The sequence below is a fragment of the Gopherus evgoodei genome, chromosome 2 (assembly GCF_007399415.2).
Source record: "Gopherus evgoodei ecotype Sinaloan lineage chromosome 2, rGopEvg1_v1.p, whole genome shotgun sequence".
Classification (NCBI taxonomy): domain Eukaryota; kingdom Metazoa; phylum Chordata; order Testudines; family Testudinidae; genus Gopherus; species Gopherus evgoodei.
In genome coordinates, this window is record NC_044323.1 from 234,771,124 (window position 1) to 234,910,340 (window position 139,217).

The 139,217-nt window shown below is 44.2% G+C and overlaps 2 protein-coding genes and 1 long non-coding RNA gene across 4 annotated transcripts; 2 read left to right on the forward strand and 1 right to left on the reverse strand.

Annotated features, from left to right (window-relative positions):
- Positions 1 to 929: 929 nt before the first annotated feature.
- Positions 930 to 40,634, forward strand: ADHFE1 (alcohol dehydrogenase iron containing 1). 2 transcript variants are annotated; one of them, XM_030553201.1, is made up of 14 exons: positions 930 to 1,962; positions 8,051 to 8,088; positions 11,795 to 11,838; positions 12,005 to 12,058; positions 14,705 to 14,859; positions 15,347 to 15,543; positions 16,886 to 16,963; positions 20,246 to 20,351; positions 21,488 to 21,640; positions 25,075 to 25,173; positions 26,385 to 26,463; positions 26,612 to 26,708; positions 30,678 to 30,835; positions 40,485 to 40,634. In XM_030553201.1, the coding sequence occupies exons 1-14, from the start codon at positions 1,907 to 1,909 to the stop codon at positions 40,566 to 40,568; spliced, it is 1,398 nt and encodes a 465-aa protein (XP_030409061.1). In that variant the 5' UTR covers positions 930 to 1,906; the 3' UTR covers positions 40,569 to 40,634. The 2 variants fall into 2 exon arrangements, with proteins under 2 accessions (XP_030409061.1, XP_030409062.1); XM_030553202.1 differs by lacking the exon at positions 11,795 to 11,838 and having other exon boundaries at positions 1,933 to 1,962.
- A 5,274-nt stretch (positions 40,635 to 45,908) lies between these two features.
- On the reverse strand, positions 45,909 to 77,038 carry LOC115646834. Its single transcript, XR_003999137.1, has 6 exons — positions 76,823 to 77,038; positions 70,229 to 70,406; positions 60,392 to 60,530; positions 57,645 to 57,778; positions 53,833 to 53,914; positions 45,909 to 46,340 (listed from the first exon to the last, which is right to left on the reverse strand). It is a non-coding gene; the product is annotated as an uncharacterized LOC115646834 (long non-coding RNA).
- VXN (vexin) lies at positions 64,233 to 88,021 on the forward strand. The gene is made up of 6 exons (XM_030553203.1): positions 64,233 to 64,327; positions 70,363 to 70,418; positions 80,230 to 80,377; positions 83,437 to 83,498; positions 84,729 to 84,817; positions 87,521 to 88,021. Exons 1-6 carry the CDS (start codon positions 64,261 to 64,263, stop codon positions 87,705 to 87,707), a joined length of 609 nt encoding a protein of 202 aa, XP_030409063.1. The 5' UTR covers positions 64,233 to 64,260; the 3' UTR covers positions 87,708 to 88,021.
- Positions 88,022 to 139,217: the final 51,196 nt, after the last annotated feature.

Below are 139,217 nucleotides of genomic sequence, written 5' to 3' on the forward strand. Positions count from 1 at the left end.
ATAGCAGTCTGTAGCAGATAATAACTTGTTTTAAAAAAAATAAGTTATTTCTGTAACCAACAATTCAATCATATGTATATTATTTTAGGATACTATGTTTTTCTTCTCCAAGGGAATGGAAGGGATATCCAAATCCTAATCAGGTCTAATGTAATGTCTCCATTTGCTCTCTTCCCATGCTACTTTTATAAGTACCTCTCAGTATGACACCCTTTTGCTTCCTAGAATGCAGAAGTATCAGCTGGATTCTGAAAGATGGAACATACCTATTTTTAAAAAATTAATTGTAGGCCCTGTCACCTGAACTAATCAAGCTGATCTGTGTTGATTTTAATATTAATATTGCATTTCTGGAGTGCCGTTATTTCTAAAGTACATCTCACATTTTATCTAGGGATCTCTATCCACTTACTGTCTGCATTCAAATACGACCCATGGTTTTAAAAATTATTAGTCCACATTTTGAACTAAGTAATTGGCACTCTTTCACTGTTCAGGTCAGTCTCCTAAACTGAGAGATTGCTATTTGTCTTTTACATTGGCTTTTAAATTTTGCCTCTGACTAATCTCTTTATGGAAGGAAGAGATACCTATTTTTTAAAAACGGCTTTCTGCCTCATGGCAATCTAAGGCCTCAAGCCTGCATATGTATGTGCTACACCTCCTTCTCTATGCACACCCTATCCGTGGCCCCACAAAGTCACGAGACCTCCTGGTCGATCTCCTGGTCAACCTCCTCCTAGCCCTGGCTAAAACGGCCATCTACACAACCAGGGAGAAGAAGTTGGCCAATGGAGACCCCTGTGACTGTGGGACTTGTTTCCAATCCTCTGTCCGTTCACGTATCCTGGCAATGTTCCTCTGGGCGGCATCTACCGGCTCCCTTAACGCCTTTGAGGAGCAGTGGGTGCTGTCCGGGGTTTTCTGCTCAGTGTCCCTGTCAGGCTCCCTTCTTTTGACCCTCTGACCGCACTCCTGTCCCTGTTCTTTTATTAGTTGTCCTCCGAACTCAGTTGGGTTTTGAGGTTCTATAGATCCTCCCCTTAGGCTGAGGGGGGCATCCTTTAGCAGTGGGTGGGCTTCCGGAACCCAATAGGTATGTATGTGCTAAATTGAAGTCAGTAGAACTAAGGCAGTTAGAGTTATAGATATACTTTTAGTTTCTGCAGGACTGGGGCCTATTTTTGGTAATTTGAGTTTATATAGGCAGGTTTTAGAGGGGAAAAATCAAAACTTTAATTACAGCGTCACCAGATGCTTGATTCATTATGAAATGAACAATAAGTGAGGCAGAGGTGTGCAGGAAAAAGTAAGGATTCTGTTTGGGAGAAGAGATTTTCTCAGGGGCTGTCCATAAATTACTTAAAACATTTTTTGGTAGCTTCAGGACCTCTCCCATCCTTTTATAACACTGAAACAAACAAAATGTAAGGACCTATCCACCACTGAAAGTGTTTTATGAACAGTCTTATAACACTGTAAACTTGCTGAAATTTTGTAAGTACCCTATTCTCCTGGGGTGAACAAGCCAGTAGGGACCTGCCCCTCTATTTTGATTTTTTTTTTAAAGGTGTCCACAAATGAGAGAAGGCTGAAAACCCCTGGTATAGCCAAATACATAGATCAGTGATTCGAATCTCTGCCTTAGCTCAGATGGAGCAGGTAGCCAAAGACGGGCGTTCAAAGCGATCCAGCTAGCCCGTGTCCCTGCAGCCGACTTTGTCAGGTGGAGGCCAGATCCAGCAGGAGAAGCCCACGGGGAGGGGAGGGGAGAGAGTTCAGCAAATAACTTGCAGTCCCGCCTGCCCCCTCGCTCTCCCATCCATGCTGTGTGCAGCTGAGCTGCTGCCGCTCGCTTTCCTGGCAGGCCCTGCTGGTGCCCTGCCATCACCCAGCAGCCGCCGCGATGGCAGGAGGACGGGAAAGAGTCGCTCACTTGCTGAGGCAGCTACAGCGCGCAGCGTGAGTTGTTTGCCTCTGGGCTCGCCACGATCCCCTTCCCTGATCCCCCGGGCCTGCCGGGCTTGGGGCTGGGGGAGGGAGGGAGGTAAGGAAGGAAGGGTACGTGACGTGAGATGGCTGATAAGTCAATTTTGGAAGCCTCTTTAAGAGCCAGAGAATGCAAGCAACACATTTTATAGATCTGCAAGCTCCACAGAGGCAGGACTGTGTGCAGTTTAGAAACTTGTTCCTTTTGTAGGGTATTTTCTGGGAGCAGCGTGAATGCATAGGAGAAGAGTCCCACCCCCACGTCCAGCAAACTGTGTCTGCCTCCTCCGTCCTGCATTGGGAAATGACTAACCCCTCAGCTGCCTTTTCTCTTTATGCCTATTGCTGTGAAGAGGCAGGAGCAGGTACGCCTGCTGCAGGAAAGGAAGAAAGTCTCTTTCACTGTGTGTCATGGTGTTCTCAATGGACAGAACTAGTCTTGCTGTTTAATCCAAATCTGCATCATCTCTCTCATTCACCTCAAAACCTTGTGCTCAGGCCTTGCTGCTGGCATTAGCCTGTGCACTGCATGTGTCAAAGTAGGAAAATGCAGGGGTGTCATATGAAGGCTTTCAAACATGATGTTACAAACTACTAATACAAAATCACCTGAAGAAATACTCTCTCAAAAAGGCCAGGGTGAGCAAATCTAATCATACATCTGTCCATTCTGACTGCCTCTCAGTAGTCTAAACATAAGTGTAGATTTGGGCCAAAGTACATAAGAATGGCCATACTAGGTCCATCTAGCCCAGTATCCTGTCTTCTGACAGTGGCCAATGCAGCTGCTTCAGAGGGAATGAATAGACCAGGTAATCATCAAGTGATCCATCCCTTGTCACCCATTCCCAACTTCTGACAAGCATAGGATAGGGAAACACCATCCCTGCCCATTCTGGCTAATAGCCAGACTCCTCAGTGCAGATTATCCAACCTCTATGTACCACTGTCTGCATTTTTCTTAAGACTACTTATTTAATCTGGAGAAGGGCCAGTAACCCAATATTGGACATACTATGATTATTTTTCTTTTGTAAATGCAGTAGCAGTGAAATGGTAAGTGACAGCTGAAACCATATATTTCCCAGTTGTGTGCATCACAAAAACCATCACCTCTAATTGACACTGGCATTGATGGTCTCAGTATAGTTGGCCACTCTTAAAACTGAGTGTAATCAAAATCAGTGTATTGTCTAATTAATCATTAGAGCACCTAGAGCTTTGGAAAGGTATTTTTTTATCATTTAACATCTTCAGATAGGGGATACCCTTCTTGTCCCCAGAACTAGCAGCAGTTACTTCCTCACATCTTCCTCACCCTCCAGTGGAGTGATTCTTCTTCCCTGGGATCCTCGCCCCTCTAGTAATCTGCCTATTTAGCCTCTTCTGTGGCCTCTATCACTATGTACTCTGACTCCTATGAGGTAGGGAAGTGTTATCTCTACTTTAGGCGTATTCTCTGGTGTTTCCATAGGCACCTATTCTCCTAGTACAATTTAAGCAACAAATGGTTTGAGGAACTAATTTAAACTGCACCAAAATCAGACCTAAGCTGCACTCAGACACATTTAAATTAGGGTCTAACAATTCAGCATTTGTGTAATAAAGAAACATCGTTACCCGTGTGGAACACTAGATGGCAGTCCCTGTTTTTGACAAATCTTGTGAGCTATGGTGGCAAGATAAATTACTTAGGGTACATCTACACTACGGGATTATTCCGATTTTACATAAACTGGTTTTGTAAAACAGATTGTATAAAGTCGAGTGTATACAGCCACACTAAGCACATTAATTCGGCGGTATGCGTCCATGTACCGAGGCTAGTGTCGATTTCCAGAGCGTTGCACCGTGGGTAGCTATCCCGTAGCTATCCCATAGTTCCCGCAGTCTCCCCCGCCCCTTGGAATTCTGGGTTGAGATCCCAGTGCCTGATGGGGAAAAAAACATTGTTGCAGGTGGTTCTGGGTACGGCCTCACCCCTCTCTCCGTGAAAGCAGCAGACAACTGTTCCGTGCCTTTTTTCCTGGGTGAACTGTGCAAACGCCATAGCACAGTAAGCATGGACCCTGCTCAGATCAAGACCGCAATCGTGGACATTATAAACACCTAGCGCATTCTCGTGCAGTCTATGCTGAACCAGGACCTGCAAAGCCAGGTGAGGAGGAGGCGGCTATGGCAGCGCAGCGACGAGAGTGATGAGGACATGGACACAGAATTCTCTCAAACCGCGGGCCCCTGCACTTTGGAGAGCCTGCTGGTAATGGGGCAGATTCTAGCCATTGAGTGCCAATTTTGGGCCTGGGAAACAAGCACAGACTGGTGGGACCGCATAGTTTTGCAGGTGTGGGATGATTCCCAGTGGCTGCAAAACTTTTGCATGTGTTAAGGGCACTTTCATGGAACTTTGTGACTTGCTTTCCCCTGCCCTGAAACGCCAGAATACCAAGATGAGAGCAGCCTTCACAGTTGAGAAGCGAGTGGCAATAGCCCTCTGGAAGCTTGCAACTCCAGACAGCTACCGGTCAGTCAGGAATCAATTTGGAGTGGGAAAATCTACTATGGGGGCTGCTGTGATGCAAGTAGCCAAAGCAATCATTAAGCTGCTGCTACGAAAGGTTGTGACTCTGGGAAACATGCAGGTCATAGTGGATGGCTTTGCTGCAATGGGATTCCCTAACTGTGGTGGGGCAATAGATGGAACCCATATCCCTATCTTGGCACCGGAGCACCAGGGCACCCAGTACGTAAACCGCAAGGGGTACTTTTCAATGGTGCTGTAAGCACTGGTGGATCACAAGGGACGTTTCACCAACATCCACGTGGGATAGCCAGGAAGGGTTCATGACACTCGCGTCTTCAGGAACACTACTCTGTTTAAACGGCTGCAGCAAGGGAATTACTTCCCAGACCAGAAGATAACAGTTGGGGATGTTGAAATGCCTGTAGTTATTCTGGGGGACCCAGCCTACCCCTTGATGCCATGGCTCATGAAGCCATACACAGGCAGTCTGGACAGTAGTCAGGAGTTGTTCAACTACAGGCTGAGGAAGTGCAGAATGGTGGTAGAATGTGCATTTGGCATTTTAAAGGCGTGCTGGCGCACATTACTGACTCGCTCAGACCTCAGCCAAACCAACGTCCCCATTGTTATTGCTGCTTGCTGTGTGCTCCACAATCTCTGTGAGAGTAAAGGGGAGACCTTTATGGTGGGGTGGGAGGCTGAGGCAAATCACCTGGCAGCTGATTTCGCGCAGCCAGACACCAAGGCGATTAAAAGAGCACACCAGGAAGCGGTGCGCATCAGAGAAGCTTTGAAAACGAGTTTCATCATGGGCCAGGGTACGCTGTGACTGCTGTGTTTGTTTCCCCTTGATGAACCCCTTCCCTTGATTGACTCATTCCCTGTAAGCAACCCACCCTCCCCCTTCAATTACAGCTTGCTTAAGCAAATAAATTCACTATCGTTTAAAAATCATGTATTCTTTATTAAGTCATTATAAAAAGAGGGAGAGAACTGACAAGGTAGCCTGGGTGTGGTTTGGGAGGAGGATAGGAGGGAAGGAAAAGGCCACTAAAAAAATTTCAAAGTAATGACAGCCTTTTGGTTGGGCTGTCAACGAGGATGGAGTGGGCGGGTGCATGGAGCCTCCCCCCACGCATTCTTACACGTCTGGGTGAGGAGGGTATGGAACATGGTGAGGGTGGTTACACAGGGGCTGCAGTGGCACTCTGTGACCCTGCTGCTGTTCCTGAAGCTCCACCAGACGTCGGAGGATGTCACTTTGATCACGCAGTAGCCCCAGCGTTGCATCCTGCCACCGCTGATCTTCCTGCCGCCACCTCTCATCTCAAGCGTCCCTCCTGTCCTCACATTCACTGGCATCTTTCCTGTATTTGATACCATGTCCTTCCACTCATTCAGATGAGCTCTTTCATTGCGGGTCACTTCCATGATTTCCGAGAACATTTCGTCTTGCGTCTTCTTTTTCCTCCGTCTTATCTGAGATAGCCTTCGGGATGGAGTAGGGAGGCTTGAAAAAATTACAGCTGCATGAAGGAGGGAAAAAAGGGAGAGAAGTATTTAAAAAGATACATTTTACAGAACAATGCTTATACTCTTTCATGTTGAATAGCTCTATTCACCTTACATAGCACATGTGATTTGACTACAGGGTCGCATTTTGCATCTTAATATTGAGTGCCTGTGGCTCTGGTGTTAGAGATCTCACAGATGCAGGTCCGGGCAGCAGAATTCAGCTTGCATGCAGCCATGGTAAGCCATTGTCTTTCAGCTTCTGCAGCCTTCATATACACAGTGCCCTCCTTTCCCAAATACCAAGCAAATCCCGTTCAGTGCTGCTTCTTTCCTGTTAAACATGCAGCAGCAGAAACCACTACCCCCATCCAATTCTCTGGGATGATCGCTTTATCCCTCCCCTCCCCACGTGGCTGGTAGCAGGGAAGATCCCAGCTAGCCAAACGCAAAAAAGCTCAGCGCCATTCCCCCACCCTCCCATCCCCCTGCTTGGCTACCTGCAAAGAAGGATTTCTTTTAAGCAACAGACAAACAGCCTAGTAGGAATGGCCATCTCTGTCCCCTTAATTAAATTCCTGAATTTCAACCAGGTTACCATGAATGATATAACTCTCCTGAGGATAACACAGCGAGATAAAGAACAGATGTTGTTTGAATGCCAGCAATCACCGGGACCATACGCAGCTAGGCTTTGTCATGCAATGATACCAGATTACTTGCTACATGCATGGCATGGTCAAGTGTCCTACCATGGAGGATGGAATAAGGCTGTCCTGCCCAGAAACCTTCTGCAAAGCCTTTTGGAGTACCTCCAGGAGAGCTTCATGGAGATGTCCCTGGAGGATTTCCGCTGCATCCCCAGACATGTTAACAGACTTTTCCAATAACTCTACTGGCCATGAATGCATCCCAAGTCCTCAGAGCAAATTAATCATTAAAAAATGCTTCCTTTTAAACCATATTTTATATTTACAAAGGTACACTCACCAGAGGTCGCTTCCATGGCTTCATTGTCTGGGCTAGTGGCTTGGGAGGGCTGGAAGGGTAATTCCGTCTGGGTGAGAAAAAGCTCCTGGCTGTTGGGGAGAACAGAGTGCTGTGTGCTCTCTGCAAGCTCGTCCTCCTCTTCCTCCTCCTCATCTTCTCCGTCCACAGAATCCTCAGCTATGGCTGAGATTACCACCCCCACCTCGGAATCCATGGACAGGTGTGGGGTAGTGGAGGCGGACCTCCCTAGAATTGCATGCAGCTCAGCATAGAAGCGGCATGTTTTTGGCCCTGCCCCGGACCTTCCGTTTGCTTCTTTGGTTTTCTGGTAGGCTTGTCTGAGCTCCTTAACTTTCACACAGCACTGCACTGAGTCCCTGGTGTGGCCTTTCTCCATCATGACCTTGGAAATTTTTTGAAATGTTTTTTCATTTCGTCTTTTGGAATGGAGTTCTGTTAGCACGGAATCCTCTCCCCATATAACGATCAGATCCAGTAACTCCCGTGCAGTTCATGCTGCAGCTCTTTTTCGATTCTCAGGAGACTGCATTGTTACCTGTGCTGATGAGCTCTGCGTGGTCATCTGTGCTGGTGAGCTCTCCATGCTGGCCAAACAGGAAATGAAATTCAAAACTTCACAGGACTTTTCCTATCTACCTGGCCAGTGCATCCGAGTTCAGATGGCTTTCCAGAGCGGTCACAGTGGTGCACTGTGGGATACTGCCCGGAGGCCAATACCGTCGATTTGCGGCCACACTAACCCTAATCCGACACGGCAATACCAATTTCAGCGCTACTCCTCTCGTTGGGGAGGAGTACAGAAACCGGTTTAAAGAGCCCTTTATATCAATATAAAGGGCCTCGTTGTGTGGACGGGTGCAGGGTTAAATCGGTTTAACGCTACTAAAATCGGTTGAAACGCGTAGCGTAGACCAGGCCTTACAAGACATGATGATTGCTCTTAGATGTAGACTTGTTAAAGTCTTTGCTTTCCTATTTCTTTTTTAAACAGATATTTCTCTTTCTTTTAATTAGATGCCAGTGTCCCACTCATTCCCACACTTACTCTCAAGGTAAGATTATCCTTAATGTGTGTGTCCCAAATGATTCTGCATTTTCACTTTTTCAAATTCAGGCTTGCATTCAATAAAAGTTACAACAAAGGTAGGGCAAAGTGATAATAAATATAGCATACTTAGAAAGTGTATGTAATCGATACCAAAGACAAGTAAAAACCATTTGAATTAGGACTGTCAAACAATTTTTTTCAAATCACAATTAACCATGAGATTAAAAATAGTTGCAATTAATCTCACTGTTAAACAATAATGAATGCCAATTTAAATTTATTATAACTATTTTGGATGTTTTTCTACACTTTCAAATATATTGATTTCAATTACAACACAGAATACAAAGTATACAGTGCTCACTTTATTTTTTTATTACAAATATTTGCACAGTAAAAAAGGTAAACAAAAGAAATAGTATTTTTCAATTCACCTCATACAAGTATAGTAATGCAATTTCTTTTATTGTGACAGTGCAATTTACAAATGTAGACTTTTTTTTTTTACATAACTCCACTCAAAAACAAAATAATATAAAACTTCAGAGCCTACAAGTCGAAGCATGAAGGGGCATGTGAATACTTAGCATATCTGGCATTTAAATACCTTGCAACGTTGGCTACAACCTAAGTTCTCTCTAAGCTGCACGGCCACGCAGCAGGCTATCAAGGGCCACGCAAGCAGGATGAGGAGCCCCTTCCCTGGCCTGGCCTGGCCCAGCCCAGCCCCACTGGAGCTGCCACAATCAGAGAGAGGCACCTCAACCATCTGCCCCAGCGCTGAGCCCCCTCCCACATTCTGAACCCCTTGGCCCCACCCTTGCCATACATCACCTCCATATTGCTGCACATATCAAAACTCATTCTGCACGTGGACTTAAAAAATTAGAGGGAACACTGGCTACAACAGTACTGTTCTCGCTTTCAAGTGATATTGTAAATAAGAAGAGGGCAGCATTATCTCCTGTAAATGTAAACAAACTTGTTTGACTGATTGGCTGAACAAGAAGTAGGACTGAGTGGACTTGTATGAGGTGAACTGAAAAATATTTGTATTATGTGTTGTAATTGAAATCAATATATTTGAAAATGTAGAAAAACATCCAGAAATATTTATAATAAATTTAAATTGGCATTCTATTATTGTTTAACAGTGCAATTAAAACTGCAATTAATCATGACCTTTTAATCTAGTTATTTTGATTTGTGTTAATCCCATGCATTAACTGTGATTAATTTACAGCCCTAATTTTAATATAAAATTGGATATTTTCCCCAATCACGTATAAAGGAACATTATCAACATTACAGATACTATATATATATATATATATATATATATATATATATATATATATATATATATATATTTCACTTTTAATTCTATAAGTATTAAATCTGCTTTCATTTTTATATATGAAGTGTCCTTTCATAATCATTGAATAAATCCTGTAAGTTTGTTTTTAAAATGCTGGAAATATGCCAAGAGACTGGAATAGACTTGTCTTATAAATAGAAATTAAAACTATAACCTACATTTTCATAAGTGGTTAGTGATTTTGAATGGGTCAATTTAGGGCTAGAGTCAAGGGTTAGGCAACTAAAGCTGGGTTCTCAAAAACTGAGCCATTTAAAGTCATTAGCCACTTATGAAAATTTGAACCTGTGTCTTTAACTCTTCATCTCCAGTGTTAGGCCTTGTTGATCTTGCAATCAGATTCAATTAGGATGACCAGATGTCCTGATTTTATAGGGACAGTCCCGATTTTTGGGTCTTTTTCTTATATAGGCTCCTATTACCCCCTACTCTCTGTCCTTATTTTTCACATTTGCTGTCTGGTCACCCTAGTTTCAATAGAGCAGATCCTTGCGCCATGGAGTTTTACATGGAAAGTGCTTTCTCAGATACACCTAGTTGCAGGACTGGGGCTCTGGAAATTCGGATATAAAGCGGTAAAGCAGGGCTCCGGGGGGCAGGGCTGCGCACTCCAGCGGATCAAAGCAAGTTCGATATAACGCGGTTTCACCTATAACGGGTTAGATTTTTTGGCTCCTGAGGACAGCATTATATTGAGGTAGTGGTGTATTTAACACTTATACAATTCACTTCAGTCAGAGATCTCCAAGAGCTTTACAAAGATGCATAGGCATTACCATCACCATTTTGCTGATGGAGAAACTGAAGCACCAAGAGGGTAAATTTATTTGCCCAACATCACACAGCAAGAAAATGGGAGAGCTGGAAGTAGATCTGAGGTCTCCTGACTAACTATTTGGTGGCCTATTGAGTTAATTCAAGACAAGTCTGAGTGAAGGTGAAGTTTACATGGTGTAGGAATCCCACCTGTACAGTCTACAGCAAAAATTGATGATACAGAGTAGCAAGGCTATTATCAGTTTTATAGATCTCTAAAAAGTGGGGAATGACTTAATAGCAACTTCTGCCTGAAAAATGTCTGTTTCATGCCAGTGTTCTGCAGAAACAATACAGTTTTTATGGCACAATAAAGTTCTTAATGAAAGTTAAGCTGTACCAAAGAATACAAGAGCAGAACTTCTATTTTACCATCAAAAGGAAATGGATGTAAGGGGCTTGGATTTGTCCTCAGACTGACAAATTAATTACTGAAACAGCAATAGACTCCCATACTAGAAAAGGTGAAACGTGTACAGCCTGGCAAGGGGCAGTAATGGACGAACTGATTGTAGCAGGCCTGTGCTTGAATAGAGCGCACATAAAGGGATCCTAATGTTTGTGTTATTCTTGTGGATCAGCACTCAAATGCAACGCAAAGCACTTGTAGGCTCACTATCATGGCTTCATTCATTGGATCTGAATCCAAATAGTAAGTTTCCACTTCATATACCATTCATATGGAATGACTTGATCTTTTGCTGGGAGGGCAGAATATTTTATCTTGTTTTGTTTTTTGTCTCTGATACTCTCTTTATTCAATTTTGTGGCAAACTTGTGAGTATGCAGATCTTTCCATAGCTTGTACGAGAAAGATTTGGCAATGGGGAGATGAGATGACTGAAAGTGTAGGATTTCCATACTAGTTCAGAGCAAGGGGCCATTGTAAATCCTGACTCCAATCTTTCTTCAGTTTCTTGTGTACAAATAGTGCCTTTTACCCAAATATGTGTTGTGTTATATGTAATGAATATTGCCCTGGATGCCAATGTATACCTATCTCCTAGATCTGGATATAACACACATGTCGTGGAATCTAAGTGCTGTGCAAATACTGGAGTCTGTATTATCATTTGAAATGGATCTTTCATCTTTTGAGATTCTTAGCAAATATTTTAGCTATAAATACATGCAAAATTGCTGATAACTTATTCAGAGCATGTAAGAACAAAGAACTAACTTTTTTTTAAAAATTCCACTCTTATTCAATTATGTCAACGTATATCAAACTAGCCCGTCAATGGGACTACTTATATGGATAGGTTTGCAGGACCAGTAGTGGTCTGAGCCAGTGTTCAGCATGAGTAAGGATTGGAAAAATCAGACCCAAAACAAGCAAATCCCCCCAAAAAATGGAAATATAAAAGTCAAACAAGGAGCAATATGTAAACACATTTTTTAAAAATCACATTTTAAAGCCAGGGAGTTCCTTAGCTGAAACTGTTGAAAATTGTAATGGAGATTTGTTTTACATATCAAATTTCCTGCTAATGCTATTATTTAATTTCCATTCCAGCTCCTGAACATGCTCCTTTGAGGAGAACAGACTATGCTTTTGAGGTAGATTTAACAAATACCATTTTCCATTTAGAGAGAAGATTTGGTATGTTATATAAGTTTAAGTGTGGCCTTTTAAAAAAGGTATTTCAATTATTAAAATGGTGTATTCACAATTGAAGCATTTGGATTGAGTTCCATGTAGTTATTTCTTTAATTATTTTTGTAGATGGCTGTGTCAAATATCAGATATGGAGAAGGTGTTACTAAAGAAGTAGGCATGGTAAGCTCTTATCTGGTACATCTTTCATCTATGAAATGTTACTTTCCAATGAAATGATGATACTTACCAGCAACTGACATTAATTTTAGCTGATTACAGAAATGTTTGTATTGTACATCAAATTTAAAAGACTTAAGATTAAATATCTTGTATCAGGAACTGAAAATATACTTTTTTGTAACAAATAGTTATAATATGAGTTACACATATGCAAATATGTAGTGGTAAATACAAGTGTGGTGGTATCATTAATTATTATTTGTCTTGCCATAGCGCCTAATTATTGAAACTTTCATTCTTAACCCATATATTCTGTTGTTCTTAATGATTAAAAAGAAGAAAAAAAAGGCTTTTTGGGGCTGAAAATTGCCAGTCTTCAGCCTATAAGTGAAATTTTGGAAACCTTTTAAAAACAATAAATAGGAGATTTAAAAATATTTCTCAGCTTTCCAGACCAAGAGAAAAATACATTTTTAATATAAAAAAATATAGCACATGCATTTCTCTGATTAGATGTTTATGAAGCTATTTGAATATACAATGCGCATGTGAAAAAGGAACCTAAAGGGAAAGACGGTGAGACCATAGTAAACACTGCATACTAAGTGTGTATACCCTCTAGTGTGTGGAGTTCCTGCTCAGGGTAAGCCTGCTGAATACACTTCCCTACAACAACAATTCTCTTGAACTTTTCAGTTTGTCACCTGCAGAAGATTTTACATAATCTTAAAGTTAATGGTGTGTCAAACTCAAATAATAAGAGATGTATAAACACATTCTGGATGAGATAAATTACGGGAATTGATATCAGTTGCACTTGCAGGGGTAGGGGATAGATGTTGGAAACAGACCACTAGAGTACTGCCAGTGACAGAAAAAGCCATATTCACCTGTTAGCACAGTACATAGCCCTGCCTTTCCTTTTAGATTCAGAGCAAAATTTCCATTTGCCCCTAGATTAGATTCCTTAACATTAAGAATTATTTTATAAAGATTAGGGCTCTGTTGTGCTAGATGTAGTATATACTTGTAGTGAGAGACATTCCCTGCTCCAAAAAGTTTATAGTCTAATAGAGAAGACAGACGCAGTGGAGGAAAAAGGAAGTGTTATCAAGCCGTTTTATAGATGGAAAAACCGAGGCTTAGATATAATGGGCCTGATTCTTTGTTGCCCTGCACCACATAGTCATTTGCAATATTGTAAAATGGTTGTAAAATACCATCAAATCAGAATAGTAGTATTTTACATCAACTTTGCACGTTGTCAGGTAACTGAATTGACTTGTCCAGTGTCACACAGGAAGTCTCAACGAGAGTTGGAGAATTAACTCAGATCTCCTGAATCCCAGCTCAGCCTTAACGTCAAGACCTCAGTCACTTAAGACCTAAGCCATTGCTCATGGAAGTGATGGGAGAGTTTCCATTAACTTTATTGGGCATTGATTGGGGCCCTTAATTTTTGTTCACCTTGAGCTCTGATCCTGTGCCACTGAAGTCAGGGCTTTTCCCCCACCTTGCTATCAATGGTGTAGGATGAGTCAAGTGTCATGATTAACATCTTGTGTTTTGCACCGTCTTTGTTATCAGGTTCTGCAGTTATTACCCCTTCTTGACACTTATGCATTGCCAGTTTTAATTTCAATGTAAACATTGTAAATGAAATTGTTTTGTACATAGCAAGAATAAGTTAAATATAGCTGCTGTCATTGGACAATAGTATTGAGAACTGAATACTGTACCATGATCAGTAAAAACTTCAGAATTTATGTAGATGATAGAATTCTATAGCAGTAATTATTGTAGTGAAGGCTGAGCTGGTATTCTATTTTCACATTCTTTCCAATCACTTATTTTAAAAAAAAATTAAATTGCATACAGTGAGCTATATTTTATCAATGCAGTGTTAAATTTCAGATTTTAATTTTGTAAAATTAAGGAAAGTCAAGTGTTAGTCTTCATAGCAACCTTAACTTGGCCCCCTTGCAAGTATGTGTTGTAATAAGATCTTCAAATACATGATCACACAGTGCTGAGCAATGTGACACACTTCTTCACTAATGCTGCAATGCAAAGTTACTGTCATATAGGAGACCTAGCTTCAATTCATAGACCCAGATGATCTGGTCCACTTTGTTCACATTATGTCAGAAAAATTAACTTTTACAGTTAGGCACATACTCTGTTTAATCTGGGCTTTAGGTACTTGGTTTGTAGGCATTCTTTGAAAATCTAGGCTAGATCAATTCTCTGGTGTTGCCCTCTTAGACCTCCTGGACTGTGTAAATAAATGTAATTGTAAAATACTGATTGAAATCAAAGATGATTTTTTTTCTATAAACTTAACTAGCACCTTTGTGGCTTTGGCTTGCTGGCTGTTCATTCATGGGGCAGCTACTAGTGTACTTTTTATCTTGCATGTGTCCTCAATTCTATGTGCTTGAGTTATGTTTTAAACTACACCTTTTTCTAAAACCGTATATGCATGTGTGAAACATTTTATTTTACTGTATAGATGTTATATACATTTGTGATGAAAAAGCTTATTGCAAATTTAGTATTTTGTATCAAATAATTCAGTTTAATTGGATTCGGGTTTAAATAATGTAGTTCTAGATTTCAAACTTTGTTTTTTAATTGACATTGTAGGACCTGCACAATCTGGGTGCTAGAAAAGTTTGTGTGATGACAGATCAGAACCTCTGCCAGCTCCCTCCAGTAAAAGCAGTATTGAATTCCTTGACAAAAAATGGAATCACTTTTCAAATGTATGATGATGTCCGAGTGGAGCCAACGGATCAGAGGTACTACTGTTGGTTTTTTTATATGCTTCTGAAAGCTTCTATTCTCAAAGTATCTATTTAGGTTCTTATACATATCACTGTAGTATCTTTTGATGCATCAGTATTGCAAAAAAGAACCCCAGCAATGAGTCTCAGAGCCCAGGTAAACTGACAGAAGCTCATGGGGCTCACGCTGCAGAGTTAAAAATAGCAGCGTAGACACTCAGGCTGGAGCCCTAGCTCTGAAACCTGGGGAGAAGGGAGGGTCTGGGAGCCTGGGCTCCAGCCTGAACTTAAATATTTACTTTCACTGCTATTTTTAGCCCAATAGCATGAGCCTGAGTCAGTTCACTTGGGCTCTGAAACTTGCTGCTGCAGCGTCTTTTTTGCAATGTAGACGTACCCATAGTGCCTCTGATGTGTCAATGACATGTACATTGAGCTTAACAGTGTTTGCAGAAGTTTGTAAATTGCATGATTAGTGACAAAATCTTCTCTTCCTTCTAAGTTTCATGGATGCCATCACATTTGCTAAAAAGGGGGAGTTTGATGCCTATGTTGCTGTGGGCGGTGGTTCTGTAATAGACACTTGTAAAGCTGCCAACCTGTATTCATCCAGTCCTGAATCGGATTTCTTAGATTACGTCAATGCCCCCATTGGAAAAGGAAAGTCTGTTACTGTGCCTCTCAAGCCATTCATTGCAGGTAAAGAAGCAGAAGTGTGGTGTGGTTTTGTTTTGTTTTTTTCTTCCTTCAAGGCTCTGTGTAAGGTCTTCCTCTTGAAGTAAGTTTACCTTTGACATTTAACCCTCCCCTTGGGCCTGCTTCTGCTCCAGTTGAGTTCAATTGAAGTTTTGCCATTGATTTAAATGGGAATGGGATCTTCTTCTTCATTACCAGCTGCTCGTCTTTGAGTTAGTTATTTTACTCCTTTCGGGGGATCAGAGGATGAAATGACTGCTTCTGTCTGATCCATTGGACCTAGATCTGTTAACTGGTTCTGGTATACAATACCAAACCAAAGTACATTGTGATGGGAGGAATATAAAATACTCTGATCTGTACAGCCCACTAGTAACTATATAATCCTTATGCTATAAGGAATGCATTTTATTACTTATGTAATTGGACAGTATTTTCTTTCCTTTTTTGATCACTGTGTGTTTTCAGGGTTCAGTATATCAGCATTGACCTACCTAGTCCCAAATACGATAATTGGTGATCCATTTATCTAACCAGTTCATTACCTATTACATTCTGGTTGTAGGGCTTGATCCAAAACCCATTGAAGTGATGGAAAAACTCTTGTTGACTTTAATGGGCTTGAATCACCTCTTAGTAATGGACACATTTCTTTGTTCATACCACCTTTATTATCTTCCATTTCAAAGAGCCCTCCCTTTCTTTCACACTTATAAAACCGTGTGCAATTGATCCCACGAGGTGGACGATTAACAAAGAATGGTTATTAGTAAAGTTTAAAAGCTGCTTAAATATACAAACCGAGACACATTAAGCCCAAATCATCATTGTTCCTGCTTCCAAATGTGAAGAGAGCTGCTTTTATTAACAAAATGTTCATTTGCTTCCACCAGGGATGAATACAACCTGGTTTAAGGTTGGAGGCACAGCAGTAGATGTTAATGGTAATTTAAAGGGTCCGTAGCATCCCTTGTCTTGCTATGCCTTTGTACAGCACATAGCACTATGGAGCCACAAAACTCTTTATGGCTTTTGGGTGCTACCACAATACAAGTATGTAATAGTCCTGGACTGCACCTATGCTAGAAAAGCCATTTCTAAAGTTGATAAAAATGCTGGGCTACTCTATATATAACATTGTGCTTTGTTTTATGCTAAGTTTAAACTTAAAATACTATCTTCTTTGAGTGCATGTTCCTGCTCCTGGGATGCTTCCATAGTGCTATCAGTTGCACTGTCAGCATATCCAAAGAGCATGACTGTGTAGAGTATATTTCCAAAAACTCTGGTGACAGGTGAGTAACATTTTTTTGTTGCATTATTGCAATTGTCTGTTCTTTTTAAGTTCCCACGACAGCTGGAACTGGAAGTGAAACCACTGGCATTGCCATTTTTGATTACAAAGAACTAAAAGTAAAAACTGGTAAGACTTTGTCTATTACTTACCTAGACTCTTTTCCAAACTTGCCTCATTTTCCTCTGCTATAAGATAAAGAAACACCTTCTGTAATGTCAGCTGTCTCATGTCACTGTATTCAACAGCTACAGACAAATCTCAGCAGATTAAAGCTTTCTCTCTTGAATAACATTTTAAAGGATGTTAGCAATGATATGCATCTATAATACAGCAGCTCATGATTTGAAGGCATAAGGGAAAGTAAAATCTTTGGTGGAATATGTTAAGTGCACAGGAAAATTCTGCTTATGTTTGGGTTCAGCCAATTGTTCCTTATTTCCTTTTTTTTGGTCTTCCTGTTTTTAAGACCCCTAGTTCTTTGTTGTATAATTGGGTCCAAATGTTTGTTTTCCTGACTTCTCGGGACCTCATGCCAGCAGTGCAGCAAAAGAAAGGGACACTGTCTTACTTTGATCTTTTCATCCCTGGAAAATAGGATTAAGGCTAAAATGCCATCTGAAAACTTTATAGCTAGTCTGAGATTTTGCTGTGGCATTTTAACATTGGGTGGCTTTAATGTACCATGTATGTTGCAATATATGGTGGCCCAGCAGAGAAGATTAAGGAGTTTTAACTCAGATTAGTTGTGATTTCAGTCAGTCTAAAGCATGTAAGTATTATTATTAGCATGTCTAAAGAGCCATCACGAAAGTATCAAGACACAGATACCAAATGCAGCAAAACATCAATTCATTCTAGAAAATGAACCAAATTTTCCTTCTGCTTGTCTGATGGCTGCTTACTTGTGAGCAATTAGGTTAAAAAGCAGTGTGGCTTGGGCCACTCCACAATCACTTTGACAGTGTAGCTGCTGGGGCATTATGGAGAGTTTCCAGCTGAGAGGCAAAGGGTTGCCCTGGGGATTTCACTCCAGGCAAGGGTCACCACTCATGCAGGCTCCATGCTGCAGGAAACATTCTAGTCTCCAGTATAGCAGACCCCTTAAGCTCATAGAAAAACTACAAGTTTCCAGTTGATAACCATCCTGTGCCCTCGGATTTTTATTTGTGCATGCAAAATCAGCTGGATTGCGAGGGCTAGTAACCTTGACCAAAGTCAATAAATGAGACAAATCAGAAATAAAGGCTGTCATAAACAGATAAGTAAGAGTTAATAGAACAGAAGTACTTCATATCTCTTTTGCCTGTAAAGGGTTAACAAGATCAGAGAGCCTGGCTGTCACCTGACCAGAGGACCAATCAGGGACAGGATACTTTCAAATCTTGAGGGAGGAAAGTTTTTGTGTGTGCTATTAGTGTTTGGTGGTTGTTCTCTCTGGGGGCTCAGAGGGACCAGATGTGCAACCAGGTTTCTCTCCAATCTCTCTGATACAGGCTCTTATGTGTCCAGAATAGTGAGTACTAGGTAGATAAGACAAGTTAGGCTTATGTTTGTTTTCTTTATTTACATATGTGTATTTGGCTGGAAGGAGTTCAAATGTGTATTTGGCTGAAAGGATTTTAATTTGTACTTGTATACTTAGGCTGGGAGGGTACTCCCAGTGTCTATAGCTGAAAGACCCTGTAACATATTCCATCTTAAATTTACAAAGATAATTTTTACTGTTTTTTCTTTCTTTAATTAAAAGCTTTTCTTGTTTAAGAACCTGATTGTTTTTTTATTCTGGTGAGATCCCAGGGGACTGGGTCTGGATCCACCAGGGAATTGGTGGGGAGAAAGAAGGGAAGGGGAAGAGAGAGGTTAATTTCTCTCTGTGTTAGGATTACTTTCTCTCTCAGAGAGAGTCTGGGAGGGGGAGAGAGAAGGAGGGGGGAAGGTGGATTTTCCTCTCTGTTTTAAGATTCAAGGAGTTTGAATCACAGTGATCTTCCAGGGTAACCCAGGGAGGGGAAGTCTGGGAGAGGCAACATGAGGGAAAGGGTTTACTTTCCTTGTGTTAAGATCCAGAGGCACTGGGTCTTGGGGGTCCCTGGGCAAGGTTTTGGGGGGACCAGAGTGTACCAGGCACTGGAATTCCTGGTTGGTGGCAGCACTACAAGCACTAAGCTGGTAATTGATCTTAGAGGAATTCATGCTGGTACCCCATCGTTTGGACACTAAGGTTCAGAGTGGGGAATTAGACCATGACAAAGGCAAAGTTCCCACATTAGCTGGGAATGGTAAAGGGGTTCTAATAAGTAGATTGTCAAAGACTGGGATGTAGGCGGTCAGTTCTAGTGGTTAGAGCAGCGGTGGTGCTCAGGACTAGTGGTTGAAGTCTGAGTTGGGAGCCAGGGGTTGGAGCTGAAGGCAGTTAGGAGTCAGGCCACAGGTCAGAGTCAATTGTTGGGGGTGGGGACACAGAAGCAGGGCTCTGGAAAGTCAGGAGGGCAGGAACAAAGCAGGGATCAGGATTCAGATAGGAGGGCAGAGTCCAATGTAGAAATCAGCCAGGAATTCACTTAGTTGCTCATACAACATCTTGGGCCTCTGTCTGGATTAAATAGTGAGTTTGAGCCAATCATAGAGGACAGATGTCTCCTCCAATCAGGAGCTTTATGGGTAGTGTCTCTGGTGAGCTAGAGTCCACCAGCCCACATTCCTTGCTGATATCAGTGAGCTGCTGGGTGTTGGCTGCAGACCAGGATTCGAGACCTGCAATCCTTGTACAGGTGTGCAGAAACGATTGGTAAATCAGCATCTGAATTATTTTCCACCAAATCTGACTTCTTTGTTTGGAAAGAATCAATTTCTATTTCTGCTGGTTGACAGTCTCCTTCTCCTATGCTTGGACGGAAAATATGGATCACTGTAGGGCTGAGTGGATAATTCAATTTCTGTGTCCATTCAGTCTTTGTATCTTCACCCTTCTGCTGAGTCTGCCAGTGAGGGTGCACTTTTTGGGGATGTAGAAACCTGGGACAAGATGAAGAGCATAAGCTCATTTCACTTTAGGGTCTTCATCAGCCAGCATTTAGTAGCACTCTTCAGCAACCAACCTTCCTAAGATGGATTTGAATAGTTGATTTAGAGGTGAAAAATCTGTCCCATGACCTGTGTAATTCAGACCCCCAGAAAGATTGTCTTTAAGACTGATAAAGTGAATATTTTTCAGAATCTTGGTCAGTTTTCAATAGAATTTAGATGCATATGCATTTCAGGCTCTCCCTTTCCTTCTTTTATTATTAATGGCAATCACTTGTCCTGAGACTTTAACTTTTCTGTTACAATTTGAGTATTAAGACCCTTTCTTCTGTGCTGTTTATGACAATCCTTTTTATTAACACTTTTATAATTCACATGTTTTAGGCATTGCTTCTAGAGCCATTAAGCCCACATTGGGTATGATTGATCCTTTGCATACAATCCATATGCCAGAGCGAGTAGTGGCCAACAGTGGATTTGATGTGCTTTGGTAAGTAGTCTATGTGGGGTGCTGGATTTGCGGGGAGGAGTCATTTTAACTTAGAAAAACAAATACGGTACTTTAGAGGGAGAAAAAGACCGTTTTCCCTAACATGTCCATTTTCAGTCTGTCTCAGTCCCACCTTCCTGTTTCTTCAATGCACCATTCCCCTCAGTCCTTCTCACCCTTTGAAACAAATCCAAGTGCCTCACTCCATTGTATAAGATGAAATGTACATTGGATGCATGGACCAAAATACCAACTATCAGAAGTGTGAATTGTTGAAGCCAGCTTTGAAGCTTTAAATGCTTTGCCTGTGCTCCAGCAACACATGGCAAACCTAATTTAGGCTGTCTGACAGTCATCTGCTTCTCATGAGCGGAGACTAGAATAGCAGGGACTTAACAGGTCAGGACTGAAGCACATTGACAAACCTTTCTGTGGAAGTCTGTGAGGTGCTGAGCGCTGCAGACAAGGTCTCAATCTCCCTCAACTCACAAGACTGGCCCAGTTTGTGTTATAGCTGCTCCAAACCAGTGCTTTTATTATGTTGCTTAGCACAAAAATCCTTCAAAGTTTTGAAAGATACATTGGAACAATCATAGATTAAGTATTTTAACTGCACAAGATATGCAGAAGATTGTATTCATTGATATGGCTGCTAGTTTATGCAGACACCCCTTAAGGAAATAGCATGTTAAAATAGGATGACAAATGTATTGAAAGTTATATTTGTCATATTTCTCAAACTATTAGCTGACTATACTGTCCGGAAAAATTCATTATTTTTAATGGAGTTTAGTTATTTATTTTTTAAGCTCTAAATGGTTTGTCTTTAAATGCTTTTTGATTGGTTAAAAATGTAAATAATGCTTACGTTTCATGACTGCCATACCTAGGAGACTTGTCCATCCAGTATTCTTGACTATCATACTCTCAGTTTTTTAAGGTCAGCTTTTAAAAGAAGGTAATGATAGTCCTGGAGTCTTTAAATTTCTCTTGTCCTGTAAGAAGGGAATTCCCCTTTTTCAGGAGCTCAGTGTTGTTCAATGGAACTGAGCTTGTAAAATGCCGAATCCCTTGCAGGACAGATTGTGTATAGGAGAAAAATGGAACCTTTCTGTTTAAGTATTTTTTCCTTTTAGCCACGCACTAGAAGCGTACACTGCTCTTCCTTACAAGATGCGCAGTCCCTGCCCTTCAAATCCAATCAACCGGCCTGCTTACCAAGGCAGCAACCCTATCAGTGATGTCTGGGCTGTCCACGCACTGCGCATTGTGGCAGAGTATTTGAAAAGGTAATGTATGCCTAGCAACCTTTCACCTTGATGATAGGTTTGATCCTGAACATCTGCCAGGAAGAATGCTGGTGAGGACCTGAGTGCTAGACTCTGAGGATACGTCTACACAGCAAAGAAAAATCCATGGCTGGCTTGTGCCAGCTGACTTGGGGTTTTGGGATACAGGGCTATTTCACTGCTGTGTGGACCTCTGGGCTAAGCTGGAGCCCGAGCTCTAGAACCTTCTAGGTTCCTGAGCTCGGGTTGCAGCCCAAGCCTGGAAGTCTACACAATGAAACAGCCCTGTGGCCTAAACCCCACAAATAAAAGTCAGCTGGCACGGGCCAGCCATGGGTTTTTCTTTGCTGTGTGGACATACCTAGAGATTAGGTGAATCGCTATATTAGGACATCATTTTCTATCCTAGACTCTGGATTTGTTCTTAGCATGGCAGAAAATGCCCAGTAAAATTGGAACTAGGTTTGGCTGAACAAAGTTGATCTTCAGCGGTGACTTTTTAAAGCAATGCATGAGGATTTAGTTGAGAATCTCCAATGTATAGTCATGAGTTGCACAGCTAAATCCTAGAGCAATGTACCTCTTAATATTCACCTTTCCATAACAACCTTAGGCAGGACACATAAGTACTGCTATCATCTGTCTCTATGGCTTTCAATGTAGTGAAAGGACATTTATACAAAATACTATGCAAATACATGAAGGTGAAGTAAACGTTCACCTGTGAGGTGTTAAAATTATATGTATGTTTGAAAGTAGCTCATTTAGGGTACAGGCCAAATGGAGAGGCTTTTGTTGACTTCAATGAGAGACGAAGATTGAGCCTGTGAGTAACTTTCAGCTGTTCTGTTTTTTATAATCTGAGAATAAACACTTTTCTATCTAAAAGGCTTTTATAGCACATAGTTATCCTGACATCCTATTTATTATACCTTTAGAGTTGAATTTGCCCATGAGAGTCTCTGTATCAAAGTCCTGAAGCAGACCGAGGAGGGAGGAGGGGAGAGTGGCCAAATCCTCTGAAGGTGGGCTCCATGCCAGCACCAAATCAGATGCTGTTGAGGGAAGAGCTGAGGGAGATCTAGGATCTGCACTTATGCTAGTAGGGAGGAACCCCTACACCAGGGAAGGGAAGGAACAGTGGCCGTAATTCCAGTTTCTATACCATAATAAAAATTGTAATGTTTTGGAAGATCACCCAGACCAGAAAGGGCTTGTGTCACCATCTATCCTGCAACCCTGGGTGCTGCTGTTCCGTGCAGCTTTAGCTCAGAGCCCTGGCACCAGCAGCCTACTCACAGCACCTACCCTCTCCCTGGCTTCCACCAGCCTGGTTACTTCTTGCTGGGTGACAGCAACTGCCCTTCCAGCCCTGAATCTCCCCAGAACCGTCTCCCCTGCAGTGCTCAGCCCCTCTCAGTGGACCCTCACAGACATTATCAAGTTCGCTGCCTCCAAAGAGACAGAGTGCACACCAGCCTGGTGGCTTGTCTGAAAACCCACGTTTCAGTTTAACTGTCAGCACGGAAATGGTTTTGTGATAAAGCAGAAATAAGTATATTAACAAAGTGGTGTGATTACAAATAAGAGTGAAAAGAGATAGGAAAGGTTACAAATAAAACCAACATCAGACTAAAACTTTCTCATAACTAAAACTTAATCTCAGCATGTTACAATCTTTGTCTAAGCAGTTTTCTTTCTTACAAGTTGCCAGCATCCCTAGCCCAACATTCCCAGAATCAGAGTGCTGTTCCCTAAGTGACAGATAACTAAAATGTCTCTTTGTCCCCCTTCCATTACCAAAAATGCATTGTTTTGTCCCCACCATCAGGGTGATCTTCTGCTGTTCTACCCTTCCTGTTGACTTCAATTCCCCTACTGATGTGTGTAAATGGGGCTTCCATTGTTTTGATTCCATAAAGCTTAATTTACACTGGAGACAGGTAGATAGCTGCCTTCACTCCTGGCTGGTAGACAACTGGTTCTCCCTTTTGTTTGGTCACAGATTTCAGAGCATAATATTAATAGGTATCAATAATTCCCCATACATTGCTAATACATACATTTCACAATGATATTAATCACCAGTGCATCACCGTCTTTTGGAAAAAACCTTTCTCGATACACGTTTGCAGTACAGTAATACTGTATACAGTCAGTTGATTCAATTGCTTATTTTTGGGAGTTCAGTCCCCTGTTCTCCCCCGGGGCGTCTGGACCCTGATCATCACAACAATCATAGAGGACTGTGTCCCTGTAGCACAGGGGTGGCCAACCTGTGGCCCTGGAGCCAAGTGTGGCTCTTCAGAAGTTAATATGCAGCTCCTTGTATAGGCACCGACCCCGGGGCTGGAGCTACAGGCGCCTCCTTGTATAGGCACCGACCCCGGGGCTGGAGCTACAGGCGCCAACTTTCCAATGTGCTGGGAGAGGGGTGCTCACTGCTCAACCCCTGGCTCTGCCACAGGTGCTGCCTCCACTCTACCCCTTCTCCCCCCTCCCTGCCCCCCAAGCCTCCTGCAAGCCACGAAACAGTTGATCAGGAGGTGCAGGGAGGAAAGAAAGGGAGAGGGCTACCGGTGGGTGGGAGGCACTGGCAGTGGGGGAACTGATGCGGGGGTGCTGTCATATTACTGTGGCTCTTTGGCAATGTACATTGGTAAATTCTAGCTCCTTTGCAGGCTCGGGTTGGCCACCCCTGCTGTAGCAGATTGCAGACTCACCGGCGCAGCGCCTCCTGCTGGTCATCTGGGAATTAGCTCGATTCCAGCACTCGGAGTGCTCCCCTGGGGCAAACTTCAGTCTGTGATGACCACTTATCACTGGCAAGGGGGGGACCTGCTGCCTTTGTTGGCCCAGCCATCTCTCTGCGGCCACAGTACCTCCTTTGTCCTTCAACAAGGCCTCAGCCTGGGGACTTGCCAGGCCAGGGCTCCCCAGCTCTGCCTGCCCTTCCCCAACACTGCTCTGCTTCAGGTACCCTGTGCTCCTTCAGGCAGCTAGGTCCTTCCCACTCCAAGGCTGGAGTGAGACTGACCCAGCTCCTCCCTTGGCCCTTATATCAGGGCCAGGTGTGGCCTGATTGGGTGTGGCCACAGCTGTGGCAGCTCTTCACCCCTTTTCCAATTGGGTCGCAGCCACAGCCCTCTCCAAGGGCTGCTTTTAACCCCTGCTCTCCTGGAGTGGGGCAGCCACCCCACTACAATCTCATTTACACAACTGCTGTACAGTGAAGGGTAAGTTTTTTGCCTTTACTGAAGCAGTTTAGTGTAAACAGACTTTCTCTTTGATTCTCTTTCTATCTGATCCTTTGCCCAGCTCTTTTTCCATTTTTATTTTAGTTCCAATTGTATTACCCCCAAATGAGCATTTTCCCCTCTCCTGAGTGTGTCAATGCAGGTATGGATTTCTTAGTGTTCAATGTTTGTGCACAGAGCTGTCAGAATGCCAGACGATCATGAAGCAAGGGCTAACATGCATCTAGCAAGTGCTTTTGCTGGCATCGGCTTTGGAAATGCTGGTGTTCATCTTTGGTGAGTAGAGGATGTGTGTCAACCTCTTTCTAAAACCCTGTTTCTTTAGTGTTTGTTTCAAATTGCGTAGGAAGCTTTCAGAAGAGCAGTCCCTGAGCTAGTCATGTGATAAGATGCTTTGGGCCAGATTTTCGTACCCTTTTCACGTGAAAGAGTACCTTTATGTCATGAGTAATCCTATTGAAGTTGATAGGACCCTTTGTGGAGTAAGGTGGTACATGCTATTCATAAGAATAACACAGTCCAGTCTTATGAAAGTTTCTAGGACCAAAATTTGACCTACTTTACCTTGCTTGTAGGCACAGGTTGCATAATGTTTTTCTTTTTTATATAAAAAAATCAAATGTCAGTGTTCACTCTTCTAAAAATAAATAATATGTTTTAACTCTCTCAGTTGTGCAGCCCTGTAATAAACACCAATAACACCCCTATAATAACAAGCTAGTGAACATACCCAGAGGAAAAATCTTCTGCCTTTCGTGAATCAAGGCCACAGGCAATAAAACTTGTTACTGGGTTAATTGTTTTGCAGGCTAAAATGAGCTGTAATTACTTAAAGCTCTTTAATTATAGCCACAAAAATGTTAATGCCCATCCAAATGAGCTAATGACGGTCACATCTTCAGTTCAGTAAAGTACATATGACTGTTCCTATTGAAGTCAGTGGCATCACTCCATGCTCATAGTTATGCATGGGCTTAATGTGTTGAATCAAGGCCTAAACCCAAAATTCTATAAAAAATCATTGCAACTTCTTATAAATATTAATCTATTCTGAACTCGTCTCTGCACTCCTTTGGTTTGATCAAGTAAAATCCCCTTTGTAAATAAACTTCCAAATCTTTCCCTTAAGCACTGTTAGCATGATAAGAAGCTCCCAGATGTTGATAGTAAGGTGAAAAATGTCTACAGTACTTTGAGCAGACCCCATTATCCCAGTATCTGAACACCTCATGATCTTTTAATGTGTGAGGTAGAGAAGTGCTGTGATCTCCAGTTTATAGATCAGGATCTAAGGCACAGAGCAACTAAGGGAAGATTTTTGAAGTGTTCCCATTGGCTTCAGTGGGACTTAAGTGCCTAAATACATTTAAAATTCTGCCCTTCAGTGACTTGTCCAAGGTCACACAGGAAGTGTTACAAAGCAAGGAATTGAACTGAGGTCTCCCGAGTCCCAGGCTCGTTCCCTGACCACTTTCTTTCTTCTCCAGCCATGGAATGTCTTACCCTATTTCTGGCTTGGTGAAGAGTTACAGAGCAAAGGATTATAACGTCGATCATCCTCTGGTGGTAAGAACTGATTATTTTCATTTTCCTACATATTCCTAGCTCTTATACTTATCTTACATTAACAAGTTTTAAATTGTTAGCCTAACAAATTTATTGTGGCAGCAGTGAGAAGTCTGTCTAATGTGCACTGTGTTTTGTTTTTCTCCAGCCACATGGTCTTTCTGTGGTACTCACCTCCCCCGCAGTATTTACTTTCACAGCAGAGATGTGCCCCGAACGGCACTTGGAGGCTGCAGAGATACTAGGTATGAATCTCTCTTCATAAAACTTAGTGGTACAAATCAAATTTCTGACCAGGGTCCCAATGGGGCCAGCTATGATAACTCAAGTAGGGTGAACTGCAGAGAATGGGGCAGACAAACCCCAAAAAGCTAGTAGATATTCCAATACTTAGATTTACCAAGCCAGCATAAAACAGCTTCTTTATTACCTCACTAGTTACTCAGAAGTCCAAACAAAACAGTTCCCTTAAAGTGATCCAGCCTCAGGCCTTCATCTAGGTACCTAAGTCAAATATGATGAAGATTCCTGAAAATCTTATTTATCACGTAAAAGAAAAGGAACAGACACATTACCTCCCAGGTTATTGAATATTCCAGATCTTACCCAAATACACACTACAGCCAATTCTTAACAATTAAACTAAACTTTATTAAAAAACAAAAGAGAGAGAGAGAGTATGGTTAAAGGATCAATATATATACAGATATGAGTTCAGTTCATTTAGATGCAGATTTATATCCGAGATGGTAAGCTTTGTAGTTGCAAAGAGTTATTTTAGATATAGTTCATAGGCTATAGTCCAATGTCCAAACATCATACTCAGGGCGTATCAGCATAACTGGGACCTCATTCTTGCGACTCAAACTTCTCCTGATAAAGCCTAAGCAGATCTGAGATAACAGAATCAGGACCCAAGGATCTTTTATCCAATTTCATGTCCTTATTGAGAAGCTGGAGTTCAAAAGCTAATTAGTGTGACTTTGAAGGCAGTCCATCACTGGTTCTTAGCTATAGAATTAACATAAGGCCATTTGCTTGTTCCTCTACCATTCTCAGTACATTTCAAAGAGAGATGAATACAGAGATATCCCGTGTTTACAATTCATTTAAATGCTAGGATGTTCTTCTGATCTCTGAATTATCAGAATACAGCGTAGACAGGGACTGTTGATTACATCCTTGACCCTACTCATATATATGTAAAAACAGAAAAACACAAACATTATCTTCCCACATGTCTTTTGAGGGTTATTTATTTTGCAGGCTGTTTTCCGCTTTCTAGCCATGCATCACAAAGTTCTTTCAAAACTAGTTTTCGGGGGGGAATCTCGATATATAAAGAATTAAAAAGTGGGTTGTGATAGTTCAGAATCTATAAATTAGGGCTAGATCCTGGAGTCTGGCTGGGCACAGCACAAGGGGGGATAGTTTGTGTAAAGATGGGGTAAAGCTCACCTTTGTCACTTCCCCGAATCCTGGATCCATGGGTCTCCAGGCAGAAGTTAAAGGAGCCTTTAGGTTTCATCCTCTGTCTTTTTAGACCTCAACTTACACTCCAAAGGGGCCAACACTATAGTGAGGAAGTGGTGCAGCATAAGGACATCCCAGCCATGCTCCCCTTTCCCCCGGCCACTCTTCTTATGCTGGAAAGTTAGGTCATATCTAGCTCTGTATTCCCACCTGTTCCATCTTTGCTCTGGGGTGATCATCCTGCAGCTGGGTGTGCTGGCTCACAGGCAGGATCTGCTGGTAATGTAGCACATGACGGCAGAGGAGCTGACCCTAGAAATCTTCTTTCTAACTGGAAAACTTTCAAATTGAAAACAACTCATGTATGAAATGAAGATTAGCTTGATTTCATTTAGCAGAGATTAGTCATGACTGATGTCTCTGGTGTGTAAGAAAGGAAGACACTTAGGAGTAGATAGTATAAAGCACCGGGAGCTTTAAGTACTTGCATCTGCATTAGCTAAAAGGAAGTGATTATAAAACAAATACAATTAAACACTTGCAAGCAGGAAACATGTTGAAAGAGGAAATATTTTCTTACACAGTGGATAATTAACATGTACAACTCATTGCTACCAAATATCCAGAGACTAAGAGCTTGGTAAGTTTCAAGAAAAGATTAGACCTTTAGATGGATTGTGAGAATGTCTATACTTACTTTACAAAGGATATATATAACATTAGAAGGGATTTAGACACTTCTGCTTCAGAACATATGCCACCCATTGACTCGTGGAGTTAGAAAGAATCTTCCCCTATTGGCAGATGATTCTGTAATTGCTGGATATGGGGTTTCTTACACCTTTCTCCAAAACAATTGTTATTGGCCACACTCAGAGATAGGATACTGGACTAGATGGACAAATCGTCTGATTATATATATAGCAATTCCTACGTCCCTACAAGAAGCCCTTCAATAATAACCTATAACTCAAACGGTAATACTCTGTCTTATACATTGTCTGAGAAAATACTAAAAATATGTATCCTATATGGCCAGCTCAGAGTATCTGGCATTGCAATTCTTAATTACATTTGACTTCCTCAATGGAAATTCAACTGGTTACTGTCTGCTTTGCTGTTATATAAAGGATTCTGTATAAAATGAATCAAGTGTGTATAAGTGAACTTGTTGATTCTCATCTTGGGTGTTTATTTTGGAACCATAATTCGATGTCCAAGTGGCTGCAGTAGTTGATTCAAATACATTAAGTTGCCAAACACCATGCCTAGCGGTAAAGTAGTAACAAACAGCCATGTTTATGTGTATGTACAGCTGCAGATTTGAGTACAGCCAAATAACAGCTTAATGCCTCTCCTAATAGAAATAGGGGTGTGTGGCCATAGATTTATTGCGGTAAAGGAAATATAAGTGCAGCCTGAAGAGTGATGCATTCTTTAGGTTAGCAAAAGACTGGTCACTGGAACAATAACATTTGGGATGTTTTTCATCGCCTTTTTAGTCTGTCTTTTCAGACTTCCTCTTCTCTTCCTCATTCTTTTCTTTCCTTTCCTTCTCTTTTGCTACTATCTGATCGTTCCCTGAAGCCCTTATATTCTAACTGCCCTTTATACTGCAACACAGAGAATGGCCATTGACTGCGTGACAATAATTCCGGTAGCATGAAACTTCATATAAGACTCCCATCGTGCTTCATTGCCTAATCCCTTATAGCCACTGCCATCTTGCTACTTTACTATCCAAACATCTACGCCTCCTAAAATGAGTTTGTTGTCCTCCCGTTAGCTTTGAACTGTTTTGACTGTTGCACTGAGTTCTTGGAGAACCAGAGTGCATTTTCCGGTACTTATGTTTCACATTTACTCGTTTTTCAGTAAACTGCATGAGACAAGTTCAGTTCTGGTGTAACTCCATTGACTTTACACTAGGAATGAATTTGGCCCAAATGGTTAAAAATAAAACTTGAGGTCTTTTTCTTGCCTTTATCTTTTTCTTTCCCATTTCTAAAGGAGCTATGGACACCCAGGGAGGGAGGGGGAATAGTCTTTTTATAAGAAACATCTGTAGCTTTTCCATAAATGCTGACTCTTTCACCTCCTTTTCATAGCTGTTTCTAGGACTGTAATTCCTCATCTTCTATCTAATCTACCTATTTATTCTAATATATTTTATTATATCATACTAACTAATATATTATCCAAACACCTGAGGTAGCTCCACCCTTCCCTCTGCTCCCCCCTTTCTCTCTTTGAATGCTTGTCAACATAAAATTGAGAAGTGGGAGGGAATCATTAGTCATTGGTTCACACATCCTCTAGATGTCAGCAAACTCAAGGTTTTGAAAAAATGAGTATATAGCACTTAGCCATAATATTCATTTTTAGGGACAATCCACTGACCCTGATCTGCTCTAACTTCCTTTCCACCGCTGCTTCCAGCAGTTAGTCTGACTGAGAAGTGCTTTTCCAGGCAAGCACAGTGGAAGAGGAAGTTAACTTGACAGGGCAGTTAGTCTTTCTAGCAGCAGTGAACTTGTCTCTCCTGATTTTGTTTTATTCCATCTCTACAAACTAGTCTAACTGCAAAATGAAGATAGAGATTCTCCTTTTTTATTTGAGGTTGCCTTTAGCGAGCAGGCTGTTATATGTGGATATATGCCGCTGCTATTATGATTAAATTAAATCCAGAACAGCTTCCTCCCCTCTCTCCACCCTACAGTCAAGGCTTTGTCTTATTTTAGGAGCTGACATCCGCACTGCCAAAATCAAAGATGCTGGGCTTATTTTGGCAGACACGCTCCGGAAATTCTTATTTGATCTGAACGTTGATGATGGCTTAGCTGCAATTGGTTATTCTAAAGCAGATATCCCTGCTTTAGTCAAAGGCACTCTCCCTCAGGTAAGACAGAAAGCACAGGTGATTCTTCTTAAAAAGCAAACTTTTAAAATATGTTCTTTTAACATAAATGTTCCATTTAGCAGTTTTAAATGGAGAGAATGATAGAGAAAGTCAGTTCATAGATCATAAGTGTTGGAAAGGACCTCAGGAGATCATCTAGTCCAACCCCCTGCTCAAAGCAGGGCCAATCCCCAAATGGCCGCCTCAGGGATTGAACTCACAACCCTGGGTTTAGCAGGCCAATGTTCAGACTAGATCTGTGTGTGTGTGTGTTTTGTTTGAAGACAAGGACAGGCTAATTATAAGAGATGGTCAAATAATCCAAGATGCACATTTTTTCAGGTGAGAAAAGGAACATGTTTTTGTAGAATTTTCTGTGAAAAGTGTTCCCATTTTTTATCTAGCTGTTCTAATTACACAGGCAGGTAAGTTTCTATCTGATGCTTTTATAAGACTGCTATGTGCTAAGAATGATTAAACTTGCTTTGCATTAGATTTTCCCTACCAAAGAGTTTCAATGCTCTCCTAGATGGCTTTGTTCCACTGCCCTCCAGCTGAATTTGATCTAATGTCCTCCTGGAATGAAACAGTTTACACTTTTAATACCCTTTACATTTTTACACTCACAAAAAAACACTTCAAGTAAGATGAACTGGAATTAGAGGAAAATTCATTAATTCCCAAGTAAATGAGGACATATTATGAAGATTTGTCATGCTGAAAAAAATAAAAAATGTTCACTTTCTGAAACATCTATAAACCTCAAAGCCTGTTAAAAAAGATGTCCTCATTCCCATTTTACAGGAGGGGAAGTGACTTGATCAAGTTGTCAAACTGATTAGTGGCAAATTTGCAATAAAACCGAGGTCTCTTGCTCCCAATCTGATGCCCTGCCAAATGTGTGTGACAGGCCTTTTTGACAGTTTGTGTTGATAAATATGTTGGTCCTTTAAAATATTACTTTTTACAGATAATTATAAACACAACATCCCAAGGAGGTATATGTTTTGTTGTTGCTTTGCTGAGGTTCACCTGTGGCTTGTTTTTTTTTTTTCTCATCTGTAACTGATTATTAATTCAAAAGCCCATCTTAATTTACTGTCCTTTTGCAGCAGTAATTAGTGATTGCATGTGTAACGGGGTGAGCTAATGTGTTTTCAAACCCTGATTTAGTATATAAAGTATAACGTGGTCCAAATTCATTTGCTACTGCCTGTGTAATACGTTACCTACAAGGGAATTTCAAACAGTTAACGCTTTGATATTTTTTCTTTTGATCCAGCCATCAGTTTTCTTTGGAACACCAATGCCACCTATTAATATTCGCAAAACACCTTGGTCCAAATTGAGACCACAAATAAACAAACACGGCCAAGTGTACTACCACCATAAAATGCATGCCGCAGAGAAATAAAATGATCAACAGGTTTTAGTCAGCCGGTTTGGAGGTTTGAAACCTTGGAGCATGAATGTTTACACTTGAAATAGCTCATTTTTGAGAAAACCTGTTGAAAATGATCCTGCTTATGACACAGCAAGAAAATCTGGAGAAGTAGTTTACGTTCCAAAATAATGGCTGGTCCTGTGTGGGTGTTCTGGCTGCGGGGGCGGGAAGGGTGGATTTGAAAGGAGACGTCAGCAAGGGGCCTATTTGCTAGCCCCACCTCGCCTCCATGTAAACATACAAGATACAAGAGGCAGCCATAATTTGGCTGCAACCACTGATGAGCACCAGGGATGTGGATGACTAGCCTTGGCACAAGAATTTACCAGCTCAGAAGGACAGAGCCACAGTTCCATTCTCTGTGTACAGGCAATATTACCAGGGCTGTGTTAAGGGAGTGCAAGCTGCATCTATTTGAAGGTATAGTAAGAGCTTCTATTCATTGCACTCTCATTGGGAACATTGTGGCCCTTCACAGTTGTCATGTCTCCCATCAGGGCCGTCCTTAGGCATAGGCAGAATAGGCAGCTGCGTAGGGCCTCACTCTCCCTGGGGGCACCACTCTGCAGGCAGCCCAGACAGTGTAGAAGCAGGGCTGCTGGGTCCTAGAGAGAGCCGAATGCAGCACAGTCTGAGGAATGGGATTGGCTGCTGGGGTCTCTGGGACGGGGAGGGGGTGGGGGTTGGGAAAGGAGCTCACCTCCCCTCCGCCCCACGGAGCACCCCCTCCTTTCTCCCTCCTCCCCAGGAGCACCCCTCTCTCTCTCTCCTCCCTCCCCTCCGTCAGGTCTAGGTTGGGTGAAGTGCTCGGGGGGAGGGGAGGCTGGCTGGCTGCCTGCCTGCTGAGGAATAAAAGTGAAAGTAACTCACTTCCTTGGCAGCGAGCCAGGATTGGAATGTCACACAGGGCTTGGCTGGGGTTAGCCAGATGTGTGAAAAATTAGGATAGGGGATTGGGGTAGGGTGAGCAGATATCCCTATTTTATAGGGACAGTCCCAATTTTGGGGTCTTTTTCTTATATAGGCTCCTTTTATCCCCCCCCCCCCACCCATCCCTGTCCTGATTTTACACACTTTCTGTCTGGTCACTCTAGGGTGGGTAATTGGTGCCTATATAAGACAAAGCCCCAAATATCAGGACTGGCCCTATAAAATCAGGACATCTGGATCTGGCCACCCTAGCTGGGGAGCACCTCTCCCCCTGGCTGGCAGCTGCCAGCGATCCATCTCATCCGGGGGGAGCGGCACAGTGCAGGATGAGCTGCTGTGGCTCCATGGGTACCCCGTCCCTGAGATCAGATGCTGTGCTAACTTCACCATGGTCTGTTGAGCTGGCGGCGGTGCCCATTGGCGTGTGATTGGACCTGAGGGTTTGCTGCTGCTGTTGCCACTCTGCACCCCAAGGGGTGGATTTTGGGGTCCTGCAGTTTTCCACCTATCTCCTCCTCTACTGCAGCTGGTGGACCAGCAGGCTGGGGGGTGAGCCAAGCATGAAAGCAGTACTGTGTTGCCATTTAGATTGTCATTTAACAACTTTGTTTGCCAAAAATTCTTGCTAACAATCCTGAATCCAATTTCAATATTTTTTTAAATCAATATCTTAGCCAAAAACAGAAAATTAAGTTGTTGACAATTATTAGTGATAGGTTTGGTTTGAGGCAGGGAGTGGGTCAGTTTTCATCAGAGAAACAACAAATGTTAACTGACTTTCCTATAGCCTGTTACTCCTGATAAGAGCCCTCCAACAACTGTAATATGCTCATCTCCTTACTAGTGTATAAAGCAGGGGTCGGCAACCTACTGCACATGTGTCAAAGGTGGCAGGTGAACTGATTTTTGATGGTATGCAGCAGCAGGCTGAGCGGCTCAGCCCATCACTGCTCTGGGGTTCCGGCTGCAGCCCTATTGCCAGCTGGAATACCAGCCATCAGCCCCACTCAGCACCTACTGCTGGCCTGGGGACCCCCAAGGAACCCCAGGCTGGCAGTGGGCTGAGCAGGCCAGTTGAACCACTCAACCTGCTGTCAGCCTGGGTTTCCATTCACTCAGCCGGCAGCGGGCTGAGTGGGCTGTTGGCGGGCTGAGCAGGGCCGGTGGGGGGTTGAGTGGCTCAGTCTGCTGCCAGTCTTGGATGCCAGCAGCACTCAGCCTACTGCTACTCCGGGGTTCCGGCTGCCGGCCCCTTGCCAGTCAGGAGCTCAGCCGCCAGCCCCACTCTGTCTCCTGCCAGCCTGGGTGAGCAGAATCCCAGGCTGGTAGCGGGCTGAGGGGGGAGTTGGCGGCCGGGATCCTGGCTCGCAGGAGTTGGTGGTCAGAACCCCAGACCAGCAGTGGACTGAGCAGGGCCTGGAATCCTTGTCTAGGGTTCCAGCCACCAGCCCGCTGCCGGTTTGGGGTTTCATTTACTCAGCTGGCAGTGGCCTGAGCAGGACCGGTGGCCAAGACCTCAGATAATAACAATAGTTTATTTATATAATATAGACATAGAGAGAAACCTTCTACAAACATTAAAATGTATCACTGGCACGAGAAACCTTAAATTACAGTGAACTTGGCACACCACTTCTGAAAAGTTGCCGACCCCTGGTATAGAGTGACCATATGTTGTACTAAGATTCTCCTGCTTTTTTTTTCCCTGTGAGTCAGTATAACTTTTGCCAGCCCAGAAGTTGGGCAGCCAATGTTTTACGTTTTCACAATGTTTTCTCCAACTTTCATAAAGTAAATACATAGTTAATATGAGTTAAAAAGGCCAGGGACACTTCTTTGTGAAGAATCTGTACAGCAGATCATGCCCATAGACGATCCAGAAAAGAAATTTGAGGTTGAATTTTTTAATGTTGTGATGGATAAAGCAGTATCTGCTGTTGATGAAAGGTTTAATACCTTGCAAGTACACCATGAACAGTTTGGATTTTTGTATGACATAACTAAATTCAACAAAATAGGAAAACGAGCAACTAATGACAAAGTGCAAGAATCTAGAGAGCCTCCTGAAGCACGGTGATAGTTTTGATTTAAATGGACTTGAACTGTACAAAGAATTGAGTACACTGTCATCAATGTTGCCACATGCAAAATCGGTGATGGACATTGTACAGTTTATTCATACCCGCAAACTTGTTGACATATATCCTAATGTGTACATTGCCACTCGTATTCTACTGACAATTTCTGTAACAGAAGCATCAGGAGAACGGAGTTTCTCAAAACTAAAGCTCATTAAAAACTATCTCCGCTCTACAATGAGTCAGGAACGCTTGACTGGTCTTGCTATTCTTGCGATCGAACAAGACACGACTTTGTCTTTGTCATATGATGACATTATTACTGATTTTGCAGCCAAAAAAGTCAGAAAGATTGCTTTTAATTAAAAACAAATCTTTGTTTCAATACCTCTTCATATAAATTTCCAATAAAATGTTGATAAATTAAAAAAAATATATTATTTGCATCATTCTGTCATATCAGAATTTTTTCTATAGTGCTGCTTCTTTAGTGCTAGTCCATCAGCATTACAGTGTGCTTAATTAAGTTAAACTGGTTTTAATAATGTGAATGTGGCAAGTTTTCCAATACTATAAGCTTATGTTTGTTTTGCTAAGAGCAGATCAGGCACAGGGGCACCAGTTTAATAATCTCGCCTAGGGCACCATAAATCCTAAGGCCGGCCCTGTCTCCCATCATCTGCTTGGACAGGTGTTCTTAGCCCATCTGTGCGCTCCACTGATGGGCAGGAAAATTGGCCTGATGACACCATTGAGCACCATAAATAACTAATTTTTTTAGTGTTAAACTAGTGGTAAACTTAGGTAGAATCTTAGGTTTTGTCCTAAGTAATGTGAAGCCTTTTTTTTAACACTGTGTAAGGCATGTTAGCTTTTTCTCTATTCCAGGGATCTCAAACTCAAATCACGAGGGCCACAGAGGCCACATTGGCCCCAGGGCCGCATCACTTTTCATACAACGATACAAAAGTATAGTCAAAAATGAAAAAAATAAGAGTAATATAATATGCTATTAAAAGTCAATGTATTAACTTTTCAAAAACTGTAATGCAAAAAGTCAGTGCTAATTTTGACAGTCATTTCATTTTTAGCCACTTAGCTGGCAGCGTTTTGCATGAACCAGAGCATCAATATTTGTTTTGTCTCAGGATATCAGACCTATCTTAGTGTTGCTTGCAAATGTTCATTAGTGAGCCTTGACCTTAACACAGATTTGTTTATCTTCGTGGAAGAGAAAAACTGTTCACACGTATATATGTACTTCCAAACGTTGCCATTACCCTTGCAGAAGCAGAGAATAACATAGGAAATCTTTCTTGTGAAAGAAACTGGTAGAAGTCTGGAATTCCAAAATCTGTCGACTTCTGCTTCAAAACGGTGTCACCCTGAAGCTCCACTAGCTCCGTCTGCATTTCCTCTGCAACATTGTCAATTTCCGCAGCAAGTGGTGTGGAGAAAGATTGAAAATGTGGCTCAAGTGCCTTGAAATCTTTAAACCGCACATCAAACTGTTTGTGTAAGTTCGAAATGATCTCTGCATATTCTTTCAAGGATTTGAGTTCAAGTTTTCCTAAGGCATTCTGAGTTGAGAAATAGACCAACTTGCCAGCAGTCAACTGTTTTCCCCCACAAAGGAAGCTTGACTTTGAATGATTTAATACTGTCATACATCTGTGTTATCACCTGTTTTCTACCCTGAAGCTTCAAGTGCAGTGCATTCAGGTGATCAATTACATCTGTTAGAAAAGCAAGGTTGCAGATAAAAGTGGAATCAGCAAGCTGTGGAACCTCCTTGTTTTTCATTTTCATGAAGGAATCAATCTCCTCTCTAAGTGCAAAAAACCCTTCAAAACATTTCCACAATTCAGCCATCTAATTTCAGTGTGATACAGAAGTTCCCCATATTCGCTCTCTATACTTGCTAGAAAGAAGTGAACTGTCTGTGATTCAGCCCTTGTGCATGTATAAAATAAATGGTTTTAACTACTACATCCATAACTTTCTTCATTTTTAGACTTTTACTACACAGAGCTTCTTGGTGCAAAATGCAATGTATACTGGTGAAGCTAATTCCTGGTATACTGAGGCTGTTCAGTTTGGTCTTCAATAATCCAACCACACTAACGTTTTCAGAGCACATTGATGGCGCGTCATCTGTAGCCAAAGATACAAGTTTGTTCCATGGCAGCACAGCTTTTTCAATGCACTCTTCCAGTCCTTGAAATGTGTCGCATCCCATTGTGGTACCCTTCAGTGGCATTAAGTCTACCAGTTCTGCAGTTGTATTCAAATTACAGTCTACACCTCTAATGAACACTGCACACTATGCAGTATCTGATGCATCTGTACTCTCATCAAGAGCAGTTGAGAATGCTTTGAAGTCTTTTGCCATTTGAATCAATTGTTTTTGCACATTATCTGCTAAATCAGTTATCCTGGCGGCAACTGTATTGGCAGACAAGCTTATGCCTTCAAAAACTTTCTTCCTATCAGGACATAAAATTTCGCTGGCCTTCACAAGGCATTCAAGAATAGGCCTTCTGTAAAAGGTTGTGATGATTTAGTTATCATTTTGCTTATCACAAAACTTGTTCTTAATGAATCTTCGCTAGACTTGTTAATCTCTGAAAAGAAATTTCTTTGCTTGGCAAATGCTGCTTTAAGTTGCTGAACTTTTTCCTCTCAGATTTTTTGGGCGAATGCATCCTATTTTTCACGGTGCATCGTGTCATAGTGCCAACCCACGTTATACTCCTTGGGAACAGCAATCGTTTGCTGACAAATAAGGCATTGAATTTTATCTTTTGTCTCTGCAGAAAAAAATATAAATTCTCCTGTTTATCTTGGAAAACTTTTTTTCTTCCATTAGTTTTTTTGATGCTGAAGTCATTTCCGAGGGGTTTTAATAAAATATAAACACTCAGTAATGCACCTCTCTCAAATGACAAAACACACATTTACTTTCAGAATTATTTCAGTTCAAAATGGCAGTATCATCAGAAAGACTAACTAAGTAAACACACTTAAAAATAGGGCTCGATATTGTACGTTGACTGTTCTAAATACGCCTCTACCCGGATATAACGCTGTCCTCGGGAGCCAAAAAATCTTACTGCATTATAAGTGAAACCACATTATATCGAACTTGCTTTGATCCACCGGAGCGCACAGCCCCACTCCCCAGGAGTGCTGTTTTACTGTGTTATATTCGAATTCGTGTTATATCAGGTCATATTATATCGGGGTAGAGGTGTATAGATTTACAGGTAAATTGTGACCATGATGCAGTGCACTGTCCTCCATGTTTTTCGGACAACAATTCTTGTAGCGCATTGGCCTTTTCACTGTACTTGTATAATATTATACGAGAATCGCACTCCACAATGAATATTTTTAATAACAAATATTAGCAGTAAATAAATTTCATCATAAACAATAATCCTCATTGATCTTTTTTCCCCATTCAACAATCTCAACATTATGTAAACAACAATGATGCCAGTGTACATTACCTTTCGACAAGTTCCTTCTTATTCCCAATATGCTTCAATTCCCAACACTCTAACCATCTTTTCAGCTGGATTTTAGAGTGCTTTTCAATTAAAGAATGTCAGTTTTTCACCTGGAACACCATTTTCACTTAATGTTATGTGCATGAATTCATTGTTACCAGCCATTGTTAGCAGTATTTTTGCTAAGAATCGGTCCCTGGCCGTCTGAACGTTTATCTGCTCTATTATTAAAATGATCAATGATGTATGACATTCGTGTACGGTATCAAGCCCTATTTGCATTATTAATTATTTTACAAATTCTGAGTGTCATTGCGGGCCACAGGAACCCGCGTGTTTGAGACCCTGCGCTATACTGTACCTGTTCTCTGCCTAAAATGATCCAGCCATTTTCAAGAACAAAGCAAGGGGAAAATATGTTGGCCTTGTCCATGTAAATTCTGCCAACCTTTTCTCTGGAAAGCTCTAGTTCCTTTGTACTTTGGAGCAGAGGCTTGAAATCTGGCAGGCAGCAGGTCCGGCTTTAGGAAGCGTGGAGCCCAATTTGAACAGTTTCAACAGGGCCCCAGCAGGAATGACTTTAGAAACAAAAACAAAAAATCACCACGTGGGGCTTGTACTCACCAGGCAGTGCTCCAGGTCTTCAGCAGCACTTCGGCAGTGGGTTCTTCACTCGCTCCAGGTCTTCGGCGGCACTGAAGGACCCGCCACCGAAGTGCCGCCGAAGATCTGGAGCTAGCAAAGTACCCGCCGTTGAAGTGCCGCCAAAGACCCAGAGCGCCGCTGGGTGAGTAAAAGTTAGAAAGGCGCCTCTAACCAGGGAAGGGATTCTTATTGGGCGTGGGGCCCGATTCGGGGGAATTGGTGGAATAGGCCTAAAGCTGGCCCTGGCAGGCAGGTGGCCTTCATGACAGATATTTGCCTTTTGACATCCCCAGTTCTGGTGTCTACAATTCAAGAAGGGTATTGATAAATTGGAGAGAGTTCAAAGAAGAGCCACAAGGATGATTTAAAGTATTAGAAAACATGCCTTATCCAGTGTCTGGAAGTTGAAGCTAGACAAATTCAGACTAGAAATAAGGAGTAAAATTTTAACAGTGAGTGTAGTTAACCACTGGAACAATTACCAAGGTTTCTGGTGGATCTGGCAATTTTTAAATCAAGATTGAATTATTTTTAAAAAGATATGTTCTCGTTCAAAAATAATTATTGTGGAGTTCTCTGTTCTGTGTTATACAGAAGGTCAGACTAGATTATCACAATGGTCCCTTCTGGCCTTGGAATCTATTAATCATATGTGAAAGAAGGTTAGAAAGACAACCTTATCTCTGGCATTTCCTAGTTTTTGACTTCACAACCTTAATGGTGTGTGTGTGTGTGTGTGTGTGTGTGTGTGTGTGTGTGTGTGTGTGTGTGTGTGTGTGTGTGTGTGTGTGTGTGTGTGTGTGTGTGTGTGTAAAGTAAACTAAAATACACTTTGTTAAAATAACTGATTAAAATACATTTGGTGATGCATTATCCTTGTTTCTTTTATTAAATGCTTTGCTGGTTTGCAAAATTCTGTGCAATCTATAGTGTGGATTTCAGTCATTAATGCTGAGTAATGTGTGACATTCTGCTGTATATTCAACACTGTTTATTTTTCAAAAAGCCTTATGTAATCCAATTTTACTTTAATATTTCAGGAAAGAGTGACTAAACTATCACCTCGTCCCCAGACCGAAGAAGAGCTATCTGCCCTGTTTGAGGCATCCATGAAACTTTATTAGTTTAAATATATTGCACGTTCTTTAGTAATAAAAACTAACATGGTCTAAACCAGTTCAGATAATGAAGGAACATGGAACTCTGATGCTTGTATTTTACTGTCCGCTGCCAACAGGTCAAGTAATTCATGTTCAGTTCAACACTGTTTTTGTGATTTAGGGGCTGATTGTGTAATCAAAGGGGCTACTCATGTAAAGGTTGTTGGCTCAGATCTTAAGCTTTGCAAAGGACTTTCTCTTGCTTGAGAGCTGGACAAAAAATGGAGATAATTTGTCATGGACATTTTTTAAAAATGTTTAGGGGGTGAATTTTATCTTGTATTATAATATTCTATGACTATTTTTGTCTTTTAAAAAAAAAACTATAAACTGTGTAGGAAAAACAGACCACTCTTCCTCAGGCAATATTCTCAAAAATTTGAACCTGCTCAATTCAGAAGGTTCATCTTATGATTTTTCTACTATCTCATTCAATTTGGGGCCTAATATATAAAGATGGTTAACCTCATGGGTAAAATATATATAACTTTTTAACAAGTGGAAAAAGGCATCACAACACTTTTGTTTCACAGTATTTATTTTTAAAGTGGCTTGCCAGGCATTTTTGTCTTTTCATTCAGAAGTTATGCATGGGAATAAGTTTGCTTGTTCCGACAGGTTAGCTAACTGATTACCTGTCAACTGAGAAAGCAAACTGGCAGAAGGGGGATAAAATTCATATGTAAGTACTAAAATCTTTTAAAACTTTCTTGGATTTTTCACCCTCTGAGTCCCTTTGGGGTAGTGAGTTTTGCTGCCTACGTAGCTGCCTCACACAACAGCCTTATACAGAGAATATTGGAAAACAGGAAAGTTATTTTGAAGAGATTTTTAAAGTTTTTCTGTTTTGTGGAGTTTTAAATTGAACCTATTTACTGGTTTTCACAAAAACTCTGTGACTTTTAGTGTTGCTATTTTAATCAATATTTTATCAAACTTTTACCAATTTTTTTATTTATTGAAAGCCATGTTGTCTTACTGAAAACTGGGTTTTCTGTAAAAGAAAACTATCAATCATTTTGAAAATTTTTTTTATAAAAATAGCAATTAAAAATGGTGCAGCAAGTTTTTTCACACAAAACAGAAAATTTTGATAATGTTGACAAATTTGGCAGAAAGTTTTCCAAAAAGATCAATTTTCAAAAATTTCTTAAGCAAAAAATATCAGTCATTATAAGATGTTTTCTCTGTACTAGACAACTAGACAGGGCTTTAATGTCATGTCATAGTCACAGTCTGCTTCAGCAAATTCTGGAAGTTGGCACATGTCTATATCACAGAACAGAAGAGAGAAAAGGGTTTTTTTAATTCAAAAATATTTCTATTAGGCACAGATTTCATTGGCATTGTACTGCAACACCGGCAGCAGTATATACAATACTCATACTGTATTCATTTTAAAAACAAATTCTGATGTTTAATAAATCCTGTTCAGGCACCAATTTCATGCAGTTGCCATACCACAAGCTCAGTGTAGGAAAAGCATAACATGCTAGTTAGTTCCTTTACTCAGTTACTTTTACTCTTTGCCTCATTATAATTCTGTTCAGCAGCCACCCCACATGCAACTCTTCCAGTGAAGTAAAGGAAGGATGTCTTGTACATTTATGACTATTAATCTTGGCTCAGTAAGACTGGTGCCTTCCAACCACGTTAGGACCTTATGATGTAAGTATATTGGGTGTGGGGTTTTTAGGTCCCTTTAGTGCTTGGTACAAGGTTGGATGGATAGCGATGCAGACAGAAGGTCCTCTGTCTATCCACTGTATGGGTAAAGCATGGACAGTGGTTATACAGACAGCTCTGCCAATATCCCTCAGCCTATTCTGAGAAGCTAATTCATTTTCCCTGTCACTTCATACCCATTGCCTCCTTGCTCATTCTAGTGAAAATGCCAACAAGAGCCTCAATTGTGAAAGCTGGTTTCACGTGTGGATTTTATTTTCTATATTACATTATCTCAACAAAGACTCACCCTGCACTTAACCTTTTTGTTGCATCATTTATACATAATTTCTGTTCTCCCTCTCTGTGAAGTTTCATCTTATGCAATAGAAATGGTACAGTGCACTGAGGAGACAATATTTGTGGGACTCTATCTTCTAGCCAGACATTTTGGAATTGGAGGGGATGTAGCTTCTTCCAGTTGAACAGCGGATGAGTTTGTTAGGTATGTTATTTCTCCTGGGTGTTTTGATGGGTAAGAAGGAAAATGGGTCTTTCATTCTGTCATGGTTCTTATTTACCATTTATATTGGTATGCAAGTAATTAGTAGAATGGCTTCACTACTAATAGTATTTTACACTTACATATAACCCCTTTAATTGAAGGAACTCAAAGCAATTTACTAACATTCATGAATTAAGCCTCACAACAGCCTGTAAGGTAAGCTATTATTATTACCCCTATTGTATAGATGAGGAGACTGATAAACAGAGCAATTAAATGTCTTGCTTAAGATCACACAGGAAGCTTGTGGCAGAGTCAGAAATAGAACCCAAGTCTGCTGACACCTAGTCTTATGCATTATCCATAAGACTATCCTTCTACTACTAATTATTAGCCAGTGCTGAAAACTCTGTGAGAAGAATAAAGAGAGATGAATCCATCTGTACCTATTGGGTGTCTGGGAAGTGGGCGGGCGAAGCCCACCCACTGCTAAAGGATCCTCCCCCAGCCTAAGGGGAGGAACCACAGGGCCACAGAACCCACTGAGTGCGGGGGACAACTAATAAAAGAACAGGGACAGGAGTGAGGTCAAAGGGTCAGAAGGAGGGAACCTAACGGGGACACCGAGCAGAGAACCCCGGACAGCGCCCACTGCTCCTCGAAGGCGTCAAGGGAGCCAGTGGACGCCGCCCAGAGGAACTCCGCCCGGATGCGTGATCGGACCATGGAGCGGAAGCAAGCCCCACAGTCACCGGAGTCTCCATCGGCCAACCTCCCCTCCCTGGTCGCGTGGATGGCCTTTTTCGCCAGGGCGAGGAGGAGGTTGACCAGGAGGTCCCGGGACTTCGTGGGGCCACGGATAGGGAGTGCATACAAAAGGAGGTGAGGGGAAAAGTGTAACCAGAAATGTAAGAGGATGGCTGTGAGGAGCCGGTGTAGGGGCTGCAACCTGGTGCACTCTAAGTAAACATGCGCCAGGGTCTCCCTCACGCCGCAGAAGGGGCAGGTGTCCGGGACAGGGGTGAACCGCGCCAAGTACACGCCCGTGCTCATGAATCCATCTGTAGCAGGGTGGTTACCCTGCTCCTGCCCAAAAGGACTTAAATCAGCCCTGGAAGGGGGCTGTGGCTGGAGAAAGCAGCTCTAAAAGGCTGGGCTGATTGGGGGAAGTGGCAGCAGCTGGGGCTATGCCCCAAACAGACTCAGCTGGCCCTATAAAAGCAGAGAAGCTCAGGATAGACAACAGTCTCTCTCTGTTTTGTAGAGGGAGATGGGCCTGGCTGCAGGGAGCTAGAGACAGGGTACCTGAGTGGGGCTGGGGCTGGGGCAGGTCAGAGGAGGTGGGGAGCTTCTGCCTGGAAAGCCCCAAGCTGTGGCCTAGCACAAGGCCAACAGGTACTGGGGACTGCAGAGGGCAGCCCAGAGGTAGGCAAAGGCAGAAGGTCCAAACCCAACCTTGCCTGTGATGAGTAGGCTGATACTGCAGTCTGCCCCAGGGTGTGGGGACTGGACAATGACTGGCAGTAGCCATATACTGAGGTGAGGTGGCGATAGTGGGTGGGGGTTCCCCTGTGAGGGGGAGACCCTGAGGTTAAAAGGGATTACTGCCAGGGGGCAGCACCCCAGGTAAATGGGGCACCAGGGTCCTGGGAGGGACATGGGGGGCCACAGGTAAGGTGGATCACCGGCCTGCAGAGGGCACTCCCAAGCTGGAATGAGCTAATTCCCAGAAGTCACCAGCAGGAGGCGCTGCAGGGGTGAGTCCACATGTCTACACCATCCAGTTCAAATAGTAACAGTTTAATGGTGCTAGTGGTGTTAAATTCAGAACAGGATCCAGGATACGAGTACAGTTGATTGGCAGTTTTATCTGCCACTGAGTTACAGGTTTTTAATGTAATAAAATATACTGTTCCGTACCTGAAGGTCCACATTTTCAAAAGTGTGCATATATCTTTGTGCAGGTCCAGTTTGCACTCATGAATATGGGACTTGTGCATGTGTGGTTACAACTCATGAACACTCATTGTTTGGGCACGTGTAGAAAATCTGAGCCACTTGTTCGTCATCTGATTTATAAAAATGTTAATGCCTCAAACTCTAAGGCCTTCCATAATGTATCTTGTATAGTTTGAATGGTGCCTTTGGGAGCTATTGCAATACAAATAAGTAATTATGTATTTCCTACAAATATAAACATGTGAAAAGGTTTGAGAACTGTGTTTTAACTGTCACGTTAACTTGAATCTTGAAATGTACCTGGTGAATCCAAACCATTCAGAGGAAATAAGCTTTCATTAGCTTCACTGGGCAATATGATTATTCCTGATTAGATGCTTACTCAATGAGCTGACAGTATGTTGACAAACCATTGCATTGTGGGTAATTGAAAAGATTGTCCAATTTCCAAAAATAAAGAGCATCCTATCTACTGTACTGTCTCTGTCTGAACACTTATCTGGGGCTTGTCTACATTACCCACTGGATCAACGGGCAGCTGGATCAGTCGGATCCAGTGGGGGTTGATTTATCACGTCTAGTCTAGATGCAATAAATCGACCACCAAGCACTCTCCCGTCAACTCTGGTACTCCACCAGGGTGAGAGACGAAGTCGACAGGAGATCATCAGCCATCGACTTACTGCAGTGAAGATACTTTGATCTACTTACCGCGGTATGTCGACTTCAGCTATGTTGTTCACGTAGCTGAAGTTGAGTAACTTAGATTGATTTCCCCTGCCCTCCAGTGTAGACCATGCCTTGGACACTGAATATTCAATATAGAGAGTTTAAGTCCTATTATAAGTGGTTACAAGACCAGCATATTTTGAATGTCATATTGTTAGCAGTAGAGCTTGATTGATGTTTATGTGGATTCAAGGACTTTCTTATGGATAGTTTACATTTAAATCTCAAAAACAATGAGGAGTTCTTGTGGCACCTTAGAGACTAACAAATTTATTTGGGCATAAGCTTTTGTGGTCTAAAACCCATTTCATCAGATGCAGTGTATATTGAGGATCTTTATTTTTAAAAAAAGTCCAATACCCAGAGCAGCAAAGGAGACAAAAATAGATTGACAAATACTTTTATTTAAAAACACTTAACACAGGTTAATCTTTGACAACCTTTTTTGTCTTCTGTGAGTAGCTCTGGAAAATACAGGGCAAAATCTAAGGTCAGTTAGCACATGCACTTAGGGCACGTCTACACTACAGCACTTCGTTGGCGCGGCTGCCTAACGGTAGCACATCTGGTGAAGACATGTTATGCCGACAGGAGAGCACGCTCCCGTCAGAATAATTACTCCACCTCGATGAGAAGCGTCAGCTATGTTAACAGGAGAGCATATCCCACTGACATAGTGCTGGTGTAGACAGCACAAAACTTGTGTCACTTGGGGGAGGGGGATTTTTCACACCCCTGAACAATGCCAGTTAAATCGACTTAAGCAGTAGTTTAGACCTGCACGTAGTCATCATAACATATTTACTTTAATGGGGCTGCCAGGGCTATAAGCCTCTGGCCAGGTTCTGAGTCAGCAACATTTCTCACATTCTGCAGATCTGAAAAACAAAGGAAAGGGGAGATGTTAATGAAAAGACATATAGCAAGGCGAAGTAACTACTCTCCCAACTATATCTATGTACATTACTATGGTGCTCCAGCACTCATGTATATCATTCCCACCACCCTTGTATCTCCTGTCCAAGGAGCAATAAAACCCCTGGGCCCTCACTGCATCAGGTGGGGCAGGGGGCAGGAACAACTTGCTGCAGGATACTGAAGGACCAAAAGGTATGTCTTCCAAATGGGCTCAGCCCATTCCTGGCTCACAGAGGGAAGGAAACTTAGGTCAGCTACAAAACGAAGCAAACAAAGACAGAAAACAAATGGCAAAACCAAAAGCTTACAAACACTATTGAATGAATAAAAGAAAAATCAAGCTCCTTATCTCCTCAAGCACTGACAGGCTCTGGCAGCATTTCAAGAGGAGACGGGTCCCTTTCTGGCATGACATCTCCGCAGATAGTGTGTGGAGGGAGCATTATATGTCCTCTACCCTTTCTGCTGCATGCCCAGATTCCTGTACAGGACAGATGCATTTGAAGCATCCCTTAGTACAACCCATAAAATATACATAGGTGCAAACAGATATTGTATATTTCATAGGCACTATATACCAGATTGAATGCTTATTTTTTGCAATCTTAACACTCTTTTTAACTTTGTAAAATGTGATTATGACTAATGTTGGCTCTGGTCTGCAGGTGACTATCCTTTCTGTGAAACAGAGCTTTTATTAAAGCTGACATTTTCTAAGCCATCTTATATTTTTATGATGTATTTACTTAACCTATTTGTATGGTGCCGCTCTCAAAGCATCTAAGCCCCATCCAGTACAAAGCAATACTAGTCAAAAATCCTAACGTTGGACTTACAAATGAATTGTGCCTGAGGTAACACTGTCCAATAGTAAGCCCCAAGTCAGGACCTGTTTGGGGCTGCACTTAAGCATGTGCTTACAGTTAAGCAAAGAAGTGCTGTCCTGAATAAGGATGTAGTTAAGAAAATGCCTAGAGGCTTTCCTGACTCAAGACCATATATATATTTTTAAGGAGCAGATCCTATTAAACTAAAAGTATCAAACCTGAATCAGGAAGCATTTGATAGTTTCCATGATCACATCTCCCCTTCCCTGCACATTATTTTCCATAATCACCCTGACTGATACTGGACACTTTCAAAGGGAAGTGGCTGGCAGAGGTGCTTTTTTTTTTTTTTTTTTGGTTAAATTAAGGTTGAACAGAGTCCATTCTACAATTTTTGAATCATGGGGCAGAGAACAAATGCAGTTATCCCATAATAAATATATGTGTAATATTAACCACACTATTTTAAAAAGAGAGCTATAACAAAAGCTTCTGAAAGATGAAATTAAGCAAGGACATTGGACTAGCCCTGAACAAGGCCTGTCACTTGGTTTTGATAAAAAGATTTAAAAATAAAATGAAAAAAATTATGAAATCACTTATGAGCTGTTGTGATTTTTAGAAAAGCCTTTGCCATATCACTGCACATGCTCTTGCGAATAAATTAACTTCACTGGCAGGAACAGAGGCTGCTGCAGCTGGGACACTTAGTGGGAATGAGATTAACACTCTGAATATTTGGCTCCAGACAATCTGGCCTCAATTTGCACATACAGTTTTTGCAGACTAGTCTCTTAGAATGCATATGTTGTACAGTAATTCATTCAGACTCACTTTGCTCAAAGAAAAGTTTGCGCATGCATATTTTATCACTGGTTTGAACATTGGCCTGCTAAACCCAGGGTTGTGAGTTCAATCCTTGAGGGGGCCATTTAGGGACTGGTCCTGCTTTGAGCAGGGGGTTGGACTAGATGATCTCCTGAGGTCCCTTCCAACCCTAATAATAATCTGTGAATCTAAACTCAATCTGCTAGATGGTTTTGAAAACCGTCATAATCACACTATGCCCTCTCTGTGCTCGTGCCAGCACTGCATTATGTGCCAGGGTGCACAGTGGATTCCCTCACACAGTTGTGCATGTGACGAAGCAGAAGCCACTGTTTGAAAATTTTGTCCTAAATGTCCCAATGAAACACAAGACAACTTTTAAAAAGAACTGCAATAACAGGAGAAAAACTGCAGTTTGCTGGAAATGAACATTTCCTGACAATTTTCTGTATCCTGTACATTCTAAACTTCCATTAAAAAAAAAATTCATGTTGTAATGGTAATCACATATAGACTGGTTTAAAAAAAATTCACAGCCAAATTAAAAAAGCCAAGAACCAATCTTCCATAATCCCATTCATCTCAGTGCAGTGTTAATTTCAAAGTCTAAATGGAACCATTTTCAGGCTAATATGAGAGCAAGTCAAAAAATATTATTCAAAACTTTCTGAGAAAAATTACCTTTTTCAATTTTCTTAGAAATCTGAGGGGGAGTGTCAAAATTTTCTATATTTTTGGAGGGGGGAAATGAAAAAAGATTGTTTTAAAAATGGAAGCTGAAAAAATTGGTTTTGTTTTCTCAAAAAATTGGAATTTTTTTTAAGAATCTCAAAATAAACTTATTTTCTGACCAGCTCTAAATGTAATATTAGACAGCTGCAGGTTTTCCCCCTCCTTTCTCTAAATGTGGGAATTAAAGGCAAAAACTATTCATGCAACATGAAGGTTGCACAGTTAAAAATAAATTGTTGAAAAAATTGGTAAGTGCAAAAGTTAAAGTTCCAAAGCAAGGTTAATGTGGGTACATTGTAAAGACATAGCACCTGATTCTACGTTCAGCTACACTGGTGCAAATGTATTAATGCCTTGTATTAACCTCCATTGAAATCAATAGAGTTACACCAGTGTATCAGGCCTATGTCCTAGTTCTGTTCCTGTTTTCTGGTTAAAGGTTTAGCTTAATATTTTTGTGTCATAAAATATATATCAGAATATAAACAGAATATGCAGTATAGATTGGAACCTTAACTTTTACACTCTGACCTTTGGTCATTTTAATTTAGCCACCTCCATGGTGCATCAGTTGTAGTTTTGTGCTTTTAGTAGGAGGCTTTCTGTAAATGTTTAACCATAAAGCTTAAAAGTAGCTATGTAACATTGAGATACTGATTTACATCTGCAATCAAATGGATAACACATTTTAAAGTGATTGTCAAAGGCGCCAATACATTGCTGCCTCGTTATGTGGTGGTGTCACTTGCTTCTATGCGATTAAAGGATGCCATTGCGTGGCATTGTTAATGTTGCTGTGGACACAGCTGTGGGGGGTTTACTCTTTGTGTAGAGTTTGTCTCTTCTCAAATGAAAGTTGGACAAAGAATAAATCATCACTGAAAATATGGATGTATATTTTAAATAGATATTGGGCAAAAAACTGCTTTCCTCTTCCATAAAAACAAAATGACAACATATAGCAAATTTTGCTTTTCTGACCTTTTTCACCTTAAGAAAGATTAATGGTTGTTTATATTAGAAATCCTACTCTAGCCAGGGAACTGGATGCCACTGGGAACAATAAACAAAGCTGTTTTTTCACCCCTAGGTCATTAACACAGATCCTATCTAGGTCTCCAATGACCATCATGGCTGCTGAGTAGCCTCTGTGCGGTGGGTTGGTGATCTTAGTCCAGTTCCCAGCAGACAGGTCTCTGTATCATAAACACAGTTGCCACATTTGGTGCTCTTATGGCTAGTCTCAGGAGAGACACAAAGGAATAAATGGGTACAGAGACTGAACTTCCTTCCTCCTGCATCATTAGAACCAATGGAATTACGCCATTGACTTCAGTGGAAGCAGGGTCACTCTCCCTTTGATCTGTTGTAATAAATGGAGCCTACTTTAATTGTTAGCCTAACCGGTGAAAGGTGGGTAAAGGTTTATGAATGGTCACAATGAACTGTGTTATAAAATTGTGTAAGGAAAATATGTAAGAAGACTGGACTCATTTAAAGGGTTTATTAATACCACTCAAGGATTGTTTTAAGACTATGACTGGTAAACCAGAGGAGCAGAGGACCAGAAATTAATGGACCAAAATTGGTGCTTCAGAAATTAGGCCTAATTGTGAGCAAAATAATGAGAGGATGGACCATTCCACACATTGCCTTTTTTGGGGACCTGGTGGAAGAGACTTTGGGAAGGACAAAAAAACCTTTTTACCATCACTGCAGAAAGGATTGTCACCGTGACACCAGACCTTGCTACTCCCATGGGGATGCCAGGACATCATCACTGCACCAGCAAGAACCCCAGCCAGACACATAAAGAATCCCCTCCCTTGTGTGCTCTTTTCCATTCCCCCACTAACTGCCTCCTGTCCAATCTCTCTCTCTTGGCTTTTGTGCTGCACAGTACCAGCATGGTGAGATGAGACAGCCAGTCCAGCTCTGCACAGCCTGAGAAGGACTAGTGAAGGAGAGGGACCTGACCAAACCAACCAGAAAAACAGCTCTCATAGTTCTTCTGCCAGCCTAAAACATTTGTCTGTGACTGACCAGCCACCCCAGCAAAAGCTGGATTTTCTCCATCTTTACTAACATATCTCTTATCTCCCTTCTTCCTGTCTGTTTTATCTAAAGTAGGAACATCAGAACATAAGAATGGCCATACTGGGTCAGACCAGAGGTCCATCTAGCCCAGTACCCTGTCTTCCAACAGTGGCCAATGTCCTGTGCTTCAGAGGGAATGAACAGAACAGGTAATCATCAAGTGATCCATCCCCTGTCGCCCATTGCCAGCTTCTGGCAAACACAGAATAGGGACACCATCTCTGCCCATTCTGGCTAATAGCCATCAATGGACCTATCCTCCATGAACTTATCTAGTTCCTTTTTGAACCCTGTTATAGTATTGGCCTTCACAACATCTTCTGGCAAGGAGTTCCACAGATTGGCTGTGTGTTATGACAAGAAATACTTCCTTTTGTTTGTTTTAAACCTGCTATTAATTTTATTTGGTAACTTCTAGTTCCTGTGTTATGAGAAGGAGTAAATAACACTTCCCTATTTACTTTCTCTATGCAAGTCATGATTTTATAGACCTCTATCATATCCCCACTTAGTCATCTCTTTTTCAAGAGTCTGTCTTTTTAATTTCTCCTCATATGGAAGCTGTTCCATACACCTAATCATTTTTGTTGCCCTTTTCTGTACCTTTTCCAGTTCCAATATATCTTTTTTTCAGCTGGGGTGACCAAATCTGCATGCAGTGTTCAAGATGTGGGTGTACCATGGATTTATATAGAGACAATATGATACTTTCTGTCTTATTGTTTATCCCTTTCTGTTAGCTTTTTTGACCGTCACTGTACATTGAGTGGATGTTTTCAGAGAACTATCCACAATGACTTCAAGATCTCTTTCTTGAAGAGGTAACAGCTAATTTAGATCCATCATTGTATATGTATAGTTGGGATTATGTTTTCGAGGTGAATTACTTTGCATTTATCAACATTGAATTTAATCTGCCATTTTGTTGCCCAGTCACCCAGTTTTGTGAAATCCCTTTGTAACTCTTTGCAGTCTGATTTGGCATTAACTGTCTTGAGTAATTTTGTATCATCTGCATATTTTGCCACCTCACTGTTTACCCCATTTTCTAGATCATTTCTGAATATGCACAGCAATGGGCTTAAATAACAGCAAGTGATGTTTTGGTTGGACATTAGGAAAAATTTCCTAACTGTCAGGGTAGCTAAGCACTGGAATAAATTGCCTAAGGAAGGCATTGTGGAATGTCCATAATTGGAGATTTTTAAGAGCAGGTTAGACAAACACCTGTCAGGAATTATCTAGATTATACATAGTCCTGCCATGAGTGCAGGGGACTGGACTAGATGACCTCTCAAGGTCCCTTCCAGTCCTATGATTCTATGTTAAACAGGACTGGTACCAGTACTGACCCCTGAGGGACACCACTATTTAACTGTCTCTCTCTCTCCATTCTGAAAACTGTCCATTTATTCCTATCCTTTGTTTCCTGTCTTTTAACCAGTTACTGAGCCATAAGAAGACTTTTCCTCTTATCCCATGACAGCTTACTTTGCTTAAGAGCCTTTGGCGAGGGACCTTGTCAAAGGCTTTCTGAAAATCTAAGTACACTAGATCCACATGCTTGTTGACCCCCTCAAAGAATTCTAGTAGATTGGTGAGGCATGATTTCCCATTACAAAAACCATGTTGACTCTTCCCCAACAAATCATGTTCATCTAGGTGTCTGATCATTCTGTTCTTTACTATAGTTTCAACCAATTTTCCTGGTACTGAAGGTAGGCTTACTGGCCTGTGATTGCCAGGATCGCCTCTGGAGCCTTTTAAAAAAATTGGTGTCACATTAGCTATCCTCCAGTCATCTGGTACAGAAGCTGATTCAAATGATAGGTTACAGATTACAGTTAGTAGTTTTGCAATTTCATATCTGAGTTTCCTCAGAACTCTTGGGTGAATACCATCTGGTCCTGGTGACTTATTACTGTTTAATTTATCAATTTGTTCCAGTCAGGAAAATGACTCAGAATTGAACAACAGAACTAACCCTTTTTCCTCACCAAAGACTGTTTGACTGAATAAGAGACAATAACGAATATTTATCATCTGCAAAAAGGGACTTTGTTAGGTATTGATTGATCGTTTTGCATAATCACTCGGTTTCAGCTTCAGTACTCTTTGCCTCATTTTGGTTTCTCTCCTTTTGTGTGTTTCAGTCAATACATTTCTAACCTTTGACATGAATTTCCTAATGTGTTTGCCATGGTACTATGCAGACTGATTTCTCTGTATACCAAACCTTGTTTGTCACTGTTTGATATAGGACAATGTCAGCGTCTCATTAACACATTTGACTCTGTGTGACATTATTCCAGCTAAATTAAAACAGGTCCTTCCATAGTGTGATCTGAAGCATAAATATAAATCGGTGTTGGGATTTTTTTTGTTTTTTTGGGAGTTTTTTGTTGTTGTTGTTGTTGTTTGTTTTTGAAACAACTATTTTCTCTGGCCTGTGCTGTGTGTGTGTTGATGTTTGAAGGCAAGGTCAAAGAAATGGCCTTGCATTTGGAATGGAAAGTTGTGCATTTAAGGCAGTTTTTAGATCATGTGAGAGCTCATTCCACCATCTTAGACTTCCCCCCCCCCAGGTCACTTTCTGATGCTGTCAATCTGGCACATCTCATAAGCATTCCTTTTATATTTAAAGTATAAAATCTACCCTTGTGATGTAATTAACAAGGCTATATACAATGATGCAATTGACAAAATATAGCACTAACAGGAAGGGAGAGATTTTCAAAGCAAGGTGAGCATATACTTGCATGTGCATAACATGCATGTGAATATCTGATACACAAATGAGGCATTTGTACAATCAAGTAACATGCACCCACAGGTATGTGTGGAATTTTCACAGCTTGAACATCTGATCCTAAAGATTTAATGTTTCCAAGGGTTCCGGACTTGGTGGTAATGGTGGTGAAGACAGGAGCAATTTACTGATCTGTACCAAACAGTGTTCTTTTATTACCTGATACAGCACCAATTAATGTAAATAGCAAAACTCTCCTTGACTGCAGTGGTGCAAGATTAGACCCTTAGTGATGCTTCATCTGCAAGAAGAAGAATCCATTTGGTATTGGTGCATGCAAGTTAAACCACGTTCCCATTGTTTAGCTGTTGATTTGCAGTGCACTGACCTAGCATTTTCATTGTTCACCCTAGTTATTGACATGGTTGATTCATGTCTGTTTGCATGATTAGGAATGTTTTGATACAGTTTGCTTTTGTTTAATTTGGATCACAGTTGACTGTAATTTGGCAATTAGTTGAGTGAAATATCCCAGATTTTTTCTTAATGCATTTTGATCGTTATAACGGATGTCTACAATTTATATGACAGGATGTTCTTGTTCTTTAATATCAGAACTATTTGGGGATTTGCAGGCTTTCCACAGTAAAGCTAATGGCCCTGGTTCTCCATTGCACTGCAATTTATGTAGTCATTGCATAAAGTGTATTTAAAGGCTGCCGTTCTGAATGAGAAGTGTTATACAGCCGCTCACTTTACGCAGGTTTAAGTTTTTGTGGACTGTGCAGGGTAGTGAAGAATCACATGTCCCACATGTTCTCTTTTTGCCTCATGAGAACTTAGGTTCAAGTTCTTGCATTTTTATTCTTTAATCCATTTTTAAATGTGATATGATAAGTTCTGTGTGTTTCAGGAGAGGATTAGCTCCATGTGCCTCTCATCCCTAACTCCCTCTCTATTCCTCCAGGCGTTTCAAAGCTACAAATAGGGATAATTATATATAAAAAAGGAAGTCTTGGCTTTGAATTCCATTGGAAAAATATAGCTTCCTAGCAGGGCACAGTGGGAAAGTGGGGAATAGTTTGCACTAAAAATAGGGCTTGTCCCCACCTAGGTAAAGATGATTGGCATTTACTTTTCTCCTACTGAAGGATCCAGTGATATATTTATTCTTTGGGCTAATATGTCTCAACATGTTTTAAAAATAAACCTCATACTTTACAATTTATTATCACCATTCAATTGGCTGGACTGCTGATGATTTTCAAACTTTGCCTAGGCCTTGAATGAAAAATAACAGAGAGCAATGTGATAATGCTGTGCTTTAGGAGGATTTCTAGGAGCACACCAGGTGTTTACAGATAACCACATTAAAAACCAAAGGATGTAGAATCTACAAATCTGTAATTCTTCTGAAGAAGATGCCATCACTGGTATACAGCCAACAAGCCCTTTACTGTTTTATGTTAGTAAACCCCATCCTAAACTGAGTTCTGTGTAATAGTTGCAGTGGGGTTTATAGAGTAACTGAATGGATTACCACAGGGGATAAATAAGGATAAGCATTTTAAGTTTAATGGCGAATGGGTCAGAAGAAAATGACAAGTAAGGATCATCAGCTCCTTGTACATCAAAAATCTTGGGGGCAAGGAGATTTGAAAGGGACTGGCTCACACCCAGATTATGATCTTGGAAATCCTCCTTGTTATGTATTTGCAGCATTAACAAATCTTTCTCTGAGGAGATTTACTTTAATCCGATTCCTAGAAACAAGTCATGTACTTAAAGAAGTAAGATCTTTGACACCTTTATTAGCTTCTCTCCTGATACAGCCAAGGACTGAATCAGCGAAGAAATCAAATAACCATCTCAGTCCTTTCAGCACAGAGTGTAGGTTCACTAATAAGGATGGGAATTCCCCCTAGGTTGATGGCAGTATGTTGTATGGCATTGACATACAAACTCTGCTAAAACTACCATAAGAGGTTAACGTTTCAAAGACAAGGAGATTCTCCACCAATCTGTCTAAATTCAGCCAATTGTCCCTAGGTATTGCAGGGGTTTGATAATGCTGGGTGATCTCCCATAGCATCTGCGCTTCACTATTCAGACACCATGAGGTAAGTTAAGGACAGAACAGTAGCCTTAACAGGAAATGCTCTTTTGTGGGTGTAATGCTTCTCTCCAAAGTAGGTATTTTCTAATGCACCTTTTACTGTGGTATCTAAGTGCTGATGCCAAAGGTTAGTGACATTCTCAGTGGTATTATTCACATCCTTGTTTTACATTTGTCTTATTTTAACAGTAGAATACAAACAAAAGGGGAAAAACGGCTTTGAAGTCCTACAAAGACACCGTTCTTGATCTTGCATGTCATTGTGCGGCATACAGCAGAAAGCACGCAGCTGCTACAGGAGGGCATGCATGGGCACGAATAAGGTGACGTGCTAGGTGCAGGCAGCCAAGTGGCGGGAAGTGCCAATTCCATTGTTTGTTTTCTGTAGTTAGCTTTTTATTTATACTATGGTAAAATGCGTGCCTATTCCCTTATTTGCAGCTGTGCAGGACGGGAAAGGGGCAGCCACATGTGGGCACATTTGAGGAAATACGGATGTGTGTGATCCAAATGAGACACTTAGAAGAAGGGGGTAAATTGGCAGCAGGCTCATTGATGTGGGATTTAGGTTTCCTGGCGCTTCCTGCTCCTTGCTGCATGCAGCCCTCCTCTCCTGATATGTACAGCATCGTATCTTCAGTATGGGCTGACGGGGACAGAGAAGGTTGGACCACAAGGTAGTGAAGCTGAGCTCCCTTCCAGGCCATTCTACCCTGTGGAAAGGGGAGGCTGGACAGCAAGGTAGAAGGGAGGCCCATGAGAATGGCCTCTCCTCTTTATTCCCAACATATCTGCTCACCCCAAAGGTCACATGCCCATCCCCACATGTGGCTGTGGAATCCTGCACTCTAAGGGGAAGGCAGCCCGGGCAGTCGGTAAGTTCAAAGATAGCGGTTTCAGTTCATGTTGCATCATCTTTTGGAGTTGTCCATGGAAGAGCAATAAGTGGCATTTAGTGATCTTTGCCTAGGTATCCAAGCAGTGCATTTTACAGCCATGTGGTATGGGGCCCAATGTGTCATCATGCCAAATAGCTCCAACTACACAGGTGCAGGAACCACGTTTCCAACTGTTCTAAAAAATGACATCATCTACATTATGAGCCAATACTCAGTGTTATTTAAGCTTTGGTTAAGCAGAATAGTGCAAAAAATGTGTCCAATAGGTGCCAGAATGATCCTGATTTCCTGCTGACTGGGAAAAAGTCATCACTGGATCAATATAGATGAAGCTGCTTTAAAAAAAAATCACAAAACAAGTCTGAAAGATTTAATGAGAGTTTGTTTTCCAGCAGCATTGTAATAGCTTGTTAGTACAGTATTATTTGAATGTATCAGACTTTTGGGTGATTTTTTTTTAAAATGCCTTTAGTCCGTTACCAGTGCAGGGCCTGAGCCTGCAAGGTCTTCATGTGCAAAACTCCTTGGGCATTCTGCTCACAGGGGCATGCGATCTGGGGTCCTATCTTTGTTAAAACTAACTCGAAACGCAATGATGTGGGCATTGCTGGGATGGATTATTAGGAATCTGAACCTGCAACTACCTAGCACTTCTTACAATGAGTAGTCATATGGACTTCTTCATATGGCTTTTGCACGATTGGGGCTATAATTTTGTAAACGCATTGATTACCTATTTATGCCTCATTCTTTCTTAGATGACCCAACCAACAGCTTTTCTCTAGAACCCTGCAATATCTTTATGTAACTATTGCGTGTGATGCTCTGAAGTTTTTGCTGGGATTCTGTTTACATTTTCCTTGTATTTCAATTGGTATTTTCCTTTAAAATAGTAGCGTTTCGGCCTTATCCTGCCCGGCTTCTTGTTACTGACTGGGAAGTTCAGAATGGTTTTAAAATTTCTAAATAACTTTCTTACTCACATTAACACAATTATAAATACTCACTTTACATACCTGTCATATACTTACAAATCTTTGAGTTGCGAGGCTTTCCTTATAATTCTGAAAGACTTTTTTTTGTAAGCCATTATAGTAATAAGATAAAACTGTTTTGCAGCATGTTAATTTTGTTTAGCATGTTCATTTATCTAGAGAAAGAAGCAGACTGTCAGACTAGCACTGACTCATTAGTAATTGGTATTGGCTAGCTTCATTTCCCACATCTGTCTATACTATTATTCTTGCATGGTGCACTTGTTACTATTTTTCTTTTTGTTACAGTTGGTCACATTTCTGTGAACAATAGATGACACTTAACTGTTCTTTTCCAGCAAAAAAACCAGCGCTAACGCTGCAGCTTTGGCCTGCAGAGGCAAGTGTTAGAGAGTCTGTGCAAACACCATACATATGTAGTTTTGTCTCAGTTTATTTTTAAGTGGGTAATTGTGCATACATTTGAGTTCACTCCCATTCCAAAAATACTTGTGGTTTAGCCTTATCATACTGCCAAGTTAACAGTAAGAAATAGGCTCAGGTGGGATTAGATTTACCTGTTATGCAACAGAGTATAGGCTCTAATGAGAACAATGAGGTTACAGACTTGAGATGGTAACAGCTCCCATCCACACAGGCCAGGGAAACCCTGAGCTGACTTCTGAAGCCAATGGGATATTTGCCATTGACTTTACTGGGAACAGGATTAGGTGTTGAGTTTGTTAGAGAGGTACTAGCATGTTTTGTGAAGCCAGCATAAATAGGGCCTGAAGATTTCTGATGTTTCAGTGTCTTTAATTCCCTAATGGATTTCATTGTTTTGTTTTGTTTTTCAATAGTGAGATTTTTTTTAAGTTGATTCCCTTCCAAGTAATTAACAATGACCCATTCAACAGGACAGGTTTCCCTCCTCCTTTGCCTAAAAAAGGGATCGGGACAGTGCCAATTCCACAGAGAAGTCCCCTGGCTGCACGGTGCAGTTTCTGAGGGTGTGACAATGGCATGATTTTGACAGTGTCTGTGACACTGGACAAGTGTCTAGTTCTGACTGCCTGATGCTGATTGGCTCTTCACTCCAACCACCACCCTCTCAGTCTCTTCACCTCCATCTCACTTCATACCTGGCCCCTGACCCTCCTCTTCTCCCCAGCTCTGTCCCAATCAGCTGCTTTCCCTTCAATGTCTCTTCTCCCTTCATTTTTCTTTCCATTTAGCTTAGCCCCTCCACCTACCCCTCCAAAAGGAGATGGTAATCATGGAATTAACATCACATTTGTTGCTACCACATTGTTCACTCTGCTTTTGTTAAGTCCCTTATCCCCTCCCTGTGTCTGTCTTGTCTACTTAAGATCATCAGCTCTTTGGGTGGGGACAGTCTGCTACTCCATGTTTGGTTGGGCCTTAGCATGGCCATCATAAATGTGATCAATAGTACTAACGTGCCCCCTTTGAGAGAGGTGGAATTGGGGATCTGAAAGTGCAGCCAGAGTGACTGTAAAAGTGGTACCGTCTTACTTGGCAGATCTGCCCCTGGTGTGAATTCTGCATGGTAGCTACTCACTTTAATGACCCTCCCGCAGAAAAGACATTTGTCATGCTATTCAGTAATGGTCACCCTGCAGTGTCAACACAGCTAAGAGAGCATGAGCTGGGTTCTGTCCCTGCTTGTGCATCTCCAACAAAATGGTTTGCTAAGGTAAAATCAATTACCCCTGTGAAAACCCACTGAAGACAATGGAGTTGCGCTGGTGTCACAGCAGGTAGAGCTGTAAGACAATGAGGTTGCTCAGGTATTCAGGGCTTAAGTTAGCCTGCAGAATCAATATTATTCACAAAGAAAGACCCTCCGTTGAGTCTTAGAGACCAGGATGCGCTTGCAAGGGAGTGAAAAAAACCCTCTGCTTATTTGTGAACTGTGCCCATTTAACATGGAACAGTAAGTCACACTGGACATGGAGCTACTCAGTGCCTTTTGTAGAATCACACTCTCAGCCCTGCTGTGCTGAAGGGGCCAGAAACCAGAGTGGGAGGGGAGGCAAACTGCCCAGAAAGAACATAAATCTGCATAAATCAGCAGTTTTTAAAGATTTTGTAAAACATCAAAATCAGCCTTTCAGCTGTAGAGTTTTATGCATGTTTATATCTCCCTGTACCCAAAGTAAAGCACTTTGCCCATCCTTAGCCTGTGTACAAGGCTGTAGTCCAAAGAACCCTGAGGTCTGTCTGATCTAGAGAGGGTTGTGAGCTCCATGGCTTCCCTCATTTCCCCCCTCGTAATCAAATCACATGATAAAGCTTGTGCCACCACTGAATGTCACAGTGGCTATCTTTTGATGTTGCTGGGTATTAAGGTGTTGGGTGGGCAGAGATCCATCACAATTATCAACATTTAAACCCTGCCCACTAGCTTCCCGATTGAATTTTGAGTCTTCAGTGAAGGAAGGCACGTTTTAAGCCAATAACTCATTTCCTTGAGTCCGCTGCTGGAGGCAGCAGAACCATGCACAGTCAATTTATTATGTTAATCATATATTATAGTTATTGTGACACTGCCTGTAGTGACTCCGGAGTGTGACTCCGGGAACTCTGTTAGGAAGCAGGGCACAAATCCCAAATTGGTTTTGAGGTCTAGACATAGATTTCGCCAACTAGTTATCAAGTGCAAACTCCTCAAGTACTATAATTTGACTATAACTATCACTTTCACATGCAGTCACACACAGTCCTTTTGCGTACTCCAATGTATCTCACCATCCCAGTGAGCTTACCTTTGTGGAATATGGTCTCTTACTCCAGGAATCACAGCAATATTCAGGTTACTCCCAGTTTCAAAGTACCAGTCACTTATCCCTGGTCAATTGTACCTTCAATCTCACACCAAGGACAATGCTTATAGCCAATCCTATACTAAAATATATAAAGATTTATTAACTAGGAGGAGGAAATGAGTTATTTACAAGGTTAAAGCAGGTATATACACACACACACACATTAATGAGTTACAAATGTTAAGTTTCAAAAGGTAACAGAAGCTTCTATAATCAGCATGCTCTATATGTCCTGTAGGCCAAACTGAGGCTAAGCAGCTGGGGATTTCTTGCTTATGTCACTTTGCTCCCCCAAATCCAAGTAGCTTAGCAATACCAAGTGTATGGGATTTTTATCCCTCTCCTGCCATGTGCTCTGAGCAGCAAACTCAGCTGATAGGAGGAGTCCACTTGCATGACTCATCTTCATGGAGAGGAAAGCAGAACAAAAAACAATCTTTTATCCTCTTTTTGATACATAGGGAAATTGCAGATGCAAGATGCCACAATAGTTGATCTGGGGAATGGTGTAATACTTTCTGTTGAAGATCAACCTTTCACACTAACTAATGTCTCTCTCCAGTCTGGTGATTTACAGTCTCAGAGGTTCACAATCCTCAAATATGACCTCACAATATGGGGTACAAATGTTGTAAGTGAGATTAATTTATGGAGCAACTCAAAAGCATGAAAAGTCTAAACGTCAATCAGATTTTTATCATTCTAATGCCTGTTTTGACAATACTAACACAGAGGTGAGCCAGACTGATTTCAGCTCTATATTTGTCACTGTTCAATTGATACATCAGGACCTTGGCATGAGCTGGCACATAGGCTGCCAACCAGCAGCACTGTTAGCAATGGGCAAAAACCAGAACTTTGTTTTCTAGACTTTTGAATTTGGGCGATACAGATTCAGATCCCTCATCTGAGCTTGTCCCTACAAGATGGGTTCCAGGCCAAATCCAGAACTAAAAGAGGCCTTTTTTCTAGTTCTGGTCAAGTAATTCTTGTGAGATTTTCCACCCAATGTGGCAGAAAGTCTGAGAGTTCAATGGAACTATATGCAGCATAAGGCAAACTTGGTGTGAGTAAGGACAGAAGAATCAGGCCCTTCGTACATAATTATATATTGTGTATTTTATTGGAGCACCGAGGAGCCCTAGTTATGGCCTAGACCCTCATCATGCTAGGTGCTGTACACACACCGAACAAGCTTGCCGGTTTTGGGGTTTTTTAAAATCACAGTTACAAATATCCTTCCTAAGGCCCCAGTGGCTAGTTACCCACAGGAAGAATAGCATCTACTGTAACATTTTGAGAAGAATCAGTATTCTGCATTTGGATCTAAAAACCACCCAGAGTGACCTGTTCTAGAGGGTTGTCATACTGAGTTCTATGACATTGTTCTACCAACAGACTTCTAATGTTCATGTAGTAAGCATGGGCAATTTTTTCCTGACATTTAATTTACTGTGGCTCTTTTCATTTAAGGATCTCAAAGCAGCTGACAAATATCAGTCAAGCTTTGCAATATCCTCGTGGCATAGGTCATATCCTACCTATAGTATAGCTAGAACAACTGAGGCACAGAGAGGTGATTTGCCCAAGAATCCGTAAACCCTGACTCCCGGTTCCTCAGCTCTGGAGGTCACATTAGACCCTGAGTATACCTAGTGCTTGGTCATCTTTTTGTGGAAGTGGAGGAAAATGAAGCAAAAGGCTCATTTTCTGAACTAGGTGAAATCAATCCGTATGCAGAGATCCAGCACAGGGCCTATGCACTTGTTAAGGTTTTACTCCTATTGTGCAGTCTTAGGTGGTGCATAGACCTTGTGCTGGTTTTCCACACAGGGGTAACTGTGATCCACTGTCTCTTGTAGGACTGGATGTTCAGAGATGCCTGCTCAAGACCCAGGCTATAAAGCCTTATGCCAACATGTAACCAGCTTTTTGTTCTTAAATTTGACATTTTGTTTCCACCTCTAAGCCCAGAGGAAAATAGTGAAATGCCAATCACTGGTTTTATTTTAAAATACGCAAAAGCCAAATTACATATGTGATTTAAAAAACAATCAAACCAAAAAAACAAATCTCAAGTTTCCAAATTAGAAAAACAATGGCTAAAACCTTGAAGTGTCTCCTCTCCTAGTCCTCCTAAAATCTGCAGGTTAAAAAAAGGATAAATTTGTTCTAGCTATCCATTTATATCTACAGTTCAGTGTTGGGTTTGCTTATTTTTTTAAATCCTTTTAAAAAGCTTTAAATCCCCACTGCATAACCTCCTCTGTGGCTGAAAAGATGGTGCACTGATCTTTTGATTGGTGAGTAATGGATTTGGTTTGATTGCTTGACACAAGAACAATAGAAGGATAAACAATTCCATTTGTGGCCGTGAAATTCCCCATCTGTTGAGTGTGTCCCTGTTCGGAGAGAGACAGATGAACACGCTAGCCAAGCCTGATGTTAATGACATCAGTCATACAAGCAGAACATGTGGCACAATAAATCAAAAACGAATTGAACTTTTGGTTGATTATATTGCCGTCCCGCTGATCATTTTAAACACTCCAGCATTTTCTGTAACAATGGATCACCTAATAGCTTTGCTTCCATGAAACAGCAGGAAACTGCCCTGGAAGGTAACGAGCGATGCCAGCTTGTTCTTCGTCCTCTTATGAAACGCCTAAAGCTGAAACGCTTCTTAGTCTAGGATTATAATTGGTTAAATATTGCAGGGGGCGGTTAAAGAAAAAAGATTGTATTAAAATGACAGTGACAGACGGTATTTCTCTAGCACCTGTCATCTGGGGACGTCAATAATGGATGTTACACTAGTTGGGTGAGGCAATATATTTTATCGGACCAATTCTGTTGGTGTGAGAGAGAAGTTTTCAAGCTTATGAAGAACTCCGCATACACTAATGGATGTTAACAATTCTGGCGGAGGGCTAGCTTAACTTCTGTGTCAATTATATTTGCACGCTGGTAGTGAATGTCTCCCCCACTGGACTGATATAATAGTAGCACAGTAATTAGGGGTAGCTATTACACTAGTTATGTGAGTGCTCTAGAAAATCTATCCAAGGCATTTCTAATACACCCATCACGTGGTAGCTAGGGCCAAAATTTTCAAATATAGGTACCTAAATCTGTATTTACAAACCAAAAAATGTTCAGAGCGTTGAAGAGCTACAACTTCTTTTGATTTCAATGCGGGCTCAGCACCTTTTGGCAGTTAGCCATTTATTAAGGTGTCTGAATATGGATTTAGATTCCCAGCTTTTGGCACCCATGTTTGAAAAATTTGCAGTTATAGAAACTTTGAAATACAATATACTTTTTTACTACATGTGTCAATTACTGGATTCCCATTATATGGAGAGACTTAAAAATGGAAAAGAATATATAACATGAAACCTAAGAAAAATCATAAAAAGAATGCCTAGCAGTAGCTTTTCAAAGAACAGATACCCAATTTGATAATTCACCAGCTGTACAAAACAGACCTAGCTTGCTTACATTACTAACCATTTTTATTCCTGAGGCTTTGGCAACCTGTATAGGAGGAAGGACACAAAACAAAATGTGGCAAAGGCTTAAGTAACAGCTAAATTAAATCTTTGCATTCATAGAATTCATATAAAGCCAGATGGTAGTAGAAAATGTTACAATTAAGAATATGGAATGAGATGAGATCACAGCATCAATCTGTCTTTTGTAGATCTGGACAATGATCACAGAGCCAGATTGGATTAGTGAAACCTATTTACCAGAAGTTCAGAGCAGTTGCATGAAGCCGACAGGCAGTCGGAAGAGAGAGGTGAAAAATGCACCAGATTTACAGCTGTAGTGATGAAAATTTAGAAGTTTTCACCACTGTGATTTCATCCAAATGTGAGTACATGTTAAAGCAGAGTAGCAGACAGTGCTGTCTTTTATCTAGAATGTTTTACTGGTAGAGAAATCCTTTCAAGTGATAAACTCATCTCTTTGTTCTACTGTATTGTACTTGCACTTCTGTGTTCGCTAGTTGCTCTGAAGCTAATGCATGCAGATGCCTGGATAATGTAGATATGTGAAATATTTCCACAGGAAAAAATGTGAGATGAATGTTCTTGAGGCCATGTGATTTGGTTTATATTCTGAATAGGTGATCAGTAAGGCATAGCTCACAACAGTAAGGCTGGTTTATGACATAGAAAATAACAATGTAATTCCATGAAGAGTTATTCACTCACCGGAACTGGCTATATATTGAGCAAGTGTCTGCTGGATCAATAAAGGGAACATTTCCAAAATCATGTCTTAGGAATGAATGTGTATTAACCTGACTTACATCTGATAATTTGAAGAAGAAATACCAGACAAAACACAGTATGCATTTGAGTGAAGAACATAGTTTAAACTCAATAACTGCTTATACCAAAAGAAGCCAGATAATAGCATGAAAAACTATTTGTGGGGGACAGATCTAATCTGCATTTGCAAGCTGTAAATGCGGGCACTCTGCTGCTTATTTTCTCAACATGAATAGACCCACTGATGTGGCCAGCATTGTAACTGTTTTCATCTGTTAAATTCTGTGGATCATTTATATAAACATCCTTTCAGCAGGCAAATTACAGAAGCATGTTTCTGCTAGAATTTATATCCCCCATCAAGAAAAAAAGGTTCAATGGTCTCTCTGCTGTTTTCCCTGCTGTCATTGTATTCCTGTGCAAGTAGGTCACTAATGTCTAGCTTCATGATTCACTCATACTTCAATGGCTATTCAAATAGCTGTATGTTTGCCAGTACCGTGCCTTCCCTTTCATGCAGTTCCTTTCCTCAGCTCATGTAGGCTGATTGCTGCTTACATTGGCAGAACACATGCAATGATTTGGCCAGTGGCTCATAAATAAGCTGAAAATGTGCCCACACATTTATCAGGAACTCACCATGGAGTATCTGGGCATCAGCGACATAATTCAAATAACAAAATATTTTCCCAAATCAGAGAAAATATGGAAACTCAACACTACCCTGCACTGTCCAGTAAGACATTAAATAGGTTAACTGCCCTGAGAGACATAGGTAATTTTTCTATCAGTTAAACTTGTCTGCCTCCTCTTTGATAAAATGTTTTGTTTGTAAGGCATCAGTGAATGTAGCCGTTACTTACCCGGTGAAATCTAGACTGGAGGGGGTGGGGGGGTTGTTTGTTTGTTCATTTCATTGGACACCTCTGGGCAGCTTCAAAAACGAGCCATAGCTTATTTATATCATTTACGGAAAATCCCCTTCACTCTGTTCAGTTGATTTTGTCTCCCTCTTGCACTGTTTTCAGATATAAACCTCACAAGGCAAAGGATTGTAGGGATGCTTGTGAATTCCCTCCCACTCAATAAACTTGATGAAACTGGAGCCATAACTACTTAATGGCATGTGTATTATTTTAACTGATGCTTATACAGCCCCCCTCCTGCAGCTGAACACTGTGTCACATTTTATACATACCTGTAACTATTTCTTACCTGGAAGCACATTCTCAGTGTAGTGAGTCAAGTGAGCAAGCACCACGTGTTATAGGGAGGCAGTATTGTCTAGATGAGGTTAGAGCGTAGACCTGAAAATCAGTGGAGTTTGGACCTATTCCTGCTTTTGCTACTGTCTTATTGTATAACCATGGAAACATAATACAGGCCAAAATTTTTGAACCTGGCTTGCTAAAGTTAGACACCTAAATCCATATTAAGACATCTAAATAGTGGCCTGATTTTCTGTGACAGCTACAGGTGCTCTGGACCTCTAAAATTAAGCCACTAATATGGGTCTAGGTGCCCACCATTAGGCACTCAAGTTTGAAAACTTTGATCTTAACTTCACTGTGCCTCAGTTTCCCTCTCTGTAAACTCTGCATGGTCAGACACATTCATCTCTGCAAAGCCCTTTCAAGACTATTGGATGAAAAAAATCTGTGTAAGAGCAAAGTGTTATTAATGGGAGATGAGTGTCCAATATTAACGATACCTCATAGTAGTATAGAGAAAGCCAGAATCGTAGCATTAAATGATTCATTCATCAAATTATAATACCTAGAGTTAGCACATCTTCAAAGTGCCTTACAAACATTCATTTGTGTTGGTAACCCCTGAATTTGAATGATTCCAAGAACGCAAAGCAAAACTCCAACTGGAGATTAAGAGTTATACCTGATTTTGCAACAAACCATCCAAAACTGCAGGCTTCATTTGGTTTTGACCAGAGTTTAAGACTGAACAGAATCCCTGAACCCCAAACCTCCTCAAACTACAGCAAAGTAGATTTAGATTAAAGTTTAGGAAAAACTTCCTAACTTAAGAACAGTAGGACATGTTTGAATGCTGGAGAAATGATTAATTATTCCTACTCACTGCACAGCACGCAAATGTGTGCGAGGCACTTTACAGCACAAAGAGTAAGACCGGGGCCAAACCTGCCCCAGAAAGTTTACAATCTAGCTTTAAAGATCCAAAGAAAGGCAACAAGTAACAAGAAGGGGATGGGGCGAGGAAACACAAGACCATTCAGCTTAAACATACTGGTGTGCTGGAGGGTGTTGGTGGCTACCAGCAAGCATGTCGTTGATCTATGGGCAAGCAAAGCCCTCATTGAAGCAGCTGGGTATGCTAGCTGCCTTCCATTCTGGCCAAATGGAAGAAGCAATTGAGCTCATTTATGCACTAATATAGGTGCATATAAGCCACTACCCACAGCACTGGCCATATGGAATTCCTGAGCAAAAACTAACTCAGGGAGAATAAGAGGGGTTTCTCTGGGAATGAATGGCAAAAACACAAGTGCATTGACTGGATTGCAGGTTTGTGTGTCAGTGGCAGAATCAAGCAGCCAGTGAGAGAAGCATGGATAGTATGGCTCCAAGAAAAAGAGTTTCTTTTGGGCAGAGTGCTGGCTGCATTGGCAGGCTTAGAATTGTGAGCAAAGACACTGCCTGCTGTTCTTTATTTCCATTGTAGACAAGTCCTGTTACCCTGAACACGTTTTTTGCAAATAAAAGGGATTGCACCAAACAAATCTCTCTCTCTCTCACACACTATCAGTTTTCTCTTTGAACAGAAACAATACAGCTAGGCCCAGAATAGTGGTTAACTGATCAAGCCAAAGGGGCAATAATGTATATATTTTCATAGCTTAATAAAAAGTCATTAATATTGTGATGGGATCCCTGGGGTACAACCTGGAACTGAGGTACCGCCTGGGTTGTCTTTTCCAATGTCTTGCTAGTGACAACCAGCAAACCCCTCCGGAAGCTGTTATCACTCAGCACAACTGCAGGTGGACCCCCACAACCCAGCTAGATTGCATGAAAATCCCCCCAGTTCCCTGACTTTGCATCCCTGAGCTGCAGCATTCTGCCCTGGTCAGAAGCCTGTATTGTAAGTTTATAACCCAGTCCATCCCTCCTTCAATGTCGCGAGGATACACACAAGCCTTTGTAACTGAGCTGAGAATTCCCTAGCACTTTAAGCAAAATACACTGTTTTAGGTAAATATAAAACAGGTTTATTAACTATAGAAAGATAGATAGATTTTAAGTGATTATAAGTGGTAAGCATAAAAGGTCAGAGATGTTACCACAGACAATAAAAATAAGCACACAATCTAAATCTTAAACCTTATTACACTAGACAGTATTATATCAAGTAATATTCTCGTTCCTTGGATGTTAGAGTCCTTAGTGCACAGACTTCCCCCTGAAACCTGGACCAGTCTCCTCTGATGATATTTGTCTTCTTGGCATCCCAGCTGTGTCCCGCAAAGGTGTGGGAAAAGCAAGGCTAAGACATGATGCTACTGTCACTTGTTTTATACCCTTGGCCCGTGTGCCTCGCAAACCCTAGCCCAGGCATAGCTTGGTTGGCTTTGCTGAGCCACAGTGAACAAGCAGTCCCCAAGTCACAGTGATCCAGCAGTTTCCATTGTGTGAGGCTTGGATAGTTGAGTTACACAGTTGAGAAATACCCACCTAGGCACAGATCCTTTACATGTCAATAGCAAACTTACAGCACATTTCAGTAACACCCAAACAACACAATCTTATAACTTTATACACGCTAATGATAGGCATGTTTGGACAGAACACTGGGTTTCAGCAGAGCATGACTTTTCATATGATACCTTACATGGCATGATTTGTACAAAATATCACAGTGATATATGACTATGAGGGTTACAAGGCATCATTCTGAGGTACACTGTGTCACAAATATGTTCCATCAGCACAGCTAGATTACCTGGCTCTGAAGTCCACAGTTCAAACCTACCTCTCATCTCCATATAAAACTATAAACTGGCCCATGTTCACTTGAGTCTGGGCCTAGGCCCTCTCCAAAAATGTCATTAGCTTGGCCTGTGTCAACTGGGTAATGAAACCAGGTGAAATTTGAAAGGAACTACTCACACAGCTCTAATTAATGAAGACTTCACAATATGGCAGCTACGCAGTGATCCTAAAAATCTGGGAGGGATGTTTTTTCCAGGCTATGTCCCCTCTTGTTTTTATTTCCCAATTAGAAGAAAGCAAGAGGTTTGGGTTTCCTCTGCGAGGTCATTTGAATTGAAGGTCCTTCTCTTGGTGGTATTTGATGTAAGTAAAAGCATTGTAGATTTTGAAAGCCATATTAGCCCGTTTCCTCCTCTAAGAAAATCAGTTTCATTTGGAGACGTTGTTAGAAGCACCATCTACTACTATAGAGACTTTGTTTCCGCTTCCTAAATTTCATGAGTAAAAGGAATGTGTACAAACTATTTTCACGTGCATATTTCACCTAACATCACTGCTACAGCCTTGCAAACCTCAATTTAAAAAATCATGACATTGGCTTAAAAATAGTTGCATGAGATATTACTAATGCCACTTTTGGGGTTCTTTTTATTTATCTTCTAGTTTTTGTGTCTTTCGGGTGCATTGTGGCCACATTTTTTCCAGCTTCTCTCCTGAATTACAAGAGCTAGCAATTTACATTTTTTTTAAACGAAAGCCAAGAATCTCATGTAATTACATGGCACTTCAAGATTATCACAAATATTGTGAGAGAGTGGTGCTGCCAGCTACATCCACCAAAACACAATTCCAATGTTGCCAGCTATGCCTGGTACTCCATGGTTCTTTCTGTGGAACAAGAAACATGTCCCAGCACTGCATGCTATTGTAGGCAGAGTGAAGATATAACTCACACGCTTCCTGGGTGTGGTGCTCTGTCCCATCTAATGGCACTGAGACCACTTAGCCCTCGTCCAGACTAACCCGCGGCATCGGCGGGTTAAAATCGATTGCTCGGGGATCGATATATCGCGTCTAGTCTGGACGCGGTGTATCGATCCCCGAGCGCGCTTACATCGATTCCGGAACTCCATCAATCCGAACAGAGTTCCGGAATTGACACGGAGGGCCGCGGACATCGATGCGGCGCCGTCCAGACTGGTGAGTACCTCGATTTTAGAAATTCGACTTCAGCTACGTTATTCTCGTAGCTGAAGTTGCGTATCTAAAATCGATTTTAATTCCTAGTCTGGACGTGGCCTTAGAGAGAGTGAGAGTAATGAATCTGCCCTACAGCCTTCACAAAGCAGCATAAGGTTTTTAGTTCATGCAGCAGAGGCTCATGCGCTACACGTCAAAGGCCCCAGGTTCAATCCCACCCACCACCATCTGCAGTCTGTTAGTGTTACAAAGACACCGCATCAGAGCTGGTAATGACATTTCAAATAAATGGTGCTTGCATTTTTGATGATCTCATAACAAGTTACACCAACCTGAGATTTGCCAGTTTCTATTGCTAATCAACAAAAGCCTAAATAGTACTTAATATACATCTGTGTCTGAAGCTGTCGTCTCTTGTGTCAGCCACTACTGCACGCTGATCGTGTTTCTTTCATTCTCTTTGCAGCATGTAGTCCAGCCAGAAGAAAAGCCAAAAGCACACAACACATCCTAACAAAGAGAGTAAGAAAAGTATCCATTTTTTTGTATTCAAGTTTCCAGGTTGGGGCATGGGGAGCATAGAACTGAAATGGTGTCTGGAGTTGGGGAAAACTTTTAGAAAGTTTCTGGAAAATTTGCAGGTATTTAGAAAAAGGTTTTTTTAACTCTTCAAAAAGATTGGTTTTTTTTCCAAGCAAAATTATTCAAAATTAATTTTAAACATTATAACAAAATAAATGATGTAATATCTTCTCAGAAAATGATTGTCTGAAGGAGCTGGGAGGGTAGTTCACCTCAGGAACCAGCCTGTGACTCCCTCTGAGACTCACACTCTGGTACTTCCCCCTTGATCCAGAGAGATGCAATCTGTGCCAGCCTTTTTTGCTAGCACGGCTTGCATTCCCCTCTGTACCAGTGCTGGACCATTAGCTTGTGCACTGGGAGCACTGGCTTGTGCACTGGGGGTTGGAGCCAAGGCTTTGTCCACTCCTGATTACCCACTCCTCACCCAGCTGCTAAAGAATGACAGCAGTTGATTCCCCCTCCCTGCCCGACGCGCAGATACACACATGCACACACATAAGCTACAATTATGGATAGCCCATGCAGGGAAGTAGTGGGGATCCTTACACCTTTTGACTCCCTTGTGTGGGTGTGAAGGAGAGCTAACAAGTGAACCCAAAGGAGTCCGAGCAGTTAGTTATTAAACTTTTTCAAAAGCTTATTGTGAAAAACCCTCACCAGCTTGTGCAGCTGTGTGATCCTGCCCTCATCCTCACTTCTCCTTTCCCTCCTACTGTTTATTACACTCATTTGTTGCAGCTTTCCCTTAAATAGCCTGTAAGTTCTTCATGGCAGGGACTGTGTCTACTTATGTGTCCATACAGCTCCTGGGGGTCCCAAGCCTGAACTCATCTATTCCACATTGCTGCAGTGGAAATAACACAAGTCTTATACTTAGCCCCTGTGAAAGGCTATTTGCCAGGCTTAGATACTCTGGCACAGCTATTTGGGCCTGGCCTTCTTGTCTTAGGGCCCCCTTTTCCCTCCCTTGCCCTCCCAAAATCCATCTAGCCAGCTCATAGTGCCCTCCAAGTCCCTTTATTGTGTGTCTCTCTTGCTCTTTCTTTGGCCTGGTCTACACTATGCATTTAAACCAATTTTAGCAGCGTTAAACTGATTTAACACTGCACCCGTCCACACAACGAGGCCCTTTATATCAATATAAAGGGTTCTTTAAACCGGTTTCTGTACTCCTCCCCAACGAGAGGAGTAGCGCTGAAATCGGTATTACCATATCGGATTAGGGTTAGTGTGGCCGCAAATCGATGGTATTGGCCTCCGGGCAGTATCCCACAGTGCACCATTGTGACTGCTCTAGACAGCAATTCGAACTCGGATGCACTGGCTAGGTAGATAGGAAAAGCCCTGCGAACTTTTGAATTTCATTTCCTGTTTGCCCAGCGTGGAGCTCTGATCAGCACGAGTGATGATGCAGTCCCAAATCCAAAAAGAGCTCCAGCATGGACAGTACGAGAGATACTGGATCTGATTGCTGTATGGGGAGACAAATCTGTTCTATCACAGCTCCATTACAGAAGACGAAATGACAAAGCATTTGAAAAAAAATCTCCAGGCTATGATACAGAGTCCACAGCACAGTGCTGTGTGACAAGCGTAACGGAAAGCCAAAGAATCAAATGGACGCTCATGGAGGGAGGGAGGAAGGAGGTACTGAGGATTCCAGCTATCTCACAGTCCCCACAGTCTCCAAAAAGCATTTGCATTCTTGGCTGAGCTCCCAATGCCTGTAGGGTCAAACACATTGTCTGGGGTGGTTCAGGGTATATCTCGTCAATTTACCACCCCTCCCCTCCCGTGAAAGAAAAGGGAAAAAAATCGTTTCTTGACTTTTTTATATGTCACCTTATGTCTACTGCATGCTGCTGGTAGATGCGGTGCTGCGGCACTGAATACCAGCATCCTCTCCCCTTCCCTCCCTGGTGGCAGATGATACCATACAAAAGGACTGGTGGCCATCCTTGTCATCATCCCGTGAGTGCTCCTGGCTGGCCTCAGGTGAGGTCGGCAGGGGGCGCCTGGGTAAAAATAGGAATGACTCCCAGTCATTCCCGGTAGATGGTACAGAACAGCTGGTAACCATCCTCATCATAGCAACTGGGGGCTGAGTTCCATCAGCCCTCCCCGCTCCCCTTTCATGTCTAAAGAAAAGATTCTGTACTGCCTGGACTATCATAGCAGCGGGATACTGGGCTTCTCTCCCCTCCACCATTTAATGTCCTGCCTGGACTATCATAGCAGCTGGAGGCTGCCTCCCCCTCATTTTATCTCACTAAAAAGTCAGTGTTCTTCTTCGAGTGCTTGCTCATATCCATTCCAAGTAGGTGTGTGCGCGCCGCATGCATGTCCGTAGGAAGATTTTTACCCTAGCAACACTCGGTGGGTCGGCTGGGCGCCCCCTGGCGTGGCGCCGCTATGGCACCGAATATATACCCATGCCGACCCATCCGCTCCTCAGTTCCTTCTTACCGCCCGTGTCGGTCGTTGGAACAGTAGCTGATCTCCACCTCCCTAGCTTTTCACTCGTTCTAATACTTACTGTGTATATAGTTTATTTTCTGTAGTTCTAGTTAATAAATTTTTGTAAACGTAGTTAGTGTATATAGTTCAGAGGATCGGGAATTAGCCCTTTCCCTCTCCCAGTGCCCAGGCCCATGCCTGGCTCACCGGGTTTCAAACCGTGCTCGGCCTGCCACCGGCCGATGCCCACGGGAGACCCCCACGACTCTTGCCTCAAGTGCTTGGGGGAATCCCACCTTGCAGACAAGTGCCGGATCTGCAAATCAAGCCACAGAAGAAAAAGGAGCGGGACTTTTGCCTTAAGCAGCTCCTAATGGAGGCAGCCTTCACTCCTCCACCTTCAGCACCGCCGGCCGGACAGTCCATGCTGGGGAGAAGTGCCTCATCGGCACCGGAGAGTGCTGGCACCGTGAAGACAGCTTGGCACCAACCGTCACTGGCACAGAAACTGGCCCGGCACCGCTCCCTCTCCCCACATGCCAAGAAGCTTAAAGCTCCAGCAGCCTCAGTATCTGCACCGCGGTCTGAGCAACAAACTAAGTTGAGCCGCCCGGCACCACCAACTGCCACGGCGCCGACAACCTCTGCACCGTTGATTCCGGCAGTGCAAGAGCTGTTGAGTCCGGTGCGTGACAGCTCCCCGGCACATGCCTTGGTAGAGCTTCTCGTTCCCAGTACGCCAGAGACATTTGCAACGGCGAGGGAACTTATTGCCTTAACGGAGCCCGCCCTGCCTCAACCCCTGGCACTGCCAGTGCGGGTTATTCAATCGACAGGCAAGCCGGCCAAAAAAGACCACCTTCCATCGGCACCTCAGGCAGACAGCACTCAAGATCGAGATCCCATCAGCGCTCTCGATCTCGCCATCGCTCCAGATCCAGGCGCCGCTCGCAGTCCCGGTACCGCTCTCCTGCCGGTACCGGTCGCACTCGCAGCACTGCTCGAGGTCCCGCTCTCTGGACCAATATTCCTGGCACTGGTCCAGCTCCCAGCACTGTTCGCACCGCAGCTGCTCTCATCACAGAGTGTCCAGATCCCGGTCGACCTCCCGGCACTACGCCGGTTGCAGGTCCCGATCACGCTCTCGGTACCGTTACGGATCCCAGTACCGCTCCCTGGTGTGGCACGATATACGGTACCCTAGAGACAGGGCTTACCCTCAAACAGCCTCCGCTCTGCCATGGCCATCGAGGCACGCGTCTGAGTCATCGCACGCGGATAGTGCCACCTATCCTGATTCAGAGGCGCACAGCCGGGTTCTCCATGAGGCTCAAGGTCCAGACCAAGATCCTCATCAGCGGTCCTTTTGGACGCCTTGAGCATATCACCAGGACCAAGGCAAGCCCACGGTACCATCACGTTCCGCCGCGTCGGAACATCGCGCACCAGAGGCCACTGTTAGCCGCCCCCCTCCAGTGGGTACAGATCACTCTCCTCAGGTACTGGACCCTCAGGCCCTCCCGGACCCTGACGTACCTCCGGACCAAGAGTCCCTCCAGGAACGACTGTACCGAGTCTGTCGTCCTCCTCTTCAGCCAAAGAGGCAGTGGCCGGTACATCCTCCTTGGGCCCGACCCCTATCGACCTCCGAGCTCACCAGGATCTTTTGAGGCTAGTTGCCTTAAATATCAATCTCCAGGTGGAGGAGGTCCCTGAAGTTGAGGACCCAGTGATAGACATACTGTCGGCGGATGCCCCAACCCGCGTAGCTTTGCCGTTTATAGGCTCTATCCAAGTCAAAGCGGACACAATCTGGCAATCTCCGACGTCTATCCCTCCTACGGCCAGAGGGGTGGAAAGAAAGTATGTGGTACCCTCCAAAGGGTATGAATACCTATATACCCATCCTCCTCCATGCTCCCTGGTGGTTCAATCCGTCAATGAGCGAGAACGCCATGGCCAGCAAGCCCCTGCCCCAAAATCCCGGGAGGCTAGGCGGATGGACCTGTTGGGACGTAAAGTCTACTCTGCAAGGGGCATCCAACTCAGGGTGGCGAACCAACAGGCCCTGCTCAATAGATATAACTATAACACTTGGCAGTCAGTGGGTAAGTTCACTGAGATGGTCCCACCAGACTCCCGCCAGGAATTCCAAGCCCTTCTCGAGGAAGGAAAGAAGGTGGCACGGACGTCCCTGCAGGCCTCCCTCGACACAGAAACCGGCCCAGGAATTACTGTGAGGAGGATCTCTTGGCTGCAAGTGTCAGGTCTACCTCCTGAACTACAACACACCATCCAGGACCTGCCATTTGAAGGCCAGGGCCTTTTCTCCCAGAAGACGGACCCTAGGCTACAGAGTCTTAAGGACAATCGGGTGATCATGCATTCCCTCGGGATGCACACTCCACAGACCCAACACAGGTCCTTCCGTAGCCAACCCCAGCGCCCTTACCCCCGGCCCAGACCGCGTCAAGACTTTGGCAGGAGGCGCAGTAGCAGGAACCGCAGGCGACAATCTGGGTCCCAAGGCGGACACAATACCGGTCCCGCCAAACCAGCGCCGGGCCCGAAAGCGAACTTTTGAAGGTGCGCCCGAGAGCAGAGCACCAGTCCTTTCCCAGGATCCCCTTCAGTTTTCCAACCGCCTTTCCTCCTTCCTCCCTGCGTGGTTCCAGTTAACCTCGGATCGCTGGTTCCTACGCACGGTGGAATTTGGACTCCACCTCCAATTTATTTCGCCTCCTCCCTCTCACCCCACCTCCCCGTCCCTCTTCAGGGACCCCTCTCACGAGCAATTCCTCTGGCAAGAGGTTCGCACGTTCCTCTCAATCGGAGCTATAGAGGAGGTACCAGAGGAATTAAGGGGCAGTGGATTCCCCAGCTGCTCCCTCCCTTCTAGATTATTCTCTCACTCTGTGCTCCAGAGTCAGCAGGCTCCACTCTCTGCTTCAGGAATCCTCCCTATTTCTGCAGTGTAGCACACCTATCAATGGACTGAAAACAACACCACACTACATTTCTTGCAATCCCAATGCCTATTCTTGGTTGCTCAGTCAGCCCATTGCGTCCACATATCTTAAGGGGATGGTCTTAAATGGAACATGAACCTCAAAAGGATCTGTCCCAGCAGAAAGTCTACATTCAGGGTGTTTGAGTAAAAGCCTTCTCAAACATGCATTCCTACAATCCTAAATCATAATTTAAAATGGTCAAAAAAGGGAATTTCCACTCCATGGGAAATTCAGAGATTTCAAAACTTGGTTTTGTCCTAAATCAGGACAAAAAAGTTGAAATCTCAGAATTTTTCTGTAAACAAAATACCGTGACATACTTCATTTGGACTTTATCGTTTCATTTGGACTTCATTGTTTTGACTAATATACAATATAAAAGTTGAAATGATAAAGTCGAAGCAAAATACATCTAAATTAGTTTAAACCTGATCAAAATGAAATGTTTAGATAATCTCCTTTTGAAATTTTTGACAAAAATCAAGACATTCCTGCAAAACATTTTGATTTTACCAAATCAGCATTTTCTGACAGAAACTTTTAACCCGCTCTAGTCAGAATCCTGTTCTGCTATTTTTATCCTTTAACGTGATCATTATAATCTCAATATACATTTGTCGCTGCTAATCAGGCAGTGGCTTCTGCAACATTTAATTTGAGCTGCGTGTGCCTGTCTTGTCACTTTTTTAAAGAAATCTTGTACCTATTTATAGTTTGTTTTTCTTCCATTCCTAGAGAATAACCCTCTTGACTGTCCTCTTTTGTCAATGCTGATGATCTCATGTTTACAATCAGAGTACCACAGCACAAGGATAGTCTGTGCACTGCAAATAAGGACATAAACTGGGCTTTCAAAAATAACTAACCACCAACCTTGTAGTTGTTGATTTCCATGTTTCAGTTTAGTGCAGTTGACTGCAGCTAATGTGTAATCATCCAATAGCATCGTATGTGCTGGAAAATACAAGCCTTTGAGGATATTGTGATGGTCAACTTTTTCTTCCACACAAAGAAAAGGAGTGGTTATATTTTTTTTCATTTGTACATCTGCCTACTGTTAGCTTTGTAGGTCTGCCTGGGATGGCATGATGTCTTCTACCTTGGTAATCACAGTGGATGCACAAATTTAATCCCAGACAAGAGCAAAAATAGCAAGCAATCTGGAAACCTGCCAGGTTCTTTCATAGCAGCAGCACTTGAGCATGCCAGTGCTGTATTAAGTGATTTATACATTCATGTGACTGACCTCGTGAGGTAACCTCAGTCACTTTAAAATGAATCCTTTCCAAGAGGGCAATCATGGAAATTAAAAAAAAAGATGCATGATTTAAAAATTCAAACATTCCCTCCATATGCTTGTTTTTGTCCTTCTGACATTTTCACTATAGCTCCACCCCTCATCTGTTCCTCCCATTCTCCCTTCTTCATCCCCCAAAATGTGAACTGGAATTATATAAAAATAGTCTTGATTGAAACTGACATTTGATTACATGGCAGAAAAAAGTGGCAAATATTGCAGTACAGTCTAGCACTTCTACTGCTAAAAGTAATGCCCAATCTGCCCAGTGACAAGAACATAGCTCATAAAATATGGTATTTTTCCATTGACCGCATAAATCTTTAGAGGCTAAGACACAAAATCGCAATCAAAGTCATGTCTTTAATTGCTTCACTTTTATTTGTTTGCTCGGCTCTTTGGAATGGGAATGCTGTTTGTTAATTCCAAGAGCAGGGGTTCTCAAACTGGGGGTCGTGACCCCTCAGGGGGTCGCAAGATTATTACCTGGGGGATCGCGAGCTATCAGCGGCCACCCAAAACCCCGCTTCATCTCCAGCATTTATAATAGTGTTAAATATTTTTAAAGTGTTTTTAATTTATAAGAGGGGGTCGCCCTCCAAGGCTTGCTGTGGGAAAGGGGTCACCACTACAAAAGTCTGAGAACCACTGTCCAAGAGTGTTTTTGTGTATTGTTGCTATAGCCCACACGTTACTGTACAGCACTCCTGGATCCTACCTTGCCCACTTTTCCATACTCGTTTCAAGCTAATTTTAACACTGGGGCTACAAGACAGCACCGCTATGTACTGCCTCACTGCTTTTAAAGCATAACTCTCAGTGGTCGAACTCAGTAACAGAAGTCAGTGGAAATTGGCCTCAGGATTCACGAGCATGGGAACAGGATAACCCAGTAAAGCATAGTATAAACAGTAATCAAATATTTAGAGAGCAGCTTAGTAATGCTGTTTGGTGTGGATGATTCTGCCAATAATTGGCAATTCACCTGAATAACTGCAAAACCCACATGGATTTTGATTTACTGTTATATTTAGAAAAGTGATTTCAAAATAATCCATGTGATTTACCCAACGTGTTGCTGATGACCTAAAGAAGTGTCAAATCTTGTTTAGATCTAAACAGGGCTGCAGTAGGTTTGATTTCCCAGCCTGTCTACATCTTGCCTTCTTACAGTAACACGTTAGGTAGTTCCTGAAGTCAATGAGGCTCTGTGTAGATGCAGCAATCCACCTGCATGTCATAAATTGCATAAATCAGAACCAATCACATACTCTTTCTTGCCCTCACAACTAGCATCTTACTTACCAAAGACACTCTCTCGAGGTCAACATCAAAGTAAAGGATCTGAAGTTCCTCCAGTATGACAGAAGAGTGTGACACATCCTCTGTCATACATCTGGGGAAGAGCAATCCACTCCCTACCCTGTCCCCAGTGCCGGGGAGAAAAGATGGGCTTTGCAGAGTGCCCGAAAATTAACACATCTGGCCTCTGGCAGAGCAAGGAGGAAAGCGAAATCCATAGTTGAGGGTCTGAATGGAGAATGCCCTGCCAGCAGCAGCTTCATCCAATTGATAATGGTGCAGTCTGCGTGTCTCTGCTGACCAGATTGTGGTAGTGTGTGATGGGGCCTCCGATAACCAGGTTCCAAACCATCCAGGGTTTTGTTACAGCTTGGATTGAATGCACCTTTAGTCATAGCTGATGCAGATCTTCAAGAATGTGGATAATGTGCTCCTATCATCAAACTCCACTTAATATGTGGGCAGAGCATTTGGGAGTTTGCAGAGTATGAGTAGCTGCTACAGAGGGCCTGGGAAATTGCAGCAACTAAATGAGAGCCAGTAGTGACTGCTTGAGCAGCAGTAAGAGGCCTACGGCTATTGGCATCCTTGGAATCAGGATTTAAATCAGCTGGAGCTGTCTGGAAGAGGGCTGGTAAATATTTTCAAATGCCTGGGAAAAGCCAAGAACCAGTTTCAGGGGCTCTGCAAGGCTTCATGGGGGAACCCTCAAACCCCAGCCTCCAGCACACCCCACGGGGCTGAAGCCCACAACCCAGGCATCCCCATGGGATTGAAGCCCCGAACGCTGGAGTGCCCTGTGGGGCTCAAGTCCCAAGAACCATCATTGCAGCTGAAGCATGAAGCCCCGAATGCGGGGTGGAGGGAATCTAGGAAATAACCTATGAGAATTTAAATCCTCCCCATTTGTTGTCTTTGCCCACCGCTGCCTTTCTTCTTGCATTCTCTGCTGGTCTTCTGGGAGAGGAAAGCAGAGCTGAGAGCACGAAGGTCTCCCCTCACGCTACCATTCTGCTTCATAGAGGCAGCATGGCCATCCCAGAGAAAAGCTAAGCTGTAGGGGCCAGTGGTGCAATGGATAATGTGTCTGACTATGGCTCGGGAGAGTGCATGGTAGACTCCTGCCTGGTTTGTGGCGTGTGCCTTCACCCCTCTTGTGGCAGCCCAGCTTCTGAGCTCCCCTTTGACTTCTTCCAAGCAAAAGCAAGCTCGTTGTGCTCTTCAAGGGGCCACTAAAGCAAGCAACCACATGAACACCCCTGTAGTCTATGGAGAGGATGCTCCCACTGAGACGAACGGGGAAGAAGTCTGCCCAAGATACAAGGCTATGGATAATTATATCCACAGTGTTTCAAGTTGGGCATCCAAAAACCAGCATTTTCAAAAGCAGTTGTAATTTTTAAAATGTGCACTTTAGCCCTTGATATAAATATGGAAAGATGCACATACATATTGCAACTGCAAAGGGAATGCAGATTATTTTCCAACATGTTTATCATTCCTCATGCTCACACTTCAAAATCAAAATATTCCCCTTTCATTTATGGGGAAACAAGCTGAAGGACTAAATGCAATAGAACCAATGACAGAGATTCCAATGTAATGACTCGAATGCCTTACATTCATACATAGCTCCAACGAAGGATGTTTGTAATTGGACAGTTTTGTCTCTTTCCCGTAGGTGGTGGCAGTGTCTGATTATCGGCCCTATAGGACAGAGGACTTGCTTCCAAGCCAAGGTGATCTCACCCAAGTCCTATACAAAGATGTGGTGAGGAACTTTGGCCGCTTGCAGAATGAACAGGAAGGATTCTGTCCTGCCAAGCACAGTAAGTCCTCAGCTATGACTTCATTACTTTGCCATCTCTGTCCTGATTGCTCAGAACATTGTTTGATGTTGCAGCCTTCTAGTTGCATGAAGTTTTCATTAAAATGGGTATCTATCTCAAAAAATTTCTGTGCCAAAAAATTAAAAATTCTTCAAAATTCTGCATATTTTATTTGTAAAATAACACAATGTAAACATGCCAGTTTGTGTTATTTTGGTAATTTATTTCAAAATACCTATCAACGGCTATTTCTGTAACAATATAGACAACAAAAAAGATTCAGAAAATGTTTTTTGACAAATAGATTCCTTACTAGGCATATTAATACAAAACTCCGAGTAATAATTAATTTAAACTACAATACAGAAATGTATTTCCCACACCCCTCAAGGGCACTGCAAAGGCTTCAGGGAGTGTCCTTGCACCCCCACTCACCCACTGCTCCTCCACCCATCCTTATGTGTCCCTGCACCTCCTTCCCTCATCCCCATGTGTCCCTGCACCCCCACTCTACCTCTCCCCTCCAACCCCATGTGGCTCTGCTCCCCCCTTCAACCTCACCTACTCAGCGCCCACCCATCTGTCCCTCCAATTAGCCCTTCTGAACCTCATACTGTGACCCCAGCAGCCCCATGTGACCCACACTGTCCATCCCCCCATATCCTGTGCCTCCTAACCTGGCCCCTGCTGGATGAAAGGCATAACCACAATACCTTTCTTGAAGAATGTATTTTCTGTGGGAAAAAAAAATCTGCATGGCACATGAATTCTGCACATGTGCAGTGGCACGGAATTCCTCCAGAAGTACAAAACAGGTCAGCTGTTTCTGAGAACCAGGCAAGAGAAAAATAATTTTTTTTGCCATTGTTAAAAAATTCTTGCAACTTTTTTTTTGAACAGTTCTAAGTGCCCATGTGGTTTGCAGCATAGTCATGAAACTTGGCAGAGAGGTGGCCTGTGTGTCATGAATGTGCCCTTAGCCGCCCATGACAATCCACCCAAATTTGGCCAAGTTCTAAGCCTTTGAAAAAACACAGTTCACACATGATCAGTAGAGACTTCGTAGATTTCACTGAGCCTGCTCAAGCCTAACAAGGGTGCACATTCACTGTGACCATCCCCACAGTGACAGCATGCTCCAGCCCAGAGCTACTGGGGCTCGGGAGGACTTTCCCTGTAATGGGTACTCCAGGCCTAGTTGAGGCCAGACACTGGAACTGATAGCAGGGAACCTTTCTGTCCTGTGCTCTCAGTGAGCCCCTTGCACACAGGCAGTTTGAAGGAGGCAGCATCTGCTTTGAATGAAGAAGAGACAAAAGCTGGGCCAGCAAGGAGGGAAAGGAGTAGATTGGGACAAGGAGTCTGGGGAGACTGGGACTAGAGGTGGGGAGAAACTGTGACTGGTATTAGCTGGGCAAGGAGACTAGGAGCTGGAAAGGTGAGGCAGGAACTAGGAGCCAATTATGGGGAAAGGGGAGGCTGGGCTGGTTGGGCAAGGACACTGCGACTGGGAGCCACTAAGGGAAATGATGGGGAACTGAGAGCCAGTTGGCTGGGAGCTGGGAAACATAGATAGGATAGTAGCTCAAGAGGAGACTGACTGGACAAGGGGACTCGGACTAGGAACCAATGAAGGGTGAAAGTGGGAATGAGACAGATCTGAGAAGGAGCGGGAGTGTGGGGAAAGAATTGGGAGTGGCTGGGCAAAGAGACTGGGACTAGAGCCAGGGAGAGGTAGGAGGCTGGGGCAAGGAGGCAGAGACTTAGGCTAGGTCTACGGGGTGGGGGGGGCGGTCGACCTAAGATACGCAACTTCAGCTACATGAATAGAGTAGCTGAAATCGGTGTATCTTAGGTCGATTTACCTGGCCATGAGGATGGCAGCGAGTCAGCTGCCACCTCTCCCCGTGGTGGAGTTCCAGAGTCAATGGCAAAGCAATCGGGGATCGATTTTATCGCATCTACACTAGACAAGATAAATCAATCCCCGATAGATCGATCCCTACCCACCGATCTGGTGGGTAGTGTAGACATACCCACAGATCAGATGAGGAGTTTTAGGAGTAAGACTTGGATTGAGGGACAGTAGAGGAGGGTGAGGGAGAAATCAAACAAGGAGCCAGGGGAGGGGTACTGGGACTGGCAGGCAGGGAGAGTAGGACTGGGATGAGAAGCCTGAGGAATGGGTAGGTGAGGGGAATGAGACTGGTACAAGGAGTCAGGGATGGGGAAAAAGGCAGGACTAGGAGGAGGACAGGTTGGAGGGTATGGAGCAGACTGGGACAAGCTTGTGGGAAATGGGCAGAAGTGTCTGTGTCCACCAGAACGCATTCTCCTCCAGACCCTGGAATGGAACTCAAGATTCCTGAGTCTCACCATTCCTCTGCTGTCAACAAATATCTGCACTCTCATACCTCTCTAGATCTAGTCCACACAGAGGATGACAAGCTACTACTTCTATCTGTTGCTCCCTGGCTCAAATGGAGGAGATCCAACCCTGCTGATGAACCACATGGGTGTCAATATGATGCCATATGATGGAATCTCTGTTTTTACTATTTCCTTTTTAAAAAAAAATCTAGGAAAATACACACACAAAAACAATGTTAAAAGAACATTATTACGGTAGCAAAGTGAAGCTCTCAAAAGTATGGAAATGCCTGAATTGATGGAGGTGGGAGAGATGTTCTTTGCAGCTTCCTTTTTTGCCTCCACACAAGGCCATGCACAATGAAACGTGAAGTAAGGACCTGAAGGTTTGGTCCATTGTTAATAGCTACCATTGTTAATGAAGTTACCATTTCAAAAGCCAAAGAATGGGAGATTGAGTGATTTTGCCCTACCGCATTGCAAGTCTACTTTAGCAATTCCAAGTCCTCCCATTCCTGTATAACAAAAGGTAGTCAGCCCTTTTGTGATATAGATCTTTGCAATTGGCCATAGTGAAATCTAATAAGACTATTACTCTAATTACTGGCTCTTTCCACATAATCTTTTAATTACACAAAGTCCAAGGGAAAAATAATTACCAATAATAGCATCTTAATTATGCATTGCAGTGGGAATTTCTGAACAAGAGTCATCAAAGTCCTGTGATAACCAGTTGGATGGCAAATCTTCTGTAAGTAAAATTCAGTAAGACCAGCTACCTGTATGTGATGTTCTTTAAACTAGCACATGAAATTCAATGGTGAGAAGTGCAAACTAATGTACACTGGAAAAAATAATCCAACTAGATAAATGATGGGTTCTAAAATGCTCGTTATAACCAGAGAAAGTGATCTTGGCATCATGGTGGATAGCTCTCTGAAAAAGTCTGCTCAAAGCGCAGCAGCAGTCAAAAAGACTAAGACTATGTTAGTAACTATTAGGAAAGGGATAAAAAATAAGACTGAAAATATGACAATTGCACTGTATTCACAGTGTGGGCATACCATGGATTCATATTGTGCCCAGTTCTGGTCACCCTATCTCAAAAATGATATAGTGGAACTGGAAAAGGTTCAGAGAAGGGAAACAAAGAGGATCAAGGGTATGGAACAGCTTCCGTAAGAGGAGAGACTAAAAAAGATTTGAGCTGTTCATCTTAGAAAAGAGATGACTAAAGGGATATATGGTAGAGGTCTATAAAATTATGAATGGTGTGAAAAAAGTGAATAGAGAATTTACTTTTTCGCCCAATACAAAAATCACGTCACCTACCTGCATTTAAACTGGTCAAATTGGACTAGATTCGCAAAAGTAGTGTCTGACATTTTTAATGATTGCTTCTTGGAACAACCCTAGAAAAACGCAAGAAGGAAGGTCTAGTCTTCTCAGTTTAATCCTATGTGACATATACATTGGTTTAAGGAAAGTGGAGCCACTAAACAATATTGACCACAGTGAATTAAGTCCAACATCCTCAGCAAAACTAGCCACTCTAGTTGCAGCCTGAAGTAGTGGTAGTAATAATACCTCGCTCTTATCTAGCCCTTTTCATCAGTAGGTCTCCAGGTGCTTCACAAAGGAAGTCAGGATCATTATCCCCACTTTACAGGCACAGTCAGGGCCCAATATGGAGTTGCACCCACTAACAGCAGGTGAGTAGTTGTCCCTCGTACTGAAGAAATTATTTACCAAAAAGCAATGAAACCTACAGGGTTTTTTAGGCATCAGTCTCACAACCCTTGTTCACACAAGTAATCCTTGCTCACAAGAGTGCATCTATAGAAGTGACTATTCATATTAGTAAGGATTATTTTGTGGTTAGGGGTTTAAAAACCTCTCCCCTTAAGTCCCCAAGTAACCTGCAGTCCCCATTCATTAGAGAAACGTGTAGAAGTTTCTTAATGACCTTTTTCTTCCCCAGCAACCTTCGACATCCCCAGTCACCCATATCACAGTGAAACGGGCTGCAGCCATAGAGCCAGCTACACAGGACAGTGCTTCTGCAGAAGAGTAAGTCAGTCCCCTTTCACTACATCCACCCACTCCTAGTGCAGTTCTGCCTGGGGCTTTAAGGCTCTGTCTGTAATGGAAAGCAGCAGGTGGCCCAGAGTGTAGGTCATCAGTTCACACACACATACAAAAAGTCAGTTGCAAATTACTCATGACTGGAGTAACAAATCTCAATGATCTATAGTAGATGAGTAATTAATTTCCAAAATATTTGCCTAAGGTGTTATTTTATTGATTATGCACTATAAACCTAGGCATTTCAGATCTTAAGGCTATTTTAAGTGTGGGACATATGTCAATTTAATTTCTCTTGCTTAATCAGAAAAAAAGTTAATGATGTCTGAGTAATTATTTATAAAAAGAACAGGAGTACTTGTGACACCTTAGAGACTAACAAATTTAAGGTGCCACAAGTACTCCTGTTCTTTTTGCTGATACAGACTAACACGGCCGCCACTCTGAAAGTTAATTATTTATAAACATCTAACTAGTGTGACATCATGAATCCAATTTACTCAAGCTAAGGTCTCCCTTAGAAAGAAAAAGAAATAGCCATGGTCATTATGTGGAGATACTGGGCCAAGTTCTGCTCTTGATTACCTGACTTCAGACTCCTTGATTACATGACTTCAGACTGAAGTCATCTGCAGAATTTAGCCCAAAGCGCTGAGCCACCATAAGGTGCAGTTTCCTTATATTTTCTAAATAGATAAATTATATTAAATAGAAAATGGCTACTCTGGGCCAATTGGACTCCTCATGTAAATTAATCTGTCAATCAAGTTACATCAGAGATGAATGTAGATAAATAGATTGCTATGTGGAGGCAGTAACAACCAGCCCATATTTATTCTCATCATTATTTAGACATGTAATGGGCATGCCTTTACACTCAAATTATAAACCTGGGGCCTGTTCCTCCGGCGTATCTCCACTGAAATAGATGGAGCTACGCCAGTTTACATCAGCAGAGGATCTGGCCTATGGTCCCTGCTACAGAGATCTTACAATCTAAGGATGTCACAAACACTACTGGGCCTAGTGCTTACCTGCTTACCACAAGACTTAGGGGTTGTCTACACTGGGGTTGGAGATGTGAATTTCAGCTTGAATAGGCATACTTGTGCTAGCTCTGATCAAGCTAGTGTGCTAAAAATAGAAATGAAGCCCGCGGTGGTACTAGTGGTGGGAGGGGTTAGCTGTCCTGAGTATGTACCTACAGTCTTGGATAGGATATTACTCAGGGTGGTTAGCCCTTCCCACCACACACATTGCTATGACTACTCTTTATTTTTAGCAAGCTAGCTTGATCAGAACTAGCATGTGTATGTCTACTCATGTGGGAAATTACACCTCCAGCTCCAGTGTAGGCATACCCATAGTTAAGGCTAAGATTTTGTCATAGTTATTTTTAGTAAAAGTCACGGACAGGTCACGGGCAACAAACAAAAATTCACAGAAGCCGTGACCTCTCCGTGACTTTTGCTGCTGCGGCTCCATGGCTTCCTGTGCCACTGTGTTGTCTGGGAGCTGTGGGTTCCCCCTCTGGCCATGGTGGCTGGGAGCTGCAGGGTGACCATATTCCCAAAGAGAAAATGGGACACCCTCAGCCGCTCGCCTGAGGCGTTTCCTTTCCCCCGCACAAGGCTGTTGCCCATCGCTGGAACCCTGAGGGCCCCCTCAGGAGTCTGTCACCTGTCGCTGAACCTTGCAGGGGGCCCCTGTTGCTGGAACCCTGCCAGGGCCCCACTGGCTGCGAGTTCCAGAGTCCTGCAGCCCCTGGAGCTGAAGCAGAGAATGTCATGGAGGTCTCTGGAAGTCACAGATTCTGTGACTTCCATGGCCTCCGTGACATAAACATAGCCTTTCCCATAGTCCAGTGTTTCCCAAACTTGGGACGCCACTTGTGTAGAGAGAGCCCCTGGCAGGCCCAGCCGGTTTGTTTGCCTGCCACGTCCGCAGGTCCAGCCGATCACGGCTCCCACTGGCCGCGGTTCACCGCTCCAGGCCAATGGGAGCTGCTGGAAGCGACACGGGCCGAGGAACATATTGGCCGCTGCTTCCAGAAGCTCCCATTGGCCTGGAGCAGCGAACCACGGCCAGTGGGAGCCACGATCAGCTGGACCTGCAGACACAGCAGGTAAACAAACTTGCCCGGCCCGCCAGGCACTTTCCCTAAACAAGCAGTGTCCCTATTTGGGAAACACTTCCATAGTCCATTGGCTTTAATGGAGAGTAGTTAACACTGTACCCATTACTATTTTCAGGATTGGGTTGTAATGTAGGATGTGATCCCATTGGGACTGATGTCATGAGCAGGGAGGTTTGTGGAATCAAGCCTCTAGACATGACAACAATGAGGTCAAAGAGGAGTCAGAGGAAGAGGTGATGTTTGCACAAAATAGAGTCCAGCTGTTCACTCAGTTTTGCAGTGTTAGTTTCACTATTTTAATTGTATTTATATTTAATCCATATTTTGCTCAGTTGGCGCAGAGGGTCAGTGTTGGAGAAAGTCGAAAGAACAGGAGGCTGGAAGAGGGATCTACTTATAACAAATGTAATTACATCCCAGTTTAAGTAGCCTTTTTCCTTATGTTAAAACAAGGTTATTTCAGCTTGTTTAGTTAGTCATTGAAAATACGAATGAACCTCGCAAAGGGCCACAAGAGAGAAACATTTTGTATGTCCTGCTTTGTTCTCTAGCCATAGACAGCACTCAAGGAAGAACACTGAGCATGACTTAACCCTCGCCCCAGAAGCAGATGCCTCTTTACCTTTGACTGGCAACAACTTGTGCAGAACACCCGGCATCCTGAGGAAAATGTGGATGAAGCACAAGAAGAAATCAGAATATCTGGGGGCAACAAACAGTGCCTTTGAGGCCGACTGACAAGCCTCAGCTTTGCTTTTGCAGGATGAATATTCCTTTAGGAAGGGCAGAAGGCTTCAGGATTTCCCTGGGTATGGATGTAACTCTGTTGATGAATATCTGAGGACATAACATTACTTGTGCTATTCAGGGCATTTGCCTAACCTGGATAGATGGAAGGGTAATGGAAATAAAGGATGAATGTGAGTTAATTCAACAGCCATATTTTATTGAAATATTTCTGATACCAGTACAGTTGTAACAGATTCCACCTTTGATTTGCTAATGCTAAAACTACTGTTGACTCATTCGGTCCTAATTAACTTAGGGTATGGCTACACTTACAGTTGTACAGCGCTGGGAGTTACAGCTGTCTTCGTACAACTGTGTAGGGAAAGCGCTGCAGTGTGGCCACATTTGCAGCATTTGCAGCGCTGTTGGGAGTGGTGCATTGTGGGCAGCTATCCCAGCGTTCAAGTGGCTGCAACGTGCTTTTCAAAACGGGGTGGGGTGGGGTGGGGTGGAGTGTGACAGGGAGTGTGGGGGAGACAGAGAGAGTGGATTTTTGGAGCTGACATTGTTCTCAGCTCCCTGCCTTGCAAGTTCTAAGGACTGGAAGATACACAGCACCTACCTTCAATCACTTTAAAAGTTTTGACCCCTTCTCCCACCTCTCTCTTATTCACTAAGTGCAAATCATGCACTCCTAAATAGCCTTCAGACCACATAAGCAGCAGCTCAACACGGACTCCCCCCCCGCCCCCTCCGCCGTGTGGCTTCTCTCCTCAAGCAAACAGCTGTGAACATTCCAAAGCAATTCCCCTGCCTCCACTCATCGCTCGCTGGAGCAAAGAGCAGCTGTGTTTGTTTTTTAGATAAGTTGCTCCAGGGAGCTCAGAGTTCAGCCATTCTTCCGGTTTGTTGTGGACAGGAATTCTGGGATACCTCCTAATACCCTGGAGGCCAATAACAGCGCTTTTGGTGGCCACACTTGATGAGCAGCGCTGCATCACCAGTGCTGCAATCATTACACCCCAAGCAGACCAGGTGTACAGCCAGCACTGCAGCCAGGGAATTGCAGCGCTGGGTGTGCCTTGCAGGTGTGGACAGTTACTAAGTTGCAGCGCTGTAAACCCACCACCAGCCCTGCAACTCTCCAGTGTAGCCAAGCCCTTAGATTCACAAAGAGAAAAGCCTACAAGAAGCTTTGTATATTGCTATGAGACCTCATAGCAATGACAATGTGCCATTAAAGCCAAGTCCTGCTGTTCATTTTGTACCACTGCCACCACTGAATTCACACCCTCCCCAATGTCATTTTCTCTGAGGTACAGGAGTTAAAAACCAAACCTTAAATCAGGTACACTTTGCTGATGGACATGCACCAATACATTTTTATTCTCTTTTGATGCTTATTAGACAGGAGTAAACAAAGGGAGGGTGAGACAGAACTGAGGTTATTTAAGCACTTAGCTCCCATTGATTTCAAGGGAGTTGGGCACCTACAAATACCTTTGAGGCTCTGGGCCTGAGTGACTTCCAGGTGCACATTTACTGAAACTCTGATCCATGACAAATGATCAGTCTATTAAAATTTCCTGTCCAGATCAAACTGTACTAACAATGGCACATCAAATGCAGACACTTTGTTCTGAAGAACCTGCTCAAGTGCTAGGTATAATTGTAATATATAACTTTGTGCTGCAGAAAATTTCACCATGTGCGTGAGATGCTAGGAGGCAAGAAAGGATGTGTAGATTGCAAAACTGGACTACTCAGTAAAGTAGGTTTGTTCTCAAGAGGCCTGATCCTATAAGCCAGTGTTTCTCAACCTTTTTGATACCAAGGACCAGCTTCCTGCCTTCCTAAACTGCATCAGGGAGATCACAGGAACCAGCGCCAGTCAACATGCCAGTCATTGAGAAACACTGCTGTAAGCTAATGATTTTAATGGGATTGCTCAAATGGAGGGAAATTGCTGACTATGCATTTCTCGCAGTTTAGGAGCTGCCAACCTTGTTTCCTTTTCTCTATTCCAGAGGAAAATATGCAAAAACTGAAAGAATGACAAATCCTGGGCACAATCTTGCAGCCCTAAATCACATGAATATTCCTACTGGTTATTGCAGGATCAGGTCCTTCATTTGCCAGAATGAAGGGATTTAAATTTGTCCCAGTGCAGGACTCCAACATGATTTTATCTGACGCGCACCTCCCTGTGAACAAAATGAACACCTACAAGGATGAGCTTTTGGATCTCAATGCTCATCTCTTAATGCTCTAAGACTTACATTTAAATAAAAAGTTGTACAAATGTGTTCATAACTCTACACTTTAAAGAATATTTCTACAAGCATCTCTTGTGATGCAAGCTAGAGGCAGCCTAGAGTCTCAGAGTCAGAAAGTGATCAAAAGATGATGTCAAACGCCAGCAATATGCGATCAGACTATTCCTAATAAAGGAAATGTGACAGCTGAAAAGTAAGACACGTCCCCATTTGCATTTGTTAGAGGAAAAATGTCCTCTGTTTTTTTTAATCTTTGAATGACTCCTACAGCCAGAGGCTAAAATAAGGTGGTGCAAGGGACTGTGCAACTCCCCTTCTCTGTCTTGAGCTAGCATCTCTGCCCCACCCCACCCAGCTCCTCCTCAGCTAATGTGGTAAGAGCTCCCCATTCTTTTTAGGGCCATCCAACCTAGAGGGTACCAATATATAGATCAAGTTTACTAAGCCATCAGCAAACTGGTCAAATCCGTCACACCTATTGTCTTCAAGAAGACTGTATGAGAGACATGGAGCAGCTTGAAAGTGCTTGTTAAAAACTGTCTCCCGAGGTGTTCCTTTTCAGCAGATAGACAGATCCTACTCCAGGGTCTCATGTCAAGCTTCAACAGTGAGAAACTAGACCTTCATAATGTACCTCTGCCATCCAGTGCACTCAGCCTCCCTCACAGCTGCATCCTTTAGAAAGAGGTGCTGAATTGCTCTAGAAAACTTTTGAAAATCATTGTTTAGAAACAATTCCGCCTAACATGTCATTTTCTTTCTTGCATTTCTCTTTGCTTTTTCTTTCTTACTAAAGGCAAAATGCTCTCTGGTCCAGGATCCACCCACGGACCCAGTCCAGAAATGTGGATCCCCGACATGGGAAAGAGGGAGATTTCTCTGCATGCTCCATGTAAGATGTGAAGAGAGCCTCTAGCCCTGCCTCAAAAGGCCCAGACTCTGCCCATGCTTTCTGCTGAAATAGGATAGTAGCCAGGTATTAAAGGGGTGAGTTGCCGGGCAGTGCAATGGGAGAAGGCATCTAATGCTGAATGAAGGGAGACATCTCCAGTGCTGATGTCTGTGGCTGAACATTGCTGCTGAGCAACCTATTCACAGAAAGACCTGCAGCAGTTAAAGCTACAGAAGTTCTGTAAACCAGAGAGGAGCATCCTAGCTGGAGTACTGTAGCGAAGACTGTGAATGGCTTGCCAATTACAGAACCAGTTTCTCCTCTCTTGGTTTTCACACCTCAACTGCTAGAACAGGGCCTCATCCTCCCTGATTGAACTGACCTCGTTATCTCTAGCTTGCTTGCTAGCACACATATATATACCTGCCCCTGGATATTTCCATTACATGCATCTGAGGAAGTGGGTATTCACCCACGAAAGCTCATGATCCAAAAACGTCTGTTAGTCTATAAGGTGCCACAGGATTCTTTGCTGCTTGTACTGTAGCAGTGACCCTAGCCTCTGAGCCAGACCCTAGATGCCTGTGCTTGGGGCCGTGCAGGAGTTAGATCGGGGGCCATGGCTGTGGAGGAGCACAGCTATTGCCAATTGCTCAGGAAAGATGAGTGCAGTCTCACCAGCAGAGGATGCCATTAGCATTTAGCCTTCAGGAGATTTGTATGGAAACAAGCTTTATTCTGCAAAGGCACATCCACTTTGTAAAGCGTCTCGTGCACTGGGAGTGCTGCACACCTAATCTGTAACACTCCTGGGGCATTATAACCCACCTGAAGTCAAAATCCTCTGTGACCACACTTGGTTGCAGTTTAAACAAAAGATGATTTCTGCTAAGGGAGGGAAGACAGGAGAAGATTAATAATTTAACTCGATTATACTCTTCTAGGGACTGATCAGATGATCACCCTGCAATCCTGTTGACCTCAGTGGGAGTTGAGGGGGCTCAGCGCCTTGCAGGATCAAGCCATTAATGCAAATACCCTGAGAAATAAAAGAGAAACAACGATAACTTATTCTGAAAACAGAACTATTGCCACTAGAGCTGTTTCCCAAGTTTTTCCACGAGGCACCAGCAGCTCTTCAGTGATTTCCCCATCACGCCACTTCCCACAATTACCTAAGGTGTGCACATGGAAGTGCTATCATAGGCCCCAGCAAGCATACACATGCTTAATTGTATCCATTGAGCTCAACAAGACCACTCAGCTGCATAAAGTTAAGCATGTGCATACATATTTGCAGGCTCTATGTCTATCAGCTCCCCTTTTTTCGGTCTAGTCTGTTTAAATTGAGCCAAACATAACGACAAAAACCACCTCACTAGTAAGGACAGACTAACAGGACGAGGGGAAACAGAAAGGGCTAATGCTTGCATATCTGGTAACCTGATCCATACAGCTCCATGACGTTAGCCCCTAATCCAAAGCATCAAACATATCTATTGAAAGGTCTATCTTTTAGCATTTGGGTCTGTTAAATAGCAGCTTTAAGCAGTTTGGGAAGAGGGGGATGGGGAAGAAGAGCTAAAACATGTTGTATCTAACAGTCACTGTATCTTGAAATGTCTTGTATTTATGTTCTCTTTTAATTTGTAACTGCAATCTGTGTGACAGTGGGAGACTGACAAACAGTGTAAATTATTTAATTTGTACTCCAAAAGTTACTGTGGTGATTTCTTGTATCATAGCAAGTATCTATTTTATTGATTGAAATAAAGTATGTCCTCTTCATACAAAATAAAACAAATAGGTAGCACATGGCAGCATGTGGGTCTTGATTATTTTACAAAAAAAATGTATTCCTTTCATGGAAAATACAGGCAACTCTTGGGGTACCTTATCAGGGGTTCTCAAACTGTGGGTCGGAACCCCAAAGTGGGTCACAACCCCATTTTAATGGGGTCACCAAGGCTGGTGTAGGTGCTGGGCCCCAGCAAGTCTGAAGCCCAAGCCCCACTGCCCAGGGCTAAGGTTACGTGTCCCCCACCCAGGGCAGAAGCCCTTGGGCTTCAGCTTTGCCTCCTCCTCTCCCCCCTGCCCAAGTGAGATAAGTATTATCCTCTCCATTCAAGAGATGAGGAAAACCAAGGCAAAGGTTTCCCAGTGTCCCACAAAGACTGTGGCAGAGTACAGAACTCCTGGTTCTGTGCCTTAACCTTAATAAAGCATAACAAGCTGTGCTGAACCACAAAACAACCAGTGGCCTCAATCCTACAGTCAGATCCACCAGCATGGATATCATATTGAGAAGGGGGTCCCATGCTAATGGTTTTGACTGCAGGACTGGTGCTTCAGGATGTAACAGAGAATGAAAAATCTCTATTTTTTTACATCATCTCACAACTTGGACTTTCCGAGTGAATTCAGCACGACCGGCCTCATCTTTCAGTCTAGCTTCCTTTATCCCAGACAGCTTCAGTTAAAACTTATTTTCATTAGCAATGTTTCAAAGATTTGCAGAGCCTTAGGACAATATGGGTGGGGTCTACATTTAGAATGCCATAGATGGAGTTTTCTTTCAATGAATCATTCAAGCCACAGATTTCAATTTTTCCAGGACATTTGGCTTTTTCTAGGAATTCAGCTGACTCCATAATTTTTCAGTTTGGAACAATACCAGCATGTGTGCAGTACAACATATGAATTTCCAGATGGACAATATACAGAAAAAAGGTTAAAACGCCCAAGTACATCAGCTTCAGTGCATTAATACAGGGGATTATAAAGCAGCAAGAAAAATGTATGGTGCTATTTTGTCCAGCAATTGAAAGTCAGTATTTTTTTTTTCATTTTCAGGGAACTGAGGCCTAGTTTTTCATCACTACTTCACAATATTTAATTCTGAAAATGGGCTATTGCTCATGAAAATTTGTGTAACTTATTTGCCTATCACTGCTGAAATAAACTATATTTCTAGCAAAGCTGGGAAGTTATCTCAACATTTTTGTCCACAAACATTAGCTTGAATAAAATCGTAAATTTGCTTTGCCTGCTACCTAGCTTCCTCTTTTATGTTCATTTTATGACTACTCTAGTGAATGAGTAGTCATCCCGGCATGGTCACAGGAACAGCACTGTTTGGGGAAATTGTGACCAATAGGTGCAGAAAGTTAATTTTTAACTCAAACGTTTGTACCGTAACTCTAATTTCCAGCAGTGACACTCAGCCAGTCAAAAACCAGCTATAACCCCACCTGACCTATGAGACACTATGTGTCCAGACGCTATGAACAGAGCTCAAATGTCCCATATCAAACACTTGCACAAAGAGCTACTTGTGAACACTCTACAGACTATTATATGTAAAAAATACAATAAAGTCCAATGATATTTGAGAAAAATCATAAACTTTTTGTGACCAGTCCAAAAATAAAAGAAAGAAGCTAAATTAATATACTAAATTATTCATTACAAATTATTGGATCAGGTCCAACTTTTAGGCTTGAACGCTGACTCCTATTTAAATTAATGGGTGTCTCATTAAAATGAGGAACTAAAATTGGAGGATGGGGGAGAACACCAACCACCCTGTAAAGTGAACAGAGTGACACAATTCACAAACCCAAGGGAGCCGCAGCTGAGCTTATAAACAAAGCAGTTCAGCACTATACTGTTTCTTGTCTGTTCCCAGGGGACAGGTTGTCTTAGTCACAAAAGACGACATCACTGTTAGTACCTTTGTTGGTAGGCTCAGCACACTGACCAAGACCTGAAGACTTGATCTGAAGCCCACTGAACCCTGTGGAGACTGTCAGGCCCTGAATGTCCTGGTTTGCGTCGGATACTGAGTGAATACTGAACATCAATTGTACATTCACCTGCAAGTTCTGCCTAAGTACTTTGTCGACACTTTATTTTTAGACTAACATTTTCCTGCTGCCTAGTCACATTTTGTATCAAGGCGCAATGGCAAAGGGCGGGTTACTGCGTGGAGAGACACGGGGGCACAAGTGTCAGCTATCCACCAATCCTTCATAGACCCCAAATTCATCAACCCAAAGGCCAAAGTGACAATTTACCCCTTCATGTCACAAGCTGTAGACTTGCCTACAGCTGAACGGCCTGTCCAGTACAAAGGCTGGTCAGGGATGTGGACTTTTGCAGTCTATGACAATTATCCTATCCCCATGCTACTGGGGGAAGACTTGGCCAACCAGGTGAAGCGGGCCAAGAGAGTGGGAATGGTTACACGTAGCCAAACCAGGCAAGCTTCCAGACCCATTCCTGTTCCTGAGCCGTCCACAGACGCCCCGTCTGTGTTACCAGAGACCCAGACAGAGGTAGTGGACCCGGATTCCATGCCAACCACTGAAACAGCCACAGCTCCTCCAGTCCCAGGCCCGGAACTGGAACAGCAACCAGCACCAGCAAGTGCAACCACATCTTCAAACTCAACACCAGAGGGCGCCAGCGAGCCAAAACTGGCAGAAGCAACAGACAGCCATACCCAAAAGGCTCAGCCAGAGCCTGAAATACCCTCAGGTGCACCAGCGGAGAGCGGTTCACCAGCAACGGAAACAACCCCATCACTTACATCGCTTCCACAGGGACCAAGCCCAAGTCCACAGTCTGAGGAAGAACTGGTGACCCCAGCCTCAAGGGAACAGTTCCAGACTGAGCAGGAAGCAGATGACAGTCTTCAGAAAGCTTGGGCGGCGGCACGGAGCACCCCACCGCCTCTCAGCTCTTCTAATCGATCCCGGTTTGTTATAGACCAAGGACTTTTATACAAGGAGATTCTTTCTGGTGGACACCGGGAAGAATGGCAGCCGCAAAAACAGTTGGTGGTTCCAACTAAGTACCGGAGGAAGCTCTTAAGCTTAGCCCATGATCATCCCAGTGGCCATGCTGGGGTGAACAGAACCAAGGACCGGCTGGGGAAGTCCTTCCACTGGGAGAGGATGGGCAAGGACGTTGCCAAGTATGTCCGGTCTTGTGAGGTATGCCAAAGAGTGGGAAAACCCCAAGACCAGGTCAAGGCCCCTCTCCAGCCACTCCCCATAATTGAGGTCCCATTTCAGCGAGTAGCTGTAGATATTCTGGGTCCTTTCCCAAAAAAGACGCCCAGAGGAAAGCAGTACGTACTGACTTTCGTGGACTTTGCTACCCGATGGCCGGAAGCAGTAGCTCTAGGCAACACCAGGGCTAACACTGTGTGCCTGGCCCTAACAGACATTTTTGCCAGGGTAGGTTGGCCCTCCGACATCCTTACAGATTCAGGATCTAATTTCCTGGCAGGGACCATGCAAAAACTGTGGGAAACTCATGGGGTGAACCACTTGGTTGCCACCCCGTACCACCATCAAACCAATGGCCTGGTGGAAAGGTTTAATGGAACTTTGGGGGCCATGATACGTAAATTCGTCAATGAATACTCCAATAATTGGGACCTAGTGTTGCAGCAGTTGCTGTTTGCCTACAGGGCTGTACCACATCCCAGTTTAGGGTTTTCACTGTTTGAACTTGTGTATGGTCACGAGGTTAAGGGGCCATTACAGTTGGTGAAGCAGCAATGGGAGGGGTTAACGCCTTCTCCAGGAACTAACATTCTGGACTTTGTAAGCAACCTACAAAGCACCCTCCGACACTCTTTAGCCCTTGCTAGAGAAAACCTAAAGGATGCTCAAGAGGAGCAAAAGGCCTGGTATGACAAAAATACCAGAGAACGTTCCTTCAAGGTAGGAGACCAGGTTATGGTCTTGAAGGCGCAACAGGCCCATAAGATGGAAGCATCATGGGAAGGGCCATTCACAGTCCAAGAGCGCCTGGGAACTGTGAACTACCTCATAGCATTTCCCAATTCCTCACTAAAGCCCAGAGTGTACCATGTTAATTCTCTCAAGCCTTTCTATTCCAGAGACTTACAGGTTTGTCAGTTTACAGTCCAGGGAGATGATGCTGAGTGGCCTGACGGTGTCTACTACGAAGGGAAAAAAGACGGTGGCGTGGAAGAGGTGAACCTCTCAACCACCCTGGAACGTCTGCAGCGGCGACAAATCAAGGAGCTGTACACTAGCTTTGCCCCATTGTTCTCAGCCACCCCAGGACGGACTGACCGGGCATACCACTCCATTGACACAGGTAATGCTCACCCCATTAGAACCCCATCCTATCGGGTGTCTCCTCATGCCCAAGCTGCTATAGAACTGGAGATCCAGAACATGCTACAGATGGGTATAATCCGCTCATCTACCAGTGCATGGGCATCTCCAGTGGTTCTGGTACCCAAACCAGATGGGGAAATACGCTTTTGTGTGGACTACCGTAAGCTAAATGCGGTAACTCGTCCGGACAACTATCCAATGCCACGCACCGATGAGCTATTGGAGAAGTTGGGACGTGCCCAGTTCATCTCTACAATAGACTTAACCAAGGGGTACTGGCAAGTACCGCTAGATGAACCTGCCAAGGAGAGATCAGCATTCGTCACCCATGCGGGGGTGTATGAATTTAATGTCCTTCCTTTTGGGCTTCGAAATGCACCCGCCACCTTCCAGAGGCTGGTAGATGATCTACTAGCAGGACTGGGAGAATATGCAGTTGCCTACCTCGATGATGTGGCCATTTTTTCAGACTCCTGGCCCGAACACCTACTACACCTGGAAAAGGTCTTTGAGCGCATCAGGCAGGCCGGACTAACTGTTAAGGCCAAAAAGTGTCAAATAGGCCAAAACAGAGTGACTTACCTGGGGCACCGGGTGGGTCGAGGAACCATAAACCCCCTATAGGCCAAGGTGGATGCTATCCCAAAGTGGCCTGTCCCAAGGTCAAAGAAACAGGTCCAATCCTTCTTAGGCTTGGCCGGGTACTACAGGCAATTTGTACCACACTACAGCCAAATCGCTGCCCCATTGACCGACCTGACCAAAAAGACCCAGCCAAATGCAGTTAAGTGGACTGATGAGTGTCAAAAGGCCTTTACCCAGCTTAAGGCGACGCTCATATATGACCCTGTACTCAGGGCCCCGGAGTTTGACAAGCCATTCCTAGTAACCACGGATGCATCTGAGTGTGGTATAGGAGCAGTACTCATGCAGGAAGCAATGGATCACAATTTCCATCCTGTCGTGTTTCTCAGCAAGAAACTGTCTGAGAGAGAAAGTCACTGGTCAGTCAGTGAAAAGGAATGCTACGCCATTGTGTACGCCCTGGAAAAACTACGCCCATATGTTTGGGGACAGCGGTTCCAGCTACAAACTGCCCATGCTGCACTAAAGTGGCTTCATACTGCCAAGGGGAACAACAAGAAACTTCTTCGTTGGAGTTTAGCCCTCCAAGATTTTGATTTCGAAATTCAGCACATCTCAGAAGCTTCTAACAAAGTAGCTGATGCACTCTCCCGTGAGAGTTTCCCAGAATCCAGTAGTTAAAAAGTGTTCTTAAAATGTAGAAGTCTGTTAGTTATATACTTAGTGGTATAGGTAAAGGTGCATGTGTTGTATTAATCTGTTTATTTTAAAGTTCTAGAAGGAAATCGCCGCCAGTGAGCTTCCCCACTGTCTGCAATTTGGGGGGCGTGTCATAAACAGATAGCTAAGGGTTAATGTCTCTTACACCTGGAAAGAAGTACCTGAAACACCTGACCAGAGGACCAATCAGGAAACCAGATTTTTTCAGATCTGGGTGGAGGGAAGTTGGTGTGTGAGTCTTTTGTTTTTGGTCTTCTGCCTGTCTCTCCCTCTCTGCTATGGGAAGGATTTCTGTTTCCTGCTTTCTAATCTTCTGTTTCCAAGTTGTAAGTACAGAGATCATAATACAATAGGGGTTATTGTTTTTTTCTTTTGTATTTACATGGTATAGTTGCTGGGGTGTTTTAAATTGTATTCTTTTTGAATAAGGCTGTTTATTCATATTCCTTTTAAGCAATTGACCCTGTATTTGTCACCTTAATACAGAGAGACCATTTTTTATGTATTTTTCTTTCTTTTTACATAAAGCTTTCTTTTTAAGACCTGTTGGAGTTTTTCTTTAGCGGGGAACTCCAGGGAATTGAGTCTGTGCTCACCAGGGAATTGGTGGGAGGAAGAAGTCAGGGGGAAATCTGTGTGTGTTAGATTTACTAGCCTGACTTTGCATTCCCTCTGGGTGAGGGGGGAAGAGAGATTAGCTCTCGGTACTTCTGTTTTCCAAGGCTGGAAACGGGGAGGGTGGAATCCCTCTGTTTAGATTCACGGAGCTTGCTTCTGTGCATCTCTCCAGGAACACCTGGAGGGGGGAAGGGAAAAGGTTTATTTCCCTTTGTTGTGAGACTCAAGGGATTTGGGTCTTGGGGTCCCCAGGGAAGGTTTGGGGGGACCAGAGTGCCCCAAAACACTCTAATTTTTTGGGTGGTGGCAGCTTTACCAGGTCCAAGCTGGTAACTAAGCTTGGAGGGTTTCATGCTAACCCCCATATTTTGGACGCTAAGGTCCAAATCTGGGACTAGGTTTATGACACAGGGTGAAATGGCAAAGGGCAACACTCACCCGATGCCTCCCTCTTCTAGGTTGTGCACTGAACTGTGTAATAGAAAAAGGGTGCACAAGACAATTGCAAGTGCACAAATACCTCACCTCACATGATGAACTGTGCACTTTTTAAATGTAGTGCGCCTCAAAGGAAACTTCACTTGCTTAGTTGAGTGTAACTAAGCAGAGAATTGACATTTCATAAACAAAACAGCCCTCCAAGGCATTTCCTGCTAGCCTCTTGTGCCAGTGAAAGCAAGGTAGACCTCAGGAACCAATGACATCATTGTCAAACCAGTTGTCCTAGTAACAAGAGTCACTAAACATACAGTAAATGCTTCATAAAACACGGTCTAGTTGAACTTGGCAGTTTAGGACTAATTTTGGGGCGTTTTTATTTTATGGTTAAATTGTTACGTTGCAGGGTGCCAGCTCTGCTATAGTTAAGGTGAAGACCAACTTTCTGTTTAAAGTTTGACTCTGTGCTCTACAATCTGCATGGTCAGAGTGCCTTCAAGTTTTGTGTGCCTCATGGAGTTGGGGGGTTTGGTCACGGATTCAAATTTTGAGCCACTTGAACAGTGCCATGACAATGTTCTCACTTTCAGGTGACATTGTAAGCATGAAGTGGGCAGTATTATGTAATGCCCCCTCTCCACCTGGTTACCTTCTTTAACGCCAATCTGCTAACAGGTTTTGATGGACAGGTCTGGGTTCTTCTGGATCCCGCCACTCACTCAGCAGGGTGTATCTTCTTTATTTTTCCCTATGAATTTATTTGGCAGTGCCTCCACCCCCCTCGCTCCTTCCAGGCAGGGTCACCAGGGCAGCTTGGGAGAAAAATTCTAACCACAAGGTAATCTCCACTTACTTGCCAGATAGTTGGGAGACTCCCAAGAAATAACACAAATATATACAAAATATTCAACCCAGTAATTATATTAAACAGGAGACAAATATAAGAGGGTCACTGGTGCCCATGCTGATAATACCGGTGACTTTCCCCAGTCATGTGATCTGATGTAGCAAATGTAGAATTAGTGTCCCGTTGGTATGCGTACTTGTTGTGGCCCTTGATGACCTATGACCAAGAGGTCTTCTCTGCAGTGCTTTAGCAGTGTGGCTGACTGGGTTCAGGTCAGACCAAAGGACTCACAAGTCGGGGGAGGTGGGAAGTCCCTTCACAGGTTTAATACACAGCAGGTTATAAAATCCCCAAATCCTTACTCCCTGGTTTGAGGACACAGTTCAGGAGGAAGGAGTCCCCAGAACAATTTCCCTGACTAACTAAAAGATAGTGCACTCACAAACTTAGAATGATCGTCAGGTTCAAAGATGACTCTGGACTCTTCAGTCACTGCAGAGGGGCTGATCTCTGCTGGCAGGGATCCTCTTCACGCAGAAATCAGGCTGCTTTGGTCCCAGGATTTCCCCTCACCACAAATGGGTGCAGGACTCAAGGTGCAGATTACACAACTACACTAAAATCCAAACTGTAGTCTCCTAGCCCAGCATCCAGACACACTTCCAGCAGGCAGCAGCCCTGGACTAGCAGGCAGAGCACAGCTGACCATGTGGTGACTAGTCTCACCTAGGGAGCTGGAGGGCTAACTCAGCCTGGCTGGGGAAGTTTCCCAGCAAAACTCTACAAACCAGGAGTCAACAGTGGAGAGGGAAAAGCCCAGCTGAGAGATCTTTCTTTCAGGTCCCTACAGGCCTGTTCTAAGGAGGAACCCTACATTGAGACCTGGGACTCACCAGCTCCCCACACAGCCAGTCCTGCCTTTGCCCTGGCTGGCTCCAGACTGCCTCAAAAAATGGTTGCTCCCCTTTCCTGAGCTACTTGGGAAGGGCATCTTACTCCCTATTGGTTGCCAGGCAGACTCTGAGTCGGCCTTAGCTCCCCCTTCTTTTCAGGGACAGTGTGCATCAGGACAGTGTGTAGACAGAGCTCCAGGAATCTAGGTAATCTCCTTGGGGGTTACAATTAGCTCCTGCAAACGTAAACAAATTTGTCTGTCTGAGCAACTGACTGAACAAGAAGTAGGACTGAGTGGACTTGTAGGCTCTAAAGTTTTACATTGTTTTATTTTTGAATGCAGTTATTTTTGTACATATCTACATTTGTAAGTTCAACTTTCATGATAGAGATTGCACTACAGTATTTGTACTAAGTGAATTGAAAAATACAATTTTTTATTTTTACAGTGCAAATATTTATAATAAAAATAAATATAAAGTGAGCACTGTACACTTTGTATTCCATGTTATAATTGAAATCAATATATTTGAAAATGTGGAAAACATCCAAAAATATTTATATAAATGGTATTCTATTATTATTTAACAGCACAATTAATCACAATTAATTTTTTTAATTGCTTGACAGCCCTACTTCGAACCTTAGCAACAGCAACAATAGCTCATGCCCATCTCAACTAAGGCCATGTATACGCTACAGTTAAGTCGACTTAAGTTACGTCAGTGCATTGACAGAGAGAGTGTTGCATCATGGGTAGCTACTCACTATACAACTCGCCACCCTTTGCTGCTGGGAGTTCTGAGAATGGATCACAGTGCATCATGGGGTCATGCTCACCATCCCATGATGCAATTCTTTCCATCTCATCATTCCATGGGCTTCTGACTTCATTTTGTGCCATTTTTCAACAGGCCTTGTTAACTGTGTGCCTACCCTCTCTGCCTGAAAGCATGGCTCCTGAACTGCTGACCAATCTGGTGATGAGCATTATGAACACAGCCCAGCTGGTCGTGCAGTATTTCATGAATTGCAAATCAGAAAGTGAATCAGTGGCACCTGTCCTGCTGCGTGCCATGGAAAGAAATAATTCAAGATTGCTGTATTGGCAGTCACAGAGCAGCTCCACACAGTGGACCGATGGTGCCAGGCTCGGGAAACAAGCATCAAGTGATGGGATTGCATTGTGATGCATGTATGGGGTGACAAGGAGTGGCTCTAGAACTTTTGGATGTGCAAATCCACCTTTCTGGAACTGTGTGTGGAACTCGCCCCAGCACTGAAAGGACCAGAATGAGAGCTGCCTTCACTGTGGAAGATTGAGTGGTGATCGCTGTGTGGAAGCTAGTAACTCCAGACTGCTACTGGTCAGTTGTGAATCAGGTTGAAGTTGGAAAGTCCATGGGGGGTAGGAGATGAAGTCATGCGGTGATGCAAGTGTGCAGGGCCATTACTCACCTCCTGCTATGAAAGACTGTGACTTTCAGTAATGTGCAGGAAATACTTGATGGCTTTTAAGCAATGGGATTCCCTAACTGTGGCAGGGGCGATAGGTAGAATGCATATCCCGATTTTGGCCCCAGGCCATCTTGCGAGGGAGTATATCAGCTAGAAGGGCTACTTCTCTATGGTCTTGCACGCTCTTGTGGGTCACCTGGGCCATTTCACTGACATCAATGTCAGTTGGTCAGGAAAGGTGTATATCTTTAGGAACACTGGCCTGTATAGAAAGCTGCAAGCAGGGACTTTCTTTCTGGACCAGAAGATTCAAAGGGGGGATGTGGAAATGCCAATTGTGGTCCTGGGAACCCAGCCTACCACTGGCTCTCGTGGCTCATGAAGCCTTACACCAGAAACCTAGACAGCAGCAATGAGCCCTTCAACAACAGCCTCAGCAGGTGCTGAATGACCATTGAATGTGCCTTTGGATGATTAAAAGGTCACTGGTGCTGCCTTTTTGGCAGGTTAGACCTCAATGAGAAAAAAAATATTCCGATGGACATTGCAGCCTGCTGTGCTCTACATAACATTTGGGAAGCAAAGGGGGGAAAGCTTCCCCAGGGGGAGAGCACTGAGTTGGCTACTGATTTTGAGCAGTCAGATACCAGAGCCATTAGAGAGATACAGCAGATAGCTATTTAAATAAGGGAGGCTTTGAAGGAGCATTTTAACAATGATTCCCAGTAACGTGTGTGTATGTGATGCTTTCGGCCAGGCAATGTTTGCTTGTCGCCTTGAATTATCCCGGTAGTGCTTGATTTCTGAGCATTAATAGTACTGAGCAAATATTCTTGCTCTAGCCACTGTGTTTGAATGTTAGCACTGATGGACGTATGTATGACATAAATAAAGACTTATTTTATTTCAAAGACTAAAGTTTAACAATAGGACAAAACAAGAATTTTGTGAAACAGAGGACATGGTAATGAAGAACATTCTCTTGGTTATGGCTCTCAAAGCTGCGTGTAACTCCGGCTTTCATTGTGAAACCAGTCACTAAGGCTGAGTGCACAGGTTACTGTGAGGGAACTGGGAATGCGAGAGGAATGTGGTGGAGGAGTTTGGGAAGGGCATGGAACAGAGTTCTGCACTGACTGCAGGGGAAGTCGAGCACAGATGCAATGAGAGACTTAAGCATCTCTGTCTGGCCTGCTAGTAGCTTTATCATCCATTCCTGCCCATGTCCATTCCAGGCTATCCAGCCTGAGTCTTTCATTAAATTGTCTCCCTCCACGCTCCTGTTTCACTGTGTGCTATATCTGTTGACTGCAGCTCTGAGCGAATCATATCCCCCTTACTCCTCCTGGTTCACTGCCTTATCTAATGGAGGCACTCCACCGGTATAGAGAAGTGGGCCCTCAAGGGCACAGCTGCAGAAGCGAAAGCAACAATGAACAGAGACAGTATTGTGAGTTTGCTCACAGTCATGAATCACAAAAGTTACACACACTGTGCCTTGGCTAGCACACAGCTCGGCGAGAGTCTGGAAAATGGTGAGTTTGGTGGGGTGAGGAATGAGGAATGGGTAAGAAAGGACAAAGGTTCTGGATGGTTTGCAAAGAGGGTCACTACAAGTGACTAGGGAGACTATTCTGTATATTGGCACCCTTTACCACAGACTGAGGTAATCGAACCCGATCTCACTCCTGAGGGTAGTCCAGGATGCAAGGGTGGCATGGGAGAAACAAGGCAGCTCTGCCAAGGAGCCTTCAACAGAGGATTGCAGAATACCTCCAGGTAAGTTTCCTAGAGATCTCTGTGGAGGATTCTCAGGACATCCTCGTGTATGTTAAACTATTCCACCAGGCCCTCCCACCCACTGCGTAGCTGCATAGCTTATTTGTTAATTTCTATCCCTTATCCCTCCTCCACCATACAACGAAGTACCTGAGAACTCAATCTCCTCTCATCCTGCATTATCAAAGCAAAATGTGTGCATACCAGAGCTTATGTCCCCTGCTTCAGGCATGCCAGAGTTGGAGAGCAGGGACTGACAAGACCACTCTGGACGCAGAAAGAAATCCTGACTTACCGTGCTACCGGATGACCCTGTTGTGTGTTCCACATCCTCCTCCAACTCGACTTCCTCATCTATCACTTCGTTCTCAGCATAGGTGCCGACTTGCCCTCTGCCCACTGGGTGCTCAGCAACACCCCCCACCCTGATACTGGCCGCCCCGACCTTTCCCTGCCTTTTCCCACCCCTGCTCCACCCTCACTCCGCCACCTCCTCCCCTGAGCGCACCACATCCCCGCTTCTCCCTCTCCCTCCCAGAAAGTCCTAAGCACTGCCAAACAGCTGTTAGGTGGCAGGCAGGAAGCTCTGGGAGGGAGAGGGAGGAGCGAGGACACAGCGCACTCTGGAGAGGAGGAGGAGAGGAGGGGGAGCTTGGCTTCTGGTGGGTGCGGAGCACCCGCTAATTTTTCCCCGTGGGTGCTCCAGCCCCAGAGCACCCACAGAGTCAGTGTCTATGGTTCTTCTTCGAGTGATTGCTCATATCCATTCCAGTTAGGTGTACGCGCCGCGCGTGCACATTAGTCGGAAAACTTTTACCCTAGCAACTCAGTGGGCCGGCAGGTCGCCCCCTAGAGTGGTGCCATCATGGCGCTTGATATATACCCCTGCCTGCCCACCCGCTCCTCAGTTCCTTCTTACCGCCCGTGTCGGTCGTTGGAACAGTGGAGCGCGGCTTAGCTGACCTCCACTTCCCTAGCTACTCGTAGTTCTCATATATAGTTATGCAGTTATAATCCTTTTATATATATATTTGTATACTTATACGTTTTTCTTTGCAAACATAGTTAGTTTAGTAGTTGTTAGCGGGGTTCAGGAAGTAGCCCCTTCCATGAACCTGGTGCCGGAGCCCATGCACGGCTCACCGGGTTTTAAAATGGGCTCGGCCTGCCAGAAGCCGATGCCGAAGGGAGATCCACACGGCTCCTGTTTGAAGTGCCTCAGGGAATCACCCCCCTTACAGCTAAGTGCCCCATTTGCAAGGCTTTTAAGCCGAGAACAAAAAGGAGCGGGACTTTCACTTACCCCTCCACCTTGGGCGCCGAGCGATGATCAAGCGGCTGGCAGAAGCGCCTCCTCGGCACCGGACCTCGCCGGTACTGCCACGGCCTTTCGGCACCAGCGTCGCCGGCACCGAGTCGACTCGGCACCGCTCCCTTCCTCCGAGGTCGAGAAAGCCTACGATTCCTGCTGGTGCCTGACGGCTCCCCGGCACGCGCCGTGGTTGAGCCCCCTGCTCCTGCTGCTTCCGTGCCACCTGCATCGCAGCCAGAGAGATCGTCTAAGTCAGATCGCCCGGCACCGGCACCTGCAGAGGCACCGACGACATCGGTACCGTCGATTCCAGTCCCCCAGGGCCATTAAATCCGGTGCCTGACAGCTCCCCGGCACGCGCCGAGGTAGAGCTTACTGCTCCTGCTGCTTCCGTGCCAACTGCACCACAGCCAGAGAGCTCGTCTAAGTCGGATCGCCCGGCACCGACACTTGCTGAGGCACCGACGACGTTGGCACCGTCGATCCCGGTCCCGCAAGGGCCGTAGAATCCGGTGCCTGACGGCTCCCCGGCACGCGCTGTGGTTGAGCTACTGCTCCTGCTGCTTCCATGCCAGCGGCACCGCAGCCAGAGAGCTCGTCTAAGTCGAATCGCCCGGCATCGACACCTGCTGCGGCACCGACTACGTCGGCACCGTCGATCCCGGTCCCACAAGGGCCGTAGAATCCGGTGCCTGACGGCTTCCCCGGCACACGCCGTGGTTGAGCTACTGCTCCTGCTGCTTCCGTGCCAACAGCACCGCAGCCAGAGGCTCGTCTAAGTCGGATCGCCCGGCACCGACACCTGCTGCAGCACCGACAACGTCGGCCACGTCGATCCGGTCCCACAAGGGCCGTAGAATCCGGTGCCGGACGGCTCCCCGGCACGCGCCGTGGTTGAGCTACTGCTCCTGCTGCTTCCGTGCCAACGGCACCGCAGCCAGAGAGCTCGTCTAAGTCGGATTGCCCGGCACCGACACCTCGGAGGCACCGACAACGTCGGCACCGTAGATTCCAGTCCCACAAGGGCCGTCGAATCCGGTTCCTGACGGCTCCCCGGCACGCGCCGTGGTTGAGCTTATTGCTCCTGCTGCTTCAGTGCCGACGGCACCATAGCCAGACAGCTCATCTAACTCGGATCGCCCGGCACCGACACCTACCGAAGCTCTGATGACCTCGGTACGTCGATCCGGTCCCACGAGGGCCGTCGAATCCGGTGCCTGACAGCTCCCCCAGTATGCACTGTGGTTGAGCCTGCTGTTCCCTCCACGCCGGAGACATTACCAGCGGCGAGGGATCTCATTGCCATGACAGAGTCGATGCTGCCTGACCCCGGCACCGCCGGTGCAGGTAATACAGTCTCTTCATGTGACCGTCCTCTGTCAGCACAGCAGAGCGGCACCGTTCATGATCACGGTCCCGCAGACACTCCAGGTCCTGTCGGCATGCCCGACGCCACTTACAGTCCCGGTGCTGTTTTCCTCATCGGTACTGGTCGCACTCGCTGCACCGGTCGGTATCCCGTTCGCCGAGCCGCTATCGGCACCGTTCCGACTCCCGGCACCGCGACAGGTACCTTGACTCCTGTAGCCTCTCCCCGAGCCTCGAGATCTCGGTCGACCTCCCGGCACCGTTCTGGTTGCGGGTCTGGATCTCGTTCCAGGTACCGGTGCGCCTCCCGGTGCCGGTCCCCGGTGCCGAGTTGGGCAAGGTCCGATAGAGTCAGAGACTCTGCCTGTGCCTTCTTTTAGTACCTCCATGGTCATCCGGACACGCATCCGTGTCATCCCACATGCGCAGATCTTATGCTCAGGACCACGATTCTGATATGATGGCCAGCAGGCACCAGCCCCGAAACCGAAAGAGGCTTGGCGAATGAACCTGTTTGGCCGCCAGGTGTACTCTGCAGAGGCCCTGCAGCTCTGGGTAGCAAAGCAACAAGCCTTGCTTAGCTGCGATAATTGTAGCACCTGGGTGAAGGTAGTTTAGTTTATGGAGTTTCTCCCTCAAAACTCCCGCCAAGAGTTCGCTGCCGTCTTGGAGGACGGGGGCGAGAAAGGTACCCAGAGCGTCCCTCCAGGCCTCGTTGGATGCAGCAGACTCTGCAGCCAGGACTCTGGCCTTTGGTAACGCCATGAGGTGAATCTCATGGCTTCAGGTTTCAAACCTCCGGCCAGAGCTGCAGTATGCCATTCAGGATTTACCCTTTGTTGGTACAGGCCTCTTCGCGGCAAGGACAGCCCCAGGCTGCGAAGCCTGATGGACAATAGGGTCCTAATGCGCTCTCTCAGCATGCATATGCCAGCGACCAAATGCAGGCCTTTTCTGTCCCCAGCGGCCATACTCTGTGCCTAGCCAGAGACAGGACTTTGGCAAACGGCGAGGCCAAGGTGGTCGCAGACGAACGTCAGGACCCCTAAAGAGCCAAGGTCAAGGTCCCTCGCAATTACCACTGGGACCAAAGACGAACCTTCCAAGGTGCGCCTGAGGGCGGTGTACAAGTCACAGGCCGGGATCCCAATCCCGCTTTCTCCTGGCGTGGCCCCAGTTAATTTCAGATCGCTGGGTCCTGCACACGGTGGAGCATAGGTACCCCCTCTAATTTGTTCCAGCCCTGTCCCCCCTTCAGCGGACGAAAGGGGCAAGGGGTTTTACTCCCATTATGCCCTAGTCCCCCACTCGAACGCAGGTCTCAGACCTTCCTAGTCCTGCACGGACTCAACCGGTTTAGGATAAGGTTGAAGTTCCGCACGGTATCCCTGGGAACCATTATTCCATCCTTGCCTCCTGGGGGCTACTACGCCGCCCTGGATATGAAGGACGCGTACTTTCGCAACGCCATCTTCCCTCCGCACAGGAGATACCTCCGCTTTCTAGCCAACTGTCAGTACTTCTGGTTTACGGCCATAGTCTCCGCCTACCTTCGCTGATGTCGGATATGCGTTTTTCCGTATCTGGATGATTCGCTTATCCGAGGAGACTCTGAGACACCAAACCACTCAGCGGCTGTGGGCATCGGTCACGGTCTTATTCACAGGTCAAGGCCTGATGATTACTATAGAGCAATCCACTCTGGTTCCCACGCAGAGGTTGGACTTCCTTGGGGCTATCCTTGTCTCCTACCTAGCCGGAGCCTGCTTATCATAACTGCGGTTTTAGGCGATGGCAACAATCATCTGAGGTCTGCAGGCTTTCCCAACGACCTCGGCTCGTACTTGTCTCAGTCTCCTGAGTCCATGGTTGCCCGCAAGTTTGTAACCAAACACGCCAAGCTCCGCCTCCGTCCTCTCCAAGTCCGGCTCACCTCGGCATACCACCCGGACAGGGAGCCGATGGTCATGGTAGTCACCTCTCAGCTTAAGGCCTTGGGTCTTCTCGGGGGCTGGCATTCCACATCAATGCCCCAAAAATGAGAGTAGTCCGCCTGGTGTGCCAGGGGGTTCCAGCGGCAGCTGCGAGGCCGTTGTATCTCGGTGTTTACAGCCAACACAACGGCCATGTGCTTCATGAATATCCAGGGAGGGACATGGTCCTCCCCCCCACTTTTTGTCAGGAGGCCATCCATTTCCGGGACTTTTGCATGGCCCACTCGATGGAGCTGGTGACGTCCTTTCTCCCAGGCGTTCGGAACGTCTTGGCGCTTTGACTCAGCAGGTCTTTCCTGTCTTACGACTGATCACTCTGCTTTCCAGAAGTGGAGATGTTTCCTCACATAGACCTGTTCGCTCACCGCGAGAGCAAAAAATGCCAGATGTTCTGCTCCTTCCAAGGTCTCTCCTCGGGATCGATCTTGGACGCATTCCTGGTGCCAGGGAAAAGGGCCCAACTTCGTTATGCCTTCCCACTGTTCCCACTGGTTCATAAGGTCCTGCTCAAACTCCGCAGGGGCAGAGCGCGCATCATCATGATCACTCCAGAGTGGTCCAGGCAGCACTGATATACCACGTTGCTCGGCCTGTCAATAACAGACCCAGTTACCCTGCCACCCACACCCAGACCTCATCACTCAGGGCAACGACAGGCTTTGTCACTCGGGACCTGCCGCCTCTTCGCATCACGGTGTGGCTGCTGCGTAACTGAGCCGGGGTGCAGGAAGCCTCCACCTGGTCAACGTACCGGGCCAGGTGGAAGCGTTCTACAGCTGCAATACGCTCGATCTTGCTCCTGCTGAGGTCTCGCTCCTCTCTATTTGCCTGCCTCTGCCCTTCACGGCAGGACCTGGCGGTATCATCGCTGAGGATAACTCAGCATGCCATCTCTACCTTTCAGCCAGGCTAAGGTGGACGTTCCGTGTTCTCACGCTCTATGAGTCGAAGGTCCCCTCAAGGGCTTGGAGCGCTTGCACCCTCGGGGTGCGCTGCCAGCCCCAACCTAGGACCTAACCTAGTTTTAACCAGACTTATGTTCCCCCAGTCGAGCCGTCCACGACTGGCCCTCTGCTATACTTGTCTGGGCGACATCTTCCTCGTAGCTGTTACATCGGCCAGACGGGTCTCCGAGCTCAGAGCTCTTACGGTGGTTCCGCCGTACACTAGGTTTCACAGAGACAAGGTGCAGTTATGACCACACCCGCTTTCCTCCCTAAGGCCTTTCATGTACCCACAGCTCAACGCAATGGCACAACCATTGCACTCCTTGAACATCTGTGGAGTGCTCGCATTTATATTGCGCTGACAGAACCATTTCGTTAAGGTGCCCCAGCTCCCGTCACGGTTAGCGGGCCAAAGGGAGGGCTTGCTTGTTTTCCTCTCAGAGGATCTCATCTTGGGTGATGGCGTCCATCCGCACTTGTTATGATTTGGCTCATATTTCCCCAAGCCAATCATCGTACACCCTACCAGGGCTCAGGCTTCATCTTGCCGCCTTGCTGGCTCGTGTTCCTACCCACGAGATCTGTCGCGCAGCTCCTTTGGTCCTCGGTCCATACCTTTGCTTCGCAGTATGCCCTGGTTCAACAGTCAAGAGAGGCTGTAGCCTCTGGCTCAGCAGTTTTCATTCTGCCACATTTCACTCCCGACCCCACCGCCTACGTAAGGCTTGGGATTCACCTAACTGGAATGGATATGAGCAATCACTCGAAGAAGAAAAGACGGTTACTCACCTTTGTAACTGTGTTCTTCGAGATGTGTTGCTCATATCCATTCCACACCCGCCCTCCTTCCCCACTGTCAGAGTAGCCGGCAAGAAGGAACTGAGGAGCGGGTGGGCCGGCAAGGGGTATATATCAAGCGCCATGATGGCGTCACTCTAGGGGGGACCCTGCCGGCCCACTGAGTTGCTAGGGTAAAGTTTTCGACGAATGTGCCGCCGCGCGGCGCGTACACCTAACTGGAATGGATATATGAGCAACACATCTCGAAGAACAACAGTTACAAAGGTGAGTAACCGTCTTTTCTCGGGGTGACTCCACTAGCTGCTGCCTCCAGTCTCCCCGAAAGTATCCACAGGGTCTCTTGGTGGCTGAGGTGGGGTAACCACAGGAGGGTGGCATGCAGCTCCCTTGTAGACGCGGCATGTCTACAGTAAAGGTTGGCCTCTCTTGCCTTCTGGTCCGCGTGCCTCAGCTCCTTGATCTTAGCACAGCTGTGCTGTGTGTCCCTTTTGTGCCCTTTCTCCTGCATGCCACTAGCAATCAGCCCATATGTATCAAGTTCTACAGCCTCCTCTCCCTACAGACCCAGCAGGATCCAACAGCTCCAGTGTTCTCAAGGCAGGAGCGCATCTACTATGGAAAGCTGGGAAGATGTGGTGTGAACTGTGCACACCAAGCAAACAGGAAAAGGAATTTCAAAAATTCTGAGCCTTTAAATGAGGGGGAGGGGCAGCATGCCCTGTGTACCTTCAGGGCAGCGGAGTTCAAAACTGCTGACAGAGTGGTCATGATGGGCATTGTGGACACTTCCTGGAGGCCAATTAGGGTGATATAAGCAGGCACAATGTGTGCACTGACCCTGATCATCTAACTTTTTTGCAAAAGCTCTACGCCTCTCTCAAGATGGTTTTATTCTGTCAGGTAGCAGGCGAGTTAAATCGGCAGGAGGAGCATTGTAGTGTGTACACCTCTACTGTTTTGTTGCCGAAAGCTGACTTTGTTGACAAATTGTGTGTAGACAAGGCCTATGTCTTCTCTCTTTTCCCCACAAGGACAGTTATTACCACTTAATACCATCTACAAGCTAGGTCCTACTTCATTCAACTCAGTGGGAGATTTACACAAGGACACAGAATCAGCCCTAAATGAAATAAAACCAGAATTGTATTACCTTAATACTTTAATGTCTTCTGCATAGAATATTTCCTGTTTCTTCCTGATATTGTTCGTATTTAGCCTGGGGGAACACAGGGCAAGATTCACTGAGTCTGGTGCTGGAGAAATACTTCACATCTCCCAATGCAGGTTCAGCTTCTTGTGTTGAAAGGAAGATTCACCCTTAAAGAGAGCAGGACAGGGTACCCCTTTTCTTAGTATTAATCAAATACAATAAGCTTGAGTACACAGTGTACAACTTCCCTCAGCCAAGTTTTCGCTGTATGGACTGTTCTAACACAGGGCCGGCTTAGGAAGTGCGGGCCCAATTTGAACAGTTTCGACGGACCCGGCAGGGTGACTATAAAACAAAAATGTAAAAAAAACACATGGGGCTTGTACTCACCAGGCGGTGCTCTGGGGATTTTGCAAAGTCTAATTTTTGTGACTGCTGAGACAACGACCACCTCTACAAGGTCCTGTGGCATTTTAAATTAAATGTATCTGAAAATTGTGTGGCTTTTCTGATAACTCTCTACAAATGAGGGTCCCAAAACTGCACAGCATGGTCACAAAGCTGGCAATCTGAGCAGCATAGCAAGTGTATTATACCTCAGATGACATGTCCTTTTCTGTAACTAAAAGAAAAAGGACAAAATCTACTGTACCCAGAGGAGATGTGCATTATGTTCTCTATCTGCATAGCAAAACAGCTATAGCTGCTGGCATACGACTCCCAGAAGCGGTTTGTTTACACTTCAGTTCTCCTAGCATTAGAAGCACAAGACAATAATCTGGTTGGCTGCTGTCCTGACGCTAGTTTTCGAAAAGCATCTAGAGATCTCATCATCTACATCATCTCCACCCAGGGGCGGCTCTAAGTATTTTGGCCACCCTCGAAGCATGGCAGGCAGGCTGCCTTCGGTGGCTTGCCTGCAGATGGTCTCTGTCCCGCAGATTCGGTGGCACGCCTGCGGGAGCTCCACCGAAGCCACAGAACCAGCGGACCCTCGCAGGCGTGCCGCCGAAGGTAGCCTGCCTGCCGCTCTCCACGGCGACCAGCAGAGCACCCCCATGGCTTGCCGCCCCAGGCACACGCTAGCATGCTGGTGCCTGGAGCCACCCCCTGTTCCATCACAGGAGAAATGTCAGTGATACGGTACACGTGAATGGTAATAGCATCAGGAGCCTCAATAAGAGGCTCTATTTCCTCTTGACAGGAAGCAGCAAATATGCAATGCACACACTTCTCATGTGGCAAACTGCAAAACAGTTCTAGTCCAATTTGCATCCAACCACAGCAGCTGTCTGGGACATATCAAAACTCCTTCTACAGACCCACTTAACTTACCTCAGAAATATGAGAGTTAAAATACTTAACTGTAGCTGATGGTTTCACGCATCTTTGCCCCTAAGTTCCCTGTGCAGCAGCTACCAAGCAGGCTACCAATTGCAGCTGTCCCTCCCGCCACTGCCATGTGCTGCTTCTGCCCTCTGTCTTGGGCTGCTCCCCAAAACTCCTGCTGCTGGCGGGGTAGGAGAGGGAAGGAAGAGGGGGGCTAATGTCAGGGTGTCCCCCTCCCCCCTGCTCCTGCACCCCCTTACCAGATCTTCCATAGAGCAGGGGCGACACACCAGGGCTCAGGACAGAGGGACTTGCAGCAGCTACGATCTAATTAACAAGGCAGTGTACTTAAAGGGAAATGCACATATAAAACGTATACTGTGTGTGTATATGCAGTAACTCTTCACTTAACGTTGTAGTTATGTTCCTGAAAAATGAGACTTTAAGCGAAACAATGTTAAACGAATCCAATTTCCCCATAAGAATTAATGTAAATGAGGGGGTTAGGTTCCAGGGAATTTTTCTTCACCAGACAGAAGACTACACACACATACACACAGTATAAGTTTTAAACAAACAATATAATATTGGTACACAGTGATGATGATTGTGAAGCTTGGTTGAGGTGGATGAGTCAGAAGGTGGGATATTTCCCTTACTGCTAAATGATGAACTAGCAATTGGCTGAGCCCTCAAGGGTTAACTCTCTCACTCTGCAAGGCAGCAGGAATGGAGGGAGATATGCACACTTCCCTTAAGTACAACTTGCTGAGACCGCAGCCCTGGTGTGTCGCCCCTGCTCTATGGAAGATGGAGTAAGGGGTGGAGGAACAGAGGGAGGGGACACCCTGACATTAGTCCCCCTCTTCCTTCCCTCTCCCCCACCCAGCAAGCAGGAGTCTCAGGGAGCAGCTCCAAGGCAGAGAGCAGGAACAGCACATGGCAGTGGGGGGGGAGGGACAGCTGCAATCGGTAGCCTGCTGGGCAGCTGCTTCACAGGGAACTTAGGGGAGCGGGGAGCTGATGGGGGGCTGCCAGTCCACCCTGGTTCCAAGCCCCCACCAGCTAGCTACTATGGGCTACTCTTCCTGCAAGCAGTGGACACAACAGGCCGCTGCCAAACGACGTTAGAAGGGAGCACGGCACAACTTTAAATGAGCATGTTCCCTAACTGATTAGCAATGTAAAAATGAAACAACGTTAACTGGGACAACTTTTAGTGAGGAGTTACTGTATATATAAAATATAGTCTTTTGTCTGGTGAAAAAAATTTTCCTGGAACCTAATCTCCTCATTTACATTAATTCTTATGGGGAAATTGGATTCGTTTAATATTGTTTCGCTTAAAGTCGCATTTTTCAGGAACATAACTACAGCATTAAGTGAGGAGTTAGTGTAGCTTTCAATATTTATTTTTAAAGCATTTCAGTCCATCTCTGCACTCCCTAGAAGTTCGGCAATGGTTTAGAAAGCAGATGCACAGCTCGGTCTTAATCTGGACTCCAATGTGTATTTTGCCCAAGCTGCATAAGGAGTCAGGGATTGCACCCTTTGTCCTCATCTGAACTCTGAAAAATTGTGAGCAGTAACTTTTATGTAGTCCTAGCCCTTCCTCTGTATGAAAAAACAAGGTATATACTCATAGAATATCAGGGTTGGAAGGGACCTCAGGAGGTCATCTACTCCAACCCCCTGCTCAAAGCAGGACCAATCCCCTATCTTTATCTGACCCACAACATTTTATCTATTAGAAAAGCAACAGTTTAGCTATACAAGGATTAAAACAGTCAAATTAAGCATGACAGAAAAAGGGCAAAATTGCTTTTTGGCTCTTCAGTATAAACATATATTATAGGGCTTCACATTCATTTATTCTACACTTATTTGCTACATGTACTTCAATGTCATCAGAGGGGAGCAGAACTCAGGATCTTCTGTTTAAACTTGGAATAACCCTACACTTGGTCAAAAAGAGAATTTATTACAGACTTGTCTGTCCTTCAGAAGGCCAGTCTCTAGACAGTCACATCATCACCAATCCCAGAGCAGACTTCACATTCCCTCAGTCGAGGGCAGTGGAACATAGCCAGGGCAAAACTTGGGCTGTTTAACATTCAGCCCACTACCCCTCCTAAATGCTGTATGAACACCCCTGACTCTGTCTGGTCTCTCTCTGCTGTTCCTTGCAAGGTATGGGCTCTGCTGTACATTTAGTTAGCTCAGATAACCTTCTGCCCAGCATAACCAAACTGCATCATCATGGCATCTAGTGATCAGGAACAGCATCGGGGCATTTCAACAACTGCTGCAGAAATTGAACCCTCTCCCTCACCCAGAATGAAAATGCCAACAGATTGGTCAGATTGCCCCAGGCTGCAGCCAAATCAAAAAATCTCTTGGAGTGCCATTAGCATTCAGTTGAAATGCATGCTTTCCTACTTTCCTTTGGTCACTCTGGCACCCTACAAGCCTCTTGTGAACCTGCCTGGGGGAAAGAAAGAGAAGAAGGGTGATTCAGATGGCACAAGCTGCAAAGAAGAACCCTACCTGCTGTGGTAAATTGCATTGAGGAACAGAAAACATAAGCAGGGGGAGTTGAAAGGGGACTAGAGAAAGAAAGGACCCATGGGAGAGACCACAGCAAATCTGTGAAGGAGTCTAAAAACAAGCAGGGCAGTTTTGAACTGGATCTTGAAATGAATGGGAGACCCTGAGATTGGTTGAGGCTGGGGATGATGCAGTTGTGTGGGTAAGCTCTTTTGCCAGTGTGAAAAGCAAAGCAGCAGCCCTCCAAATATACTGTTGGAATTTGGGGTAGGCAATAGAGAAATGCATAATAAGAGATGAGGTGAGAGGAGAGGAAATCACGACTAAGTTGCTAAGGCAGCAAAAGATATAAGCAGTGATAGAGAGATGGCAAACGGTGCAGCAGAATTATAGACAAGGAGAATCAACGACAACACCAAGGGGAGGGAGGAGGGGAAGAGAAGTACCTGTGACTAGTGCTTTCCAAAGCTCTTCACTGGGACAGCTCTAAAGCAAGGCTGGAAATTTAAATTCAAGGTTTTTATCTTGAAGTCAAATAAAAACAAGCAAAGAAAGTGAAATGTAACTACTCCTGGCCTCATGGGAGGTGGCAGAGAGCAGTGGTTGCAGGGATGATTGCATCTTTATTTAGTTTCACTCTGCTCAGATATCACCAGGACTACTTGGCAAGACTCGCAGACAGCCTGGGTGACGTCATTCAGAAAGCCCCACTCCAGCCAACAGTGGAAATGACACAATCTCTATGGCAACATTACTGAAACCAATCAGTGCCCGGGCCTCAGCTCCCCTCCCCCAACTTTTACCCTTAGAAATAGAATGCTGGTTTTCACTTGCATCAAACCAAAATGCAGCTTTCCCCTCACGCTCCCAATTCTGGCAGGGCAGAGGGAGTGGAGGGGAGAGAACAGCCTTCCAATGAGGCAGTCATGGGAGAGCAACAAGTCTGGCAAATCACCCAGAGAATTCAATTTGATTCTCTGGAATAAAGGTGTCATAACCTTAGTCCCAGATCTGGACCTTAGCGTCCAAAATATGGGGGTTAGCATGAAAACCTCCAAGCTTAGTTACCAGCTTGGACCTGGTACTTGCTGCCACCACCCAAAAAATTAGAGTGTTTTGGGGCACTCTGGTGCCCCTGAAAAACTTTCCCTGGGGACCCCAAGACCCAAATCCCTTGAGTCTCACAACAAAGGGAAATAATCCTTTTTCCCTTCCCCCCCTCCAGGTGCTCCTGGAGAGATACACAGACACAAGCTCTGTGAATCCAAACAGAGTGACTCCCCCTCTCCGTTCCCAGTCCTGGAAACAAAAAGGACTTTCCTATTCCCCAGAGGGAATGCAAAATCAGGCTAGCAAATCCAATGCACACAGATTTCCCCTGATTTCTTCCTCCCACCAATTCCCTGGTGAGTACAAACTCAATTTCCCTGAAGTAAAGAAAAACTCCAACAGGTCTTAAAAGAAAGCTTTATATAAAAAGAAAGAAAAAATACATACAAATGGTCTCTCTGTATTAAGGTGACACAACACAGGGTCGATTGCTTAAAAGAATATGAATAAACAGCCTTATTCAAAAAGAATACAAATCAAAGCACTCCAGCACTTATATTCATGCAAATACCAAAGAAAAGAAACCATATAACTTACTATCTGATCTCTTTGTCCTTACACTTAGAGACAGAAGATTAGAGAACAGAACTACTTCTCCAAAGCTCAGAGAAAGCAGGCAGCCAGAAAACAAAGACTCAGACACAAACTTCCCTCCACCCAAAGTTGAAAAAATCCGGTTTCCTGATTGGTCCTCTGGTCAGGTGCTTCAGGTGAAAGAGACATTAACCCTTAGCTATCTGTTTATGACAAAAGGTTCATTCCTTTTGAGATGATCTGAGTCTGTGATCATTTGTTTTAAAATTCAGTTCACCTGCCTTGCAGCTGACATATTCCTCAGGCAACTCAATAGCTGACACAGCCTTCTTCATGTTCAGTGGAGACTCAAAGAGAGCAGGAGAGAGGATGTCTGATGTGGCTGAGGTTCAGGTAAGGGTTTGTGGTGTTCATGTTAAGGAATTAAACTAGGCATAGCTAATGCAATGTGATAACTTCCATTCCATTTATTAAACATTTCCACAAAAACAATCAATAAAAGTGAAATGTTTTCCCAGCTGGGACAGTTAATACAATCGAGCGAAACCTTACTCAGAGATGGGTCTGAACAAAACCCAACCCCTGATCCAAACACTTTCCAGAGTTTGGATACAGAGCCTGAAATAAACTGGCCTAGTAAAAAATTGCCAAGGGACCAAGCCAAGTCCCCTGAACATTGGGGGATTCTGTATTCAGATTCAGCTGCAAACTTCATGGTCTCTGCCTATAACGGGCAGAACCAAAACTGTGGATCCAAAGCCTCGTAAACACCAAGAAAATTCAGCACTGTAGCCCGATTCTGTAATTATTCAGATTGTCACTTTGGGATCATTCCACGGAAGTGGCAGCTTATTTTGCCACTAGTTGCTCATTCGTTTGCCACAGGAAGCATAGATTGCTTTTACTAAGGCCCATTACCTGCCCCATCATAATTAAACCATCCACATTGTTCACTGAACAATTTTTTTTTGAGATTATGACTTCTAATTTTTAATCTTGAGCAGGCAAAGCGACCGGCAGGGCTGGATGTGGACATCCTTTGAAAAACGATAAGCCTGCCTTTGCAATGAGTGCATTGAGCCCACAGCAATAGAGATTGAAGGAGGTAGAGTGTGTCTTGTTGGACCAGATAAGTCAGCACTATTTTCCATTCTGCAGCTGCTGGCCAGAGCAGGTGTTGTCTCTTTCCCTTCTGCAGAGCTCCATGGTCACTGTGACAAAGGGAGCCAAGCTGAAAGCTTGCTGCCTGAATTGAACTGTCAAGGCAGAACTGTGCCGTGAACTTTCAAGGTGGGATCAGGATGGGGGTGCGGAACTGAACTATAGTATAGATGTCTGAGGTTACAGAAGCCCTTAAAGGGCTTGTCTACATCAGAAAGTTGCAGCGCTGGTGAAGGGAGTTACAGCGCTGCAACTTTGAGAGTGTCCACCTCTGCAGGGCATCACCAGCGCTGCAACTCCCTGTTTGCAGCGCTGGCCGTACTTCCCGTTTTGTCTCGGGTGTAGAGGATCCAGCGCTGGTGACCAGCGCTGGTAATGCAATGTAGACACTCACCAGCGCTTTTCTTGACCTCCGTGGAATAAGCAGGTATCCCAGCATACCTGAGGATACCTCTCTGGTAATCAAGAAACTCCTCTGCCCTGTGCTCACCTGACCCCTCCTTTAAATACCCCGGGAAATTTAAAAAATCACTTCCTGTTTGCTCAGTCAGGCGTGGAGTGCAATTAATCAATCAATCATTCAGCGACCATGCCTCCACGCCAGCAAACGAGCCCCAGCATGGACCAATGCAGAGCTGCAGGATCTAATTAGTGTGTGGGGAGATGAGGCTGTTCAAGCACAGCTGCGCTCCAGAAGGAGAAACTACGATACCTATGGTCAGATATCGCAGTCCATGATGAGAAGGGGCTATGAACGGGACGCCTTGCAATGCAGAGTAAAATTAAGGAGTTGAGGAGTGCATACTGCAAAGCCCGTGAGGGAAACCGACGCTCAGGAGCAGCCCCCACAACCTGCAGGTTTTACAAGGAGCTGGATGCCATTCTTGGGTGTGACCCCACCGTGAATCCTAGAAGCACGATGGAGAGTTCAGAGCAGGGAGAAGTGGGGACGGTGTAGAGGATGAATACAGTGATACTACTGGCGTTGAGGGGGACACCCCGGAGTCTCAGGACACAGGCAGTCAGGAGCTCTTCTCTAGCCCTGAGGAGACTAGCCAGTCCCAGCAGCTGGAAGCGGACGTTGATGAGGAAGCTGAGGGTCGTGCTCGTGGTAAGTAGACTGCAATGCTTTGTGATAGCAGGATTCTCGTTATGGCTGACTGCCAGCATGCCTAAACGTGGAATAGCCCATTGATTTGATCTATGACATCTGTGTAATCTGCCTGAGTAATCTCTTGAAAGTTGCAGCTAGATCTTGGGCAATGTGCTTTAACAAGTTTATAGGTAGAGCCACCGTGGTCCCTGTCCGTTCAGGCTAACTCGTCCGATCCACTGTGCAGCGAGGGGTGGGGGGACCATGGCCGCACACAGGCGAGCTGCATAGGGGCCAGGGCGGTATCCACATTCCTGTAGAAGACCCCTCCCGCTCTTCCTTGGTAACACGCAGCAGTGATATGTCTGGCATTATGAAAGCCTGTGGATAGTTTAGGGATAATTGAGGCAGGTAGCTAGAAGCACGGCTCCCCAGCGCAAGGCGGTCTGTTTCCTCTGCCCCAATCCACCCCCCCCACACCCTTCCTAGCACGTAGGCAATCCAGGCGGGGTGCTTCTTCCTCACCTGCTCTGCGGTGTGTTCGTCCCCAAACCCCCCTTCCAAACGATGACAACCTGCTCTGCGGTGTGCTCTGTCCCCCACCCCCCTTCCAAACGTGATTTCGCTCTGAGGTGTGTTCGTCCCTCAACCCCCCTTCAAAGTGAAACCTGCTCTGCGGTGGGCTCGTCCCCCACCCCCCCCCCTTCCCAAACGTGAAACCGGCTTGCGGTGTGTTAGTCCCCACCCCCCCTTCAAACGTGAAACCGGCTTTGCGGTGGTGGCTCGTCCCCACCCCCCCTTCCAAAAGTGATTTCTGCTCTGAGGTGTGTTCGTCCTCAACCCCCCTCTCCAAACGTGAAACCTGCTCTGCGGTGGCTCGTCCCCCACCCCCCCCTTTCCAAACGTGAAACCGGCTTTGCGGTGTGTTAGTCCCCCACCCCCCCTTCCAAAACGTGGAAACCGGCTTTGCGGTGTGCTCGTCCACCACCCCCCCTTTTCCAAACGTGATTCTGCTCTGAGGTGTGTCGTCCTCAACCCCCCTTCCAAACGTGAAACCTGCTCTGCGGTGTGCTCGTCCCCACCCCCCCTTCCAAACGTGAAACCGGCTTTGCGGTGTGTTAGTCCCCCACCCCCCCTTCCAAACGTGAAACCGGCTTTGCGGTGTGCTCGTCCCCCACTCGCCCTTCCAAACGTGAAACCTGCTCTGCGGTGTGCTCGTCCCCCACCCCCCCTTCCAAACGTGATTTCTGCTCTGAGGTTTCGTCCCTCAACCCCCTTCCAAACGTGAAACCGGCTTTGCGGTGTGCTCGTCCCCAACCCCCTTCCAAACGTGAAACCTGCTCTGCGGTGTGTTCGTCCCCCACTCCCCTTCCAAACGTGAAACCTGCTCTGCGGTGTGCTCGTCCCCCACCCCCCCTTCCAAACGTGATTTCTGCTCTGAGGTGTGTTCGTCCCTCAACCCCCTTCCAAACGTGAAACCTGCTCTGCGGTGCTCGTCCCCCACCCCCCCTTCCAAACGTGAAACCGGCTTTGCGGTGTGTTAGTCCCCCCACCCCCCTTCCAAACGTGAAACCTGCTCTGCGGTGTGTTGTCACCCACCCCCCCTTCCAAACGTGAAACTATGTCTGCGGTGTGTCGTCCCCCCATCCCCCCCCTTCCAAACGTGAAACTGCTCTGCGGTGTGCTCTGTCCATCCCCCACCCCCCTTCCAAGCGGGAACCGTGTCCTACGGGGTGCCTTTTCACCCGGCCCCCCTTCCAAGCAGGAACCAAGGCATCCCACTAACAGGGGAGAATTTTAAGCAAAAGTACTCACCGCACAGCTAGACATGTCTTAGCTTCTTGAGCTAACAGTGTTATGTGAGGTATGTGAGAGGGATGCTACCTACAGTTCTCCCAGTGTCCTTCAAAAGTTGATAAAAACAATGATGCCCTGTGTTTTACAGTCTCTATCTCTATTTTTCTAGACAACTCGAGAAATGCAGCTGTGTCACCAGCCTCACGTAGATTGCAGAATTTGAGCGCATCTAGAAAATCAAAAGAGAGAGCTATCAAGACCGTTCTGAACCACTACGACAGGGAAAGTAGGACGACTGAGGAGTGGAGAAAAAGTTTACAGGAATGGAGGGTGACTGAAAGCAGGAGACAGGAATTGTCTGCCAAAAGAATAGCCAGGCAGATGATGAGACTCCTGGTTTTCGCCAAACCAAGTCTTTTGAGTCTCTTGTAGCCATGCAGACAAATATAAACCGTGATATCCCACAGCCTTCCCAAAACACTGTTCCTTGTCCCCCTGTGTATCCTCAAAATACCTTTATGCAGCACCCAGTTCCTTTTTATCCTCAGCTGCCCCCAACCCTATAAGATCACCTAGTAACCAAGATATGTTTAATTCTTACCCAGTGCACTCCACCCCACATCATTCTGCAGCAAAGTAATGGTGAGTTGCATCAGGCGGTTACAATTGAGTAAAAGAGGAAATAGTAAACCCTGTGAATGTACTGTGAACCAACCACTACCCCCCTTTCCTGTTTTTTACTGTATGACAATAAAAGGATTTGGTTTGTATTTTCTTTCCCTATGTTTTATTGGTGATAGAAATGGTTACTTATACACAGAAGGTAAAGCAAAGCACTACAATGCACCAAACATTACTGCTGGCTCTCCAGCATCAAATTGCTCCCTTATAGCATCCCTAATCCTTGAAGCCCTTTCCTGGGCCTCCCTATTAGCCTGCTCTTGGCTGAGCAAACTCATTCTCCAAAAGTCTAACCTCGGAGGTCCATCTCCTCAGGAACCTTTCACCCCTTCCCTTCACAAAATATAGGAGGGTGCAAGCACGCGGATATAACAGCGGTAATGCTGCTTTCCATCCAAATCTAGCTTCCCCGAACAGACTGCGCCAGCGGGCTTTCAAACGGCCAAAAGCACGCTCCCACAGTCATTCTACCGCGGCTCACCGTAGGTTGAACAGTTCCTTGCTCCTGTCAAGCTTCCCGGTATATGGTTTCATGGGAGCCATGGCATTAATGGGTAGCGGGGTCTCCAGAATCACGATGGGCATTTCACTTCCCATACTGTCTATCTTGTGATCTGGGAAAAGGTCCGGCCCTAAGCCTCCATGAACAGGGCACTGTTCATAATATGCGTGCATCGTGCACCTTCCAGGCCATCCAGAGTAAATGTCAGTGAACTGCCCACGGTGATCCACAAGCGCTTGCAGAAACCACAGAGAAGTACCCCTTGCGATTAATAACTCGATGCCAGGTGGGGTGGAGAGATAATAGGAATATGCGTCCATCTACTGCCCCTCCACAGTTAGGAAGCCCATTTCTGCAAAGCCATCTAAATGTCCTGCACGTTCCCAGAGTCACGGTTCTCTTGTCAGCTGTCGATTAATGGCCCTGCAAACTTGCATCGCACCATTCCAACGGTGGACTTTCCCCACTCGAATGGTTCGCCACCGATCGGACAACAGTCTGGAGTTGCCAGCTTCCAGATTGCAATAGCACCCGCTTTCTCCACAGAAAGGGCATCTCTAAATCTCGGTTCATGCGCCGCAGGTTGGGGGCGAGATTCATCACAAAGTCCCATGAAAGTGGCTTTCCTCATACGAAAGTTCTGCAGCCACTGCTCGTCATCCCATGACTGCAGGACGATGTGATCCCACCACTCAGTGCTGGTTTCCCGAGCCCAAACGCGCCGGCTTCACGAGCAGAGCACGTCTGTTATTGCCACTAACATTGTACTGTCTGCATATTGATGCGATTCAGTACCAATCGTCCCTCTCCTCAATGTCAAGTCACACGCATATTTAAGCAGCCTAAGGATTAGATCAACAGTACGGAGAGATGTGCTGGCAATAGTCATTACTAAGGCATTCAGTACCTGAGGATCCATTCTTGAAAGAAAATGCAGAAACCCCGCTTTAGAGTCACAATGCTGCCACAGGGCTCGCATGTGTACCAAGCACGCTGGCGTGGAACAGGAACAGGAAGCAGACGGACAATCACATTTCCCTTCCCCTTCCCACAAGCCCAGCGCCGCTTTGGGACGAGGTGCCCTGTGGGATAGCTGCCCACAATGCATCACTCCCAACAGCGCTGCAGTGTGGCCACATCTAGCAGCGCTTGCAGCGCTGCTAGCAGTAAGTGTGGACACTCTGCAGCGCTGGCCCTATACAGCTGTACTAATACAGCTATAACAACCAGCGCTGTAAAGTTTTAGATGTAGACATGGCCAAAAACTCTCTGCCACAGGTCTCACCCTCTCCTTTGAAACTGCCTTTTTTAGGCTTCCAAGCCCTCATCACAAAAGCTCATCTCACTCCTTGCTTTACCAGCCACCTTTTCACTTTTACAGTCAGAAACGTTTGGCAAAAACATCTGCTCTGGCTCTTCCCCAGTTGAGCATAGTATATGGTTCATCTGTTAAAACACAGCCTATTATGCAAACAGAGATGGGGCCAAATGAAATCTATATATCCAAGCCTTGTCCCAGCCTGTGAACTTTGGGAAAGTTCAGATCTGGAGCTGGTCAGTCTCTACAATGAGCTGAGCCAAAGCTTTTCATCTGAACTCTCCTGAACTTTGAGAGTGTTCAGATATGGATTCAAACTTTGCAACTAGCTAGATATTTACTATATATCATAACCATGGTGTATGAGCACCATGAGTCCTCAGCTCAGGAAAATCGAATTGCAAAGTGTTTAGGAGTGTTTACATACACTAATGAGTCATTATTGAAGACAAAGAAGGGAAATTAAGTCAGGGTAACCCATGAGTGTTTTTGCCATTCCCCCTTCTGGTGGTGGTGATGCAATAGTGAAAATCCTCTCAGATACCAGGAGCTGCCCCCTCTCTTGACCTGCAGAAAGATTGTGTGTGCTCTCTGAGGGCTTTTCAAATTTGAGGTACAACCATGAAAATGTAACCTCATGCAATACACTACGTGTTGGTTTTCCTTTTTCCCAGATGTGATAGGGTATGTCTACATAGCAATTAGTCACTCACAGTTGGCCTGTGCCAGCTGACTCAGGCTCACAGGGCTCTGGCTGTGGGGCTGTTTCATTGGTGTACAGAACTCTGGGCCAGGCTGGAGCCTGGGCTCTAGGACCCTGTGAGGTGAGGACTCCATGGATCAGCACCACCCCTCCTTCCCCTGGCCTGCCTCCCACCTGCTGTGGGCAGCTGTTTCGCAGCATGCAAGAGGCTGAGGAGGGAGGAGAGAGGAGGAGCAAGGACATGGTGCGCTTGGAGGAGGGTGCAGAACTGGGTGGGAAGAGGTGGGGTGAGCTGGGGACTTGGGGGCAGGGCACAGGACAGAGCCGGGGGTTAAGCACCCCCGGCACTTTGGAAAGTCGGTGCCTGTGGCTGAAACTGCTTCCAATTAGTTCCCTGCTCCCTGGCTTTTCCTCCAGGTGCAGCCTGTGGAATTAATTGGCCAGCCTGGCTACCATAACCCCTTTCAGTCTTGTGTGGGGTTGTCACCCCATCACACAGCCTGAGCCCCACGAGCCTGAGTCAGCTGGCACGGGCCAGCCATGAGTTTTTCTTTGCTGTGTAGACATACACGTTCTATTGCTTTCTTTATGGGTAATACATATTTTGTAATGCAATTAGCAACGTGTATTCATTGGAGGGGCTCTGTTGTTGAATTCAGCTGGAGTCAGCCAAGCTAATTTGTCCCAGATAACATAACTCCTCTTTTGCAGGCCAGTCAAAGAACTGTACTCTGTACATAGATTTAACATGGCCCCAAAGGGGTGATCGAGACTTACAGTGAGTTTCCTTCATTTGGTCCTGCCATCAGATGGGGAGATCTGAATAGGTGCCGAGTTTCTTCCTCCCTTTCGTCTAACCTTCGGAGGGAGAGATCTGGACAGGAGTGGAGTTTTCTCTCTCTGCCGTTCTGCTGCTGAAAGGACTGGCAATCAATAAAGATTTGTCAAGTTAGTGCAGGACCCTAAAAAGGAACTCTTCACTTTTTGGGACCCAATTTGCATTGCTTGTGCCCAATGTTAACTCTGCAGGCCAATACTTGAAAACTACATGGGGTACGAACACAAATCTATCACTTACTGCAGACCCAGTAAAAATGCCTGCTCCTTTGTGAAACAAAAGCCAGAGCCAGAGAGATTACTAGGGAAGCAAGCACTAAACAAAAGCAAGGGACTACATGCACAGTAAGTAAAGGCTTCTCTGAAGAATCCATTACCTAGAAAGAGATGGTTGTTTTTTTGAAATGGAAAGTTTTCTTCTTCCCGCCAAAAATTATGCAACAGCAGCAGCAGGTCCACAGCGTGTCTGCCAGATGACCTGCTTGTCACATCCATAATTGCTTCCCATCTGGTGTCTGGAATACACAAAGCCTGGCCGTTTGCCAGAGCAAAATGACTCACAAACTGGCCCACTTCTGGTGAAGCTGGCCCTCCAGACACTACTTACTGATCTGCTTATTTCCTTATGGCTACAGAGAACTTTTCATTCATTTGCAAATTGCAGTCAACTGATTTATAAAGCTATTCTGACCCAACGCTGGACACGCTTCCAACTAATGTGCCTAAGATATTTGCTGTATGCTGCAGCCTGAAACACATCTGCATCCTTCCATGTATTATACTGTTGCATAATATCACCACACACATTCAACTGAATATATAACTTATACTGATGAGCTCAGTAACATATTGCTGCAAACAAACATTTGCAATGTTCAGACAAGCAGACAGCAGGACTCTATCCTCCTTTCAAGACAGGATCTATGTCCTGGAAAATCATCTCCTGCAACACTGCTTATCCCACAGACCAGAGAGGAATGTTAAGCCCTAAGTGAAGAAGTATAAGAGAGAAAGTGTGTGTACATACACATTGGTGCATTCAAAACTCCACTAATTCATGAGATCGAGTGCTTTATCAAATCTCAGCTGTTTCCCCTTTATTTCAACAGGAGTTTTAATGAAAAACAAATACCAGTAATTAATAGGCATAATAATTCAGATAACTTATATAACCCCTAACTACAAAAGTATCTTACGCACTTTACAATTAAACACAGGCTAAGGGTCTGATCCTGTAATGTTCTGAGCAGCATCCACTCATATAATGTAAGGTAGGTGATGTTAATTTCTAGATCACCTATAAAATTTGATCAAAGTTGTTTTAAATTCTTTCACCAATCCAATATCCTGTTCTGTCCTTCCCAATAACAGGTTTTACTAATACCTAAAATACAATATCACAATACACAACCCTTGATCAATGGGATAGGACACTTTAAGCCACTGATACACTCATCACAATGGCATCTAAAGGCAAGTCTACATTACAAACTTTAATTGACCTAAATTACATCGACGTACAGCCACCGCAGTAATTGAGTCGGTTTTACACATCCACACTACACTTCTTGTGTCAGTGTGCATCCTTACCAGGAGCACTTGCACCAATTAAACTATTCATGTGAGGCATTGTGGAATGGTTTCTGAAAGGCAGGAAGCCGATGTAAGCAAGGCAGCGTCTACACTGATGCTGCAGCGACCTAACTATGTCGACTTAAGCGCTTTGCCTCTAATGGAGGTGCAGTTATTAAGTCAACATAGTGGGTAAGTTACATTGGTGAGAGCTACATTTTAGTGTAGATACTTACAGAGTTAGGTGGATGCAAGTTGCCTTATGTCAACCTCTCTCTGTAGTGTAGACCAGGCCTTTCACACCTAACAAAAATTTGTAAACAAAGACTCAAAAGCCCCCTGTGATGTAAGTAAATATCTCCCATTTATCGATAGGGAAGTTGAGAGACAGAAAGATTAAGTGATTTGTCCAAGATCTCACAGGATGTATGTGGCAGAGCAATGACTAGAACTCAGATCTTACTCCCAACCCTGTGCCTTATGACAGGAACATTCTTTCTCCCAGGGTCAGAAACAGAGGACACTCCATAGCCCCAGGCTATCAGCACTGCAGACCCAGATGGTTTCCATGTTGCTCCTGCAAGCCACACACATTCAACAAATCCATCCCTCCGCAATTAGAGGTCATGTGGATACCATACACAGGAAGCGAGAAATCTGATATACAGTCTTTAAAAATAAACTTGAACAAAGTCTGGGATTACAAAGGCAGCTGGTGTAATAAATGTGGTATAGGGAACATAGCAGTGAGTAGGCAGAAGCCTCTTTGCAGCTGCTTTACTATTGTTGGGGGATGTGCTGTCTATACTAGCTGCAGGCAACAGCTTATCTCTTTTGCAGCCTACAATAAAAGCAATACTATAAAAAATGTATGAGAGAGAATTAATGGAAAGTAAAAATTGCAGTGGGAAGAAACATTAATAGCGTTTTTTTTTTAATTTTATACAGAACATAAAAATATGTACAAAGAACCAAATCTTAACCTGTGCTGTGCAGATGCATTAGCATGGGGAAGAAGCTACAGAAAGCCTATTATTCCCTCCTACCCTCATGCAACGACAATGCAAGATACCTGCTAACAGTGTAGGGAGAGAGACCGGTTACTACACAGATCAGTACACTATGGTGCCAAGACAGTGAGATATACTGGCATACCTGATGGAGAAATAACTCTCTGAGTTTTCCTTACGTAGGCAAGGCTTCTGAGTTTGAATCTGTTGCAGAGTTTCTGTCCAAGAAAAAGTTAACTGCTGGTCAGTGGAATAAAAATGTGGCCCAATATTAAGACAAAGCTCTACTTGCATCAATAAATTGGCTCATTGCATTGGCTGCAAGAGTCAGTCCCAGCATCACTTTATTTCTTTCCATAAATGCTCTGGTCTGCTTTGATCTACCTGCCATACTTGGTTGCTAGTGCTGGGTGATTCTGGTGAGTTATTCAGTGTGACTTAGTTAATGTGATTCTATGGACTATGGGTAAAACGGGCTGGCTACTGGAAACACATGTGGTCTCTGTTGTGAAGAATGAAGGGGAGAAGTGAAAGCAGAAGACAAATATATTGTTTTGAGCCAAACAGAATTCAGACTGAAAGCCAAAAATGAAATTTTCTGATCTACAGAGCTTTTAAAGGGGGTACTATGCAGATGGAAATACCACAAATGTGTCTTTAACAAACACTAGGGGTGATTCACCATTGCGGGCCTCATTTTATGTTGGAGCAACTCTGATAGAGTTACACTAGTTTAAGATTGAAGTAATACAGCAGTGGATTAGGCCCATTATTTTTATTCTCACTGCCCAATCCTTTAAAACCCATTTCCTTCATAGCAGAGCTATACCATGAGCAAACTCTGCTGAGTAGCTCCACATGAGCAAACAAAGGACTTTTTTCCCCTAAGTGATTATGCTTATTGGAGTTGTCCCTATGCTCTGCTTTCTTCAGTTGAGCAATCATGTTAATATGAATAACAATCCTGATCTAAGTGCTAAAGTGGCCCACACCTTGGCTACACCTGGACTTGCCCTGATTTCAGCCACCAGCAGGAACAAGCCATGATTTGCATTGGTGCACCTTAGCCCTGATTCAAGCGGGGGTGTGTGCTCTACCAATGCAGACAGCAGTTTTGTCTCTCTACACTTGGGTTTTGCATCAGTGCGTTTACACTGGCAGGTGGCTGCTGCTGGCTGAAATTAGGGCAAATCCCCACTGTAGACCAGACGTTACTGTTTGAGGCATTTTAAGTTAGTTGGTACAAATGACTAGAAAATATTCTGTAGGGAACAAGTCTGCACTGACAGGAAGATGGATGAGAGGTTTCTGATAGGTCTTTTCATTCCCTAGACTCTATGATTCATATTTCATCATAGAATTGAGGAGAGAGCAACATCTAAGGGCAATATTCAGTAAACTAGTACATAGACATTTCAAACATATTGAAACAGAGTTTGCAAGTGCAGTGCTAGTTCTGTTGACTTTAAGATTGCTTTGGGCACTATCAATTTAAAGTCCCACTGCAGCACACAACCTTACCTCCAACTTTCCAACAAAGTAATCATCTAATAACATATCTTGAAATGACAGACAGGCCATACAGATGAGAATAATGTAAAGTGCTCCACATACTCCAGATTTCTTACCTTATTTAAAACACAGACTTCTCCTGCAGTTCTTTATGACTTTAAAATCAAATCAACTGTACAATACTGCTTACTAAAACCAGACAGATACATTTAGTTGACTATTCTATAACAAAACAGATTAACAGAGCCAGGTATGCATTGTAGTATGCATTGTATGTATGACTTTTAGTTGTCTCGTGCATAACTGTCACAGGGTCCGCACAGGTCTCCGCCCTCTCAAGCCTGAGCCATCTGGTTAAATAAAGAGTCCCCATGCCTTCTTCAGTGCTTCACCCTTGTGTCTTATTTATAGTGCAATACCCCTTATTCCCCAAACAGCTATCCTCAATCAGACCCTTCAGAGGGTCTCCTGGCCCATGAGGCTCCCTGCCTTTGGCAGTGCTTCTATACTATGATGCCAACTTCTCCCCACCTAGGCTAAACATTTCCCAAATCTGCTGAAAAATTCCCAGATTAAGTTTTTTTACAGTGCTTCTATATCCTGGGAAATTTCCCAACATGTGGGAATTTGTGAGTAAAATGTTTGAATGAAAATTCCCAATTAGAAACATTTTACTCACAAATTCCCAGACATTGGGAAATTTCCCAGGATGCAGAAGCACTGCTTTGGTGAGGAGACAGATATAAGCCTCCTATCTCCCCCAGGCTAACTTCCTGACTGAGCTTTCTCCGGGGCTTTTATCGCCTGCCCCTTCCTCAGCCTAGCTGTCTCTACTTAGCTCAAGTCATTGCTGTGAGTTGGCCCTCGTTAGGGCCTGCAGATGGGCTCTCTGCGGGCTTCCCTACAAGAAAGCAGGGCTTGGCCAGCTTTTTGGCAGGGCATTCAAGGGTTTTTACCCCAGCCATGCCACAGTAACCCACTGGTCATCATGTTTACACATTCACCTCTGTGCCCTATCTACAGAGGATACAGCTGTTACAGCCCCAGCTACGCAGTCTGACTCTAGCCCTAAGTGCAGAAACTCAAACTTTTAGCTCTAGCGGTCTCTGGTGAATTCTTCAGTGTTAACCTGTGCACTGAGATGATAAAATCATCCAGTTACAACGGAGGCCCTGTCTACACTGAAGAAATGCATGTAACTGTAAAAGTGTCATTACACTAGTACAAGCCCATAATGTAGATGCACTGCACAAGCACAAAGCATGGCGTAAGCATGCAGCTTAATCCAGTAACAGACTCAAGAACTGGGGCAAGCCCCATATTGCACCACTGCAGCATATCTACATTAAGGTTTTGTACTAGTGTCACTGCATTAATGCAATTATCATCAAGGCATGTACCCTTAAGGTAGACAGGGACTGGAGTATTTAGTATGTTGGTGTGGTAGAGCCAGGACTGGCTCCAGGCACCAGCTTATCAAGCAGGTGCTTGGGACGGCAATTCCGAAGCGGGGCCGCACTTTCAGGTATTCGGCGGCAATTCGGCAGAGGGTCACTCATTCCCACTCAGAGCAAAGGACCTCTTGCTGAATTGCCGCAGATCGCGATCACGGCTTTTTTCTTTTTTTTTCTTTTTTTTGCTGCTTGCGGCGGCAAAACCCCCGGAGCCGGCTCTGGGTAGAGTGTTGTGATAGCAGCAGGCTAATGCTTGGAGATTGGGACAATATCAGGTGTGACAACTTCTGATTTCCTTGCTTTTTAGTATTTGTCTTGTGAGGTAATACATTTGAGCAACCTTAACTCAAGATTTATTTGTACTAAGGACCTGAGATTAGCTATGTGTCTCCTCCGTCTGCCATCTTCACTCTTTATTCAATGTGTGCGCTCTCCCACTCCACCAAACCACCTATCATAAGTCCCTCCTAAAAACTTATTAAAATAAGTGTATAATAAATATAAGTTCTAGTTATTGTTCCCTTTTTTCCCCCCTACCCCATTTGCTCTCTTTTAGGTTGCAGGCCCTGGGAGGTAGGAGCTGCCATCATTTTATATTTTGTACAGTACAAAGCATATTTTATTTACCTGTTTAAGCACCGCTAATATTTGTTTTATAGTCAATTCACTGCAGCACAAACAAATTGTGACGGATTGGATCCCCTGGGATGTCACCTGGTGTGCTGGGACACTGCTTAGTCAGACTATCCTGCCAGCCTGGGCCCCCTTTTACCTGGTTTTGCTGGGCTAGGCTTCCCATGTTTTTCCAGCCAAGCACAAAGGCAGGGCCACACCCAGCTGCAGAAATAGACAGAATTCCACTCTGAGAAGGCTCAGCATAAGGGATTTGCCACAGCACGCAGATGTCCATCGCCCCTTGGAATACAAACGCAAAATTACATGAAATTCACCTCTTCCCTCAATGTGGAGGAGGGTGTACACACCTTCTCACCCTACCCACCATTAGAAATCAGATAAACTGGGTTATATTATAAACCAGAAATACATTTATTAACTACAGCAGGTGTATTTTAAGTAGTTAGGGAGGTAGCAGACAGAACAAGGCAGATTACTAAGAAAATAAAACAGAGCATGCGAACTAAGCTTAATACACAAAGAAACTGGTTACATGCAAGTTCTCACCCTAAATGTGGTTTTAAGAATCTTCTTCACAGGCCAGGTGCCCTTCCAGCCTGGGTCCAGTTCTTTCCCCCAGTTCAGTCTTAGTTGTTTCTGTGATGTTGCAATCTATATGATTATATAAAAATTTGATAATGAGTGAATATAATGTAACTGAAATATGCTTCATACAAAAGGTCTCTTATAAGGTATCATTACAAAGCTTATCTACTGAGTGTAATCATCCTATTTGTATAAATGTACCACTCTATCTGAAACTAGAAATATGAAATATAACTCTGAGGGCCTATTGTAATTATGCAAAGTGTGGGCCATTAATGCTGGTTTGGAATCTTGACTCCCATTAACCAGGACAATTGTCTGCAGATGGGTGTGTTTTACCTGCAAGTCTTCCTGTATACGTGTGTGTTGGCAAGTGGACAATGAAGTCTTGCAGTGACATGTGATCATGTCACCTGAACTGGAATCCATCTTTAACCTGGCGTCTTTCCATTGAGAAGGAGGGGGTGGGAACCCAGAGAGGGACAAAGGATCCCGCTTTGTGCAAAAACGATATAAAGGGGTGGGACAGAACAAAGAGGGGAGAGGAGCCATTATGAACAATCCCCTAGCTACCACCTGAGCTGGGACAAGAGCTGTACCAGGGGAAAGAATTGTGCCCAGGCCTGGAAGGTGTCCAGTCTGAGGAAGAAATGTACTGAAGCATCTCTGAGGGTGAGATTATCTGTATTCAGTTTGATTAGACATAGATTTGCGCATTTTATTTTATTTTGCTTGGTGACTTACTTTGTTCTGTCTGTTACTACTTGGAACCACTTAAATCCTACTTTCTGTATTTAATAAAGTCACTTTTTACTTATTAATTAACCCAGAGTATGTATTAATACTTGGGGGGGGGGCAAACAGCTATGCATATTTCTCTATCAGTGTTATAGAGAGTGAACAATTTATGAGTTTACCCTGTGTAAGCTTTATTACAGGGTAAAATGGATTTATTTGGGTTTAGACCCTGTTGGAAGTTGGGCATCTGAGTGTTAAAGACAGGAACACTTCTGTGAGCTGCTTTCAGGTAAACCTGCAGCTTTGGGGCAAGTAATTCAGACCCTGGGTCTGTGTTAGAGCAGACGGGAGTGTCTGGCTCAGCAAGACAGGGTGCTGGAGTCCTGAGCTAGCAGGGAAAACAGGAGCAGAGGTAGGCCACGTCCAGACTAGGAATTAAAATCGATTTTAGATACGCAACTTCAGCTACGAGAATAACGTAGCTGAAGTCGAATTTCTAAAATCGAGGTACTCACCAGTCTGGACGGCGCTGCATCGATGTCCGCGGCTCTCCGTGTCGATTCCGGAACTCGGTTCGGATTGATGGAGTTCCGGAATCGATGTAAGCGCGCTCGGGGATCGATACACCGCGTCCAGACGAGACGCGATATATCGATCCCCGAGCAATCGATTTTAACCCGCCGATGCCGCGGGTTAGTCTGGACGAGGGCGTAGTCTTGGCACATCAGTTGGCAGCTTCCAGGGGGGTTCTGTGATCTAACCCTTCAGTTTCTAGCAATCATCTTGGGTGGGATAGCAGGGGAGAACTGGTGACCTGGATTAGCTCACTCTCCACCCTTAAAGAGGATTTGCATAAGGCAGGAGTCCTGTGTTTCCTAGTTTGTTCCCCACCCCAGCTTCTCCTGGAAAAGAACAGAATTCAAGATGGGTTCCAGTATCAGGTAACATAGTCACATGCCTCTGTAGGGCCCCTGTAGCCATTCTTCACAGGCTGACCCACACATTCACAGGAAGACTAAGCTCTTTCAGTCCATTGTCTCTTGCTGATAAGCCATCAGCACTGTCAGGCTTTTACATCGTTGCACCTGAAGTGTTGCCAGTGGGCATCTCCCAAAGTAGCATAGTTGAAATATTGATTCATAGTCAATATTCCTAACTTCGGATACAGAAATGATACATGCCTACATGTAGGATAATCACATTCAATAAATCATAGCCTTCCCAATGATGTCTTACATGAGCCATCTTGCATAAAGTATATCAATTATAAGAACAGGAGTACAGGCACCTTAGAGACTAACAAATTTATCTGAGCATAAGTTTTCATGGGCTACAGCCCACTTCATCCGATGCATAGAATGGAACATATAAGAAGAGTGTATATTTTATATAAACACACACACACACACACACACACACACACACACACACACACACACGCCATACCAGCTCAAAGAGGCTAATTAATTAAGACGATCTGTTATCAGCAGGAAAAACACTTTTGTAGGGATAATCAAGATGGTCAATTACAGACAGACAGTTGACAAGAGCTGTAAGGATAATTATCATAAGGAAATAGATTCAAGTAGTGTAATGACTCAGCCATTCCCAGTCTCTATTCAAGCCAGAGTTAACAGTATCTAATTTGTAAATCAATTCAAGCTCAGTAGTTTCTCATTGGAGTCTGTTTTTGAAGTCTTTCTGTTGCAAAATTGCCACCTTTAGGGCTGTTACTGAGTGGCCAGAGAGGTTGAAGTGTTCTCCTACTGGTTTTTGAATGTTATGATTCCTGATGTCAGATTTGTGTCCGTTTATTCTTTTGTGTAGACTGTCTGGTTTGGCCAATGTACATGGCAGAGAGGCATTGCTGGCACATGATGGCATAGCACATTGGTAGATGTGCAGGTGAACGAGCCCGATGGCATGGCTGATGTGATTAGATCCAGTGATGGTGTCACTTGAATAGATATGTGGACAGAGTTGGCATCGAGTTTGTTGCAAGGATAGGTTCCTGGGTTAGTGTTTTTGTTGTGTGGCTGCTGGTGAGTATTTGCTTCAGATTAGGGGGCTGTCTGTAAGCGAGGACTGGTCTGTCTCCCAAGATCTGTGAGAGTGAGGGATCGTCTTTCAGGATCACTAGCTGTCACCTTCAGCCCCCAACTAAAACCTCTCCAGCGCATCAAAGATTTACAACTGATCCTGAAAGACAATCCCTCACTCTCACAGATCTTGGGAGACAGACCAGCCCTCACTTACAGACAGCCCCCTAACCTTCTCCAGGAAAGGGAGGGCGAGTTAAGATAGACAGGAATTAACTACTTAACAGAAACCAAGAGACCAGGAGAAGTTACCCAACACCTAACAATGATCTGACTCAATGTAGTTTCAATAGGGAACCATAGCACTTACAGTGTGAGTGAGTAGATATATTACACATAAAGTTGATAAAGTACTTTTCCACATTTATTCTTAAGATTGCCAAGAATTTAAGAACACCTCTACCCCAATATAACACTGTCCTCGGGAGTCAAAATTTTTTACTGCGTTATAGGTGAAACCATGTTATATTGAACTTGCTTTGATCCCCCAGAGCACGCAGCCCCGCCCCCCAAGCGCTGCTTTACCGCATTATATCAGAATTTGTGTTACATCGGGTTGCGTTATATCGGGGTAGAGGTGTACATCTCACAACGGCACTGGAGAAGGGTATGTTATTTCTAGTAATATGATCAAGCTGAAATTGCTGGCCTTAGAACACAAGAGTTGTTAATTTCATAGGCCATGTCTACACTACAAAATAACCTGGACTTAACATGTCAGCATTCAGCTGCTGCAGTTATTAAATCATTTGTGTGCATGCACACTTGGCTTCTTCAGTCAGCAGTACACATCCTCACCAGAAGTGTTTATATCAATTGTACTGTCAGTGTGGGTATTGTAGAATGGCTTCTGGAAGCCAGTAACAGTTGACATAAGCAACGCTATGTTTACAGTGATACCGCATCAACCTAATTACATTAACCATTACTCTATGCTGCTCAGGGAGATGTTACTAAAATTGACAGAGAGGTACTTACATTGGCCCAAACCAAATTTAAGTGAAGACACTTCCACAGCTAGGTCGATGCAAGGCAGCTTACGTCAACCTTACCCTGTAGTGTAGACCAGGCTTTAGTGTGGCTTCTGATAGCAGGTTGATTTACTACCCGAAACAGCAGATGTCAAAACAGAAAGTTTGCAAATGTGATTGTTGCATGCTATGCTGAATGTGCATGGTGCATATTGCTGACCTAGGGGGAAAATCATCCAGGCCATTTGATTGCAATCAACTGAGACCACCTAGGAGCAATATAAAGCCCCTTTTGTGTACTAGTTGGTTGTGGTGATCAGATTTCTTTCGTTCCATCTCAAGCACTTTGAAACTACAAAGAATCCTTTTCCCCATAGAAGAAATGCAAACACTGCTGGCATGAACCATAGCAGCTTTATAAACCATGGAGAATCCTCTAAGTTCATAGAATCATACGGATCTTGAGAGGTCATCTAGTGAAGTTCAGTCCCTTGCACTTATGACAGGACTAAATATTCTCTAGAGTGACCATGCCTGACAAGGAAAATTTTAGGTCAGCAGAACTGAAACATACCAACTTTAATATTCCTATTTGAGAAAAGTTCTCTCAGAGGCCTTAATCGCCACAAATATTCAAGATCTGTTCATCTAAATTATGGCATGGTCAGCAACAGTGCCACACTGGAATGAAAGAAGTGCTATCCGCTGAACTGCCATTCCTACTTCCACAGCAAGAGAAAGTTACTCACCTTGTGCAGTAATATAGGTTCTTTGAGATGTGTCCCCCTGTGGTTACTCCACTCTAGATGTTCGGGCGCTCCTGAAACAAAAGGAGTTAACCATCTATAACAAAACTAGAACTAACTAGGGTATACTATGCCAAGTAAGCTCTGAGGCACTGCTGAATGCACCAAGTCATAGCCAAGGGCAGTAAGGAAGAAATGAAGGAGGGAAGAGTTGATCGAACTGCGTTAATTAACTGCCTGAAATGGCGCAAGATGGGGACCATGCATGTGCGATCCAACCAGGCACTGCTACCATAAATCTCCAATTACGAGCACAGGGGCGTCCAAACACCTAGAGTGGAGCACCCAAAGGGACATCACTTAAAGAAGAACTTAAGTTTTCCTTGGAGGTTTCAGAACTAAGTATTGGAAGCATTAGACATTTATTACATTTTTCAAGTTTTCAGAGCCCGGCTCCACTCAGATTTTGTACTGGTATAATTATTTTTACTTTTAACTGAAGTAGTCATACAGATACAACCCCAAGTGCAGATGCAGTTATACCAGTATGGTTTATTTCCTTTCCTGCATAGGAATAAGCTACATGTGTATATGCAGTGTTGTAGCCATGTCTCTCTAATATCCTTGGACCTACAAGATGGATGAGGTAATCTCTTATTGGACTAACATCTGTTGGTAAGAGAGAAAAGCTTTTGAGCTTACACATTGCTCTTCTTCTTCAGGTCTGGGAAATGTACTCAGGCTGTCACAGCTAAATACAAGATAGAACAGATTGTTTAGCATAAGTAGTTAAGACATATTTCAGGGGATGATTCAAGGTGAAGTGGCCCATTAACAACCTTTCAGTCATTGGGGGGGAGGAGTGGGTAGTGTAATCTCCTCAGACCTTGCATAAGATCCAATAGCAAACGTTACAGTATCCAGAGACAGTGACCTCACATAAGTTCCAACTGTTAAAAGTTGCAAGTTTCATGAACTGCATTTTTAAAAAATGGGAATTACAGGTTGCATCAGTGAATCTTATGTTTTGTTATAACCCACTGACAACCCCCTTGCCCAGCTGCATGTTACGTCCCCCCTTTTCCTCCTTATTAACTGGAGGGGTGTTGATGGGCCACTTCACCTTGACATGTGTTTACACTACTTATGCTAAACAATCTGTTCCATCTTGTATTTAGCTGTGACATTGAGTAAGTTTCTCAAATTTTTCTGGTAATAATATATGCCCATATAGTTAATTGGCATTGCTGAGATTATGGACATACCAAGAGAACAAGTCCTTGCAAATGTTTAAATGCGTCAAACACGGGGTCAAATTCCACCTCTTATACAGCAGTGCACTCATGGAAGAAAAAGAGGAATTGAGGTACTGTAAGTAGAATTATAACAACTTAGCATAGTAGTTCTCAACCTTTTCCATCCCATGATCCCATATTAAGTGAAAGATGCTAGGAGCCTTTACTGTCTAACCATAAAGAGAGGGAGAGTGGTCATGACTCCTAGGTTGAGAGCCTATGAATTAGAATAAATTGTAAAAAACTACAGCTCTGTCTGTTCTATGCTGCTAATGGTTGCTGTTCTCACTGCTTTCCATCCCTCCCCACTAAGGCCAAGATAGGGAGAGTAAGAGGAGCTATAGTCACAGCTGACAAATCAAAAAAACCCTGTATGCAGAATAGCTGATTTTCTAGAAGCCATCTACTGAAAAAAGCAAAAGTAATGTGGAGGAGGAGGAGGAGGAGGAGAACAGAAAAGCTGCCAAGCATCTTAGGCTTGTAGCTGAGACACAGGATGAGGTCACAGGAAGGTTTGGCTGTGAAAAGACCAAGTATTATTTTCCCTTTTAACAGGGAATGGCTTGAGGAACTGTGTGTCCAAGACCAATAATGAGACTGCCATAAACTGAAATCTCAGCACTTGCATGAGAAGATCCAATAAGCAAAGATTACAGTATCCATAGAGACCTCACACCGGTTCCAACTGTTAAAAGTTGCAAGCATCATGCACTGCAATTTTTTTTTAAATAAAAAGACAATTAGAGGTTGCATCAGTGAAGCTTTTATTCTTTGAGAGTCCTAAACTAGATAGTTCTCTTACAGATTTTCCAATCTGCCGGTGAAGTCTGTCAGTTTCATGAACTCTTATTTGTTCCACAAATTTTATTCAGTAAATCACTCTTCATGTTAATTTAAAAAACCCTGCCGCACGCAGCCTCCCTCTCAGAAATTAATCGTTCATGTAACTAAAAAAATAGTAGGGAATGCAATACTAAAATGAGTTTTCTTCTGAATATTAAGAGAGAAGCTAAAAATCAAGGTAATGGAAGCCACACTGCAACCTCTAC

Bases quoted from the DNA above. Each gene is read 5' to 3' on its own strand.
- ADHFE1 (XM_030553201.1), top strand. From the start codon at position 1,907: ATGGCAGGAGGACGGGAAAGAGTCGCTCACTTGCTGAGGCAGCTACAG. The intron at 20,352-21,487 runs GTAAGTAGTCTA...TTTTCCTTTTAG, and splicing joins AGTGGATTTGATGTGCTTTG to CCACGCACTAGAAGCGTACA. The intron at 25,174-26,384 runs GTGAGTAGAGGA...TTTCTTCTCCAG, and splicing joins AATGCTGGTGTTCATCTTTG to CCATGGAATGTCTTACCCTA.
- VXN (XM_030553203.1), top strand. From the start codon at position 64,261: ATGCACCAGATTTACAGCTGTAGTGATGAAAATTTAGAAGTTTTCACC. The intron at 64,328-70,362 runs GTGAGTACATGT...TTCTCTTTGCAG, and splicing joins CACTGTGATTTCATCCAAAT to CATGTAGTCCAGCCAGAAGA. The intron at 70,419-80,229 runs GTAAGAAAAGTA...TCTTTCCCGTAG, and splicing joins AACACATCCTAACAAAGAGA to GTGGTGGCAGTGTCTGATTA.